At 43.7% G+C, this 122,226-nt stretch overlaps 3 protein-coding genes, 1 long non-coding RNA gene and 3 other non-coding genes across 8 annotated transcripts; 5 read left to right on the top strand and 2 right to left on the bottom strand.

The window, feature by feature from the left end:
• Positions 1-23,209: 23,209 nt before the first annotated feature.
• Positions 23,210-55,169, bottom strand: dnajc8 (DnaJ (Hsp40) homolog, subfamily C, member 8). The gene is made up of 9 exons (XM_041213432.1): positions 55,045-55,169; positions 49,707-49,808; positions 46,043-46,099; positions 44,142-44,208; positions 43,575-43,669; positions 36,680-36,751; positions 31,150-31,241; positions 29,775-29,850; positions 23,210-23,729 (listed from the first exon to the last, which is right to left on the bottom strand). The coding sequence occupies exons 1-9, from the start codon at positions 55,132-55,134 to the stop codon at positions 23,610-23,612; spliced, it is 771 nt and encodes a 256-aa protein (XP_041069366.1). The 5' UTR covers positions 55,135-55,169; the 3' UTR covers positions 23,210-23,609.
• LOC121291831 lies at positions 54,521-73,110 on the top strand. Of its 2 annotated transcripts, none has more exons than XR_005946088.1 (3): positions 54,521-54,601; positions 58,510-58,570; positions 72,800-73,110. It is a non-coding gene; the product is annotated as an uncharacterized LOC121291831 (long non-coding RNA). The 2 variants fall into 2 exon arrangements; XR_005946087.1 differs by having other exon boundaries at positions 58,510-58,652.
• A 4,811-nt stretch (positions 73,111-77,921) lies between these two features.
• On the top strand, positions 77,922-89,622 carry atp5if1b (ATP synthase inhibitory factor subunit 1b). Its single transcript, XM_041213033.1, has 3 exons — positions 77,922-78,089; positions 84,407-84,519; positions 89,346-89,622. Exons 1-3 carry the CDS (start codon positions 78,015-78,017, stop codon positions 89,500-89,502), a joined length of 345 nt encoding a protein of 114 aa, XP_041068967.1. The 5' UTR covers positions 77,922-78,014; the 3' UTR covers positions 89,503-89,622.
• A 7,456-nt stretch (positions 89,623-97,078) lies between these two features.
• trnaw-cca lies at positions 97,079-97,150 on the bottom strand. Its single transcript has one exon. It is a non-coding gene; the product is annotated as a tRNA-Trp (tRNA).
• A 262-nt stretch (positions 97,151-97,412) lies between these two features.
• On the top strand, positions 97,413-102,401 carry rpl13a (ribosomal protein L13a). The gene is made up of 8 exons (XM_041213583.1): positions 97,413-97,499; positions 98,024-98,096; positions 98,297-98,362; positions 98,791-98,892; positions 99,866-99,951; positions 100,133-100,192; positions 101,679-101,801; positions 102,243-102,401. Exons 1-8 carry the CDS (start codon positions 97,479-97,481, stop codon positions 102,327-102,329), a joined length of 618 nt encoding a protein of 205 aa, XP_041069517.1. The 5' UTR covers positions 97,413-97,478; the 3' UTR covers positions 102,330-102,401.
• LOC121292030 lies at positions 98,514-98,590 on the top strand. The gene has a single exon (XR_005946156.1). It is a non-coding gene; the product is annotated as a small nucleolar RNA Z195/SNORD33/SNORD32 family (small nucleolar RNA).
• On the top strand, positions 99,992-100,067 carry LOC121292031. Its single transcript, XR_005946157.1, has one exon. It is a non-coding gene; the product is annotated as a small nucleolar RNA SNORD34 (small nucleolar RNA).
• Positions 102,402-122,226: the final 19,825 nt, after the last annotated feature.

Genomic DNA, 122,226 nt, shown 5'->3' with positions numbered 1-122,226 from the left:
GAGATTAGACTGTGATAAAAACAAAAAACTGCGGATGTTGGAAATCCAAAACAAAAACAGAATTACCTGGAAAAACTCAGCAGATCTGGCAGCATCGGCAGAGAAGAAAAGAGTTGACGTTTTGAGTCCTCATGACCCTTCAACAGAACTAGGTGAATCCAAGGAAAGGGGTGAAATATAAACTGGTTTAAGGTGTGTGAGTGTGTGTTGGGGGGTGGGGGGGGTTGTGTGGGGGGAGAGAAGTGGAGGAGGGTGGGGGGGGTGGGTAGTGGGGGGGGTGGTGGGGGGTGGTGTGGTTGTAGGGACAAGCAAGCAGTGATAGAAACAGATCATCAAAAGATGTCACAGACAGAAGAACAAAAGAACACAGAGGTGTTGAAGTTGGTGATATTATCTAAACAAATGTGCTAGTTAAGAATGGATGGTAGGGCACTCAAGGTATAGCTCTAGTGGGGGTGGGGGGAGCATAAAAGATTTATAAATATTTAAAAATAATGGAAATAGGTGGGAAAAGAAAAATCTATATAATTTATTGGAAAAAACAAAAGGAAGGGGGAAGAAACAGAAAGTGGGTGGGGATAGAGGAGGGAGTTCAAGACCTAAAGTTGTTGAATTCAATATTCAGTCCGGAAGGCTGTGAAGTGCCTAGTCGGAAGATGAGGTGCTGTTCCTCCAGTTTGCGTTGGGCTTCACTGGAACAATACAGCAAGCCAAGGACAGACATGTGGGCAAGAGAGCAGGGTGGAGTGTTAAAATGGCAAGTGACAGGGAGGTTTGTGTCATTCTTGCGGACAGACCGCAGGTGTTCTGCAAAGCTGTCGCCCAGTTTACATTTGGTCTCTCCAATGTAGAGGAGACCGCATTGGGAGCAATGAATACAGTAGACTAAGTTGGTGGAAATGCAAGTGAAATGCTGCTTCACTTGAAAGGAGTGTTTGGGCCCTTGGACAGTGAGGAGAGAGGAAGTGAAGGGGCAGGTGTTACATCTTTTGCGTGGGCATGGGGAGGTGCCATAAGTGGGGGTTGAGGAGTAGGGGGTGATGGAGGAGTGCACCAGGGTGTCCCGGAGGGAACGATCCCTATGGAATGCCGACAGGGGGGGTGAAGGGAAGATGTGTTTGGTGGTGGAATCATGCTGGAGTTGGCAGAAACGGCGGAGGATGATCCTTTGAATGCGGAGGCTGGTGGGATGATAAGTGAGGACAATGGGGGACCCTGTCATGTTTCTGGGAGGGAGGAGAAGGCGTGAGGGTGGATGCGTGGGAGATGGGCCGGACACGGTTGAGGGCCCTGTCAACGACCGTGGGTGGAAAACCTCGGTTAAGGAAGAAGGAGGACATGTCAGAGGAACTGTTTTTAAAGGTAGCGTCATCGGAACAGATGCAATGGAGGTGAAGGAACTGAGAGAATGGATGGAGTCCTTACAGGAAGCGGGGTGTGAGGAGCTGTAGTCAAGGTAGCTGTGGGAGTCGGTAGGCTTGTAATGGATATTGGTGGACAGTCTATCACCAGAGATTGAGACAGAGAGGTCAAGGAAGGGAAGGGAAGTGTCAGAGATGAACCACGTGAAAATGATGGAGGGGTGGAGATTGGAAGCAAAATTAATAAATTTTTCCCAAGTCCCGACAAGAGCATGAAGCAGCACCGAAGTAATCATCGATGTACCGGAGAAAGAGTTGTGGAAGGGGGCCAGAGTAGGACTGGAACAAGGAATGTTCCACATACCCCATAAAGAGACAGGCATAGCTGGGGCCCATGCGGGTACCCATAGCCACACCTTTTATTTGGAGGAAGTGAGAGGAGTTGAAGGAGAAATTGTTCAGTGTGAGAACAAGTTCAGCCAGACGGAGGAGAGTAGTGGTGGATGGGAATTGTTCGGGCCTCTGTTCGAGGAAGAAGCCTCAACAACGCCTCAACAAGAAACTTTTTCTCTTTCTCTCAAGTGCTAAGGAACGCAAGTTCCAACAACTCATTGACACCAACACCCATCTAGGACCCTCCACCCCTGCCTGTCCCTCTGTCCCCACCCTTTCTTCCAATCCCAACCCCAGCCGTGTATTCACTATATCCCCTGACCTTCCCCTCTCCGACGCTGAATGTTCAGTGCTCAGCAAAGGACTTAGTTTCATACCCTTACGCCCTCACCTCAATGAATTTCGGGCTCGGCACATGCTGAACTCTTCTTCTGCCGTCTTCGTCTCCGGGCTCACTTCTTTGGGCAGGAGTCCTCTCCCCGTTCAACAGATCCTTTTGCCCGCCTCCAATATTTTCCCTCCACCTGGACCCCTCCCTCTGGATTCTTACCTTCTCTTGATCTTTTCATTGAGAACTGTCAGCGCGACATTAGTCGTCTCAATTTCTCTGCTCCTCTCACCCATTCTAATCTCTCTCTGAACTTACTGCACTCCATTCTCTCAGGTCCAATCCTGACATTGTCATCAAACCCGCTGACAAGGGTGGTGCTGTTGTTGTCCGGCGCACTGACCTCTACCTCGTGGAGGCTGAGCGTCAACTCGCAGACACTTCCTCCTATCTCTCCCAGGACCATGACCCCACCACTGAACATCAAGCCATTGTTTCCAGGACTGTCACTGACCTCATCTCCCCTGGGGATCTTCCTCCCACAGCTTCCAACCTGATAGTCACCCAACCTCAGACGGCCCACTTCTACCTCCTACCCAAAATCCACAAACAGAACTGTCCCGGTAGACCGATCGTGTCAGCTTACTCCTGCCCTACAGAACTCATTTCTCGTTATCTTGACTCCCTTCTCTCTCCCCTTGTCCAGTCCATTCCCACCTACATCCGTGATTCCTCTGACACCTTACCTCACATCAACAATTTCCAGTTCCCTGGGCCCAACCGCTTCCTCTTCACCATGGACGTCCAATCCCTCTACATCTCCATCCCCCACCAGGATGGTCTGAGGGCCCTTAGCTTCTTCCTCGAACAGAGGCCCAAACAATCCCCATCCACCACTACTCTCCTCCGTCTGGCTGAACTTGTTCTCACACTGAACAATTTCTCCTTCAACTCCTCTCACTTCCTTCAAATAAAAGGTGTGGCTATGGGTACCCGCATGGGCCCCAGCTATGCCTGTCTCTTTATGGGGTATGTGGAACATTCTTTGTTCCAGTCCTACTCCGGCCCCCTTCCACAACTCTTTCTCCGGTACATCGATGATTACTTCGGTGCTGCTTCATGCTCTCGTCTGGACTTGGAAAAATTTATTAATTTTGCTTCCAATCTCCACCCCACCATCATTTTCACATGGTCCATCTCTGACACTTCCCTTCCCTTCCTTGACCTCTCTGTCTCAATCTCTGGTGTTAGATTGTCCACCAATATCCATTACATACCTACCGACTCCCACAGCTACCTTGACTACAGCTCCTCACACCCCGCTTCCTGTAAGGACTCCATCCATTCTCTCAGTTCCTTCACCTCCGTTGCATCTGTTCCGATGATGCTACCTTCAAAAACAGTTCCTCTGACATGTCCTCCTTCTTCTTTAACCGAGGTTTTCCACCCACGGTCGTTGACAGGGCCCTCAACCGTGTCCGGCCCATCTCCCGTGCATCCACCCTCATGCCTTCTCCTCCCTCCCAGAAACATGATAGGGTCCCCCTTGTCCTCACTTATCACCCCACCAGCCTCCACATTCAAAGGATCATCCTCCGCCATTTCCGCCAACTCCAGCATGATTCCACCACCAAACACATCTTCCCTTCACCCCCCCCGGCGGCATTCTGTAGGGATCGCTCCCTCCGGGACAACCTGGTCCACTCCTCCATCACCCCCTACTCCTCAACCCCCACCTATGACACCTCTCCATGCCCACACAAAAGATGCAACACCTGCCCCTTCACTTCCTCTCTCCTCACCGTCCAAGGGCCCAAACTTTCCTTTCAAGTGAACCAGCATTTCACTTGCATTTCCACCAACTTAGTCTACTGTATTCATTGCTCCCAATGCGGTCTCCTCTACATTGGAGAGACCAAATGTAAACTGGGCAACCGCTTTGCAGAACACCTGCGGTCTGTCCGCAAGAATGACACAAACCTCCCTGTCACTTGCCATTTTAACACTCCACCCTGCTCTCTTGCCCACATGTCTGTCCTTGTCTTGCTGCATTGTTCCACTGAAGCCCAACGCAAACTGGAGGAACAACACCTCATCTTCCGACTAGGCACTTTACAGCCTTCAGGACTGAATATTGAATTCAACAACTTTAGGTCTTGAACTCCCTCCTCCATCCCCACCCACTTTCTGTTTCTTCCCCCTTCCTTTTGTTTTTTCCAATAAATTATATAGATTTTTCTTTTCCCACCTATTTCCATTATTTTTACATATTTGTAAATATTTTATGCTCCCCCCACCCCCACTAGAGCTATACCTTGAGTGCCCTACCAACCATTCTTAATTAGCACATTCATTTAGATATATATCACCAACTTCAACACCTCTGTGTTCTTTTGTTCTTTTGTCTGTGACACCTTTTGATGATCTGCTTCTATCACTGCTTGCTTGTGCCTACAACCACACCACCCCCCACCACCCCCCCACCCCGCCCACCCACCCCCCCAACACACCCCCACCCCCCTCCACTTCTCTCCCCCCACCCAACCACCCCCCCTACACACACCTTAAACCAGCTTATATTTCATCCCTTTCCTTGGATTCACCTTGTTCTGTTGAAGGGTCATGAGGATTCGAAACGTCAACTCTTTTCTTCTCTGCCGATGCTGCCAGACCTGCTGAGTTTTTCCAGGTAATTCTGTTTTTGTATTAGACTGTGATAGCCTTCATAGCCTAGCAATATTCCTTGTCAATGTTTACACATTGAAGACAACACTGGAGTTACCAGTTAATTGGGGTCTAGAACAGGCTGACATAAGCCCCTGCTCAAATATTCAAGCAAAGCGAGAGACTCAAGTAACTATAGACCCATAGGTAAAATAATGCTATTGATTATCAGGAATAAATTGGAAGATTATTTACACAATAATCACCTCATAAACAGAAGGCAATGTGGACTCAGAAGGAGTGAATCTTGCCTAACCAACCTTCTTGACTTTATTTTGAGGAAATGACAAGCCGTAAAAATAGTAGATGTTCCTATAACATGATATACTCTGACTTCGATGGCATCTCATGAAGTTCCACATTAATAGATGCTAATTACAAATAAATCTGTAGGAATTCAAGTTAAATTTTAGGAAAGGCTAAGAAGTTAGCTGAAAGGTAGAAGCAATGGATACTATAAGAGGAGTAATGTAGGCTGGAGGAAAGAACTGAGTGGGGAGCCTTGGGGATCAGTGTTGGGGCCACTGCTGTTTAAATTTGCACAATGATTTGGCTTCAAAAACTCCTTGCACATTGTCCAAATGTAGAGATAAATGAGAAATAGGGAGGGGATTACTTGGACCGAACCTGATGGTGTGAAACATGAATGTTCCACTTCACCTGGAGCTCTGTTTCAAACCTGTCCACCATGAAGACTTTCACTCCTGCAGCATTGCCCACCTCGCTCAACCCCAAACACCACTGAAAACCTCAGCCATGCCATCATCAACTGAGTTTGATTCGCATTCCCGGGGCTGGCCTCTTACATGTTCCCTTACAATAGGCTACCACCCAGAATCCCAGAAGAAGGCCATTCATCCTGTTATATCTTGCTCTGAACAATTTACCTAGTGCCACTCCCCAACCTTCTCCCCATAGCCTTGCTTATTCTTCCTTTTCAAATAATAACCCAATTCCCTCTTAGATTCCTCGATTGAACCAGCCTCCGCCACACTCTCAGGTAGTGCATTCCTAACCAATTGCTAAGCGAAAATGTTTTTCCTCGGGTCTCTATTGTTTCTTTTGACAATTGCCTTAAATTTGTGTCCCCTTGTTTTTGATCTTCCACCAAATGGGACAGTTTTCCCCTATCTACTCTGTCCAGGCCTCTCATGAACCAATCCAGAACTCAGTCACTAATGCATACTCTGTACTTTGCTCCTTTTATTTTTAACAACTTATGGCTCCCTGTCCCTTAGCCTGGCGGCTTTAAAGGGGGCTGGTTTTCATTTTTTTTTATTTCTTCATAGCCTCATTCTTCCTTACCAAGGCAATCCTCTATATCCTTTGCTCTTCCAGCTCTGGTTAGCCCTTCCTTAGTTGCTGATGGCAATGCTGCAGTCATCATGTGCTGCGCTCCATAATTCACATCTTGAACCCCTCCACAGCTTGCTAATCTCTCCCCACCTTCACAGGCATTCTTGCGTTTGTCTTGGCGAGTGCAAGGGCAAACGTTTTGACGTATTTGTCTCTCTTTTCAACAACGTTCAAGTCCTGGACTATCAAGCAACTGTTAATGTGAAAGTTCCTGCAGAAGTGCAATTGCTGCCGTTGCTGAACAACAGAACTCACTCCCTGTGCTCAGACACGAGCAGTAGCCATTTGGAAGAAACAAACAAAAGACCCCCAAAAGGCACAGGACATTAAGCGGCATGGCAAGAGGATAGAACGTCAAGGTAGGGGAATGAAAGAAACATAAAATTAATTTCAAAAAGGAAAAAAATAGAAGCTGTCATAAGAAAACAAGGATATTATGATTAGCATCTTTAATAATCTGTCAGCACAGATTAGCTGCTGCAAGGGACAAAGACATTGCAAGGTAGTCAACACTGTTTCATCTTCAGGTCCTATGATGCCCTTTTCTGCCAGCCTTAAACTGAGTAAAGTTTAGTTAAAAACATATAAAGAACAATTTAAGACAAAGTTGCTTTCTAATTTTAAACTATCAATAAGGTAAAACAAGGTTACTTTACCCAGCTTTCGCCTGGGTGAGCAGGTTATAGAAGAACATAAGAAATAGGAGCTATAAGAGGCCATACAGCCCGTCAAGCCTGCTCCTCCATTCAACACGATCATGGCTGATCTTCTCTCTCAACTCCAGTTTCCTGCCTTCTCCCCATATTTCTTGAATCCCTGAAAGTCCATATACACTCAATATATAAACATACTCAATGATGGAACAACCTCTCAGGAGTAGCGAATTCCAAAGATTATCAACCCTTTAAGTGAACAGATCCCTCCTCATCTCAGTCTTAAATGATTGGCCCTTATCCTGAGACTGTGTCCCTGGTTTTTAAGTTGTCTGTTTACCTCAATTTCATTCTGTAATCTTGCTCATTTCAAAAAATATGCTTCATTCAAGGGCAATTAGGGATGGGCAATAAAAGCTGGCCTAGCCAGTGAAGCCCACATCCCATGAATGAGTTAAAAAAAAATTCAACTTTGACATTATATAAAGTACAATAGAGTTTTATTTCTAACAATACCATACATGGCACTCTGAGATGCTTCATTAGATTTAAAATTACAGGCTATATTTACAATATACACATGTATTTCATGTCAACCTTCTCTGATCCACACAACCTTGGAGGGGGGGGTGCTTTACACAATTTCCAGCCATTTGGTGAACTATGTAATAAGTACTTAGTGTAGTAACTGAAGGTATAGCCTCTCCTGCTGTCTATCAGGGATCACATGATGCTCTTGGAGGCTCCAATTAATGAGCCCTTAGCACAGGTAATCCGGAGGGCAGAGTTTTCCTGACGAGGGTCCTGTTTGAGCATATAGCTCTGTTGAAGAGTCATATGGACTCGAAATGTTAACTGTGTTCCTCTCCGCAGATGCTGCCAGAACTGCTGAGTTTTTCCAGGTATTTTTATTTTTGTTTTACCATAAACCATGAATGGGTTTATTCAGTGAAGGTAAGACCAATCTGCCAATGGCATCAGCAAGAATACAACATTGGGCTTTGATATCTGTGTATGAGTATACCTTTATGCACCATCCTGGCTTGTATATTGCAACTCAGTCGTCTCCCATTACCAGATAGCATTGTGCATGCTCCAGTGCCAAAAGGAGTTATGCTTGTACTGAATCTCTTGGATTCTTCACCTGTGTGTGTGAAGCAAATTAGAAATTGGATGAACAGAGATCCAATTTTGTCAAAACTCAGAGACCTTGTATTGCAAGGGCGGTCAAATTCACCTGCACCTGAAGAGATAAAACCATTCCATGCCTGAAAAACAGAGTTAAGTTGTCAAGATGGAATCTTGTTGTGGGGATCAGGAGTTGTCATTCCTTCACACAGAAGAGAACCACTCTTGGCAGAGCTTCACAGTGCGCATCCAGGCATTTCGAGATGAAAATGCTTGTGCAAAGCTATGTCTAGTGGCCAGACATTGACAGTGATGTTGAAACCATGGTCAAGCACTGTCTCCACTATCAGCAACAACAGAAGTTTCCTGTTTCAACACCACTGCATACATGGGAGTGGCCTGGTTGACCATGGATTAGACTACATATAGACTATGTAGGTCCACTCTTAGGTACCATGTTTTTATTGATCACAGATGCACATTCTAAATGAATGGATGTATACAAAGTCAGATTATCAACATTGTGCACAACTATCAAGAAGCTGCATCGTTGTTTTAGCATACATGGCCTACCAGGGTTCATCATTTCTGATAATGGTACAGTCTTTATCAGTACAGAGTTTCAGAAGTTCTTGAATTTAAATGGAATCAGACATATTAAAACAGCCCCATACCATCCCTCATCAAATGGTTTAGTTGAGAGAGCTCTGCAAACTTTCGAATCTGGAATGAAGAGGTTATCCGAAGGTACATTAGAAACTCGACTTTCCCACTTTCTTCTCAGTTATCGGACACGCCACATTCCACTACGGGTTCAACACCATCTGAATTATTGATGGAACGCCATCTATGTTCAAGATTAAATCTAGTGTTTCCAAAGTTAGAGGGGAAGGCAGAGAGGAATCAAAGTATTCAATAATTGAAGCACGATATTCACAGCAAAGCTCACACATTCACTGCAGGAGACACATTATTCATGTGGAATTTCTGAAGCGGGCCTTGCTGGGTTCCTGGAACCATTGTCTCAGAGACTGGTCCCTTGTCCTTCCAGGTGAAAGTGGAAGACCAAATTGTTTGAAAACATGTGGACCATGTTCGTGATAGAGATACATTCCAACAACCAACTATTCCGCCTGTGATTAACATCGAACCATCAATCCCTGAGGTGACAGATCGACCTAGAATAGACATGTCCGATGTCTCTGCAGAGTGGCCTAACCCTGAACTGCCACTTTCTAATGATGTGTCTTGTGCTGCATTTCCTGATCATGTCGATCCTTCGGGGGCAACCTCAACCTGTGCTGCTCTAACTGAATAAGGAAAACACCTCAGAGACTTAACCTTTAATCACCTGAACTTGTATATATGTATATGTTGCTGGATATTCAAATGATCCCTGTAAATAGAAACTGTAAAAAAGCAAAGGGACAGGAAATGTAGTAACTGAAGTTAATGCCTCTCCTGCTCTCAATCAGGACTCACATGGTGTTCTTGGAGGATCTGACCAATGAGCCCTAAGCATGGGTAATCCAGGGGGCGGGGCTTTCCTGACAAGGGTCCTGATCGAGCATATAGCATCTGTAAAGCTCTCTGTAATAAAATTTATCTGTTTCTTGTTGAAACCTGTCCAGTCCATCAAGTCATTACATTTAGAAGGTCACCCTGTCCCCAATGAGTCTTTGCAGCAATTGCCCCAGGCTTCAGTGCATCCCTCAGCATATAGTCCTGGACCTTGGAATGTGACAGCCTGAAACACCCGTCACCAGTACTGCAACACCAATACGTTTCAGGCTGACCAAAGAGCGCCTTTCACCGGGTTATGGTCCTCTAGCGGCTATCGATGTTTGTCTTGGTGTGCATCCCTGGGAACAGCCCATAGAGCACGGAGTCCTACATTTTCATTGAACAGTTGCTCACAAAACATTCCTTGTTGTTCAACTTATATTTCAGAGCTTACTAAGATGCTGCCCATATTAAACACTCTGTGTGTACAATTCATCTCTAATGTGGGGTGTGGATGATTCATCACTTGAATTATGAAATACATGCCCAATCCATTATGTAAGTCATTCTGTTAACTCTTACTGTAGGGAGCTTAAAGAAGCCCTTAATTATATTATTTAAATGTATGCATAGAACTGGCCTACATTCTATAATAATACATTAGGAACATCTGGCTGTGCCACTGTGGAAACATGATATTTAATTTAATTTATTTCTAGTCCAAACTGTAACTGTTCTTTATTGGTTTGTGAGACAGATAATGCCATCAAGGATTTTGTGGCTGAGAGGGTTCATTAGATATTGCTGCCTGAAGGCGATGAGACAGGAAAATCAAAGGATATTAGACTTTGAGATTATTAAGAAGTTAATTATGTTGTTTTTTTAAATTATATTTAATTTCCTTAATATTTGACCTGTATTAGGTCACAGTTGTTTATGTGTGTGTTATATGTGGAGTACCGGTTTGAGTCTGGGAAGAGTGTCCTCTGCAGTCACCATCACCATGAAGCAGCCCAGGAAGAGTGCCCTCTGCAGTCACCATCGCCGGGAAGAAGTCCAGGAAGAGTGTCCTCTGCAGTCACCATCACGGTGAAGCAGTCCGGGAAGATTGTCTTCTGCAGTCACCGTCGTGGTGAAGCAGTCCGGGAAGAGTGTCCTCTGCAGTCACTGTCACTTTGAAGCAGTCCGGAAAGAGTGTCCTCTGCAGTCACCGTCATGGTGAAGCAGTCCGGGAAGAGTGTCCTCTGCAGTCACCGTTGCCGTGAAGCAGTCCGGGAAGAGTGTCCTCTGCAGTCACCGTCGCTAGGAAGCAGTCGGGGAAGAGTGTCCTCTGCAGTCACCATCGTGGTGAAGCAGTCCAGGAAGAGTGTCCTCTGCAGTCACCGTCGCTTTGAAGCAGTCCTGGAAGAGTGTCCTCTGCAGTCACCGTCATGGTGAAGCAGTCCTGGAAGAGTGTCCTCTACAGTCACCATCGCTTTGAAGCAGTCCTGGAAGAGTGTGCTCTGCAATCACCGTCGTGGTGAAGCAGTCCGGGAAGAGTGTCCACTGCAGTCACCGTCGTTTTGAAGCAGTCTGGGAAGAGTGTCCTCTGCAGTCACCATTGCTGTGAAGCTGTCTGGAAAGAATGTCCCCTGCAGTCACCGTCGTCGGGAAGCAGTTCGGGAAGAGTGTCCTCTGCAGTCACCATCGTGGTGAAGCAGTCCAGGAAGAGTGTCCTCTGCAGTCACCATCGCTTTGAAGCAGTCCTGGAAGAGTGTCCTCTGCAGTCACCGTCATGGTGAAGCAGTCCGGGAAGAGTGTCCACTGCAGTCACCATCGTGGTGAAGCAGTCCGGGAAGAGTGTCCTCTGCAGTCACCGTTGCCGTGAAGCAGTCCGGGAAGGTGTCCTCTGCAGTCACCGTCATGGTGAAGCAGTCCGGGAAGAGTGTCTTCTGCAGTCACCGTCATGGTGAAGCAGTCCGGGAAGAGTGTCCCCTGCAGTCACCGTCGTCGGGAAGCAGTTCAGGAAGAGTGTCCTCTGCAGTCACCGTTGCCATGAAGCAGTCCGGGAAGAGTGTCCTCTGCAGTCACCGTCGCTTTGAAGCAGTCCGGGAAGAGTGTCCTCTGCAGTCACCATCATTGTGAAGCAGTCCGGGAAGAGTGTCCTCTGCAGTCACCGTTGCCGGGAAGCAGTCCGGGAAGAGTGTCCTCTGCAGTCACTGTCGCTAGGAAGCAGTCGGGGAAGAGTGTCCTCTGCAGTCACCATCGTGGTGAAGCAGTCCAGGAAGAGTGTCCTCTGCAGTCACCGTCGTGGTGAAGCAATCCGGGAAGTGTGTCCTCTGCAGTCACCATCATTTTGAAGCAGTCCGGGAAGAGTGTCCTCTGCAGTCACCGTCGCTTTGAAGCAGTCCTGAAAGAGTGTGCTCTGCAGTCACCGTCGTGGTGAAGCAGTCCGGGAAGAGTGTCCTCTGCAGTCACCGTCGTGGTGAAGCAGTCCGGGAAGAGTGTCCTCTGCAGTCACTGTCACTTTGAAGCAGTCCGGAAAGAGTGTCCTCTGCAGTCACCGTCATGGTGAAGCAGTCTGGGAAGAGTGTCCTCTGCAGTCACCGTTGCCGTGAAGCAGTCCGGGAAGAGTGTCCTCTGCAGTCACCGTCGCTAGGAAGCAGTCGGGGAAGAGTGTCCTCTGCAGTCACCATCGTGGTGAAGCAGTCCAGGAAGAGTGTCCTCTGCAGTCACCGTCGCTTTGAAGCAGTCCTGGAAGAGTGTCCTCTGCAGTCACCGTCATGGTGAAGCAGTCCGGGAAGAGTGTCCTCTACAGTCACCATCGCTTTGAAGCAGTCCTGGAAGAGTGTGCTCTGCAATCACCGTCGTGGTGAAGCAGTCCGGGAAGAGTGTCCACTGCAGTCACCGTCGTTTTGAAGCAGTCCGGGAAGAGTGTCCTCTGCAGTCACCATTGCCGTGAAGCTGTCTGGAAAGAATGTCCCCTGCAGTCACCGTCGTCGGGAAGCAGTTCGGGAAGAGTGTCCTCTGCAGTCACCATCGTGGTGAAGCAGTCCAGGAAGAGTGTCCTCTGCAGTCACCATCGCTTTGAAGCAGTCCTGGAAGAGTGTCCTCTGCAGTCACCGTCATGGTGAAGCAGTCCTGGAAGAGTGTCCACTGCAGTCACCGTCGTGGTGAAGCAGTCCGGGAAGAGTGTCCTCTGCAGTCACCGTTGCCGTGAAGCAGTCCGGGAAGGTGTCCTCTGCAGTCACCATCATGGTGAAGCAGTCCGGGAAGAGTGTCTTCTGCAGTCACCGTCATGGTGAAACAGTCCGGGAAGAGTGTCCCCTGCAGTCACCATCGTCGGGAAGCAGTTCGGGAAGAGTGTCCTCTGCAGTCACCGTTGCCATGAAGCAGTCCGGGAAGAGTGTCCTCTGCAGTCACCGTCGCTTTGAAGCAGTCCTGGAAGAGTGTCCTCTGCAGTCACCATCATTGTGAAGCAGTCCGGGAAGAGTGTCCTCTGCAGTCACCGTTGCCGTGAAGCAGTCCGGGAAGAGTGTCCTCTGCAGTCACCGTCGCTAGGAAGCAGTCGGGGAAGACTGTCCTCTGCAGTCACCATCGTGGTGAAGCAGTCCGGGAAGAGTGTCCTCTGCAGTCACCGTCGCTAGGAAGCAGTCGGGGAAGAGTGTCCTCTGCAGTCACCATCGTGGTGAAGCAGTCCAGGAAGAGTGTCCTCTGCAGTCACCGTCGTGGTGAAGCAATCCGGGAAGTGTGTCCTCTGCAGTCACCATCATTTTGAAGCAGTCCGGGAAGAGTGTCCTCTGCAGTCACCATCGCTAGGACGCAGTCGGGCAAGAGTGTGCTCTGCAGTCACCGTCGCTTTGAAGCAGTCCTGAAAGAGTGTGCTCTGCAGTCACCGTCGTGGTGAAGCAGTCCGGGAAGAGTGTCCTCTGCAGTCACCGTTGCCGTGAAGCTGTCTGGAAAGAATGTCCCCTGCAGTCACCGTCGTCGGGAAGCAGTTCGGGAAGAGTGTCCTCTGCAGTCACCATTGCCATGAAGCAGTCCGGGAAGAGTGTCCTCTGCAGTCACCGTTGCCGTGAAGCTGTCTGGAAAGAATGTCCCCTGCAGTCACCGTCGTCGGGAAGCAGTTCGGGAAGAGTGTCCTCTGCAGTCACCATTGCCATGAAGCAGTCCTGGAAGAGTGTCCTCTGCAGTCACCGTCGCTTTGAAGCAGTCCTGGAAGAGTGTCCTCTGCAGTCACCGTCATGGTGAAGCAGTCCTGGAAGAGTGTCCTCTGCAGTCACCGTCATGGTGAAGCAGTCCAGGAAGAGTGTCCTCTGCAGTCACCGTTGCCATGAAGCTGCCTGGAAAGAATGTCCCCTGCAGTCACCGTTGTCGGGAAGCAGGTCGGGAAGAGTGTCCTCTGCAGTCACCATTGCCGTGAAGCAGTCTGCGAACAGTGTCCTCTGCAGTCACCGTCACTTTGAAGAAGTCCTGGAAGAATGTCCTCTGCAGTCACCATCGTGGTGAAGCAATCCGGGAAGAGTGTCCTCTGCAGTCACCGTTGTTTTGAAGCAGTCCAGGAAGAGTGTCCTCTGCAGTCACCGTCGTTTTGAAGCAGTCCGGGAAGAGTGTCCTCTGCAGTCACCGTCGTTTTGAAGCAGTCCGGGAAGAGTGTCCTCTGCAGTCACCGTCGTGGTGAAGCAATCCGGGAAGAGTGTCCTCTGCAGTCACCGTCGTTTTGAAGCAGTCCGGGAAGAGTGTCCTCTGCAGTCACCGTTGCCGTGAAGCAGTCTGGGAAGAATGTCCCCTGCAGTCACCATCGTCGGGAAGCAGTCCGGGAAGACTGTCCTCTGCAGTCACCGTTGCCGTGAAGCAGTCTGGGAAGAATGTCCCCTGCAGTCACCGTCGTCGGGAAGCAGTCCGGGAAGAGTGTCCTCTACAGTCACTCTCGCCAACTGAAAAAAAGCAAAGAGTGACATCACAGGAAAACTATAAGTTCATTGGTTGGTAAGTAACTGTTTGAACTACCTATTCTAAGTTGATTTCAGATTAAAGGTGACTACTGGGGCCCAGGATCAGAGATCTACCACTTCAGCATCAACTCAGCAGAGACGGCGAGTTCCAGTTGATTTTAAAAAGTGTATTTTGAATCTCTATTCTAACTTGCGTTCAGATTAAAGGTAAATAGGAAAAATATTTTACAGATTGATAAACTAAAGACCAGTAGGAAATTTAAAAACAAATTGAAAAACTAATTAAATAAAATAGAGATGCAGGGCCAGGCGATGTGTTGTATCTGCATGATGTGGGAGCTGGTGGACACCATTGTGGTTCCTAGACATCTGTCACAAATGCTCGAGGAACTCCTGCTGAGAGTTAATTAGCTGGACTCTGAGCTTCGGACACTGCAACACATTAGGAAGGGAAAGAGTTTCCTGGACGCTGTGTTTCAGGAGACAGTCACACCCTTTAGGTTAACTGCCTTAAATTCAGCCAGTGGTCAGGGACAGGAGGGTGTGACTATGAGTGAGGCAGGTAGAAGGATCCAGGAAGTAGCACTGCAGGAGCCTCAGCCCCTATCCAACAGGTTAGAGATTCTTGCTCTCTGTGTAGACGAGAGCTGGAACTGTAGGGAGGATGAGCAAACTGACCATAGCACCATGGGACAGGGAGGGAGTGGGGGGGGAGAAAAGAGAAATGTAGTTGTAATTGGGGATAGTATAGTTAGGGGAATAGATACTGTTCTCTGTAGCCAGGATCGAGAGTCCCGATGGCTGTGTTGCCTTCATGGTGTCAGGGTTAAGGGTATCTCATCTGGGCTGCAGAGGATCTTGGAGTGGGAGGGGAAAGGCCCAGTTCTCGTGGTTCACGTAGGTACCAACGATATAGGTAGAATGAGGAAAGAGGTTCGGCTGAGGGAATATGACCAATTGTAACAGGTAGTGCAGAGGATATAGAGAAGGAGGAACTTGGAACAATCATCATCACTAGAGAAAAAGTACTGAGCAAACTATAAGGATTAAAGGGTAATAAGTCCTCAGGACCTGATGGCCTACATCCCAGGCTCTTAAAGTAAGTGGCAGCGGAGATCGTGGATGCATTGGCTATAATATTCCAAAATTCCCTGGATTCTGGAAAGGTTCCAGTGGATTGGAAAATGCTAATATAACACCCTTATTCAAAAAGGTTGGGGGGGGAGGGGGAGGAGGCAGAAAGTAGGAAACGATAGACCAGTTAGTTTAACGTCTGTCATTGAGAAATTGTTGGAATCCATTATTAAGGAAGCAGTAATGGGGCATTTGGAAAGTCAAAATGCAATCCATCAGAGTCAGCATGGTTTTATGAAGAGTAAATCATGTTTGACTAATTTGCTAGTGTTCTTTGAAGATGTGACAAGCAAAGTGGATAATGGGGATCCTGTAGATGTAGTATAACTGGACTTCCAGAAGGCCTTTGATAAGATGCCACACAAAAGATTAATACACAAGATAAGATCTCATGAAGTTAGGGTAATATATTAGCTTGGATAGAGGATTGGCTAACCAACAGAAAGCAGAGAGTCAGGATAATTGGGTCTTTTTCTAGATGGCAAGCTGTAACTAGTGGGGTGCCACAGGGTTCGGTCCTTGGGCCCCAACTATTTACAATCTATATTAATGACTTGGATTCAGGGATAGAAGGTACTATAGCTAAATTTTCAGATGACACCAAAAAAGGTGGGAAAGTAAGTTGCAATGAAGAAATAAGAAATTTACAAATGGATATGGACAGGTTAGGTGAATGGGCCAAAATTTGGAAGATGGAGTTTAATGTGGATAAGTGTGAGGTTATCCATTTTGGTCAGAAGAATAAAAAGGGGACTTATTATTTAAATGGAGAGAAATTTCAGAATGCTTCAGTGCAGAGGGCTCTGGGTGTCCTCGTGCATGAATCGCTGAAAGCTAGTATGCAGGTACAGCAGGTAATAAGGAAGGCAAATGGAATTTTGGCATTTATTGCTAAAGGAATAGAGTATAAAAATAGGGAAGTGTTGTTGCAACTGTACAAGGCATTGGTGAGACCGCACCTGGAGCACTGTGCACAGTTTTGGTCCCCTTACTTGAGGAAGGATGTAGTTGCACTGGAGGTGGTTCAGTGGAGGTTCACTAGATTGATTCCAGAGATGTGGGGCTTGTCTTATGAGGAGATAGTGAGCAGTTTAGGCCTATACTCACTAGAGTTTAGAAGGATGAGAGGAGATCTAATTGAGGTATATAAGATGCTAAAGGACATAGACAAAGTAGACGTGGAGCGGATGTTTCCCCTTGTGGGGCATTCTAGAATGAGAGGCCATAGTTTTAGGCTATGGGGTGGTAGATTTAAATCAGAGATGAGGAGGAATTACTTTTCTCAAAGGGTCGTGAATCTGTGGAATTCACTACCTCAGAGTGCAGTGGATGCCAGGATGCTGAATAAATTTAAGGAGGAAATAGACAGATTTTTAATTATTAATGGGTTGAAAGGTTATGGGGAGAGGGCGGGAAATTGGAGTTGAGGCCGAAATGAGATCAGCCGCGATCGTATTGAATGGCGGGGCAGGCTCGAGGGGCTGAATTGCCTACTCCTGCTCCTAGTTCTTATGTTCTTATGTTACCTGACCAATTGCCAGCAGGACAACCATGTAGCAATGGTGACCTAAGATGATGAGCAACTCATTTGAGAGTGGGTTGAAGTATTGCTTCCATCTTTGTCATTTGTTCTCAGGTTTTGCATCCCCTCTCACACACTTCAGACCTCCAACCCTGGTCTTTTGTGCCTCCCCTCCCATTGTATCACCAGTGTCTTGACCAATATTTCTTCCCCAACCAACATCACTAGGACAGATTTATCTCATTGCTGTTTGAGGGAGGCCACTGTGTGCAATTTGGCTTGGCGATGTTCCCTACAATAACTTCAAAAGTAATTCATTGGCTGTGAAATGCTTTGTGGCGTCCTGAGGTTGCAAAATGTGTTATACAAATTTGTGCACGTTTTATCAAATGCACAAAGTATTTTTTTGTTATTTCATGGTGATGATCAGTGGATTAATGTTTTGTATTGAAATTGTATACAGGCTCTGCACCTGTACTCACTAAGTACCTACAAAGACAAAAAGCTTGGACACTCCTGATGTTGGAGTTTGAGTAACTGAAGAACCTTTGAGTGAAGCTATAAATAATTTTGAGTCTGAGAAACGATGGAGGGAATTAGACAAGAGAGGAAGTGGTAAACGTGACAGGCAAACATGTACATGGTTGATAGGGTAGAACTGTCTTTCAGCAACTTCTGCATTCAACCTCTTCCTTCTCATTCAAATTCACTAGAAGCATCCAACCTTTCCACAAGAAATTCTTACTTTCCAAATTGTGTGCATTGTTTAATTAGAATTAGTAGAAAATTCAATTTCTATGATCCACATAACAACATTGAATTTTCAAGACTAGACAGTATTACAGTGCAATTCCTCTTAATCCTCATGGCATCACTAATTCTGCACAACCATTACACACTTTTCCTGAGTACATTGATTCTAAAGCAAGGGTTTCAAACCTGTGTCCCAAAATTTTAGTCCTCGAATCCTGACAGTCCAGCCCTCAAAGCCAGGCAATTCTATCCTATGTGATTGGATTTTGTCGTGGGACTGAAGATTTTCTTGATTGATGGACAAGTCTGTTCACCAAGACCTATTGCTGTCGGAAAGTTTAAACACTTGCAAATTAATGGGAATAGAAACAGGATTTTGATGCCAGGTCTTGATTTCAATATTACCACCTGACTTCCCAAGTGAAACAGCAGCAGCTGATTGTTTGTCCTGGACGCCATCTGCTGATGTAAGGTTTGGGTTCCAGAATGTCTCGTGCCCAAGAAGGTGAGAGGTGAGAACATTCTTGGGTTGTGGGCTTCACTGGCTAGGCCAGCATTTATTGCCCATCCCTAGTTGCCCTTGAGAAGGTGGTGGTGAGCTGCCTTCTTGAACCGCTGCAGTCCATGTGGTGTAGGTACACCCACAGTGCTGTTAGGGAGGGAGTTCCAGGATATTGACTCAGTGACAGTGAAGGAACGGCGATGTATTTCCAAGTCAGGCCGGTGAGTGACTTGGAGGGGAACCTTTTCAGGTGGTGGTGTTCCCATCTATCTGCTGCCCTTGCCCTTCTAGGTGGTAGTGGTCGTGGGTTTAGAAGGTGCTGTCAAAGGAGCCTTGGTGAATTCCTGCAGTGCATCTTGTAGACGGTACACACTGCTGTCACTGTGTGTCGGTGGTAGAGTGAATGTTTGTGGATGTGGTGCCAATCAAGTGGGCTGCTTTGTCCTGGACGGTGTCAAGCTTCTTGAGTGTTGTGGGAGCTGCACTCATCTAGGCAAGTGGGGAGTATTCCATCACACTCCTGACTTCTGTATTGTAGACTGTGGACAGGCTTTGGGGAGTCAGGAGGTGAGTTACTCGTCGCACTATTCCTAGCCTCTGACCTGCTCTTGTAGCCACAGTATTTATATGGCTAGTCCAGTTCAGTTTCTGGTCAATGGTGACACTCAGGATGTTGAGAGTGGGGGATTCAGTGATGGTAATGCCATTAAACATCAAGGGGCGATGGTTAGATTCTATCTTGTTTGAGATGGTCATTGCCTGACACTTGTGTGGCGTGAATCTTACTAGCCACTTGTCAGCCCAAGCCTGGATATTGTCCAGGTTTTGCTGCATTTAGACATAGACTGCTTCAGTATCTGAGAAGTCATGAATGGTGCTGGACATTGTGCAATCATCAGTGAACATCCCCATTTCTGACCTTATGATGGAAGGAAGGTCATTGATGAATCAGCTGAAGATGGTTGGACCGAGGACACCACCCTGAGGAACTCCTGCAGTGATATCGTGGAGCTGAGGGGACTGATCTCCAACAACCACAACCATCTTCCTTTGTGCTAGGTATGACTCCAACCAGCGGAGAGTTTTGCCCCTGATTCCCATTGACTCCAGTTTTGCTAGAGTTCCTTGATGCCACACTCGGTCAAATGCTGCCTTGATGTCAAGGACAGTCACTGTCACCTCACCTCGGGAGTTCAGCTCTTTGGTCCATGTTTGAACCAAGGCTGTAATGAGGTCAGGAGCTGAGTGGCCCTGGTGGAACCCAAACTGGGCTTCAATGAGCAGGCTATTGCTAAGCAAGTACCACTTGATAGCATTGTTGATGACCCCTTCCATTACTTTATTGATGATCAAGAGTAGACTGATGGGGTGGTAACTGGCTGGGTTGGATTTGTCCTGCTTTTTGTGTATAGGACATACCTGGGCAATTTTCTACATAGCCGGGTAGATGCCAGTGTTGTAGCTGTACTGGAACAACTTGGCTAGGGGCGCAGCAAGTTCTGGAGCACAAGTCTTCAGTACTATTGCCGGAATATTGTCAGGGCCCATAGTCTTTGCAGTATCCAGTGACTTCAGCCATTTCTTGATATCACGTGGAGTGAATTGAATTGGCGAAGGCTGGCACCTGTGATGCTGGGGACCTCTGGAGGTGGCCGAGATGGATCGTCCATTTGGCACTTCTGGCTGAAGATTGTTGCAAAAGCATTATCTTTTGCACTGTTGTGCTGGGCTGCTCCATCACTGAGGTTGGGGATATTTGTGGAGCCTCACTCCAGTGAGTTGTTTAATTGTCCATTACCATTCACAACTGAATGTGGCAGGACTGCAGAGCTTAGAGCTGATCTGTTGGTTGTGGGATCACTTAGCCCTGTCTATCACTTGCTGCTTATGCTTTTTGGTATGCAAGCAGTCCTGTGTTATAGCTTCGCCAGGTGGACACCTCATTTTTAGGTATGCCTGGTGCTGCTCCTGGAATGCCCTCCTGCACTCTTCATTGAGCCAGGGTTGATCCCCTGACTTGAAGGTAATGGTAGAGTAGGGGATATGCCACGATATGCCTACAGCACATCATGGATGCCCAGTTGAATTGCTAGATCTGTTCGAAATCTATCCCATTTAGCACAGTGGCAGTGCCACACAACACAATGGAGCGTATCCTCAGTGTGAAGGTGGGACTTAGTCTCCACTACTGTGAGGTGGTCACTCCTACTGATACTGTCATGGACAGATGCATCTGTGGCAGGCAGGTTGGTGAGGGTATGTTTTTCCCTCTTGTTAGTTCCCTCACCACCTGCCGCAAACCCAGTCTAGCAGCTTTGTCATTTAGGATGTGTCAGGAGTGGTGCTACAGCCACTCTTGGTGGTGGGCATTGAAGTCCCCCACCCAGAGTACATTCTGTGTCCTTGGCACCCTCAGTGCTTCTTCCAAGTGGTGTTCAACATGGAGGAGCACTGATTCATCAGCTGAACAAGGGCAGTATGTGGTAATCAGCAGGTTTCATTGCCCGTTTGACCTGATGCCATGAGACTTCATGAGGTCACGAGTTGATATTGAGGACTCCCAGGGCAACTCCATCCCAACTGTATACCAATGTGCCATCACCTCTGTTGTCCTGTCCCATCGGCAGGACAGATCCAGGGATGGTGATGGTGGTGTCTGGGACATTATCTGTATGATTCCATGACCGTGTCAGGCTGTTGCTTGACTAGTCTGTGAGACAGCTCTCCCAATTTTACACTAGCCCCCAGATGTTAGTAAGGAGGACCTTGCAGGGTCGACAGGGATGAGATTGCCATTGTTGTTGCCTAGGTAGATGCCGGGTGGTCCGTCCGATTCATTCTTTTATGATTTTGTAGCAGTTTGATACAACTGAGTGGCTTGCTAGGCCATTTTGGAGGGCATTTAAGAGTCAACCACATTACAGTGGGTCTGAGTCACATGGTAAGGGTGACAGATTTCCTTCCCTAAAGGACATTAGTGAACCAGGTGGGTTTTTACAACAATCAACAATGGTTCCATGGTCATCATTAGACTTTTAATTCCAGATTTTTATTGAATTCAAATTCCACCTTCTGCCTTAGCAGGATTCGAACCCAGGTCCCCAGAGCATTACCATGGGTCACTGGTTACTAGTCCAGCGACAATACCACTATGCCATCGCCTCTAAAACTGAAAACAGCATTCTATTTACTTTGGAGAAAGCCAATCATATTCATAAACATGTCACTTGGGATAGTCAAAAAAATCCATCTTGAATTCATATTTATCATATGCAATTTCCAATAAAGATTTTTTCCTGGCCCGCAGTCGTTTAAAAAAAGATAAGCATAGAACCAATCCATCAGGTCTTTTTTCTTGTGACCAATTTAATCAATTTAAAATGTGTTCTCTCTGTACATCCACCTCCACTAGGGACTATAACAAACTTACCTCTCCATGACTGCTGTCAATTCCAATTAAACAGCAGTCAAGAGCGAGTTTGTACAGGACTTTTCAAGATATTTGGCAAGCATAATTCAAATCAAGATTTGAAAATTGCAAGCCCCAACAGGCTCTAGCCTGGAATTCCCACCCTCAACCTCTCTGCCTTTAAGATCCTCCTTTGGTTTAAAGGTTTTGCCTCTTAAACCTGTATTATTATCTCATGTGGCAGTGTCAAAATTTTGCTTGCTAAATCCTTGGCATGTTTTGCTGCATTAAACGTGCTATATAAATGCAAATTGTTGTTTCTTCAACTTTGAAAGCAACAGAATCACACTTGTTTGGAGAGGCTACCATTCCCTCAGAAATGATACAAATAACATGGAAAAAAATGTTATGATACAGGAAACCCATGTTTTTTTTAAATAGGCTTGGGGAAGCATTCATGTTGGTACAATCTATCCATTGACATTAAAACAAAAAAATTAAGTGAAAAACTGAAGCAAAATTAATGTTTTGGACCCAGTCTTTCAATCGGTTCAAATATTGTCAACTACTCACTTGATGAATGTGCAAATTTCCAGTAATGAACTACGAGTATTTGCACAAATTAGGTTTTAGTGGAGATTAAATATGAAATAGAACACTGGTCTGCAGCAAACAGATCAGCAATACTGAAATAGCAAGGATAACTTGTCACATCATTGGAGATTGTTCATGTTAATGAGAACAGTGGTAAGTAATTGGACAGCAATCATGAAGATTCAACAGACTTCATGATAGCAAAACTGAGTCAAAACTGAATACAGGAAATCCATCTTCACAGGTTCTGCAAAAATCAAGCAACAAAGCACAAATAAACATGGGCTGAACTGATCATGTTTTATTCACAAGTCTTTTACAAACATTTATTAAAATTTCAAGTGGGATACCAGAACTGTTTGTGGACAAGCAAGAGAGAAACTGAGTTCTGATGAGTTTATTGACCTGAAACATTAACTCAAGTTTCTCTCTCCACTGATGATGCCAGACGCGCTGAGTATTGCCAGCATTTTCTGTCTTTATTAAAGGAGCGAAATGAGATTTTTGGTAGGATAGTCCAATAAGAAGCTAACTTCTTCCAGAGCTGAGGTGTCTATGAGTCTATGAATGGCCCTCAGCCCTCCCATAGCCAATATTCACTTGTATATGGAGAGTTGCCAGGTGGTGAAGTGGAAGTATTGCCATCTGTAAAACTATCACCTCAACATCAAGCACCTTCAGGAATAGGGTGAAAACCAGCAAAATTATTTTCCCATCTATGATTAGTACCTCATTTTCAAAGTTAATTTGTACATTTTTCCCTAGGAGTTTAAAGCTGAAAGCATTTTAATGTTATGCAACTTTAATATATGTACATAAAAGCTAAAATTCACTTCATACTTCAAACTATGATGTAGCATTCCACTCATATAAAAAATGGAATCTATCAACTTCGAAAACAGAAAACACACATTGTTATTTCCAAACACTTTTAATGATTACCTTTGATGGCTAAAGATAGACAAATTGTTCACAGTACAAAAAGGTTACAAAACGTTAAATTACAGGGCTTAAAAATTAAAGGTTTTCAAAAGGATACAAGGCCATTATCAACCTCTTTTATACTGTACATTTACATCATATTGGTTTAGAAACAGGAAGCAGTGAGCCCTGCCACATCGATTATCAGGGATGAAACTAAAAAAATAGTATTAGCTACTACAACACATATGAGTCAGTAGAATGGACAGGGGAAAAAAAAACATTTGTGCCACTAAACTGCAAACTACTCCTAAGCGAAGAACATGTTCTGGAGTAAACATTGCTATAGTTGTTTGTGTTTTCCTATTTTACGTAAAATATTTCCAGATGGCTCTTATCGCTGCTCCATCTTAACCTTTGGTGGCTTGAGGAAACTCCTTTGTTTCTTTTCTTTCTTGCCTTTTTTATTGGCTTGGAAGTTTCTCCAGCTATCAACACGACCATCTCGACTTTCCTATGATAACACATACACATAATGGATACCACTTAAAATACAAAATGTACAATGTGTCTCGTTCAAATGCCATTTCCTATTACGTTAGCAGATTAACTATCTTTTCTTAAATCTACTAGAATTATTGCTTGCCTATGCAGATTTGAAGAAGTTACGATTCAGATTGGCCACAATGATGGGCGGTGGTGGGGGGGGTGGGGAAATAATAAAAATTCACATTTGTAGGGGGCTGTGCTCTGTAGTTGGGATGGTGTGGTGGGTTCTGGACACTGCTTCCAATCAGCGCAATACTTGGCACTGGGCGTACTAGACAAGGGCAAAATTCAATCAGTGTTTTAAAATAGAGAAAAGCAAGAATATTGACTGTTTATTTCTGGGACCCTAGACTGATTGCAGATTCCAGGTTGCACGGCAGGTGCAAATCTTGAAGGTTGATCTTAGAGTAGCAGCGGTCTGAACCTTGCCTGCAATTACTGTTGTGGTGTTGTTTTCAAAGCTTCTGGATTTTCTCTCTTTTCTCACAACAGAACACTGATTTTCAGTAACTTATTGGTCCTGATATTTATTCCCTCCCAAACACAACGACAGAGGGACAGGGCTAACAAGCAAAATGTGCTGAATGCAAGCCCAGCCAGCCACTTTTACAGAGATGAATATCGGCGTGTCAAAGTGTCTGAGAGCATGAGTGCTCACCTCAGCCCCCTCAAGAGGAGCTATCGGCCTCCCCCAAACCCAATCACAGGCCTCCCCCCAACCCCAATCGCAGGCCTCCCCCAACCCCAATCGCAGGCCTCCCACCCCTTGGGGACGGTCCCAGGCTGCGGACTCCTGCGCTGGTGTTCCCTCCCGCCCACTGACCATGCTATCCATTCGGCCTGCTGCCATGCAGAACCCTGAGCAACAAAGCATTAGTGAGGCTTTGCCGTTAGATTTGGAGGGAGCTTGCTGGGTTCTTTGGCCATTTTCAGCCTCTTCCCCTACCCTCCGTGTAAATGTTGGGGCTCATCATCTCTAAAGTTCTTCCAGCTCGGGATAGGAAAAATGACAGAGATCGTCCTGTCAAAAGCCCGATCTTAAATCTGCAACCTGTACGCCATCATAAACTTTAGGCATCAGATTCGCCATCATATGCTGTGGAGCAATGTGTTCAACCAATGGGCAGAAAAACAAACCAAATGTTGTCACCAGGATAATGTGCTGTATTGAAACCAATGTTAAAGGGGGGGGAAAAAAAACAATCATACATTAATCCAGCATAATTCTTGTAAAAGACTTGATTCATCACCTCAAACTGATCTTCAAACTTTTTGCACAACCAGTGCCAAATCAGTAACCTCCAGCATACCAAATTCATGTTAGAACTCTCTCCAGGTTTGCAACTCTAGTTTACAATTACAAAACATATTAATCATGCTTAGATATTTTTCACATTTCAAGTAAAGCCCATATAAAAGTATCAAACACCCAACATTCAGCTTTACAGAATTTCTGGTACTAAATCAGATAGAAAATATCTGTAGAATCAAAGGAGGAGACATTCAATGGGGGTGGGAGCAGGTTATTGACATTGACTAAAGGTTTGGTTAAAAAAGTTTGTTTTAAGGAAAAGTTGTAATGCATAAGGATTTAGGGAGGGAGTTCCAGATTGTGGAGTCTAATTGGCTGAATGCACAGTTGCCAATGGCAGTGTGAAGGCAGTATATTTAGAACCATAGAAAAGTTACAGCACAGAAGGAGGCCATTCGTCCTATCTTGTCCATGCCAGCCCGAGGACACCTAGGTGCCCTTTCTAGTCCCACCTTCCTGCACCCAGCCCATAGCTCTGCAGCTTACAGCACTTTAGGTGCAGATCCAGGTACTTTTTAAAGAGTTTAAAGTTTCTGCCTCTACCACCAACTTGGGCAGTGAATTCCAGACACCCACGACCCTCTGTTTGAAAAAGTTCCTCCACATGTCCCCCCTACACCTTCTGCCATTTATCTTGAATCTATGTCCCCTGGTTCTAGAATTCGCCATCACGGAAACAATTTTATCCTGTCCACTCTATCTATTCCCCTCATGATTTTGTACACCTCAATCAAGTCACCTCTCAGACTCCTTTGTTCTAAGGAAAATAACCCCAACCTATCCAACCTCTCCTCGTAGCTACACTTTTCTAACCCTGGCAACATTCTTGTAAAGCTTCTCTGCATTCTCTCCAAAGCTATTACATCCTTTCTGTAATGTAGTGACCAGAACTGCACACAATACTCCAGTTGTGGTCTCACCAGTGTTTTATACAATTCCAACATTATAGCCTTACTTTAATATTCTATACCTCTGCAAATGAAGGAGAGCATTCCATATGCCTTCTTTACAACCTTGTCTACTTGAACTGCTGCCTTCAGGGACCTTGGTGTACTTGTATGCCAAGATCTCTCACTTCATCTACCCCTCTTAGTAAATTCCCATTTATTTTGTAATCCCTGTAGCTGTTTGACCTCCCTAAATGTATGACCTCACACTTCTTTAAGTTAAAATCCATCTGCCACTTCATTGCCCACTCCACCAACCCATCTATATCATTTTGGAGATTATGGCTATCCTCTACACTATCCACTACTCGGCCAATCTGTGTGTCATCTGCAAATTTCCCAATTGTGCCCCCCACGTTCATCTTCAAATCATTAATATATAACACAAATAGCAAGGGTCCTAACACTGAGCCCTGTGGAACACCACTTGAGACAACTTTCCATTCACAAGGGCATCCATCAACCATTACCCTTTGTTTCCTGTTACAAAGCCAATCTGCCATGTGGGACCTTATCCAAGGTGCCAGAATTGGAGGAACACAAAAGTTCAAGGTGGGGTTTGTTGGGTTGGAGAATGATGCAGAAATAGGAAGGAGTGAGGCCATAAAGGGATTTAAACATAAGGTTGAGCATTTTAAACTTGAGGTATTGAGCAGACAGATCCATTGTAGGTGAGGATACACAAGGATGATGGACAAGTATAACTTGTTGCAAGATCAGACACAGACAGCAGGATTCTCTTTGTGAGGTTTTTGTAGGATGGGGGCCCAGCCAGGAGAATATTGGAGCTGTTAAGTCTGGAGGTGGCACTGGAACAGATGAGGGCTTCAGTAGCAGAAGGGCTGAGGCGGGTGACGTTGTGGAGATGTAACTTATTCATTCACGGGATGTTGGCTTCAGTGGCTGGGCCAGCATTTATTGCCCATCCCTCGTTGCCCTTGAGAAGGTGGTGGTGAGCTGCCTTCTTGAGCCGCTGCAGTTCATGTAGTGTAGGTGCACCCACAGTGCTGTTAGGAAGGGAGTTCCAGAATTTTGAGCCAGCGACAGTGAAGGAACGGCAATATATTCCCAAGTCAGGATGTTGAGTGACTTAGAAGGGAATTTCCAGGTGATGGTGTTCCCATCTATCTGTTGCCCTTCTAGGCAGTGGTGGTCATGGGTTTGGAAGGTGCTGTCTAAGGGAGGGGGGTATGGGGACGGAAGCTCAGCTTGGGGTCAAATAGAATGTCGAGGTTGTAAACAGTCTGGTTCAACCCAAGACAGTTGTTGGGGAAGGCAGGGAAAGCTAAATTAGGTGACAATGGCACAATGACAATTATAACTTTAACTTACAATGTTTGGCAAGGGCCAAAGATAATGGATCCGGATTTGCTACTGCAAAAAAAAAATTACAGCTCATCCAGAACTAGATACAGGACTTGTAGTCTAATAACTTTGGACAGTGTTGCCAAGGGGCAGCAGAAGGAAAGATCCTTGGAGGCTCCCGAGTTAACAGTGCAGGGGTGGGAAGAGGCGCCATTGCTGAATATCCTCTAGTTATGATTGGATCAAGAAGAATGGAACCAAGCAAGTATTCCTTTTAACAACACAATTCATTTGTGTTAGGATCTAAGTAGGATTTTAGTCAGTTCATTGTGTTTTCATGCTTTAAATTGGGCTTGAATCCAAATCAGAGTGATGGAATTAAAATCTCCTTTCACTGCCCACTGTAAAAAACCTATCTGCAACTTTTCCAGAATTCCAATCAATTGCTCCTGAGAGCATCCCATCACACAAATATTCCCACAAAATGTCACTGAAGTATAAGTTTACTCAGGGGCTAGAAAGATGACTATTGCAAGACATGAAAAATTTGTACACATGCAGTAGGAAATGGTCTTCTGAGGACTCAAGGCACATTACTACAGCAGATTAGAAGGAGCTTGCTCTCGAACAATGCTATAACTGACTTCCAGAATAAAGGGGCACCTGACAATCCAAACCTGTGGTACACAGGGCGAATCTGGACTGGGAAAGCACCAGAAGGCATAGGTTCAATTCCCATCCAATAAAAGGTCATACACCTCAGGAGATTCCAAGCTGACCATTGCATAGTACACTGGTATCAATCACTATCTCAGAGTATGGGTGGGTCCTCCCACTTTTACCCTTACCCTCAACTCCTTTGTGCCATCTGGCAGGTCAATGAGTAAGCCCATCAACATGTAGAACACTACAATATATGTATCAGCAAGTAGTGAGTAATCTGCTTCTATATTGCAGCAAAATCTTAGAAAGCACATAATAGTTTGTACAAATTTGCAAGGCTATGGGGAAAGTGGCAAGGGAGCGCGACTTACAGAGAGCCAGCACAGAAACGATGGGCCGAATGACCTCCCTCTGTGCTGTAACTATTCTATGATTCTGGAACTCTATTTCATAGGTACGGTGAAAATTCAGTCAGCTTCTCAGGTCAACGTGATAAATGTTTTGTTCATTATGCGTATAAAATACAATACTTTAAAAAAAAGAGCCAGATTTTGCTCTGACTTGCATTTGCCCAAAGATTCTCTATGGGTTTATGCAAAGAAGTTTTATCTGCCATCCATCGAGAAAGCACAGTGCCCCTACAAGCCACCTAGGATCTGAGAGACCAGGGCAAGCAACTGGTTACCTCCTTAATCAAACAGGCTGAAGAATTGTTGATGAGCAATGCAGAGTCTGAACCAGGAAACCTAAGGTGGAATAGTGAATTCGATGTCAAATCAGGTACAGAAAATTAAATAAAGCGAAGGAAAGAAAAATGGGATCAAATGAGATAAGAGACAAAAGAAATAGTTAATTAACTTTTAAATCATAATTAATTAACTGCTGAAGGTGCACGATTCCATGCTTTTACAAGTTAATTTTCCATGCTAGAGAGGTTGTTAGAAAGTAGTTAAGACTGGCCATATCATTAAAAGTGTGCTTATCCTAGAATGGGCAAGCACCAACGTTTTGGTGAGTTTAGTCATTTCTATGAGGTCAATACAGCAAGCTCAAGCCAATCAATGTATTTGAATGGCAAGGCAGGCAGAAAGAGCATAAATGCATCTAAGTGGAAGCTAGACAAGCATATGAGGGAGAAGGGAATAGAGGGTTTCAATGATAGCTTTAGATGAGGTAAGATGGGAGGAGGCTTGCACGGAGCAAAAACATCAGCATGGACTGGTTGGGCCAAGTGGCCTATATCTGTGCTGCATATAAAATGTAACCTGTGCCATTTCTGGGAAGCCCTCGGACAGAAACATCTGGATTTCCACGTTTAACTGCAACATGTATAGTCACCAAAAGTTGCTGCCCAATTTCCACATAAATGACAGTGAGCGCAGTGAGCCTCACTGTTAAGCCTACAGCAAAATCTGGCCCAATAAAATATATTTCTGTATTTAGGTTTGCTTAGCATACAACAACTGTCATTTTAAAAACTCATGAGGAAATATTGCACAGAGATTTGGAGTGTATGTTTTATAGCACTTTTTAATTAGAATCCACAGTTCTTGGAATATTAGGTACTAAATTACAATCAAAAAGATTATTTTTATGACTGTTTTTGACTATTCTGCATCACTCACTGGACCTCTCAATGTCAAGAAGGTTAATAAAATAAATTGGCTTTTCAGAAGGAAACCATTTTCAATAAGACTGCAGAATCATAACCATTGCTCGTTGTTCTACAAGCCATTCAAAACATGACAAGAATTGGAAATTGGTAAATTAGAATTTTACAAACCTCAAAATTTTTCTGCCACTCTTTATCTCGTTTTGCTTTCTCTTCCTGCTCAATCTCCTCTTCTCTTTGCCGTTTCCTGGATTAAGAAGAATGGATAGCATTAAAAATTGTGCTCATAGTGAGCATTCAGCTGTTGAGGTTTTTCCTAATATTTCATTTGCTTGCCTGGACTGTGCGTATTTTCAAAATCCAGTAAATTAAGGAGCTTTCAAACTTGCACAGCCTGTTTCATGATAATGTTTGTTGTTTGAGGATTGAGAAGCTGGTCTGTTACCTGGAGGCCCAGAAAACCAGTTCCCCCTTTGCTAAACCATTACCAACCGCTGGTAAACAAACATGGGCGATAACAGAACTAAGCTTGGTTATGATTTTTCCTCCCCTACCCCCAACCTCACAGCAAGATATAAAAAAAGTCTATCAATGCACACAGGCAAGGTTCATAATAAAGAGTGGCATTCAGGTGAAGTATAGACAGATAGTCAAAACCCATGTAACCTCAGCCCAGAAAATTGAGAAAATGAAGAGGTGTAAATTTGAGATTGGAAGGATGGAAGTGGGGGGCGTGGATGAAGAGAAGAAAGGGGAAGGGAGAGGGTTGGAGAAGAAATTACAATCATAAGTGGCCTTTGCAAAGACTTCTTTAGACAGAAAATAAGGCTACAATATAGGACAGAAAATTTGAATCAATTTTTGTTCTAAATACATTTGAATTAAGAAATATTTAGAGCAAAGTGGAAATTAATCATTTGCATTTACAAAGCACTTTTAATATAGTAACACATCCCAAGACACTTCATAGAAAAGTTATTAAACAAAATTTGACACTAAGCCACTTAAGGAAATATTAAGACAGACGCTCAATACCTTTATCAATGAGGTAGGTTAGATAGAACACCCTAAAAGGAGAGAGATAAAGGAAGGAAATTTCTGAGTTTAGGGGCCCAGACAGCTGAAGATATGGCCAACAGTTGACCAATGAAAAATCGGGGATGAGCAAGAGACCAGAATTGGAAAAGCACAGATATCTTGGAAGGTTCTCGGGATGTCCGAAGTTACAGAGGTAGAGGTAGAGGCGAGGCCATGGAGGGGTTTGAAAACAAAGGTGAAATTTTTTTTAAAACCAAGATGTTGTCAGACCAGGAGTCAAAATAGATTAGTGAGCACTGGGGCAATGGGTGAACAGGGTTTATTGCAAAGTTTTAAAACTTTGGATAATTTAAATTCCTATGAATTCAGGATAGGCTATATATTTCATAGCTGCTTTTCCTCATCAAAAATTGACTGCCCAGTTATAATGGACAATGTTGGGGAGTGGGGGGAGGAAATAAAAGAAAGAATGTTTGGGGGCAATAGGCTTTAAGATGATTCCATATACCTCTCATGCATGTCCTTGGCTTCCCGCTCCTTCCTTTTAATTTCTAATTCAGCAAACAGCTTCATAGTTTGTTTGTGTACCAATTGCTTGAACTAGGAAGATTAAAAAAAAAGATTGATTCTGACATGCCTCAAGGTACAATAAACAATAACTCAATCAGGTTAGTGCACAACACATTTTAATAATGACACAAATAGAAACGCCCTCCAACTGACTCAAACCCCGTGGTTGAGAATTCAGTCTGGTTACAAAGGAGAAGTTCAATCAAAAAAATAAATCTGAAGTACTCTATTCTTTTCAAAGCTGCATCAAAATACTGCTCAACCTTACTGCACCAAGATTTGAAGATGTAAAACTCCCACAATCCCAGAGATTTATTCAGACAATATTACAGAGCCTTTGAAAGGAACCAGGGAAGGGTCCACGAGTCTTCAGAATTCTACTTGCCCATCATGGGTCTTCTACTTTCTTTGTATTTGCCTGACTTATAATGTCATTTCTCTTGCAGATAATAAAAGTCTTCTGCAGTTGGGAGAAATTTTTCTGAAGTTGGGATACATCCTTCCAGAGTAATATTTGCAGGGACTTCAATGCTTATCACAAGGATTTATAAACCATCACTTCTGGTGTTGTTAATTTTTCTCCTGTCTGAAAAAGTTTGATGCAATGTTTCCAAACAACATTTCAAAAATCAACGCAGTATTCCTACATTACAACCACTATTTATACTAAGATCTTGTCCTGGTACAGCCCAGGAAATGTGAAACCAACCAGTTTACAAAACAGTGGGTAAAAGTCTTCAATAAAAAAGTAAATTTGACTCAATTGGTTTCCTTCTCCCCCAAGTTAAAAAGCTGGGAATTTGGGCCACTCGAACAAAATTCCAGTGTAGAGAGGGTGCTGCGCTGTCAGAGGTGCTGTCGTTCAGAGGAGACAACCTCTCAAAGATGCTGAACCAGTGGTCACAGGTAGCTCCACCTCTATACAGTGCCCTATCACACAACCCCAAAAAAACCTCAAGCTAACTGATCGTTTACTCATGAATGTTGATGGATGTTGCTGCCACAACAGAGTTCCCATGACTGTAAGACAAAAAAATTCAGGATCTGAACCACCTGGAGTAGAACAGCCAACACGTGTCTCATGAGTCACAATTCCCAAAGCAAAGCTTCTTCACCCATATTCAAATCGTCAGGAGTTCTGGCCTCTTTTCTCATTAGCCGAATCGGCATGATATTGTTTGGGAATGATATAGTCTACATGAATATTTTGAAATCTATTAAAATGAACAGGAGGTTTTAATCATTTCTCATAGATATGCAACCAAGATATACAGGTGTCACCATACACAACCTGAATTTTGAATTTACCGAAGGATGTTTGGACACTTCTTACAAACATGGAGACACCCCCCCCCCCCCCCCCCCCCACCAATCTTCTGAAGATATTAGGACAGTCCCAAGGAACCCTGCAAGCACTGATATTCTCGTGAACACCGCACCCACTACCCACCATCTTAACTTTCAAGTAACTAAAGTTATTGGAATACAAGAGAAATTACATGCAAGTAAATCAACAAGTATGAGAATAACGGTACAGGATGCAGAACTCTCAGGGCACTATGTTCACAGTACGTGTTTTATACATGTACAGATATCTCATGACCTGCACACCCCAATTTGGAAACTTCTGTCTTATAGATGTGCAAAAGACACGCCAGGGCAGTTTTAAAGCTTTGAAGGTTGAAAGAGGAGGGAGGAGGAGGAAAAGCAGACACCAGTTAGCACTCACATTGACATACCATCCCTGAACACAAAACTCAGATCACAAAAAAGGAAGAAACAAAATAGTGCAACAAGCTAATGGTAAAACAGAATAAAAAAGCCACTAATGGTAAAATACTGGTCACTTTGGATTTCTTGCATATCCTTTATTTACATTATGGGTGCCACCACATCCATTTCAAAAAAATAATTTCTTCCAGGTGACTAAACTCTCAACACAAGGGTCACATTTATGCTTTCATTTTAAGTAAACTTTCCTCGTTTTCACCAATCAATCTGTGTTGTTCACTGAAATTACATTCATTCTGCATGAGAATGAGCAACAAAGGCGGTGTGCAATTTAAAAGGGTGTACAAATAATTGATGATGATCCAGGCAACATAACGAACAGCAATACTGGAGATATTGGTTGGACATCAGAAAAGTCATGGAACCCATAGAATATATTCTTTTAAAGCACCAAAATAAAATCTTAGGTCAGGCAACTATCTCCTGTCTGACTTCAAAGTGTTAAGTATTTGAAAATCCTTCAGTAGAACTTAAATTAAATTCACTGAGCACTCACTTCTTCAAATTAAACAACATTTGGCAATTGGTCACTGTGCTAATACAAATATTTATCCTCCTGATTTGCTCATCATATTTATGAGCTGTAACACCACAATGAGAGCAGCAATTACACATGATCTGTCAAAATTTGGAAAAATCCATCTTTTGAGAACATTTCAGGGTTATAAATTGGCACAATGTACTTGAGAATAAAAGGGACACTGCGTGGACTGGCAGAGCGCCTATGGGACATTGATTATGTAATTATTTACACAAATGATTAAGTGCTCGCAATTATCTTTATAAACAACTATACGACCAATTGATTTCAGGATTTTGCTAGCATTTCAAATTCTGGCTGGTTCAGTTCGGTGACAATTTTCAAATTGAAGTGTTGCTTGGTTGGGGACCACACCTGGTACTGTGTGTATTTCTCTAAACCTATTTCAGTCATGCTTGCAATGAGAAATGTGTGTGATATACTATCTAACTGCTTATCTCTGTTTTAGAGCCCTCTCTTCAAAATCCTAGAGGTAAAATCTTCCTGTTGCCACTGGTGAGATGGCAGCACTGCTTTGGACTAGCAACTGGATTAAATGATGAGGAGCTCCCTTGATCATCTAATAACTAAAGAATTCACTTTGGGTAGCACTAAGCCTGCAGACTAAAAGATTGTGGGTTTGCTTTGGGGTTTATGATCACTAACTGATCATAGGTAAACAGCAGCTGGGGTGCTAGAGATGGTCTGATTTCTTATGTAAGGATAGGGGGAAAATGAATCAGGGCTCTTGCTCTTCAGCATCATCTAATGGCTGTCAAATGCTCAATATAGATGCCAGGTGAGAAGTCGGTTTGACTCAGGTATGATAACCTCCATGATTGAACATAATGTCAACAATCATTCTGCCTTAGACCAGTAAAAAACAAGAATTAAGCAAGAGGAAAAAAGCACCAGAAATTAGGGGGAAAAGGTAAAATGTTTTAAATATACATTTATTAAGGCAGCACCAAATGCTGTACAAAGTCAAAAGCGGAAATCAAAAGGCAATGCCAAGTGTGAAAGAAATTGGAAACTGTACATACGAGGGTTTACCCAACAAGCTCTAACACCACGTAACTATCTTACGATGGGCTACTTATTTACTTAAAGTTATGGCTTTACTATTGGGAAGTAGAAAACTAGTAAACTCTGCAAGAAGTTCTCATACAGATCAGTAACCTAATTGCTTTCCAGTTTTATATTTTGATACTTTTGATGGCATAGTGCATTAATCCACAGCATAACCAACTACATAAATTTGCTTTCTACAGTGCAGCTGGGTTGTCTGAGGGAAACGTTTCCTGAATTAAGAGCGAAGGGAAGTTAACAAGTAACTATTTTCTGCATTTCCGGGCGCTTGGTTTACAGAAGCGATAGAAGTTTGCAACTCTTACTTCCCCATTCAACTTTGTTGAAAATCAGGGAACAAAGAGAGCTGAAAAATTTAAGGCAAAAAAATAAAATCACTTTAATAAGACTACTCCTGTCCCCCACATACACCCACCATTGAGCGCACACCCAGTATTTTCCTCAGCAATACTGGTGGATTAACTGTTAAGACATTAGTATCAGACTAAAACACTTCTGTTTGTCAAAACATTCAGTTAACTGATTGCAAGTTGTTTCAAGAAACTTTAGCCAAAAGATTTAACAGAACAAATGCAGAACGGTTTTGATCCAAGACCCAAAGGGAAAGATGGCAACCTTCACATGTTCCTCTTGTTAAGTGCTCCAACATGGCTCAATGCCATTTAGCAAGGTGATTGAATGCCATTCCAAAAGACTACACAATCTAAGCATGGTTTTTGAAGGTTACAGCAGAAAAGGAGTACAAAATGCTACAATTTTCTGTGTAAGGATCAGTTCTAAATCTGTTACAATTTGTATCTCTGGCTCTTTGTTCTGGATGCCTCATCTACAGAAAGCAGTCTGCTTCAATCTATCCTACCCCATCCTTTGATAATTTCATTTATATCACACTACTTCATAATCTGCATTGTTTTGACGAAAAAAGACCCAATTTTTCAAGTATTTCCTAATCTGTATTTTCCCATATCAGTGAATCTGCATTGTGCCTTATTGAAAGCCTCAAGGCCAGTCCTATTGTGTGAACCCCAAAAGTGCACCCAGTATTTTAACTGAGCTCTTATTTATTTTACATAAATTCATCATTATCTCCAGGTTCTTACGTTCTGTACTTGTTGTGCTAAAACATTAATTTCTACTTCCTTCTTTTGTTTAAAATAAACAGCCTCATCAATCGGGACATGCTGCTTTTTTACTTATACAGCATCACACGTTAAGGTAGCTTAAAATCAATTTCAATCAGCACACAGGTATTCATTCCTGAGAAAGGACAAAATATGCACTACACAAAAATGTAACACCACATCCAAGTTGGTAGGCTGCTAGCTATATACGAGATTTGCGATTCCTCCTACAGTGGGTTCCTGATCTCTACTGGCTCGAAGTGCTTCCTGTTCACACTGACCTGCTCCTGTACATCCTGCACTGGCTGTGTAAGGCATTACAAGTTGGGATTTTGCAGCAAGTCACCTACATTCGCCTTTCTAGGCAAATAGGAAAGCAATTGGCTTTTCTCTTCCTGAATTGAACTTCCTTATGTATTTTTAAATAAATTTGGAGAAACTATTTTTGAATAAAATGTTTGAACTTACTTTATGTTATTCATATGCTTTGATAAAGATATAGAAAAGCTCGCGTTATATATTTTACAAAGTTTCATAACACTTTTTGGTGCAGTCATATTTCATCCAACATATTAAAATTCCAAAACTCATTTCAGAAAAGAAAGCACTCAGAAAATAAACCATTTCAGTAAAAATACATGCTTGGCCTTTTCACAAATGGGAATAAAGAAAAATTTTGGCTACCATTAACTGTCTGCCCCGATGACAAATTGTTAGAAATAAATGCTTGTTACAGTGTGCTGCTCACTTTGGCTAGTGCTCAAGAAGCCCATTACGGTGCAGTTACTGCAATACGAGCTGTCAAGTGTTCAATCTTTTTTAGTGCCTAATTTTATTCCTTAAACACTACCAACACTAAGTATTTTCCCCAGCTGAAATACAAGAGACACATTCTGTGAGGCTCAGCTCTGAAAACGTTAGCAGCCACAACATCTTATATTTCTTACGGTTTCAGGGTCATCCTCTTCCACAATGCAAGGCTTTCCCTCTTTCTTTAATGCCTTTCTTTTTTCTTTCATCTAAAACAACAAAAAACACACTTTTGAAGGAGCCACGTATAATGAACATGCTTGTATCAGAATACCCTCCAGATCTCAGATTTGTAAATTATATATTTCATTTTCCCAGAGTTTAGTGGTAAAGACATGGCGTACATATGGTACAATACTAACTCAAAAAATCTGAAATGGCTTTGTTTACAGTGAGTCAGCAGAACTGGATCAAAGTAATAACAGTGCTGCTACTAGTGACTTCACCAGACTAAATAGGAGGAAGGGAATAAAAAGTAATCTAGGGTTAATTTTACCAATTACAGTACTAACCAGTGACATCTGCTGGAGAGTGTCTATTGTAGATGCTGGATGACATATGCAACACTCACGCTGATTGAATAGCAGACAGTCAGTAAGGCCAAACCACTCGGTTATCAGCCAAACCTGCTAGGAGCACTCAAGTCAGGAGGCCAGACAAGTACAGTGTTGGTTTAGGCTGTGATAGATTCCCAGTTAAATAGTCCAATGACACAAGCAGCCCAGGTTTATGCATCACACCTTTTACATAGCAAAATGTGCCATGGCATTTTACAAAAAGCAGGGGGGTGGGAAGGAAGAGTAAACTAGCAATATAGAAGGGGAGCACAAAGAAACCTGTTTGAAGGCCAGCTCGGAAAAACTGATGTTAAGATTTTAAAGATAGGAAAAAGGGGTCAACATAGAGAAGCTCAGAAAAAAAGTGCTAAAAAGGGCAGGGTAGCAGTAATGGTTGAAATGGTAGGCAGGGGGTGTCAAGGTAAGATAATGAATACACAGTAGACCAGATAAAAGAGTTGTGGGAGTGGTTGGGGAAGGTTGCAAACACAGTGCGTAAGGACAAGAATTCTGAACTCACCGCATTGATGGATAGAAGAAGCCAACCAATATCATTAAGGACAACAGTAATAGGTGAACAGACTAACGTGAAATAGGGTGAAGGTAATTGAGTTTTGGCATCTGAAGAATTAAAAAAAGGCCACTTAAGCAAAGTGCTAAATGGTTGTTACCCAGTTTTCAGAAGAGGGCAATTAGGACAGATAAGCAGAGGAGGGAAGAAATTACAAAACATTTTCAGAAACATTGACCTCCATTTCTGTCATTGCAATCACAGAATCCTGAGGAGAATTCTCTTCATCCAGGGTGTGGTAGTTACACAGGTGCAGAAAATTTTAAAAATATACACACAGACCAGTGATATTTCAAAAGAAAAGTTGAATGTTAATAAGTATAATTCGTATGGTAAGAACACAACGGGTAGGAGCCAAATACAAAAACTTCTTATAGATAAGGCAAAGTTATATGAACGTATTTATGCAAGTGTTAAAGTGTTATGCAGAATTAAACTATAATTATGGTATATGGGCTGGATTGGTAATACACAGAAAGGAAAATAAAAATATATACACATTTTTTATACTAAGGATTTTATGAGAGGTAATATTTGTGCATATATTCATGCTAGTGTCTTTAATTGGTTGCTTTATAATGATTGTGAAACCAGAGTTGTGTGGCAACTGGTGCCCACTGGTGTCCACAGCTGGGATCAGCACCTACAAGAGATAAGGAAGAAAAGAAGGGGAAAATAGCAGTGTATGGCAGGAGCAACTGCAAAAGCAAAAATTATAGACAAAGCAAAGTTTATGAACGTATTTATACAAGTGTCACTCTGAAGGTTAAATCCAGTGTTAAACTGATGAACATTTAAAACTAACTAGACTCCATGCACACTTCTGTGCCAGATTGAAAGGGAAGTGATTACTGGTACTTGGACCACCCAACAGAAGGGAACAGGTTCCAAGTTCTATCAAGGTTTGACATTTAAATGTGCCAAAAATGTGGGAGATGAATTTCAGTTCCCAGCTGGGTCGTTAAATGGGCATCTCCATCACAGGAAATAAAAATAGAACTTAACATCCTGCTCCACAACGTTCAACAGCTTAATCACAGTAGTGTCAAGAACTACGGAAAAGACTCACAGTGGCTCGGGGTGGTATAAGGCTAAGGGAGAAAACAAATAAAAGCTTTGTCTGTTGGAGTGAGGAAAGTTCCACAGGTCAACCAACTCCACTCAGCCTCCAAATTTGGTTTTCAAGGTTTTAAACAGATGTCTGCGAATTCACAAGTTAAAAGAAAAAATTGAATTGGTTCAAGGTCAACAATTTAGAAGCCATAAAATAATCCTCTGATATCTCTGCCAGCCCTGTGAAAAGCAATGTAACTGAAGTACCACCAGATAACGTTGCCAGTTTGATTTTGTGTCACCAAGCTTTGTACACAGTGCAACAGAGCTATCTAGGGGCAGTTTAGAGTACTGCCGGCTATTGATTTAAAAGGAAAAGGCACAGAAAATTAAAGGTCCTTGCAACAGGTACACAATTATTTTCCCTTTCTTTTCCTCTTTGTCTCTTATAAGTGCTGGTCCCTGCTGTGGACAGTTCCGTGGGCACCAGTTGCTCTGCATTAACTAGCTAAATGGTTAGTCTTCATTGAGTAATCTGGACTGCAGGGACTGGCAGATTTATTATTCATGGAGGACCATCATCCCTAAGCCTGACCCCATCCTCTCCTGATGTCCATATGGGAGCACGTTTTACATACTTAACAGACAAGGTTTTCCCCTTTCTAAAACTATACACTCTTTCTCTTTCATCTGTTTTAATATACTTTGGCACTTGATAAAAATTTCAGTTTTTATAAGGATTGAGTCTCAAACTCTAATAAAATAGGGAGACAGTGAAATAAAAGCAATTAAGCCTTGGCAGCATAAACGTCAGCCAAAGTTATAAACAGTTAATGTGATTATACAGTGGAAAATCATAAATCTGACCATTCAAATATCTAAAAAAGGAGCAATAAATTACATTTATAGAAAAGTTTTAGCTTTAAAATGTGCTATATGTTAATAGTAAATCAATGTATCATGTCAAATATTAGACAGCACATTTTGAACCTTCTTAACCCTAGACTCCTTTTAATTTAAATTAACGTAAGCTAAACTATACAATCAAAAATGTACAAAAAAATCTCCTGTACTATTCTAGTAAAATTGCTCAATTCGAATTGTTGGATAATTTGAATCTTTCTTCAAGCGAAATAAGACTTTAAATTAACAGTTGAAGATTTTATTTAGACACTCTGGATCCCAACATAACTTTGGTCACTGAGCTTCAGGTCAAACTAGTTAAATATAGAGCTGGAAGTGCGAGAAGGTCGGGATATACTGAATACAAATCAAAGAACAAGGTATTAGGATATTTACCCATCTTTTAAAATTCACTGTATTGTGACAGAAACATCAAGCCAGTGCCCCATTATTCTGAAGTTATAGGTGAAGAAACTTACATTAAGTAAATGGCTATGGAGGATAATCCATCTCAATGTTGACACTAGATTAATGAATTGGTTCCTTAAAAAAAATTGCACTTAAGCCTGCATGCTCTAATGTGCTTCCCACACAACAGTTTAAATTCATCACCTCAAGGTGATATTCCCACCATCAACGCTACCAGATTTGTGACTACCAGCATTTTATATAATGTTGTACAACCACAGATGTGCTTGGAAGGATAAATTACACATCCACTGTTGGGTTTTACTCCCAGTTTAGATGGAGACAGAGCTGGCCCTGCACATAATAAATAACATTTTGCCACAAAAAACATGCTTATATGTAGGTTCATGTCAAATGCAGTGTTGACAATAAACTCAGGTAAATGAGAATACAAAGCTTTAGTAACAATATGCTATTCCATCTATTAACAGATTGAAGCTGAAGGGTAATAATTCTGAAAGATGGGATAAAGGATTTGTGAAAAAAAATTCTCTTGTATGTGTCAGCATGCAAGCACCATGCAATCAAAATGTACACTGGCTTCACAGATCACTTAAGTGTGAATAATCACCTAAATGTACAATAATCTCAAAACATATGAATGTATATTTAAAATGTATGTGCGAACGCAGAGAAAAAAAATTACTGGACAACATACAGCAATCAGAAACATACAGAACTTGCCCCATTTGATGCCTTGATAAAGAGTACAAGAGTGAAACAAATTCATGATGTGCTTTACCAAGGAACAAAAGATCTAGTGAATCAAAATGGACTCCCACATTCTGAACAGAACATTCCAATTTGACAGCTCTTATTCAAGAAAAATCAGATCAATATGTGCCTAGCTTCCAGAATTATTTTCTAGTTTAAAATCTAGTCTTATCAAAATCATGCTCCTCCTGAGAGGATCCGACAAGTCATGATTCCCAAGTGTGTTATCTATTTAGCAACTGTAACATTTAGCCATAGTAAGTCTACATGGGATCTTTCGGCTGAATGGCCTGTGTCTACGCTATATGTTCTACATTACAAGTACTGAATGGTGCTCCAATTGAGCCTGAAAGAACTGAATTGAAAGCCGTAACATCTCTAGTTTTTCAATGTCACATGGGTTGGGTGGTTGTCCATAGGCTGTGGATCCCATATTTCTAGGCTGAGCTTACCATCATTAAAAGGAAGAGTATGGTTTTCATCAGGACTGCTACCATTATACAACCCCAGGCCACCTCCACTATGCAGGCTCAACTGAGGCAGCATCCACACCCTCTGCCTGATAAAGGGAAGGCCATGCAGCAAGGATGTTTAAATTGAGATGTGTAAGATTAAGCAATTAATGCATAAACATCTCACATTTATAAGAAATATAAAGCAATTAGAAACCATAAAATAGTCAAGCTAGAACCTACCCAGAACATAAAATCACATGTCTAAGAAATTTGATGCAATAAGTTGCTGACAAAGGGTAGGTTAAGGCCTTGGACAGGAAAACAAGGGTCAAGGGTTTTGTGAAAAGCAACTCCATAAGGAAAAAGCATAGATAACAAGATTATTATAAGAATTTGAATTTAAATGCTTGGAGAAAGACAGCATAACTGAAAACGAGAGGAAGAGTTACATCATGAAGGAAAAGAAAGGTTACATGGTTTCTGATTTGAAATACTTAAACTATTAATTGATTCCAAATATTACCAGAAGCAACAGAATTTATTTTGATTTCATTTTTTAAAAATGCAAAATGACTAAGTCGAACTCAGGGAATGGCCTATCCTAATGGAATGAGCTCACCAGCGGATGACTGCGCCACGTGGTGTGGCACTGAATGATAGAGATCAGAAAGGCCCCAGGTTTGAATTCTGATGTATATGAGATTAGCCAAGCTCATAAAAGATGCAACTATCAGCATCCCTGGGAAAAGAGGCAAATGGAAACTAGCCAAGCAGTCCACAGCTGATCACTATCCAGCAAGCATCGTCAGATGGCAGGGACAATACATTAGGCTCAGCTGTAATTGACCCATTTGAACAGTCTGTACTCACTCACTACAAAAACAGAATTACCTGGAAAAACTCAGCAGGTCTGGCAGCATCGGTGGAGAAGAAAAAAGTTGACGTTTCGAGTCCTCATGACCCTTCAACAGAACTGAGTAAAAATAGGAGAGGGGTGAAATATAAGCTGGTTTAATGTGCCCCCCCACCCCCCACCCCCCCACCCCGCCATCTTAAACCAGCTTATATTTCATCCCTCTCCTATTTTTACTCAGTTCTGTTGAAGGGTCATGAGGACTCGAAACGTCAACTCTTTTCTTCTCCACCGATGCTGCCAGACCTGCTGAGTTTTTCCAGGTAATTCTGTTTTTGTTTTGGATTTCCAGCATCCAGTTTTTTGTTTTTATCTCACTCACTATGTGGACTGTATCACAAGAAAGGCACCTGGGCCAAACACAAAGTACAAGAATGCACAATTCTATCCCTAGCATATTGAGGAAGGAAGGTGACAAGAAGAAAAACTGAAGTGAATGGCATAACAGTTAAATAAATTCCACTTCAATGACTAGGATATGGGTTGCCTTTAAAACCATCAGACAGGTATTTGAGGCAACAAACATTCATAATTAATTTTGTCCCTGTGTCCTCAAAATACCACCTGTGTTCCACATTTAACAAGTGTTTATTACAGGGACTTTCCTAGCTCTTTGGGAGTCAAGACACAGCTGGTCCCTCTGCAGAAGTAAAACATGTTGACGTGGTGCAAGGGTTTCAATTTTCTACTCCTTTCATGGTTTTCCGTACTTCACTTATTAAGAGATTCTCTTTTTCTGAATCCGCACCATCAAAACATTCTCTCCGACTAAAGATAATGGCTGTTATTTGCCTTTTTCTGGGTGCCCTGTAATTGCCTTACACTTTTCTAATGCATCTCTTGTTTGATCTTACATTGATGATATTGAGAAATCAGCTGAATACTGATATCAAGCTCTATTGGAGGGAATTAGATTAGGTTCTATAACAATACAATGCAGGAGTTTCTTCTGGCACCATCTAATGGCAAGGACAAATCAAATTCCAAAACACTATTTTTACATTATTCAGAGTATGCTAAATGTGCTACTTAAATCAAGCAGGTGTGTAGGTTTACTCTTATGACCAAGTTAATAGAACATTCCATGCTAATTGTTAATGAATTAAAAGTAAGATAGGCTTCATCAATAAAAAGACTGCAAGGCTAATAAAAACTTACTAAATATATAATGTGCTGTAATTGTATCAGCAAGATAGTGCAACAGAAACAAAATGGGAAGAAAAAGAGAATGTGTAGTGGGGTGGTGGGGGGGTGGAATTCAGTCCACAACGAGATCCGATTTTTCTATCCTCAGACACACTTGCAAGCACGGGGGGTTGTAAGTATTGTTGCCAGAGAATTATACAAACTGCGTGTGACATTCAGGATCAAGCCCAAGTGATTAAAATTAATGCTTACATTGTGTTCTATTGTTTCCCTTGCTGCCTGTATCACATCGATAGCACGTTTCTTCTGTTCTGGTTCCAATAACATCTTGTAAGCTTTGTCAACAGCTATTAAGAAGCAAGAAAAGTTAGCATTTAATTTTGCCTATAATAAAGGAATCATTTCCTAAACAAAAAGTACATGCCCAGCTCCACAAGTAGCCCATTGGCTAATGACAATATATGTACTGAGCCATGCAGGCAAGGAGACCCCAGATTTGATATATAATGCTGGATAGCAATCACCAAGCACGGGCTTAATTTTTCTGCTGCCTCACCCCAGGCAATACAAATCAACTGTGCCCCCCAACTACTGTTCCAGTTCAAGGTCAGCAAACTCAGCAGAAATCAAACCTGGGACCTTCCTTGTCTGCATTCAATTGAATGTTATACCATATGGAATACTACCAGAAGGACCATTTTAATAATGAATTTGTTGGCTGAACTTTTGTCTAGTTTCCCAAACATACATTATAAAGATCCACAAAAAAATCGTACAATCGCATTAAGTCATATTCCTACCAAGGATGCATTGACTTACCTTCAAAAGCCTTTTGCGCTCTTTCAGGATCATCTTGATTTTTGTCTGGATGGACCAAGATTGATAGCTAGAATTATGAAAAAAATTATTTATGATGCATGCATATTCTAAGATATAAGAATGTTACAGAAATTGTTAGCGTAGCAATTTTCTGAGGCAGAGAGTACACATTTCAATGTATGAAAGACTTCAATCCTTCTTGACAAGAGTATTCTTAACAATTTTCTTTCTACTCTTCACCCTTGGCCTTTGTTAAAGTCTTGTCATCTTCCAGTTTCTAATTCACTCTCCATTTGCACCATACCTTTCAGCATTCAAATTTAAAATGTTAAGTCCTTCCTAATACTTTCCTCTTCCTATATTTCAATCTCCGTTGAACTGAAAGGATCCAAAACACTCCATGCAGCTACTGAATTAAGGCTGGAAAAAAAAAGCCTTAGCTCAGGTCTGCTAGCAGCACAGGCTCAAATGCAAATGTGCACAATAAACTTCTTGCACAATAAAACTTGTGTTGACAGAACATTAAGCATTGCACTTAAATGCCAACCCACAGCAAGATCAAGTAGTGACATCATGTAACTAATTAATCCCACTACTGGATCCCGATAACTCAGTCAGAAAATACACGGCCTGGTACGATACTGAGTTATACATACTAGGAAGGACCCAAATCCAATGCCTGGTGTGTGCCAAATTGGTTGATCTGAGCTGGAACTATAGTACGGCGCTAGAATAGGCCTCAAGAGTGCTCAGGTTAGGATTATTTCTTCAAAAAAAAAGAAAATCAGCCAGAGTTCTCCCTCCTGCTCACTATTCAGTGACCACTGCCTGAAAGTACATACGTGTGGACGCTGGGTGAGGGTAGCCTGACGATACTCACTGTCTGGGCTCACAGCTGAAGAATGGCCACTTGGGCGAGGTACCGAAGGGCTGCTTGCACCCAGAGAACCATACCCCAACGTGAGTCAGCACCTTGAGGAAGGGAGAGAATTTGGAAAAAAAAGTGTCGATTTTCACAGGCTAGTAAAGGATATGCTATGTCTAGTGCATGATATGGCCCCAGTGAATTAAAATAAAAAACATTGCCAAATTTCTTTAATATGATTAAATTACTTTTAATTCAATAAATCATAAAAAAAACTTCATAGTAATTTTTTTCACAAGTTTAAAAAAAGCAACAATCAGCATTAGTAATGTCAATTCCTGTTAAGTGAATATCTTGTTTGCCCACAAAAATCTCCCTAAAGAGTGCGGTGAAATGTTAGTAAGGGTTATCTGCCACGTTTTCTCCTGAAGGTGTTGACTCATGCTGGAGCATGGTGCCACAGGCACCAGCAGCATTCCGGTACCTAACCAATGGCCAGCCTACACATGCAGGACTAGACGTCATCGGGCCATTCTACATGGGGGCCATCATTGACAAGCCCAGTGGTGATCTCACCTGACGTCCTACCATGTGCACTTTCTGACAGGACTGCTGCCCAGGCCGAAAACGGAACCTGCATTCTTCTGGTCCAAATGGATCAATAGCACTCTGCCTTTATCAAATGGGGCATCAGGCAGGAGGCAATGGGGGGGAGCATGAGAACTTTAATTGTCATATATATTAACTTGCTTTAACTTTGTATGGTAAATTATTGAACCAACACATGTCATGCAACATATTATTACAGACAATAATTGCAGAATTTGGGCTCTAACCAAAGCAAAATTTGGAGAAAAAAATGTATTCACTTAACAAGAATTCTCAACCGAAACAACAGTCAGTTAACAAAATGTAATGGATGTAGATAAAAATTGTTTTGGAATTTTCAATTTTTATTCACTCACTTAAATGACATCGACTGTACCTAAGGTCTTTGCTACCTTAGCCTGTAGTACGGCAACAGAGATGTGTCTACCTGTCTGAACCGCTTTTTCAGCTCTTCATCTGTTGCTTCAGGATCTATCTGCAATACCTGTGTAACAAAACATACATATGGCAACAACAATTATCTTATTTTCAGGCGCCATGAGGAAATTGCTATAACAAAGCGAGTTAACTAACTGGGAGGGTAGTTAGCATTACAATGAAGCCCTAAAGTGAGCATGTTACATAGACGTAATCATTAATATTTATACATAACTTACAGAATTTATACATAACTTACTTACATGAATTAAATGAATAAAACTGCCGAATGTGTAAACAAAGGCAACCAGTAACTTATTTCTAGGTACATCTTAAAAAAAAATCCAGGGAGTTTCCACTGGGTCACAATTCACCTAAAATGGACGAAACCAGCGTAAGAGAGGAAGGAATTTGAAGCACAATTTACATCCAGCATAAATAGAGAGCCTGCGATCTCTGACTTTAAAAACAAATCACATTGGAAATTGGCCCTGCCCACAAACTGGATGCCCCCAGTCTGAATTAATGAGCAGTGACTTTCTGCCAATTGTTCCCATCTGCAACCCTTCAACAAAGCTCTTCAGATTTTTGTTTTTCCACAAGGGTTTGTTTTGTAAAGACAAATCAGTGTCTCGTCCAATGCCTGATTTTAAATCACCGAACATGACTTTAAAGAACTGTACAGAATCATTTACTATGTTCACTAGACAGTTCTGAATTAATTAAATATTTCTTAATGTTTACCTTTTTTTTTTAGAAAGATGCCTGCAAAGGTAAACATTAGGAAATATTTAATTAATTCAGAACTGACCAGTGAACATAGTAAATGATTCTGTACAGTTCTTTAAAGTCATGTTCCGTGATTTAAAATCAGGCATTGGGCGAGACACTGATTAAAAATGCTTATTTTTGTGATAATTTCATTTTCAGTTGTATTAATAAAACAGCACCAGGTGATCACTCTTAAATATGTTAATATTTCTTTTAACACAAGGGCAAAAATAAACAGTTACATCCTAACATTCTGCCCAATTGCACTGGGTCGTGGAAGATTTAAGTTTGTGATATGCAAATTAGTTTGAGCTGGAAATTGAACCATAGCTTAACTTTGGAAAACTGCAGCAATTTTGATTGAAATTGCGCTGAATTGCCGATTGTGTCAGAGCAGAAATTCTACTACTTCATCCGAACAATGACATCTTGTATTTATATAACACGTTTAACATAGCAAAATTCCCCGAGACACTTCACAGGTGCAATAAGTTGATGCTGGGCCAAGGAGGAGACAATAGATTTGAAGAGAAAATTCTGAACAGCACGATGAAGTCTAGAGGAAGATTGCTCAGTATCTCCAGCTGAAGAACTTCATCGAGCGCTTACAGGAGTCAGAGAGCAAGGAGTTGAAGGCAGAGGTGGATCTGGGCTGTAACTTCTACGTGCAGACCGAAGTGTCCGACACAATGATGATTTTCGTATCATTGGGGTGTGGATTCTTCGTCGAGCTCTTATTTCCTGAAGCGCTATGCGTTATCAAGAGGAAGTCCCTTCAGCTGACTAAATTGGCAGAGAAGCTGTCGAAAGACTCAGCCAAGATTAAGGACGACATCCGAATGGTGCTGGGGGCTCTCTGCAGATTTTCTGAAGAAGCCTGGCGTCGAGCGGAAGAAAGAGGCCAAGAGTGGAGTGGAGGCAGGAGAACACAGCTGAACAGCTTTCAATGTGTACAAGACTCCGTAATAGAACGAATGACCAAAAGCCTGGTCAAAGAGGTAGGTTTGACTGAACGTCTTGAAGGAAGAGAGAGAGAGGTGAAGATAATTCCAAAGCTGAAAGCAGGGCCACCAACAATGAAGTGGTGGAAATCAGAAATAAACTAAAGGCCAGAACCGATGGAGCACAGAGTTTTCAGAAGACTGTGGGTCTGAATGCTAGGCCATCAAAGGATTTCAACAAAGAAATAAACATTTTAAATTTGAGGCATTGCTGGACAGGAAGTCCATATAAGTCAGCGAGCACAGGGGTGAATGTGACTTGGCATGAGTCTGGTTAGAGACAGCAAAGCTTGGAACGAGCTAAAATTTCTTACGGGTGGAAAATGGGAGGGGGGGGGGTGATGGGGGCCAACTAGGACAGTATTGGAATAGCCAAGTCTGGAGGTAATAACAGTATGGATAAGATTTTTAGCATTGAAGGGGCTGAGGCAGGGACAGGGACATCAATGATGAAATTTATCATTGCCTCCGGCAGACCAAGGAAAAGGGTATTTGAGGAGTAGGATTTCAAACCCAAGACTAAGGTAATGGTTTACCAAGCGGCAGTGATCCCTGCACTCCTATATGCTCCTGAGACTTGGGCAACGTACAGCAGGTACCTCAAAGCACGGGAGAAATGCCAGCAGCAGCGTCTTCACAAGATTCTTTAAATCTGATGGCAGGAACAGCGGTCCAATAACAGTGTCCTCTCCCAAGTCAAAATACCTAGCATCAAGACATTAATCACTCAAAACCAGGTCCACTGGGAATGACATGTCCTTCTATGCCTAACGCCAGACTCCCAAAGCAATTGGGCTACATGGAATTTGATCGCAGCAGGAGACTCCCAGGAGGGCAGCCAAAATGCTTTAGGGATGTCCTCAAAGCATCCCTGTTGAGGTCAAGCATCCCTGTTGTCTCATGGGAGTCCAGGCTTGTGACTGTCCAACATGGAGAAGGCTCATTCGGGAAAGCACCAAACACAGAGATACTTTGTCTGGAGCTCACAAAGGTGAAATCGAAGACAGCGCAAACATCCAAACAACTAATCTACCCGACCCTTCAGGCATCACCTGCCCCACATGTGGCAGAGTGTGTAGATCTACACACTTGAATTATCAGCCATCCCATCGAACCACAGTGGAAACAAGTCACCCTCAATCCTTAGGAACTGCGCAAGGAGAAGGATGGCTAATAAAATGGAGGTGGAAGTAACTGAGACGGTATGGAGTAGGAAGCTCAGGGTCAAATAGGATGCTGAGATCATGGAAATCTGATTCAGCCTACGATGCAAGCCAGAAAGAGGGAAGGATTACGTGGCTGACGAAAGGAGTTACTGACAGTATCAAAGACAATGGCCTGGGTCTTCCCAATGTTTAAATGGAGAAATTTTTATGCTCATCCAGTACTGGATTTTGAACAAGCAGTGTAGCACAAGGCAATGGAGGGGTCGAGGAGAAGAGGGTGCCATCAGGGTACATGTGGAACCCAATGCTGTGTCGCTGAGGCAAAGCATTTAGATGCGAAATAGGAAGTAGCCAAGGATTCCAGGGGTAATAGGATCAGGGAAGAGGAGCCACTGCAGGAAGCTCTGTGGCTACAATCAGATATTTAGGAATGTAATTAGACAAGGTCAGTCCCACTCAGCTCCATAACAGTTCCGAAGAAGCGTCATATTGAATTCAAAACGTTAACTGTTTCTCTTTCCACAGATGTTGCCAGACCTAAGTTTTTCCAGCATTTTCTGTTTTTATAACAGACGAGAGGCAGTGAAGGAGGATAGCGTTGATGTGGTCAACTACATCAACTGATACAAAGATATTGAGAAGGATGAGGAAAGATAGTCAGTCGTGTAGGATGTCAGGAATTCAGGCATACTTCAACTGTTTAAAAAAAAGCTACAAAAGTTGGAAACAGACTTACTTCAAATGGATTTAGGTTAATGTAGGTGGATCCAGGTCTCGTCAGTCTTTCAATTTGCTGTTTTGGAGTCAGAACAGAGTCCCTCTTTTCAATTTGCTTAACCTGCAAGAACATAAAGATTGCATTTATCAAATGTGATTTTAAAATTAATTTATAGATATGGCATAAAACAAAATGACGATTAAGGAAAACACTAATAATCACAGACAAATTTGAAAATGTATCCCAACAAACAGCTTATATTTATGTAGCACCTTTAATGTAGTAAAACATCCCAAGATGCTTCACAGGAGCAACACAAATCAAAGTCTGAAAGCGATCACATAAGGAAATATTAGGGCAGATGATCATAAGCTTGATCAAAGAGATAAACTTAGGGCCTTGGCAGTTCAAAGCACAGCCAGTGTGGAGTAATTATAATTGGGAAAGTACAAAAGGGCAGAATTAAAAGAGCACCAATATCTTGGAGATCATAAAGCTGAAGGAGATTACAGAGATAGGGAGGGGCAAGGTAAGGATTTGAAAACAAGGATGAGAATTTTAAAATTGAGGCATTGTTTAACTGGGAGCCAACATATGTTAGTGGCCACAGGGGTGCTGGCTGTACGGGACGGTGCAAGTTAGGCCACATGCAAGGTTTTGGATGACCACAAGTATAGGGAGAGAGAAAATAACATGAGAGAGCAGCAGGGGTGCAGTGGAACAGTCAAGATTAGAGGAAACAAAGGCTTTCGTATAAAATAGATGCAATGACATTAATAAGATATAATCAGTTTGAAATACTACAATGCTGTGTAACTAAACATAAAGGCAAGTGAGAAGGAGAAAAAGGCTCTTTGTATAAGAAACATAAAATGAAGCACATTCAACAAGTGTAACATCCCAGTACTGAAGCAACAACACAATGTAACAGGGTGAGTGAGTCAACAAGTATAAAATAAGCAACGCTATTACATTGTTGGGGTAGACCCAACTGAGTTTCAGGCATTGCCGAAGGCAAAGGCTAAAACCAAAGCAGGAAACTTAATTACTGTGCAGAGCTTTTTACTAACTTTATATTGTGTTTGGATACACTCAGATTAGATATACTTCCAAATAAATATCTAGACAGAAGATCACTAGAGATTAAAATCGGGGTTGCTGAAATCTACCAATAAATTCCCAAATTTATCTTGAATCAGTAAAAAGATTTCTCTATTAAACTTGAAGCAAAAAAAACCCTTGACATTTTCACTTTTTTAACAAAAATCAGGTCTAGAGATAAACATGTGAACCATTCATGATGTTAGCACGTACGTTTCAAGCTGTATAAGCTGTTATGGGATTCTGTTCGGTGTGGCTATGTTTTTAATGTACAGCAGTTTAAAGGAAATAATGTAACATACCATGTGGCTTCTATCCTGCTCTACATGTACAGACCTACAACAAGTTGGATCTGCATGAGAGTGGTCTCCAAGAAATCGCCTCTTCGTCGAAGCTGAGATTTACCTGAGCCTGCGACAGTCTGAGTTATCTGTTGAGGTACAAACAACCTTACCCTACATAAATGCAGAGCTGCTTACACAAGTTGATGTAGTTTTGCAAACGGTATAGCCAATGAATCTTCTGATGTCTATGACGAGCACCTCATTGTTCAAAATCTAAAAATCCTACCACTACCACCATGTTGTGTTTACTTCACCCTTATATTAGTATTACAGAGTACTGACTATGCATAAGGGTTCAGTTAACACTTCAACTTGGTTTCTTTATTTAAGGCTGGCTACATATATATAGAGCTCTAGGTCTTCTCTGGACTAGTGCTCTCTTCAGATTGAGACACAGAGGGTAGAAGTCACATGATAAGTTACATCATTTTCTTTACTCTATTGTGCACTAAAACATAGCCACACCTAATCAAATCTTACAATATCAGTTGCATTGTGCACCTACTCTTAACCCATTCCTGTGTAGGAAAGAAAACAGAAGTTGGATGATATTGATATTTTTGGATCTGCTTTGGGTCTTATTGTAAGGACTACACGCTATACAGTGTGACGAAGATCAGTCTTTCATTCCTAGTTAGATATGGAGCAAGGACAGCCATCACTGGACACCATATCCTAAAGTATCCATTTGACTAAATGGCATTAAGCAGCACCTGCATTTTAAAAAAACGTTGGTTACGCATAGGTTAAGATCTGTAAAGAGGTGAGACAAAATACCGCAACTATCGATGGCTCTAGCAAAATAATAATTTTTTTTTAAACTCCTGAAATATCAAGATCACTGGGCTGATACCAAATGTGTCAAAACTTTCTACATTATGCAGGCATTTTCGATTCCAATAGTGAGCAGCTGTAGACAACAGTTAGTCAAAATCTAAACTTCAGTCAATAAAAACACTGTGCTACTTTTAAACAGTGGGAAGATGCACCATCATCGACATTTGCCAAGCTTCTCAGACATCCTGTCAAAGCACTATTTGTGACCCTCCCAACATTCTGACAGATGATAAACAGTAAACCCAGGAGATTGAAAACTGAGTTCATTCAATTTTTCCACAAATTTTAACAACTGTCTCACATTCCTCTGGTTGAAGGGGGTGATTTGCAAATTTAAGCTGAAAATAAATAATACTCTTCACAACATTCACACAGGTGAAATCTCATGCAACCAAATGCCTCGTGGATAAAACTCAAATTAACTGAGCCTCTCCGATAATGCAACAATCTGTGTTCGACTCACCAAATCCTGAAAGACCTGAATGTTGGGTTTTCTTCTTCAATAGTCCTATATAAGCCTACAAAGAATCAGTGGGCCCACTTGCTGTAGGTGTTAATCAGTACGTAATAAAATAAATGGACAACTGAAGTGCTGTTTTTAACTGACAACAGTCCTGATATTACAAAAACATATGTATATTGTTCCATCAACTGATCGACCAGCTCTGCTACAAATCATCTAGGAAATCAATAAGTCTATCAATAAGTTATCAATAATCTAATACAACTATCTGATTGCTGGAGCCTTGATGGCATGACTCACAATAGCACTCTTAGCTTGGAGTCAGAAGGTTCCAGAGTGAAGCCCTACTCCAGGAACTGATCACAAAATCGAGCAGATATTTAAATCCAGCATTAAGAGAACAACACTGTGAAGCCTTAAGGGCGTGATGAAAATGTGATAAAGTGCTACCTGTTATTATTGTAGGTGGGTGCATGGAGAGCTGCAAGATGTTAAATGCAAATAGATCAGCCATTGTAAGCACAATCAACTGTGCTGGTAGGAATCCTACCTGCTGAAATCAGAGCTGCCATTTCAAATTAAAAAGAATTGTTTCTCTCTCAACAAATGCTCCTGAGCATAACCAGAATTTTGTTATTTCAGATTTACAGCAGCTACAGTATTTTGCTTTTGTCATTTATAAGCTTCACAAGAGCTTTCAGATAAACTCTGGAGTCTTCAACTAGTCATATCAGTGCGCAGTATTTGCCTTTTCTTGCTTTGCTAAAGTAACAATTCAGAAGGCAATGGATTCAAGACCCACTCCAGGATTTAACCAACAGCCATACAATTCTAACAGTGCCAGAAGACCACATTGTCAAACATTCCTTTCTAATTCACCCATTGATTCAATCCTTTTCAGTGGATCTGGGTGTCCTCGTGCATGAATTGCTGAAAGCTAGTATGCAGGTACAGCAGGTAATAAGGAAGGCAAATGGAATTTTGGCATTTATTGCTAAAGGAATAGAGTATAAAAATAGGGAAGTGTTGTTGCAACTATACAAGGCTTGGTGAGACCACACCTGGAGTACTGTGCACAGGTTTGGTCCTCTTACTTGAGAAAGGATGTCGTTGCATTGGAGGCGGTTCACTAGATTGATTCCAGAGATGCGGGGCTTGTCTTTTGAGGAGAGATTGAGCAGTTTAGGTTTATACTCGCTAGAGTTTAGAAGGATGAGAGGAGATCTAATTGAAGTATATAAGATGCTAAAGGGGATAGATAAAGTAGACGTGGAGCAGATGTTTCCCCTTCTGGGGCATTCTAGAATGAGAGGCCATAGTTTTAGGCTAAGGGGTGGTAGATTTAAATCAAAGGTGAGGAGGAATTACTTTTCTGAAAGGGTCGTGAATCTGTGGAATTCACTACCTCAGAGTGCAGTGGATGCCAGGATGCTGAATAAATTTGAGACGACAAACAGATTTTTAATTAGTAATGGGTTGAAAGGTTATGGGAAAAGAGCGGGAAATTGGAGTTGAGGCCAAAATGAGATCAGCCATGATCGCAATGAATGGCGGGACAGGCTCGAGCGGCTGAATTGCCTACTCCTGCTCCTAGTTCTTATGTTATGTTATATAAAAGCATGCATTCATATACCACTTTTCACAACCACCAAACATCTCAAAGCACTTTAAGCTAATGAAATGCTTTTGAAGCGTAGTCGCTGTTGTACTGTAGGAGACACGCCGGCGCACAGCGAGCCCCCACAAACAGCAATGTGATAACGGCCAGGAGGTAATCTGTTTTTGCAGTGCTAACGGAAGGGAGAAATGTCGGCTAGGACGCCAGGGAGAACTCTCGCTCTTCTTTGAGAGGGAGTGGTGGGGGGGGGGGGGGGGGGGGGGGGGGTGGTGGCTTTCCACATCCACCCGAGGTGCCGGACAGGGGGCCTGGGTCAAATGGCTGATCCGAAATACGGCACCGGCAACAGTGTGCGGCACTCCCCTCGGTACTGCACCAGGAGGGAGGGGGAAGTGGGGGGGGGGGATGGGAGGGGGAAGTGGTGGTGGGGGGGGAAGGGGGGGGAAGTGGTGGGAGGGGCAAGGAGGGGAGCGTCAGCCCTGACGCTTGGAGCTGGAGTCTCTCTGCAGCCGGGACTTGAACCCATGGTGCATTTAAGACCGAGATTGTGGTAAGTGGGATCGGGGGGGGGGGGGGGGGGGGGGTTGAGAAACTCGTCGGCCACGATTGAATGGCGGGGCAGACTCAATGGGGCGAATGGCCTAATTTCTGCTCCTATGGCCTCCTATGGTCTCTTCTGGTCCACAGCCTCCTGGGTCAGCGCCGAGAGTGTTGAGCCACTCACACCCACAGCTCTGCTGTACCGCTTGCGACATCATTAAAAAATTTAGTCCGTGGGGTTACATTTAAAAGCCCAGCGGCGCAGTGAGGGCTCGCTCTGGCCTGGCCTAGCCCGCCCCCATTGCAAGGAGGATCTGTAGGCCTCAGGCTGCAGCTTCAAGAGGGAAAGGAAAGGGGCGGGAGGCCGCTCTTGGCGCCGAGAGGCCGGAGGCCGGAGGCTGGAGCCACCCCCGCCCGACCCCCGCGTCCCCGGCCCCGGCCGGCTGCCCTTACCTCGGTGAGAAAGAGCTTAAAAGCCTCCTCTCCGCCGGAATCCACCCCGGGGGCCAGGCTGCCCGACGCTGCTCCGCTCTGAGTCGCCATTTTGATTTTCCCCCCCCTGCAGCCGGGGCCCCGACCCGTCAACGCCACGTGACCCACGCCGCCACCGCTACCACCGCCGCCGCCCTCCAGGTGGCGCTGGTGAGCGCTGTCGCCTCAGATGATTGACAGGAGGCCAGCCCAGGCTTTTGGTGCCTTTATCCACTCCAAACCAGCAAGTTTGATCCCACTCTGCAAAGAAGATGCATCAGGCCAAATATAAATACATGACGCCATCGAGCCACATCACCCCTCAAGTTCAAAGATCTCCCTAGCAACAACAAATATCAACAAAATCCAACAGCACTTCATTATTCTTTCATGGGATGTGGCAAGGCCAATATTTGTTGAGCATCCCTATTTGTCCTTGAGCCGAGCGGCTGGCTAGGCCATTTCAGAGAGCGGTTAAGAGTCAGCCGCATTGCTGTGGAGTTGAGACCACAGCCGGATCAGCCGTGATCTTATCGAATGGCCAACCAAGCTGGAACAGCTGAATGGCCTCCTCCTGCTCCTATGTTCCTGTGGGTCTGGGGGAGTCACATGTAGGCCAGACCGGGGGAGGCTGGTAGATCTCCTTCCCTCAAGGACATTAGGTGAACCAGATGGGGTTTTATTTTGAATGACAATCAACAACGCTTTCGTGGTCAGCATTACTGAGCCGAGTTTTCAATTTCAGATTTAATTAATTGAATTCAAATTCTGCCAGCCGCTGGTAGTGGGATTTGAACCCATGTCCCCACAGCGTTAGCCTGGGCGTCGGATTACTAGTCCAGTAATGTTACTAAAATGCCATTGTCTCCCCCTCTTCAAGTGCTACTGTAAATGGTGAGTTATTTTTCTTCAGTTGAAAAAGCTTTGCCAACAACAACTTATGTTTATAAAGCACCCCTTAACGTAATGAAACATCCTGAGGTGCTTCACAGGAGCGTTACAAAACAGGAGCATTATGACACCAAGCCACAAAGGGAATATTAGGTCAGACGACCAAAAGCTCGGTCAAAGAGATAGGTTTTAACACAAGAACTAGGAGCAGGAGTAGGCCATTCAGACCCTCAAGGAGCATCTGAAAGGAGGAAAGTGAGGCAGAGGGATGGAAAGAGTTAGGAGGGAATTCCAGAGCTTGCCGCCTGGGAAACTGAAGGCGCAGTCACCAGTGGTGGAGCAATTGTGATTGGGTATGCACAGAGGAAGGGTACACTTGCCTTGGAGGTGGAACATCAAAGGTTCACTGGATTGGGGTCATGGGATGACGGGGTGGTATTATGTAGAATGGCTGAGTAAATTGGGCCCATGGTCTCCAGACTTCGGAAGAATGAGAGACGATCTCATTAAAACACGCAAGATCCTTAAGGGGCTTGTCAGTATAGAAACCGAGAGGTTATTTCTCCTGGCTGGGGACTCTGGAACATGGGAGCGCAGCCTCAGGTTAAGGGGTCAGTCATTAGGACTGAGATGAGGAGAAGTTTTTTCACCCAGAGGTTTGTGAGCCTTTAGAATTCTCTGCACAAGAGGGCTAAAGATGTTGCATCCTTGAGTAGATTCAAGACTGAGATTGATCGATTTTTGATCTCTTGGGGCATCAAGGGGTATGGGGAGGGGGCAGGACCTGAGGTAGAAGATCAGTCATGATCACATGGAAAGGCAGAGCAGGCTCAGTGGGCTAAATGCACTACTCCTGCTCCTAATTCTTATGTTCATATCCTCCCCTTTTAAACACCAAGTTGCATTTATTTGGTGTCTTGCCTTCAGTCTGGAAGAAGTACTGACTGAGGTGAAGAGGGGTGAGAGAAAGCTTGTGAGGAGCAGAAATGCCAGCATAGACCTGTCGGTCCAAATAACCTGATTCTGAGCCCTACACCTGGTGTGACAAACCTCAAGATGAATGGGCACCGAGTGAGGATGGAGAGGTTAGCAGAGATGGCTGAAAGCTTGGTGAAGGAAGTCAATTCTAAGAAGGTTCCTAAAAAGGGAGTGGGGAAGGTGAAAAGAGAGGGGTGTAGAGTGGGTATTACAGAGCATAGGGACTGACCACAGTTACCGATGATAGGGGGAAAATGTGGGGTGAGGCACAACAGAGTTAAAGGAATGGAGTGTATGGAAGAAGTCACAGATTTAGGGAGGAGTGAGGCCATGGAAGGATTTAAATGCATGGATGATTATAAATTTGAGGCATTGAGATACAGGAGCTCATGTATGCTGACAAGGACAGGGTGAACAGGATTTGTTTTGGATTCAGGCTTTAGAATTCAGGATGGCTGAAGTTTAGGGAAGATGGGAGACCAGTCAGGAGAACATCAATGGGGTTTTCAGCAGTGATTGGAGTGCAGTCAGGGCAGAGGCAGGTCATGTGTTGAAATAAGCAGTAGGAAGTCAGTGGTCTTTGTGACAGAGTTATGAAATTCAACTTGGCATCAAAGAAACCGTCGGTTTGTAAAGGGTCTGGTTCAGCCTGTTAGTGGCCAGGGAGGGGGATGTTGTTGCTGAGGGTGTAGAGTTTGTAGCAGGGACAAAAGATGATGCATTCAGTCATTCCAAAGCTTAGCTGCAGGATGCTATGCCTCTATCTAGATGGGCCATCAGATAAGATGCCAGATAGCTCAGAGGCAGCCATAGCGTCAGGAGGAATGTTGAACAGGTAAAGCTAAGTGTCATTAGCATTTATGTGTGCGCTGACTCCATGCCTGCAGTTGACATTTTGTGAGGTGGCATAGAGAGGAGGAAGGTGTGGTGGAGTTGGGGGGAAGGGGGTGGCTGAGTAAGGATCTTTAAGGGACTCCAGATTTGATGGCGCAGGGCTGAGAAGGGATAGCATGTCAGTCCTTCAAAACCCTTGAACTCTACCATCTAGAAGGACAAGGGCAGCAGATGCATGGGAACACCACCACATGCAAATTCTCCTCCAAGTCACACAACATCCTGACTTGGAAATATATCGCCGTTCCTTCACTGTCACTGGGTTAAAATCCTGGAACTCCCTCCCTAGTAACACTGTGGGTGTGCCCATATCACATGGACTACAGCGGTTCAAGAAGGCAGCTCACCACCACCTTCTCAAGGGCATTTAGGAATGGGCAATAAATTCTGGCCTAGCCAGTGAAGCCCACAAAAAAAAATAATTTTTTCAAAAAGGTCCAGGATACACTCCTTCTATGGGTCCAAAGTAATGAAGACAAGTGGCGAGGCATAGAAAAGAAATTCCAGAGTGGAGGACTAGATGAGGGCATGGTTGCCAAGAGTGAGGTGAGTTTCCACAAGAGGCTAGTTGGAGGAGAGCAGAGGTCTTAAAGGATTGTAGGGTTGCAAAAGGTAACGAGTGGTAAGATGAGACCATGTTTCTGGGAACTGGACTGACCAATCCTTTATCCCCTTCACCACCAGGTCAGACTGTCTGAAGGCGATGGTTTGGAGCGACCAGGGCATGCGCTAGATACTGGAAGGAGTGAGTAGCTACGGCCAAACAAAAATTTGGGCAAGTGGGAGCAATGCTCCCTCTCCATTGTGGATAGGAACCTAATCATCAGGTGTGAGGCACTCTTGGTGTTGCTATTCATGGCACAGGTCTGGCCCATTCCTCACTCCTGCACAGTGGCAATCACCCAAGCCATCTTCCACTTTATCTGCCGGTCAAAAATATATCATGTTCGCAGGGAGACCATGCACAAATCTCTAGATAAAGGGGGAAAATATGTGCCCAACATCGCCCTCATCCTGATGGCCACCTTTGTGTGTGGCTGCATCAAACTGTGCATAGATGCCAAGTTTCACTATGTGCTGAGGTTCTACCTGTCCCCGGTGTTGCGAAGGATGGGCCTGGCCATGCTGCCATGGAACGCTCCAAGTAGTTGGACCGTGCCGTACCACCTATCCCTCATGGAAAAATTGATGCAGAGATACACCTTTGACCACAAGTCCATCAGACGGTGGTCTATGTGTAACATCTTAGATGCTCTGTGGGAAAAGGAGATGATGGATCCTGTCGGATGGTTCCTTCAGCAGGCTGTCAAAGTCATTTGGCAGAATACCTCATCACCAGAACTTTCAAACAAGCACCAAGATGTAGCTTGGCTGGTGGTGAGAAAGGCTCCCCAACAGACCCTTCCTACAAGCCTGGAGTTCCCCCCCGCCACCACCCCGCACACAGCCCTCAAGGTGGCTGTGGTGGGGAAGAGACCGTTGTTCACCTCCTTGTGGATTGTGCCTTTGCAAAGAAGACCCGGAGAGAAATGCAGTGGTTTTTGTCGAGGTTCATCCCGAGTAGTTCTGTGACACAGGACTCTGTTCTCGACGGGCTGTTCCCAGGGGCACACACCGAGACAAACATCAACTGCAGATGGAGGATCATCAACTCGGTGAAAAATGCTCTTCAGTCTGCCCAAAAAATATTGGTCTTCCAGTGCAAAGAGTTGTCCCCGACCAAGTGTTGCAGACCGGCACATTCCAAGGTCCAGGATTATGTGCTGAGGGACACACTAAAGCTTGGGGCAGCCGCTGCAAAGGCCCAATGGGGAAAGGTCACAGTCTAAGGCCTTTCAGCCATAGTGCACCAAGGGACTGGGAGTTGTATAGATCCCTTGGCTGTATGACTCGCAATTGTATTGAAGCACCTCAGCATGATCTATGTAGATAATTTGAATATTATTCACTCTCTGTAAAGACCATTTTGAAATGTTTTGTAAAGTTCTTTTAGATGTTTTATGAATGAAGCATATTTTTCCAGAGAAAAGGAAGGGATTTGAACACAAGGATTAGAATTTTAAACTTGAGGTGCAGGAGGATTGGGAGTTAGAGTCGGTCAGCAAGCATGATGGTGATGAGTGAACAAGATTGGATATGGGCAGCAGTGTTTTAGATGAGCTGACCTTTATAGAGGATGGAGAATGGGAGACCAGCTAAGACAGCACTGGTATTGTCAAGTCTTGGAGGTGACAAAGGCATTGGTGAGAGGCCTGGCAGCAGACGAGTTGAGACAGTCAATGATACAGCAATGGAAGTGGGTGACCTTTACAATGAAGCTGATAAGGAAGATCAGCTTGAGGACAAAATGTATGCCAAAAGTGTCAGCACTTCAGAGGAGATGAGAGAGACAAAAAAGGAGCGGAGAGACAGATTTTTTTAAAATAGCAAAAATGGGTCAAAACAAATGCATCATACTAAATAAAAAGAAACAGTTCTTGAAAGTAAAGGATGCAAATACGTGCAGATCAATTCTGAACCAGCACAAACCAGCTTTCGGAAAAGTCAAAGTAAAGGAAGGACCTACGATTCCTATAACATTTGGGAAAATGAGATTGTCGATTCTATCGGATGGTTCCCTGAGCAGACTGCCAAAGTCATTTGGCAGAAGGCCTCATCACCAGAACTTTCAAACTAGCACCAAGACGTAGCTTGGCTGGTGTTGAGAAAGGCCCTCCCCATCGGATCCTTCCTTGTAGTGGAGAAGCCTGAGTCAGTGGCCAGGGAAGCTGTTAACAACAGTAGCAAGCAAGCTATAGAGTTTGTGGGCAATCAAAATCTATGTTTTAATTGGAGGAAATCGTGGCTTATCTAAAACTAAATGTTGGACAAGTAGTGGATGGGTTAAGCAAGTTGATGGAGAAGCAGTGTTAGGTGTTGTCAGTGTATATGTACAACCTCTTCCCATATTTTTGGATATCATCAAGGGGTAACAGAATAGACTTGGACTTTGGTTTGGTAGCCTTCATGGTTGAATAGCCTGCTTGGCTCACACACTCGGTCAAGGTACCGGTATTCCTGTGAAACCATACTCCAACAAGATTCAACAACTTTAACACAGAAAGGGATACAAATTGGAACATCCAATAAATAAAGAAAGACTTGCATTTCTATAGCACCCTTCACAACCTAAAACGCTCCACAACCAAAGCAGTTTAGAGCCAACTATGTACTTTTGAAGTGTAGTCACCATTGTAATGTAGGAATGTGCAATTTACCCCCACCCCCAACCTTAATGTAAAATCTCAGCTTGTGAAGATAAATATGCTGTATGTATTTAACCAATGGGGGTCAAAGCCATAAGACCACAAAGGATACGCACTGCGTTTGCGCTTCATGAACCCTCATTAAAATTCACTGCAGACTGATGGACTGAAAGTCTCAAATGAGTTTGGCAGTCTCGGTCCAAGTCATACTGGGAATGGCTCCTAAAGGAAAACTGATTACATCGCAGAAGAAAATTACATGATGGTTGGTGTAGAAAATGTAATAGGCTCAAACCGATACATTTCAGGGTGCTCCTATTTTTGTTCGTTCATGCGGTGTGGGAGCCGCCGGAAAGGCCAGCATTTATTGCCCATCCCCAATCACCCCAGAGAAAGTGGTGGGGAGCTGCCTTCTTTAACTGCTGCAGTCCTTATGGTGAAGATACACCCACAGTGTTGTTAGGGGCCAGTTCCAGGATTTTGAACCAGCATGGAGGAAGGAACAGTGATATCATTCCAAGTCAGGATAGCGTTTGACTTGGAGGGTAATGCTGAAGCACATCTTTGGAGTAGAGCAGAGGAATCTTTACTTGATACTTAACCGTGCTATGCTTTACCTGTAAGTGCTTTCTGCTAATACCGAGCGCCTGAATTGGAGAAAAAAAATCTTCAGCAGTTTCTTTGCTTATTACAATGAACATAAAATGTCAGAGAAAAGTTTCCTTTTTCAGATACTTCAAGGTTCATAAGTATCCATTTCAAAAACTATAGCTCAATAGTAAGCGCTTACTTGTATCGACATGGCCATATCTGGAGAAAACTACACTATCAGAAAAAAGATACTGTATTTCTTGGCACTAGGATTGAATACAATTTGAACAAGTGTCAATGTTTTATGTAGTGTCCACAAAATTTGTAAGAAGAATTCCACTGGATAAGTCAAACCAATTCTCGGTGAAGGAATTTGATTCATGCTCAATGGTACCTGGAGCAACAGGCTTTAGAATTTTAAAGATTTTGAGAACATTGGATTTTTTTCATTCAGTAGAAGTTGGGGGAGGAAATCAGTGTTTCCTAAGTTGGAGGATCAGCTGGTAATGTGTGAGGTAAGGCCATGACGCAATAATCATAATAAGTTGTGCATGGGGTGGGTTTGATGAATGACATTTTTCACTCAGGGTTTTCTTGTGTTCTTGTGAAATACTTGGCAATTTTCTCTCTCTTCAGGCACCATGCCCTCAGAGGGTGTTCGCAACCTTAAACCTCCATGTTATTCTTGCTATAGAGGCATGGATCATCTTTTTTTGTGGTACATTAAGCCAGTTTGTGAGGCTCTTTAGAAAGATCTTTATTTGTCTATCTCAATCTATTTACCATTGATCTTCACCATCAGCCTCAGGCTTTCTAGATCATGGTTTCTTATGACATGCCCCAGAAATTTCAACTGTCTCTTCCAAATCTTAGTCGGCAGAGTTCTTTTGGTCTCAGATTTTACTAGCACCTCTTCATTAGTCATGTGACTTGCCCAAGGTATCTTCATTATTCACCTCAAAATTCACAACTCTGCTGCTTAATTCTTCTATGCATTGCTTCACTGATCGTCCAACACTCACTTCTGTCTGTAAAAATTGGTTTGATATAGCATTCCAGGATTCTCAGCTTTGTTTCCATAGCTAATTTTCATCGGTCATTATCTTTTTAATTTTTTGAAATGCATCTTTGGCCATTCCAATCCTTATTTCTTGGTCGTACTTTCCATCCAATGTTGACATACTTCCTAGGTAACAAAATTGTCTACCTGTATGACCTTTTCATTCTTCACTGTGATCTTACACTCTGGTATGATTTTCTTTTTGGACACTACTGGACATTTTGATTTCTTTCAATTTATGCTCAGCCCTTAACTGAAGCCATGGCTGGCTATGACTCAAGCAAAAGGAACTTTCTGGCATTTAGAACAGCTATTATCTTGTTATCTCTAAAGAGGTGCTAATGACCCCTGTGACTGTAGAGATCAAATCCAAGGGAATTATACAAAGGCCATTTATATTTCTAAGGCCAGGCCCAGCCAACAAAGATAACCAGTCTGTGAGGACAAAGGACTTTGAAATCTCTTTTGAAATTATTAATAGTTGAAACATTAACCATCCCAAAAACCCAGACTAAGGAATATACATTCTTTGTCCAAACCAGTGGAGAGGTGGGAGTCACTTGACCCTCCCCCATCCCCCAAGGCGCTGAAACCTGTAATATTGCCTTGTGGAGCTACACAGCTCAGACTGCCATCATCCATCAACCAAGCAGCAGCAGAACCAGAGCTCTGTCCACATTTAAAATGCCTGACCCCCATATACACTGTTTCTACTGGAACATTTGTACCAGGGCCTAGAAGACTAATTTATACCTACATGCCCATCTCATCGTGGAAGTCATCTCTACTGGAAAAGTGAATTATCCAACATCAGTCATCAACCTGCCAACTCTGAAAGAATACACCATTGGTCTTTGATTCTGGACTCACGTGAAGCAATAATTCTTACCTTCTCTGTGGTTTTTGCCCTGTACCTCTTTCCTTTCCCCATCCATCTTTTATTGCGTGAATATATAGAGAGCTATGTAGCAACACCCCCTTCCTGCATTTTGAGTGTGTGTAAAATAAACTAGCCCTCTGATTTTACCCTATCTTGAGTTTGCTGTGGAGTTGTTAGTCGAAATTGGATCACTCCAAGACTGAGGGGTTGGGGAAAATATGTCACCACTTATAAAGGGGGAAATCAAAATCAAAACACCTTTCTGTTTACGGATGGTGGTGAGACAAGAAATTAAACCCCCTCCTGTCTATAACACCTTTCTTCTCACTTTCACTCACTACTGTGTCCAAAACCTTTTGCAATTTCCCTTCAGAGTCGGCAGTAAGAACATCAGCGTATCTTATCATATTAAAGTTTTAACGTCCAATTAATAATCCAGAAAGGTCTTCATTCTCTCTAAGAATATTTTCACTATACAAGCTAAATAAACCTGGGAAGAAAACACATCCCTACCTGACCCCTTCTTTTGATCTTCACAAAATCATTTAGATCGTTCTCAACTTTTACAGCTGCAGTTTGTTCCCAATAAAGATTTCTTATTGCTCTAAGATTTTTGCCATCAGGATCAAAAGACTCTAACATGCTGATCAGTTCTTCATGTTTCACCTTATCAAATATGATCAATAACACGCACAAATACATTTTTTTTCATCTCCATGGCTCTTTCTGATAGCATGTGTACCATAAAAATAGCATTTCTCATTCCTCTATCTTCTACAGAACTACATTGATGAGCTCAAATTTCTGGCTTAATCCTGCTCCAGGCCCTGTTCATCAGTACTCAAAGAAAGATCTTAGTAACATGACTCATCAGGCTGGCTTTTTTTTGGGAGCACAATAAATTTTGGCTTACTTCTTCTGAGATTCTCCCATGTCGTAAACTTCATTAAAGATGAGCCTCAGGGTGGAATTTCTGGTGCCTGTTGGTGTCAGGCATCACGGCGGGCGTGAGTGGACAATATAGCGGGAAGGTCCAAAATCGTTTTCACAAGGCCGGGAGACCTGTTTACAATCATCTGCTCTGCCTGTCGATGATGGGCCACCTTTTCCGGCTGCCTGGAACTTCATTTTAGTACATCTGCCTATCATTATAAACCCTGCTCGCCGGAATCATTCCCCCCCCCCCTCCTCACGCTGGATCATCCAGGCACGGTCGGTGTGATTGCACGTTGACGTGTTTCACAATTGAACATAAGCGACGTGCACCTGGTGGGCTACACTTCGCTCGGGACTTCGAGGTTTGTTTACCTACCTTGCTTCGGGCAGCACTCATAGTCGTCAGCGCCAGGCTTCGCAGACAGCACCACATCACTTTTAGGGGGGCTCTGGGGCAGGTATCTACCTACCAGACTAGCCGTAAGGCAGGGGTGGCTTTTCAATATCTGCAGGGCTAATTTGTACCATAACTAATGCTTGGGGAAGGGGCACAAGTGGCCTCGGGCAAGGGAAGAGACGGGAGGTCAAGGGCTGTACCGGGGAAGGGGGGTATTCCAGGGTCTGTTTTGGGTCACAAGTTGATCTGTGAGTGGCCTCAAGATGGTGAGAGCTGAGGAATCAGTCTCCAGAGGAGATGAGGCCAGGTGGAGATGTGAGGATATGTGTGAGAGAGTGAGTGGTGATGTCCCTTGAGCTGGCAGTGAGTGAGATGCCAGTGAATGTGTGATTAGCTTGTGAGTGTGTGAGTTTAGAGTGATGAGATGGTTGCCTTACCCTGGAGGCACAGATGAGATCATTCATCCTCTTTCTGCACTGGATGGCTAACCTCTTCTGTGCAGCTTTGGCACTGACCACCACTGACTGCCACCACTTCCCAAGCCGGAGTGGTGACATTGATGGGCCTCCTGCTAGAGGACATCACGGCGGGCTCCAATGATGTCCAGAAGGCATCCCAGGGATGTGTCACTGAATCAGGGGGGCTGTAGTCTTCTTGTCTTTCGGAGGCCATGTCTTCTTTGCAGTAGTCCTGGGCTGGAAGCATTGAGAGGTGTATGTGTGGCTGCTCTTCAAATATGGCACCCAGTGTGAAGAAGTGGCGAGGTGATGGTGTGGCAGGAAAATTGGAGGCAGCCCGCCAGCGCAATGGCGTGTTTCCCAGGAACACATGATTAATGAGGCGGGATTGGGACAAAATGGTGCAAAAGCCCACCATTGCGGCCAGCGGGTAGAACAACATTTCTCCTGCCTGCTGCTGCATTCAGTGCAAATCTGGGACGATTCCACCCTCAGTTTATCTGTTCCAAAGTCTTCTAAACTTTTAATTTGTTCCACGTCTATTTCATCTGGACCTTCAGCTTTATTGTTTCTCATTTTATTTATTGCCGTTCTTACTTCATTTTTCATGATTTTTTGGACCATCCGTGTTCTTCTTAATTATTGGATTTTCTTCTTGTCTCTTGTTCTTAAATAAGTCTTATATATATTCCTTCCATCTTGTAAGCACTTGGTCCCTTTCCATGATAACTTCCCCATGTTTCCCTTTTGATGCATCCCCCAGATATATACCCAAAATTTCCTGTGGTTTCCCTCATGTCTTTATGCATTGGTCTTGAGTTTTTACAATTGTCTATTCCTTCACATGTTTTGTTCAACCACTTTTCTTACTCTTCAACACATTTTTGTTTGATCCTTTTATCCAATTCCTGATCTTGGCAATTGTTTAATGTTTCTCCGGTGGCTGTCCAATAGTGGCAAACAACAATCTTTTTTGAATGTTCCCTGTTTATCAGTCTCTCATGGCTCCCTTCTGTTTTCAGGGGGAAAAAATGTACCTTCTAGATATTGGGAAGTTCTGACATCTGCTAAAGTTGTCTTGCTACATGTGCTCACTACAGGAACCTTCTTTCTGTATTCTGACTTGACCTCCCACATCCTTTACTCTCTATAACCAGAATATTCAAACTTTAACAGGCCACCCCTCTTCTCTTTTCTAGTGAAGAGAAAATGATAAATAGAGTCCTGGGCAAATCTATCCCATTAAAAGCAAGGACAAACTAGCTAATATTGAGACCTTTGGATGAAGGAAGAGATGTGGGGAAAACTGAAACTAAGGAAAATGCCTCATGTTAAGAACTTTGAAGCAAAGGAGAAAATCGCAAAGGGGAATACGAAAACGTCAGGAAAGATGTCAAAAAAATTAAGAGGGCAAAGAGAAACTATAAAATTAATCTATCAAGGAATATAAAAAGAAATAGTGAAGTATTCTATAGACATATAAGAAAAGTAAAAATAGCCCCAATGTATTTGGCCACTAAGAGATACACATGATAAACTCAGAGGTATTGACAGAATTGGCAGAAGTATTAAATAATTACTTTGCCTCACTATTTACCAGGTAAAATAACATGGGTGACATGACATTAGAAGAAGAGATCAAAAAAGATATAAAGAAAGGAGGGAGATAATTGATAAACTAATCAAATTTAGAGAGGATCAAACCCCAGATCCAGATGGAGTGAGCTGCACAATCTGTAACCTCATGGCCTGGCATACCCCCCAATCTACCATTACCATCAAGCCGGAGGATCAACCCTGATTCAATCAAGAATGGCGGAGGGCAAGCCAAGAGTAGCATCAGGCATACCTAAAAATGAGGTGTCAACCTGATGAACCTGCATGCCAAACAGTGAAAGCAGCATGTGATAGAGCTAAGCAATCCCACAACCAATGGATCAGATCTAAGTTCTTCAGCCCTGCCTTATCCAGTCATGAACGGTGGTGGACAATGAAACAGTTCAGTGGAGGAGGAGACTCCACAAATATCCCCATCCTCAATGATGGAGGAACCCAGCACTTCAATGCAAAAGACAACGCTGAAGCATTTGCAACCATCTTCGGCCTGAAGTGCCAAGTGGATGATTTATCTCAGCCTCCTCTGGAGGACCCTAGAATCACAGATGCCAGTCTTCAGCCAATTTGATTCATGCCACATGACATCATGAAATGACCGGATACTGTAAAGGCTAGGAGCCCTAATTACATTTCGGCAATAGTACTGAAGACTTGTGCTCCAGAACTTACCATGCCCATAGACAAGCTGTTCCGGTACAGCTACAACACTGGCATCTACCCAGCAATGTGGAAAATTGCCCAGGTATGTCCTGTCCAGAAAAAGCAATACAAATCCAACTGGCCAATTACCACCCCATCAGTCTACTCTTGATTATCAGCCAAGTGATGGAAGGTGTTGTTGACAGTTTTATCAAACGGCACTTACTCAGCAATAACCTGTTCACTGAGGCTCAGTTTGTGTTCTGTCAGGGCCACTCAACTCCTGACCTGATTTTAGCATTAGTCCAAACATGGACAAAAGAGCTGAACTCCCAAGTTGAGGTGAGAGTGACTGCCCTTGACATCAAGGCAGCATTTGACCGAGTGTGGCATCAAGGAACCCCAGCAAAACTAGAGTCAAAGGGAATCAGGGGGAAAACTTTCCACTGGTTGGAGTCATACCTAGCACAAAGAAAGATGGCTGTGGTTGTTGGAGACCAATCATCTCAGTCCCATCGCTTCAGGAATTCTTCAGTTCCCTAGGCCCAACCATCTTCAGCTGCTTTATCAGTAACCTTCCTTCCATCATAAGGTCAGAAGTGGGGATGTTCACTGATGATTGCACAATGTTCAGCGCCATTCACAACTCCTCAGATACTGAAGCAGTCCATGTCCATATTCAGTAGGTCCTGGATAACATTCAAGTTTGGGCTGATAAGTGGCAAGAAACATTCATGCCACACAAGTGCCAGACAATGACCATCTCTAATAGAAGAGAATCTAACCATTTCCCCTTGACATTCAATAGCATTACTATCGCTGAATCCCCCACTATCAACATCCTGGGGTATACCATTGACCAGAAACTGAGCTGGACTAGCCATATAAATACTGAGGCTAGAAGAGCAGGTTGAGGCTGTAAATTCAGTGGTGAGTTACTCACCTCCTGACTCCCCAAAGCCTGTCCGACATCTACAAGGCACAAGTCAGAAGTGTGATGGAATCGTCTCCACTTGCCTAGATGAGTACAGCTCCAACATTCAAGAAGGTCAATACCATCCAGGACAAAGCAGCCTGCATGATTGGCACCCTATTCACTACCTTAAACATTCACTCCCTCCACCATCGATGCACAGTGGCAGCAGTGTGTACCAACTACAAGGTGCACTGCAGCAACCTTGCTCCAGGTTTCTAGAGTCTCCTTTTGCAGCATCTTCGAAACCCACAATCTCTATCACCTAGAAGGACAAGGGCAGCAGATGCATGGGAACACCACCACTTGGAAGTTCCTCTCCAAGCCACGCACCTTCCTGACTTGGAGATATATCGCCGTTCCTTCACTGTGGCTGGGTCAAAATCCTGGAACTCCCTCCCTAACAGCACTGTGGGTGTACCTACTCCACACAGACTGCAGTGGTTCAAGAAGGCGTCTCACCATCACCCTCTCAAGGGCAATTAAGGACAGACAATGATTGCTAGCCTAGCTAGTGGCACCCACATCCCGTGAAAGACCATAAGAAAAATTAAACTAAGTTAGGCAAGATGTAGCAGAGGCACTATTACACATATATATTCATTAGGGAAGAGGACTGATGGACAGCTAATGTGATTCACATATTGAAAAAGGGAGATAGAACAAGTCCAACAACCTATTGGTCAATTAGGGAGGTGCAATAGAAAAACATTTGCAAGTGAAAATATAATAGAGTAGTCAGCATGTATTCCAAAAGTGATGCTTGACAAACCTTATTGAATCCTTTGAAGAAGTAAGAAAGCAGAGATAAGGTAATGCTGAAGATAAATATATTTGGATTTCCAAATAATCTATGATAAGGTACTGCATAGCAGAGTCTCAGCTAAATTAGAACATGCTGGGCAGGATTTTCCCTGCAGGCTTCTCACTGCTTGCTGGCTCAAATGGGAGTCAGATGGCCACACTTTGTGGGGAACAGCCAATAGATAGAAGGTCCTACAGTTTGAAAGCTGCAGCGCAATATCATGGCAAGTAAGTGAGGGAGAGGGAGGCCTTCTCTCTGCAACTTTTTCAAATTTAAACTAAGAAAGGGCTTTCACTCCTGGCCACCACTGAGGGTGAGTCCCGATCCACAGGGCGGCCTTCAGCTACTGCTGAAACCAAGCAGGCAGGAATGACTCCAAACCTGCCTGGAGTGCCGGTCCCTAGCTTAGCTGCCAAGAGGCTGCCTCCAGACAACTAACCTCTCCCCTGCTAGCTGCAGGAACCTGGAGGCTGACTGGAACATTCACAGTAGGTCTTTTAATTAGCCTAGTACCCATTGTTTGGAGGTGGGTAGGCCTGCTGCTCTTCCCCCAGCATCCCCCCCATCCCCACCCCATCCCCACCCCCACCACCCAACACACTTCAGGGAAAATGGGCAGGGGCAAGATGGAGCTGGGGAAATTGTACACCTGCCGTCCTCTGTACCCGCCCCCAGCAGGGGTAATCCAGCCTGTCAAATCGGAGGCGAGTGGCAGCAAGGGTAGCAAGTTGGCTATCCTAGATTTGGTGGGTGGACCCCAACTTCACTTTTAATCACTGGATTTCAATCCATACTGGTAGTGTGGTTGTGTTTGTCTGTGTGTCTGTCTGTGTGTGTGTCTGTGTGTGTGTGTGCGTGTATGCGTTTTTGTATGTGTGTGTTTGTGTCTGTGTGTGTTTTGTGCATGTATGTGTTTTGTGTTCGTGTGTGTGTCTGCGTGTGTTGTGTGTGTGTGTCTGTCCATGTGTATGTCTGTGTTTGTGCATGTGTGTATTTTTGTGTGTGTGTGCACATGTGCGTGTTTTGTGTGTGCCTGTGTGTGTTTTCTGTGTTTGTGCGTGTGTTTTATGTGTGTGTGTTTTGTTTGTGTGTTTTTGTGCGTACATGTGTTTTGTGTATGTTTTGTGTGTGTGTGTTTTGTGTGTGTAAGCTCTTGTGCGAGTCAAGTGAGGGCAGGGTCAGCTGGAAAGAAATTCTCCTTCCCCTGTCCCATCATGGTCAAATACCCAGCCAACAACTTTGACCCATGGATATTAACCCATTGGCGGGCTGGTGACATGCATGGAATTGTACTCAGCAAGGAGTCAATGTTTTCAATAGAGCAGAAATCATAGAATCATAGAATGGTTACTGCAGACAAGGAGGCCATTCTGCCAATCGTTTTCATGCCGGTTCTCTGCAAGAGCAACTCAACTAGACCCACTCCTCCATAGCCCTGCCATTATTTTTCTTCAGGTGCCTACCCAATTCCCCTTTGAAAGCCACAATTGAATCTTCCTCCACCACTCGATGTCACTTTGGTTCTTTTCTTTGCCCACTGGAAAAAGGATAGAACTGTGGCACCCTCCCAAAATTTCATCAACATCAGCACATTTCCCAAGCACAGTGAGAACATTTTGTCAGTGTTTTAAGGAGGCTCATTTTAAGGAGGCGGTTTATGGAGGACAATTTGCAAACGTTGTCAATCCACCTGTGGAATTTGTAGAAGCAATGGGGAAACAGTGCAGGAAATATTTATTTATAACAGGCAGCAGCAGAAATGACATGCTAATGTGTCAGCCAGAATGGAGAAATGCAGAAATTAGGACTCGAGACATTGCTAGTAGCTTACAATGTGTCCAGCCCTACCCACATCTAATAACCTTGTCAGATTCCTGGGATCCTTTCTTGCATCCCTCGACCTGAGCAGGCTGCAGGCCCCAGTTTCAAAAACCTGTCTTCTTAGAAAGGAAACCCTACAATTCAATGGCTTCCAGAAACTGAGCCAATTCCAGAAATGATCCAAGAAATCTTATCAATACATCCAGACCAAGAGGAATTTGAGACACTGCGACCTTGTCCTGGAGATAAATTGTTTACATTTTGCAAGACAACATAGGAAGGAAAACTATGCAAAGGTGTCAGATATCATATAGATGGATCTTGTTTTGCCTTCCCTGAGCATTGATTCTCTTACAGAGCTATAGTTGATAGGTAGGAAAGTAAGCTGTGAAGAGGATAAAAAGAGACTACAAAAGGGTGTAGAAAGGTTAAATGAGTGTGCGACGATCTGGCAAATGGAGTATAATGTGGCCAAATGTGAAATTGTCCATTTTGGCAAGAAGAATAAAAAGAAACACTTTAGCTAAATGGTGAGAAATTGCAGAGCACTGAAAAGCAGAGGGATCTGGGTGTCCCGGTGCATGAATCGCAAAAGGCTAACATGCGGGTACAGCAAGTGGTTAGGAAAGCAAATAGAATGTTATCATTTATTGTGAGGGTAATTGAATACAAAAGTAGGGAGGTTATGTTTCATTTGTACAAGGCACTGGTGAGGCCACATCTGGAGTACTGCATACAATATATGTCTCCCTATTTCAGGAAAGATGTAAATTCATAAGAAGCAGTTCAGAGAAGGTTTACTAGACTAATACCAGGAATGGGCAGGTTGTCTTATGAGGAGTGATTGGACAGGTTGGGCTTGTATCCTTTGGAGTTTAGAAGAGTAAGAGGCAACTTGATTGAAACCCTTAAGATCCTGAGGGCACTTCACACTCACTTGAGGAGCAGGTGGAGTCAGAGAATGCCCACGGCGCCAGCAGTCGGAGAACTGCTGGAGACCAGGATGAAGCTCAGTCGAAGGCTGATGATGAGCGTCTGGAATTGTCCATTCGGTGGCAGATGCTGGATGTCCAGCGAGATGTGCGGCAGGATCTGGCGGAGATCTATGAGAGTATGCATGCAATGATCTCTGTGTGGAGGAGTCCATGTGGAGCATGAGCACTGCGTTGATCCTCATGGCCAAGCGCACTGCACCCTCCATTGAGAGTTAAAACCAAGCTTAACTCTTAACTTATTTCTTTTACAGCTGTGGGACATTATGTATGCTTTTTTACTGTGGCATGACCATACTATAATTACCTGGATTCCCATAAGGTGTAAGTAAGCAGTGATCTAAAAGGCTAACAGTTATACATCCAGACCACAGTTGAGACATCAGACTAACTATAAGCAATGTCATAGTGGAGATACATGTAAAGAACCTATTTTTATTTTTCTTGGACTGTGGCTTTAAAATTGGACTGTGGGCTTTAAAACTACCATTGCTGCAGTTGAAAGATATGTTCACTGGAACAGGATGAGGAATATACAATGTTGCTATCTCCTGGAACAGAGTCTGCCAGTTTGGACGTAATAGTGCTGGAAAGGGGTCCTGAACTAAGGGGAACTACACTGCAACAATATTTTAATTGGCTCCTGATGGGGTGACCAAGGTTTTGTGTGATAGCAGTGAGCAGAGAGATCCTAGCCTGCAAGGAGAACACACCTAAAACCTCTCTCTCCTTTGAGTGTAACATTCCATTAAACCTACAAGGCTAGCTAGCTGGCTTTTTCTTTATATCTCTGTAACCTCCTCTCTCTGAAAAAACTCCTGTCAAGAGGAAAAGGGGAAAATTACCAGTCGAGACATTGAAAAGCAAGTTTTCAAACAGTGATCTACAGACTGAAAGTGCTAGAAGACCACCTTGTGTTATAAACAACAAACTGCAAGGAATTTGGGAAGACATCAATCAAAATCAACCTATCTAATCAAGTACTCCAGGTTGGTGCTATTGAACTGTTTTCACTCGCCCTTAAAATCCATGTTTTGTATGTTTTATGTGTGTGTGTGTTTGTGTAAAGAGGTTAAGAAGGGGTAGAGTTTAAGTTATAGAGTTAAAAGTTAGCAGTTCATATTTTTTTCTTTTGCCACTGGTTATGGACAATTTATTTAATAAACCGTTAATTACTTGTTAAGTTTACAAACCTGGTGCTCGTATTCTGTTAACCTAAATCAAACAGTTAGGTAGAACTGGGCAATTTGGTGGTCTAATCAAACTTTTCACACTTGTTGCTGCTCAGGGAGCAGTGGGGTTTGATATTACAGCGCACTATCCCCCAGTGAGTCATGACAACATCCAGACCACACTTGGGATGTCAGACTAACTATAAATAATGCCAGGGTGGAGATCCATCGGGAATACAAATAAATGTAATATTTAAAAGTCAGTACTGTATTGGCATTGGCACTCTTGAGATCCATAGTTAATATCCAGTCACTTCTTGCCTGACCACTTGATGGTGCTGTATACAGGAAGAGAAATACATCAAATCAGTACACATGCAAACATGTCACCTCTTAAATTGATGAACATCAATGTTAGATTAACTCATTTTAGTTAATAATGTACAATTCATATTCGAAAAAGAAGTGCATTTGGCAATTGAACATTGCCTGCACAGATTTTCAGTTTGCTAAGCTGTAAATGCATCTTCAATTATTAATTTTGATGGAATTTTAAAAAAAGTTACAAATGCATGCAAATCGTAATGAAACAATTTCATTGTGATTGCATGTTCTGTACAACTATTTATCTATATAAGTAGTTTTTTTTCTGGGATCTAATTGAAATTTCAAACTATCTAGTATTTAGGGGCAATTTAATTTCTCCTCTCTTGAAGATACTGACTCATACTGGTCTCTGTGTGGTCTCTGATTAACGTGTGGTCATGCAAAAATCAGGATCCTGAAGTCAATAATTATTATTGTTAAAAGAAATCTAGAAATCCAGGTGGGCAGAAAAACAGAAAATGTAAGAAGTACATAGTGCATATATGAACATATAAGAACTAAAATCAGATTCGTGTTTAGATAGGATCCTTCACTAGAAACTATCATTGGTCTTGGACGTTCTGTAAATTTTCATTCAGGTTGACCCTCTTTCTTACCCTGAAGTGGTTTATATTCTTCCCCTTTTAAAAAATTGTTTTTTAAATTAGTGTGCCTGGACTCTGGTGGATTGACAAGGGCATTCCAGGGCATCAGTGAGTTTCACATATTCCTATCCATTTAAGAACAGAAGAAGTAAGAATTGGAGTAGGCCATTTGACTCTTCAAGATGGCTCCATCATTCAACAAGATCATGGTTGATCTTCTCTTCACCTTCCCACACTATCCCCATATCCCTCAATTCCCTGAGCATCCAAAAATCTCTGACTTATACTTAATTACCGAGCATCCTTGGCTCTCTGGGTCCTCAGTCTGCCATCAGATTCCTGTACTTATCTGCATTTGTTGATATACTAATGTTATTTATATTGCCAGACACTAGTAAAAAGAAATTCTGCAAATGCTTGCACAGCTTCCCTTTGTCTAACTGACATGGTCTTTCGGAAGTTAAGACGGGGGGGGGGGCGCCAGGATGGTTCTGTTATGTACAGATATGGTAATCCATGAACTTAGAGAAAACTCAAACACACCAGTACACCTACAATTGCCTTAGCAACCTACAGGTTCAGGTTTGACATGGCCTATGGAGGTGGTCACTCTGGATGCCTGCCTCTGCCCTGCAACATGGTCCATACCTGAATCGTCGTGGAGAGGCTGTGTTCCACTGATACAGTTGAGGCCTTCCATGATTGGTGGACACATATCACTGGGTGCAGTTGCATCTTGGATGTTCACCATAACACTAATATTTAATTATTCTTTATTATTAAAGAAGAAGACTTGCATTTACACAGCTGTTGGGATTTGGACTCTATATTAAACCCCAGAGTAAGAGCATTCTTGTCGGAGAATAACCTATTGGCCAAAAAGGACAATCACTAATTTAGAATGCAAACTAACACAGTTCATTGGACAACAAAGGTTAATACAATAAAAGGTAATAACATTCCACTAGTTGAGGCATGGCATGATGTCTTCCCCATGGATCCCAGGACTTCAGGGGTCTTCTCTTCTTCCTGGTTCCTTACATCTGGTTTCTTGGTTCAGGCATTCTTTGAAGTTTTAACTTGTTCAACTTGACTGTAACATACATACGAAACCTCTTTTGCAGCTTTAAAACTTCAACTCTATTTCCCAGTCTACCTTAAATGCTGTAGCTGCATGTTTCACAGCTACTTGCAGAAAGCTTTTCTCTCTCTCTCTCTCAAGCTGAAAGCAGCATCCTTCCAAAGACTGTTCACTTTTGCTTAAGGCAATTATTTGAGCCCTAATACTGAATTCCAATCTAATCTGGATTTCTCATGGCAAACCCCAACACTCTGGTTATTCCACTAGTCACTTCTGGATTGTTACAATAACCCCAGCCTTTGACAATTTAGTCACTTTTGGATTCTTACGGCAGTCCCCAACTATGACAATAATAGTCACTTTTGGATGCGATGTCTTACGCAATTGCTAACTTCCTAGCAAATGCCCTACTGCTAATTCCGAACTTTCTCTCCCAGCGAGAACCCCATTAGCAAGTGTTCTGAAATAAAACTGAGATGCGAAGGAATTTCTTCACCTCAGAGGATATTGAATGTCTGGAATTCTCTATCCCAGAGAGTTGTGAAGGCTAGATCACTGAAAGCATTTAAAGACGGGGTAGATAGATTTTTGAAATATCGGAGAGTGGAAGGATATGAGGAGCTAGCACGAAAGAGGAGTTGAGGCCTGGGGCAGCTCAGCTGCAAAAGGATTTAGACAGGTTAAGTGAGTGGGCAAAAATTTGGCAAATGGAGTATAACGTGGGTAAATATGAACTTGTTCACTTTGGCAAGAAGAACAGAAAAGCAGTATACTATTTAAATGGAGAAAGATTACAGAACTCGGTGGTACAGAGGGATCTGGGTGTCCTGGTACATGAATCACATAAAGTAATATTGCAGGTAGAGCAAGTGATTAGGAAGGCAAATTAAACATTGGCATTTACCACAAGAGGAATGGAATATAAAAGTAGGAATTTTTTACTACCGCTGTACAGGGTCTGGGTGAGACCACATCTGGAGCACTGTGTGCAGTTTTGGTCTCCTTATTTGAAAAAAGATATAATTGCTTTAGAAGCAGTTCAAAGAAGGTTCACTGGACTCATTCCTGGGTTGAAGGGATAGTCTATTCCCCTTGGAATTTAGGCCTATACCCCTTGAAGTTTAGAAAAATGAGAGCTGATCTTATGAAAATATATAAGATCCGGAGGGGACTTGATAGGGTGGATTCCCGGAGGACATTTCCCCTTGTCAGGGAGATTAAAACTAGGGGAAGATAAAACCAAATACTGCCAGATGCTGGAAATCCAGTTAAAAAATCAAGTTGGCTCTAAAGTGTCATATGGACTCAAAACATTAACTCTGTTTCTCTCCCCACAGATGCTGTCAGAGTTTGTCCAGCGCTTTTTGTTTCTTTTCTAGCATTTTCTGTTTTTATTGAAAACTAGGGGACATTGTTTAAAAATGAGAGGTCTCCCTTTTAAGACAGAGATGAGGAGAAACTTTTTCTCCCAAAGGATCACTGGTGTGTGTGATTCTCTTCCCCAGAAAGCGGCGGAAGCTGTATCTTTGAATTTATTTAAGGCAGAATAAGATTTTTGGTAAAGACAAAATAAAAACAAAATTCCAGCAATTGCTGGAAATCTGAACCAAAAACAAATAGTGCTGTAAAAACTCAGCAAGTCTGATAGCCTCTGTGGAGAGAAAGGCAGAGTTAACGTTTCGAGTCCTTATGACTCTTCATCAGAACAACAGAGTAAGAATTTTGATAAAAGCAAAAAACTACGGATGCTGGAAATCCAAAACAAAAACAAAAATACCTGGAAAAACTCAGCAGGTCTGACAGCATCTGTGGAGAGGGATATAGTTAACGTTTCGAGTCCATATGACCCTTCAACAGAACCGAGTAAAAATAGAAAAGAGGTGAAGTATAAGCTGGTTTAAGGGGGGGGGGGGTGGGACAGGTGGAGCTGGAGAGTGGGACAGGTAGAGCTGGATAGAGGGCCAGTGATAGGTGGAGATAGCCAAAAGATGTCCTAGACAAAAGGACAAAGAGATGTTGAAGGTGGTGATATTATCTAAGAAATGTAAGTGGCATTAAGATTTTTGTTAGTCAAGGGTTATGAGGGGGGGGTGGCGCAGATAGGAGAGAGGAGTTGAGATCACAACCAGATCAGCCATGATCTTATTGAATGGTAGAGCAGGTTTGAAGGGCCAAATGGCCTCCTCCTGCTCCTGTCAAGATTGGCTCCAGTAACTAGAAGCTGCCTATGGGCGGGGCTTGATGGTGGGCGGGTCTTGGTGCCCACTGCTCCCTGGTTGGCAGGTGCTCAGGCCCACGTGCGTGGATGGGGGCGGGGCCACCCCCGTGATTGACAGTTGTTCGGAATCACGCGGCGTACACCTCTTTCTAATTGACAGTTGCTCGGGCCCAAGTGTGTGTGTGTGTGTGTGTGTGTGTGTGTGTGTGTGTGGATGGGGGCGGGGCTGGCCTCCGTGATTGACAGGTGTTCGGGATCACGGGGCGTGGGCGGGGATGACGCCAAGGAAGACGCCGTTTGGTTTGCATTCGGTCATTGCAAGGACGGGAGACGATGGCGCGGCTGTTGTTGCTTAGGAGTCAGTTAATTGTCGCTCGGCAGCTGCGGAGTTATGGCGATAGCAGCCAGGTAGCCACCCGAAGAGGACAGGGGACGGGGGCTCGGTCAGGTCTGAGGGCCCGGCCCAGCCCAGCCCAGGGTGGGATGGGGATGGGGGATGGGCGGAGCGGAGTGATACCCGGTCAGGGGTGACTCGGCCTGCGGATGATGTCGAGCTCGGTGGGTGAGTGAGTGATGGGGCAGCTAGTCCCTCCCGGGCTCCAGCTCGACTTTAACTGGAGGCTGCAGCTCCACTGGGCCTGGATGTGTCTCCCTCCGCATCCTAACCCCCATTCCCCACCTCCCCCACCCCAAAACCCTCATCTCCAGCCTCCCAAGGTCACCGAGTCGGGCGGAGGGTCTGGGAGCCGCAGGCCCGCTCAGCGCTTCATAGTGAAAATGGAGCCCGGCCCTGGCGGAGGAGTGAGGGGGGGAAATGGAGGCCAGAGGGGGGAGGAGAGGGGAGAGAGGAGATGTGGTGGGGAAGGAGGGAGAGGAGGGGAGAGAGGGGGAGGAGGAGTTGGGGGAGAGGGGGAGGAGGAGTTGGGGGAGAGGGGGAGGAGGAGTTGGGGGAGAGGGGGAGGAGGAGTTGGGGGAGAGGGGGAGGAGGAGTTGGGGGAGAGGGGGAGGAGGAGTTGGGGGAGAGGGGGAGGAGGAGTTGGGGGAGAGGGGGAGGAGGAGTTGGGGGAGAGGGGGAGGAGTAGGGGGAGAGGGGGAGGAGGAGTGGGGAGGAGAGGGGGAGGAGGAGTGGGGGGGAGAGGGGGAGGAGGAGTGGGGGGGAGAGGGGGAGGAGGAGTTGGGGGGAGAGGGGGAGGAGGAGTTGGGGGGAGAGGGGGGAAGGAAGAGGGGAGAGTGAGGGGGAGGAGGAGTGGGGGGAAGGAAGAGGGGAGAGTGGGGAGGAGAGGGGGAGGAGGAGTGGGGGGGAGAGGGGGAGGAGGAGTGGGGAGAGTGGGGGGAAGGAAGAGGGGAGAGTGGGGGGAAGGAAGAAGAGAGAGGAGTGGGGGAAGAGGGGGAGGAGGAAGAGAGAGGAGGAGTGGGGGGAAGGAAGAAGAGGGGGAGAGTGGGGGGAAGGAAGAAGAGGGGGAGAGTGGGGGGAAGGAAGAAGAGGGGGAGAGTGGGGGGAAGGAAGAAGAGGGGGAGAGTGGGGGGAAGGAAGAAGAGGGGGAGAGTGGGGGAAGAGGGGGAGGAGAGGGGGGAGGGGCAGATTCTGGGTCATTGGGGAGCTGGAAGGAATTCTGCAGTGTTTGGGCTGGAAGTTTCTAGTTCTCCAGCATTGCCACCTCACAGCCTTGTCTCAGCAATAACTGTAGCTACCAGTCAGCCCGGCATTTCACTCTCTCTTAACTACTGTTTCTAACATGTTCACCTTCTTTACAGCGAAGAGCTTTAATGTTTGCCAGTGGGAACTAGGGAATGGTGAGCCAATTCAGCTTGCATCCTTACTTAGAAGATTAAATTATTTAAATGTGTTAATGGGATGGGGAGCGTGACTGCGCTCAGGCCAGCCAGTGGTTTGTCCATCCCTAGTTGCCCTTGAGAAGGTGGCAGTGAGCTGCCCCACCTTGAGCCACTGCAGCCCGTGTGATGTAGATGCAGCCGCAGCGCTGTGAGGGAGGGAGTTCCCAGGATTTTGACCCAGTGACAGTGAAGGAACGGCGATATGTTTCCAAGTCTGGATGGTCCTTTATTCGGAAGGGAGGGAGACAGAAAGTGGTGAATTACAGGCCAGCTAGGTTGACATCTGTCAAAGGGAAAATGTCAGAAGCTATTATTAAAGATGTAGCAAGGCACTTGGAAAAGTTTAAGGCAATCAGGCTGAGTCAACATGGTTTTCTGAAAAGTAAGTCATGTTTAACTAATTTATTGGAGCTCCTTGAAGGAGTCACATGTGCTGTTAAAGGGGAACCAGTGGAGGTACTGTACCTAGATTCCCAAAAGGCATTTGATAAGGTTATTGTGTGGAAAATAAAAGCTCATGGTGTAGACTCATGGATGTTTGCAGCACAGAAGGAGGACATTCGGCCCATCATGCCTGTCAACAAAGATCTGACTACACTAATCCCATTCTCCAGCACTTGGCCCATAGCCCTAGAGGCTTCACACAAGTGAATATCAGGATACTACTCAAATGTTATGAAAGTTTCTAACTCAACCACCCTTTCAGGCAGTGAGTTCCAGACTCCCACCACCCTCTGGGTGAAAAGATTTCTCCTCAACTCCCCTCTTAGTTAGCCTTCTACCTCTTACCTTAAATCTATGCCTTCTGGTTATTGACTCTTCCACTAATGAAAAAATTGCCTTCCAATCCACCCTACCTATGCCCCTCGTAATCTCATACGTCTCTATCAGGTCCCCTCTCGACCTTCGCTGCTCCAAGAAAAACAACCCCAGCCTATCCAATCTCTCCTCATAGCTCAGACTCTCCAGCCCAGGCAACATCCAGGTAAATCTCTGCACCCTCTCCAATACAATCACATCCTTCCTATAATGTGGTGACCAGAATTGCGTGCAGTACTCCAGTTGTGGCCTAACCAGCGTTTTATACAGTTTCATCATAACCTCCCTGCTCTTGTATTCTATGCCTCGGCTAATAAAGGCCAGTATCCCATATGCCTCCTTAAGCTGCCACCTTCAGGGATCTGTGGACATGCACACCAAGGTCCCCCTGATCTTCAGTACTTTCCAGGGTCCAACCATTCAAAGTTCAATGCCTTGCCTTGTTGGCCCTCCTAAGTGCATTACCTCACACTTTGCTCGTTTGAATCCCATTTGCCACTGCTCTGCCTGCCTGACCAATCCATTAATATCCTCCAGCTTACAGCTATCCTCACTATTTACCACCCTACCAATTTTCATGTCATACCCCCCCTACATTTAAGCCCAAGTCATTTATGTACACCACAAACAGCAAGGGACCTAGCACCAAGACCTGTACAACCCCACTGGAAACAGACTTTCAGTCACAGAAACATCTCTCTACTCACCCCCTGCTTCCTGCCCCTCAGCCAATTTTGGGTCCCATGAGCTTGTAGGGGTAACATGCTGGCATAGATAGAAGATTGGCTATTTATGTCGAGTGTTGTGCCACAGGGCTTAATGTTGGGGCCTCAGCTACTTTACAATTTATATAAATGGTTCGGATGAAGGGACAGAAGGTATGGTTGTTAAATTTGCTAATGAGACAAAGATAGGTAGGAAAGTAAATTGTGAGGAGGATGTAAGGAGACTACAAAGTGACAGGTTAAGTGAATGGGCAAAGATCTGCAAATGGAATATAATGTGGGCAAATGTGAAATGGTCCATTTTGATAGGACGAATAAAAAAGCATATTATCTAAATGGTGAGAGATTGAAGAGCTCTGAGATTCGGAGGGATCTGGGTGTCCTAGTGCATGAATTACAAAAGACTAGTATGCAAGTAATTAGAAAAGCTAATAGAATATTATCGTTCATTGCGAGGGGAATTGAGTACAAAAGTAGGGAGATTATGTTTTAGTTATACAGGGCACTGGTGAGACCACATCTGGAGTACTGTGTATGGTATTATTCACCTTATTTAAGGGAAAATGTAAATGTGTTAGAAGCAGTTCAGAGAAGGTTTACTAGACCAATATCAGGAATGGGTGGGTTGTCTTATGAGGAAAGGTTGGACAGGTTAGGCATGTATTCACTGGAGTTTAGAAGAGTAAGAGGTGACTTGATCAAAACCTTTAAGATCCTGAAGAGTCTTGACAAGAATAGTTCCTCTTGTGAGAATCTAGAACTAGGGGCCACTTTAAAAATAAGGGGTCGCTCATTGAAGACAGAGATTGAGATTTTTTTTCTTTTGAGAGTTGTGTCTTTGGAACTCTCTTCCTCAAAAGGCAATGGAAGCAAGGTCTTTGAATATTTTAAGGCAGAGGTTGATAACTTTTCACCCCCTTGCTTATCAAAAATCTTATCGGAGGTAAGCGGGAGGTTACAATCAGATCAAACGTGATCTTATTGAATGGCAGAGCAGGGTTGAGGGGCCAAACGGCCTACTCCTGCTCCATGTTTGTTAAATTTCGAGGTGCAGTCCGTTTGTTAAATTCCAAGGTGCAACAGGATCTAGGTGTTCTAGTGCATGAGTCACAAAAAGTTAGTATGCAGGCTTCAGCATGTAATCGAGAAGGCTAATGGAATGCTATCCTTTATTACGAGAGGAATTGAACATAAAAGTAAGGATGTTATGCTTCAGTTATGCAGGGCATTGCTGAGACTGCATCTCGAATACTGTGTGCAGTTTTGGTCTCCCTATTTAAGAAAGAATGTATATGCGTTAGAGGTGATTCAGAGGAGGTTTATTAGATACCTGGAATGAGTGAGTTGTCTTATGAGGAATGGTTGGGCAGACTGGACTTGTTTCCACTGGAGTTTAGAAGAATGAGGGGGTGACTTGAGTGAAGTACATAATATCCTGAACGGTATTGACAAGGTGGGCATGGGAAGGATGTTTCCTCTTATGGGTGAGTCCAGAATTAGGGGGCATTGTTATAAAATTATGGGTTGCCCTTTTAGGGCAGAGATGAGAAATTTTTTGAGGGTTGTGTGACTTTGGAACGCTCCACCTCAGAAGATGGTGGAGTGGGGTCATTGAATATTTTTAAGGAGGAGATGGAGTGATTTCCTTGCCTAAGATGAATCTAAGGCTATCGGTGGGGGAGAGGGGGGGGAATAGATGGGAACGTGAAATTTGAAACACAAACAGATCAGTCATAAATGGCCTAATTCTGCTTTATTTCGTATGTTTGTATGTGCATGGCATGGAGGAAAACTTACAGGTGATGGTGTTCTCATGCATCTGCTGCTCTTGTCTTATGTGTTAGAGGTCATCAGTTTGGAATGTCCTGTCAAAGGATCCTTGGTGAGTTGCTGAAATAAAAACAGAAAGTGCTAGAAAAACTTAGCATGTCTGGCAGCATCTCTGGTTAAGTTCCGAAGAAGAATCATATTGGACTCGACCTTAACCCTTGTTTCTTTTCCCACTGATGCCGCTACATCTGCTGAGTTCTCCCAGCACTTTTTAAAAATTTCAGATCTCCAGCATCCTGCAGTAACTCACCAAGGCTCCTTCAACAGCACCTTCCAAACCTGTGACCTCTATCATCTAGAAGAGCAGCAAACACATGGGAACACCACCACCTGCAAGTTCCCCTCCAAGCCACACATTCATCACTGTCGCTGGGTCAAAATCCTGGAGCCCCCCCTCCCTAAAAGCACTGTGGGTGTACAGACACCACCTGGACTAAAGCGGTTCAAGAAGAGGGCTTTTCTTTCAATGAAACCATTCAAGAAGTTGGCTCCCCAAAACCACCTCAGGGGCAATTAGGCATAGGCAATAAATGCTGGCCTAGCCAGTGACACCCACATCCCATGAAATAACTTATAAAAGCAAAATACTTCAGATTTTGTTCTGTTACTGTAGTGCAACTGGTAGATGATACATGCTACTGCCGCTGTGAGCCAGTAGTCAAGGGAGCAAATGTTTAAGATGATGGGGCGAGGTGCTGATCAAGTCAGCTGCTTTGTTTTAGATAGTACTTATAATTCTTAAATGTTGGAGCTGTACTCGTCTAGGCGAGTGGAAAGTATTCCATCACATTCCTGACTTGTGCCTTGTAGACGGTGGACAGGCTTTGGGGAGTCAGGCGGTGAGTTACTTGCTGCTGAATTTCCAGTCTCTGACCTGCTCCACAATATTTACATGTGGCTGGTCCAGTTCAGTTTCTGCTCAATAATAACCTCCAGGATAATGTAGGATTCAGTGATGGTAATCCCAGTGAATGTCAGGGGGAGATACTTTGACTCTTGGTCGTTGCTGGGCACAGGTGTCAATAGTACCTTTGTCATTTTTGCACGAAAGATATTTTGCAAAGGAACCTGAATGGGGCAACTTTATCTGTTGAGTGGCTTGTGACTTTCAGAATCGCTGGTCAGTAGAAAGTGAAGTGAGAAATCGCAATTCCCTATTTCATATCGGTCTTGTTTACTTCCCAGTGATGCAGACTATCGTGCAGGTTAGGTAGTAACTGCTTCACTTGGCACATCATTTGTGATGACAGAATAGAAGCTAACCGAGTTTAGTATCATGGAATAACCTGGCATCTAACTTCATCATTAAAATGGTGCTGGTTTAGAGTCGTCAGCCACCTGAGTGCCCATGGGTTTGCATTGAATATGGTGACAATGCTGCTGAGATGTCGGGCTGTTCCAGTTTGTATACAAGAGCTGTATAATTTCCTTCAAAAGGAAATTGTTTTTCAAGGTAACTTGGATAATATTGTATATATGTTTCTAACACTAAAAACCATATATATTGTGTTTCAGCTAGGAGAATTGGGCAAGGGAGCTGGGAAGGGAGGTGGTGGTGGAGGAAGCATTAGAGAAGCTGGAGGTGCATTTGGCCAAAGGCAAGCAGCAATGGAGGAGAAATACTTCAGGTAAATATTTCTCCAATCTGTGAATTTTGTCATTTATGGCCTGCAGTTTGTTCCGCTCCCCACCCCCATCCTGATCATTTTAATGACCTGAATTTATGTAAGTAATTCAGCTTGCAATCTAATCTACTGATTTGATTGAAGATCCCCTGAATTGAGAGGAGTTAACTCTGGAATTGACAGCCTCTGCAGCTCTCTGTAAACTGTTTAACATTATCTGATGCTTGCTGACAAGAATGGTTAACTTTATTTATATATATATATTTATGTATATATATATATATATATATATATATATATATATATATATATATATATAAAAAACAGAAATACCTGGAAAAACTCAGCAGGTCTGGCAGCATCGGCAGAGAAGAGTACAGTTGACGTTTCGAGTCCTCATGACCCTTCAAGAGAACTCAGTTAACTTTATTTGCCTTCGTATTAAAATTCCAGCTTGATAGCCCAAAGTGAATGTTTGCACTGCAGTTACATACTTGTCCTTGCATTTAATGATACAGATGCATCGGCACAAAGCTAGTGTAGGCTTTCAATGACATTTAAGGCAAAAGCAGATGACTATGTATGCTTTTGTACAATGAATGGTTTCCTGGCTGCAGCTATCACCATCTGCTTGGTATAGTGTACCTTTCAAATAATATATCCAGACCAGAATTAAAGGCATGTATCATGGGAAGTGACAGGACAGAAACATAAGCATTTGACTCGTCAAGATTGTGATGATGTTTTTCTCCACTTGGACCACCACTTTTGTGCATGTTCTCACTCTGCATTTTAAACATTTTCAAGCAACTGTCTAATTTCACTTAAAGAATTAATGGACTCTTCTCTCTGAAATCTGTCCACAAAGATAACCTCTCATCCCTGGTACAATTTAATTCAATCTTATGTTGCACTTTTTCCCACTGCTTTTAGATCCATCCTACAAAGGGTTCCTTACAACTGCTCAGTGCTCCAACTGCGATATCACCTCAGTTGTGCTTTCCATTTTGCCTCTTATAGTCATAATTATCGACTGCTAATTTTTAATGACTGTGTATCTTGCCAAAGTTCCTTTGCCCCTACTATTTTAAAATGTCATTTATGGTGTATTTTCTTAGTAAATGTCTGCTGTGTTGAATTGAGTCTACTGCTCTGTTGTGAGCAAATTGGATCAATCTGTGTCGCATCTTTGCAGGCATCTACTGTGCAGAGCAAAATGTTTTTTGTAAGTCCATATAATTCACATCCACAGTGGTTCTTTTATCTATTCTGATATTTCTTTTAAAATATGACCTCCGTTTGAGAAATCCATGCTGACTGATTGAAAGACTTGTTCCCTGAACTACTTGGTAATTCATTTCCATATTGTGGACTTCAGCAATTTACTCACAATTGATGTAAGGCTGTCTGGCCTACAATTCCTTTGTTTACCCTTGCTTCCTTTTTGAAAGGGGCTGTTGTATTTGCTACCCTTTAGCACAATTTCTTTTTCATGGAATGTTGACAATTTCTGGTCAGAACCTTTGCTATGCCTTCTCTAGGTTTCCTCCGATTTAAATAAATCCATTTAAGTTTCAACTAACTTATGTGCATTAGTTTCTGAGCATCCCAGTCCAATACTCCCTTTCTTTCTCCACTTCCCCCACAACCCCATCCTGTCTGAAAACTGAAATCAAGGATTAGCAAATATTTGCCATTACTTTGCTGTTTGTATCCATCCACTGCCTTAGTTTTCTAATTTCTTGTTTAATGTAAACTGATAAGCTGCCCTCACTATTTTCACTAATTTTTCTCAATTTGTTCTTGGGCATTTTAATTTGCTTTAGTTTTCCAAATTTTTATCCTGTATTTTATTTTTATTATCTGTCCTTTAAGTTTCAAATGTTATATAAACAATGGTTTTTTTACTGGAATTTCAAATTCATATCCTTTCAGCTCATGTTGAAATATCACTTTATCTATTTACCGATTATTCTTAGTACCTGATCACCTTAACTTGCTTTTTCCTAATCAGTTTTTTTCATTACACTTGTGTAATACTTATGAATGATGTGCATCTAGGCTGTCTGATACAATGTAGGCTAACTGCAGGCAGCTGGCAGTAGGTTACTAAGTAATTCACCTGAAGTTCTGATGTAAATTCAAAAGACATGGATAGTTTGAATTCACTAGCCACACCACAATGACAAGTAATTTTAGTCTATTGAGGAAATTAGTTACATGATGGACTCAACTGTGTTTAATATAGCCGAGAAGAATAGGTAATGTGAGATGGAAGTGCTGAAGGCAGATAGTGAACCAGACTGAATATAGAAGATTCAGAAGGGAGGTGAAAAATCAAATAAGAGAAGCAAAGAGGGAGTATGAAAAGAGACTGGCAGCTAACATAAAAGGGAATCCCAACATTTCCTGTTGGCATATAAATAGTAAAAGGGTGGTAAAAGGATTAGGAACCAAAAAAGGGGAGGCAGAGGGCATAGCTTAGATATTACATGAATACTTTACATCTGCCTTTACCAAGGAAGAACATGCTATCCAAGCATGATGAGAGGAGGTAATTCAGACAAGAGAAGGGTTTACAATTGATAAGGGGGAGATATTATTGGACAGTGTACCTGTACTTAAAAGTGGATAAGGCACCGAGACTGGATGAAATGCATGCAACGATACCGAGGGAAGTGGGAGTGGAAATTGCAGAACGCTGACCATAATTTGTTGGTCTTCCTTACGCTCGGGTGGTGCCACAGGACTGGAAAATTGCAAACATTACACCTTTGTTGAAAAAAGTGTGCAGAGATGAGCCCTACTACTACAGGCAAGTCAGTTGAATTTTGGTGGTGGGGAAACTCCTAGAAACAATAATTTGGGACAAAATTAATAATCGCATGGACAATGCAGATTGATTAAGGAAAGCCAGCATAAATTTCTTAAGGGCATATAGCGTTTAACTAACTTGGCTAGTGTTTAACTCACTTGCTGGAGTTTTTTGAAGAGGTAACAGGGTTGATGAGGGCAATGCTGTTGATGTGGTGTGCATGGACTTCCAAAGGCATTTGATACAGTGCTGCACAACAGACTTGTGACCATTGTTATAGCTCATGGAATAAAAGGGACAGCAGCAGCATGGCTGTAAAATTGGCTGAGTGACAGGAAACAATAGTCGTTAAGGCTCTGAAGAAAGCCATACGGACTTGAAATGTTAACTTGTATTTTTTTTCTCCACAGATGCTGCCAGACTGGAGTTTTTCCAGCATTTTCTGTTTTTATTTCAGATTTCCAGCATCCGCAGTATTTTGCTTTTATTCTATAGGTTATGTTGAGCTTTTATAAGACGTTTGTTCGGCCTCAGCTGGAGTATTGCATCCAGTCCTGGGTGTCGCACTTCAGGAAAGATGTAGAAGCATTGGGGAGAGTGCAGAAAAGATTCATGAGGATGGTTCCAGGGGTGAGGAATTTCAGTTATGAAGATAGATTGGAGAAGTTAGATGAGTGAGAGGAGATTTGATATTCAAAATCATGAATGATAGGGAGAAACTTGTGAAAGGATCAAGAACAAAAGGGCACAAATTTTTAAAGTAATTGCTAAAAGCGATAAGAGAAAATCTTTTTCATGCAGCGAGTGGTTAAGGTCTGGAATGCACTGCCTGTGTGTGTGGTGGAGGCAGGTTCAATCGAGGCATTCTAAAGTGAATTAGACTGTTATCTGAAAAGGAGGAACGTGCAGAGTTATGGGGAAAAGATAGGAAAATGTCATTTGGAGAGCTGGTGCAGACATGATAGTCAGATGGCCACCTGCTGCACGGTTACAGTTCTGTGATTCCAATTCTGGTAAAGATCATATTAGTGCCTTGATAAATGTAATGTGTTTTATTGGAATTGGTTTTCTGCTGTAGACTAGAAAGTTATTGTTATGCTGTGGAATGTTTAAACAGCTTTTACCTTTGTACCGAAATCCACAAAAACAAGCTTCACCCTTTTCCCAAATAAACCCCAAAACAATGGTCAGTATGCACACCAAAGGATTTCCCTCTAAACTAGAAGCAAAATACTGTGCATGCTGGAGATTTGAAATAAAAGCAAACTGCTGGAAAAACTCAGCAGGTCTGGCATCATCTGTGGGGAGAGAAAAACAGAGTTAATGTTTTGTGTCCCACATGACTCGATGAGTTTTTCCAGCACTTTCTATTTTTATTTCATTACTTCCCTTATTCTATTCTAACAGTGAGATTGCCAATACAGTATCAAATTAAGGGTGGAGTTGTTCTATTTTCATGTCGACTTAGCAGTGAACTAAGCTTGCTCAAACTCCATGCCAAGGGTCTTGAACCAGCAGATAAACTAAATCCCAAAGTTTCAGAACATCTTTTGGATAAGTTCTTTAGCTAGCTGATTCATAAAACTGGAGATGATAATATGTGATGATTCACTTATTGATTGAAATACTAATACTATACACCCAGACAGTAATGCATGTTAGCTCACACCTGAATTTTGCACAAATGGATTTAATGAAGTGTGAAAATCACACCACTGTGTCTCGAAGGTAACAAGAGGTTTCTTTCTAAGTAAAAATGCATTTGCTTTTTTATAACTTTTTCTTTATGGTCATCTTGCTCAATGCAACATTACCTGATGTTTCATGACTGCCCAGTTGTTCAAACCTATTATTGAACGGAAACGAGCACATTTACCTTTTCAAGGTTACTTAGCCATGGCTTGGGAAAAGCAGTGATTTGTTGTAAATAATTTTTGACAGATGACCTATAGCAGCATACGGCTTTTTTTCAACCGCCTACCAGGTAACTCAAGGCAATTCCGTTTTGTTGCAGGGAAAAGGAAAGTGAACAGATTGCAAATCTGAGGAAGCACCACCAAGAGGAGATTCATCACCATGAAGAGGAAATAAAGCGTTTACAAAGTGAGATAAAACGCCGCAAGCATCAGATCAAGAAGTTGGAGCATACTGATGGCAGTGACAGTGACTAGGATTTCTGATGTTCCTACTTGGCTTTGCGTGTCTCAATCATAGAATTAATAAATGCTGTTTGTGTAATCATGCTTGGATGTAAATTGTGCATTCCCAAATAAAAATACATTTTACGTTCACTTCTTCATACTTAGTCTTATTCTTTACATTATTGGCAGCCTGTGCAAGGTACTAGGGTGTGTGCATATATAAGTGGTTTTTTAACTCTGTGCATAACCAACTGAGTCTTAATCTCTACAAACTGCGTATTGTTCCATACACATGCATTTGAGATTTTGACCATTAAAACGCTTCTTTTAAAGAACATGTGATGACCAGAATTTGCTTATATTAATTCTAAATGAAATTAGTTGTCTTAGAATGTTGCTAAGACTCGGGAACAAATGTTGATCCTGTAAGACTTTTTTTTTCTTCAAAAAATATGACCAGTTTCTTAATGCTGAAGGATTTATAGCTCCCATCAGTTTACCGTTTGTCTTTTCCTATGCAGAATTTAAAAGGCACTGTGTCTGGCTGGAGTTAACTGTCAATTGTATGTAAGCCAAAGGAGCTTCACTCATAATATTGCACGTTAACTACTACAGTTAAAAGTAAACAAATTTACAACCAAACTGTTATTTTAGCTTCATAAATCATTCTTGTAGAATATTCCATTTTTTATATTGTCAAAAAAATCTTTGCTGTATTAAGTGATGCAGCAGAGCTTCCTGGGTAATCTAATGGTTAAACATCGTCCTGAGCAAAGCACTATTTAGTACAAACCAGGTGAACTCCACATTCAACCCTCCATGTGGCCTCTGTAAGGTTGCTGCAATTAGCCTGGAGCTCCAGGCTACTAGTTTTATTCGGGATGGTGCAAGGTGGGAAATTGACAATGTTTTTTGTTCTAATCTTCTGGCCTTGCTGGGAAGCGAGAGTAGATACATGGAGTAGAATGGACATGAATTCAAATCTTTCAGTTAAATAGAATAACATCAGATTTGAATGCCTAGAACATCAAGGTGGCTGGCATGTTGCAAGTACCTACACTATTTTGAATATAGATGCCTAAATTAGCTAATGGGAAAAAAAATCAGCATTTGGACAACAGTTTGTAGAAATCGGAGGCTGTGCACATACTTCTATAGCCCAGAGTTTTGCCTAATAGTATTTACCTATAGGGAGCCAAGCAACAACTGAAGTGCTACATGTCTAATTTATGGAATTGTGGTTCAGTTGATGCAATATTTGTTTGCAGTCCTGTGAATGGCAAAGCCACTGTATTTTCTATGAGTAACAATTCAAACATTTTGGGGGGGAAGGTGGGTTTGTGCCATATGGTTTTAGTTATCAAGTAACTACTAAATGGTAGACTCAGTAATTGTACTTCTATGTCTGCAGCACTCAAGTGACTATTAATGATTAACTGTCTGTCTCATTAGGACCTGTTGTAGAGCTGAAATTCTTCCAAAGGTGGCAATGTTAGTTAAACGACATACACTTTATGATATGGAAGGTGGTATTTTCTGGGCTGACTAAATCCCGAAGGAAAACTTGGTCAAGCTGTACAACAATTTTGCAATGTATATTTATTACGAGAAGGTATTTGTGCTGAAGTCGGAAGTAAGGATTCCACTACCATTTTTGAAGCTTTTAAATATTAAAGCATTTGTTAACAAAAAATAAAACTTAAACACACAAGATTACAGATACACAGTTAAATTTAGTCTTATAACATCTCCCAAAAGATTTTTACTTAGCTGGACTCTCAAACAAACACCCTTTTCCAGGCCACAGTCCCTATAGATTTTTACAAAATATCCAGCAATATTACCACAAGACACCCACTGTTGCTGTAAAGAAGGTATTTCACAAGCTTCTCTCTCACCTCCTCCTCCCCCCCCCCCCCCCCCTTCACTTGACCACAGAAATACAAGGCTTGTAACAAAGCCTTGCTTTCTGGAGCAACCAGACACTTCTCTGAGGAGGCTAGAAGCTGCTTACTTCACAGGATTGTGCTCACACAGCACACTCTTCAAAATCACATGGCCAAACACCTCATACAGCTGTCAATCTTTCCTTAAATTCATTTTTCCACGTCCATCCTTAAACCCATTTTTTTAAGCTTTCTTTTGAAAGCTATCTCTTCCAGAATCTCAAAATCTTTCATGTTTGTCTTTATGGCCACCACTTTCAGGAAAAATAAACTTTGCTTTATTTATTTATGACCTTTGCCAGTTGTAAGATTTCCTTTTTCTCCCTTTGAAATTCAATAGCTAAAAATTCACTCTTCACTTATCTCCCAGTGTGAACTTCTATTCATGCTGTATCTACTAGTATCCCATCTTAGCTCACTCATCTCCACTTCAAAATGTCTATTTTACGCCTAACCCTTTGATTTAAACCTTGCAGTCTGACTGTCTTCAGTCTAATTAAATGTCACTACCCACCTCCCCCTCCCCGCCCACCCCACAAACCTCCTTCACAGTATCCCAAAGGAATATTAGAAAAATATTTTCTTTACAATTGTCTCGAAATATATTGGGTTCAGGCTTGTCAAATCGATCACTAGAGCATAGGAGTAGGCCATTCAGCCCCTTCAGCCTGCTCTGCCGTTTAACTAGATCATAGTTGATCTACCTCAACACCATCTTCCCACAATATCCCTGTGCCCTTTGATGTCATTGCTATCTAGAAATCTGTCAATCTCTGCTTTGAACATGCTCAACCACTGAGCCTCCACAGCCCACCGGTGTAGAGATCTCCAAAGATTCACCACCATCTTACCGAAGAAACTTTTCCACTCTTTGGTCCTAAATGGCCTACTCCTAATTCTGAGACTGTCCCATGCTTCTAGAACCCTCAACCAGGGGAAACCACCTTCCTGCATCTACCCTGTTGAGCCCTGTAAGAATTTTGTACACTTCAATGAGGTCACATCTTATTCTTCTAAACTCTAGAGAACACAGGCCCAGTCTCCTCAGTCTTTCCTCATAGGACAATCCCACCATTCCCCTGGTTAGTCTGGTGAACCTTTGTTGCACTCCCTCTATGGCCAGCATACCCTTCCTTCGGTAAGCAGACCAAAACTGCACGCATTACTCTAGGTGAGGTCTCAGCAAGGCTCCATACAACTACAGCAAGACTTCCTTACTCCTGTCCTCAAATCATCTTGCAATAAAGGCTAACATACCACCTGCATGCTAGCTTTCAGTGACTCATGATCAAGGAAATCCAGGTCCCTTTTGACATGAGCATTTTTCAATCTCTTCCCATTTAAAAAATACTCTGCATTTCTGTTTTTCCTACAAAAGTGGATAACTTCACATTTTTCCACCTTATATTCCATCTGCCATGCTCTTGCCCACTCACTTATTCAGTCTAAATCTCCTTGAAGCCTCTTTGCATCCTCCTCACAACTCACATTCCCACCACTTTTATGTCATCAGCGAACTTGGGAATATTACATTTGGTCCCCACATCAAATCAATTGATATCAATTGTGAATAGCTGGGGTCCAAGAACTGATCTTTGTGGTACCCCAATAGTCACAGCCTGCCAGCCTGAGAATGATCTGTTTATCCTTACTCTGTTTTCTGTCCATTAACCAATCCTCAATCCATGCCAGTATATTACCCCCAATCACTTGAGCTCTAAATTTGTTTATTAACCCCCATGTGTGTCCTTATCAAAAGCCTTCTGAAAATCCAAATACAGCACATCAACCGGTTCTCCCTTATCCATTCTGCCAGTAACGTCCTCAAAAAGCTCCAACAAGTTTGTCAAATATGATTTCCCTTTCATAAATCCATATTGACTCTGGCCGATCTCACCATTATTTTCTAAGTGCCCATCCTTCAGAATAGATTCTAGCATTTTCCTGACGAGTGATGTCAGGCTAACAGGTCTTTCATTCCCTGTTTTCCCTCTCCCTACTTTGTTAAATAGTGGAGTGACATTTGGTACCTTCTAATCTGCAGGCACCATTCCAGAATCTATCGGATTTTGAAAGATAATCACCAATGCATCCAATATCTCTACAGTCAACTTTTTCAACACTTTGGGGTGTCGATCATCATGACTTACTAAGTTGATGCCGAATGATGTTACTGCAAAGTACAGTACTGCTGAAATGATCAGCCATGTCCATCTGCTGTTAGTGACAAGATGCATCCTCCATCAATGGGTGATTCTCCATTTTCAACCCAACCCATTACATGTGAACCATCATTGGGATACGATCTGTAGTGCCTGCCTCAAGTAGGGAAAGGCTAAAGGGCGCATAGAAACTATCTCTCCAATAAAGCTAGATAGGAATATAAGCTGTGAGGAAGACACAGGGTTACAAAGAGATATGGACAGGTTAAGTAAGGTGGGACATGGAGTGCAGTGTGAAGACAGTGCTAACAACAGAAATGGAGAATATTTAAAGGTTGAAACTCTAGATGTGCAGAGGAGAGTGTACTTGTACATGGAACACAATGTTTGCATGCATGTACAGCAAATGATTGGCTTCTTGTCCTTCATTGCAAGGGTTTGGAATAAAAGAATAAGGAAATTTTGCTGCAATTGTAGAAGAGTTTTATGAGACTATAACTAGGTTATAGTGTGCAGCTTTGATCTCCATTTCAAAGCAAGGATAGATTTGCATTGGAGGTGGTACAACAAAGGTTCACTAGATTGGTTCCTGGGATGAAAGTGTTGTCCTATGATGAAATACTGAGTGAACTGAGCCTTTGCTCTGGAGTTTAGAAGAATGAGAGGTGATCTCATTGAAACATGCACAATTCTAAAGGCCTTGTCAGGATAGACATACAGGCTTTTTGCCCTGGTTGGGGAATCTAGAACATGGGCACAGCCTCAAAATAAGGGGTGAATCAGTTAGGTCAATGATGAGGAGAAATTTCATCACTCAGAGGGTTGTGAATTCTCCAGTGTTCAGTATATTCAAAGCTGAGATGGACAGGTTTTTGATCTCATAAAATCGAGAGATATCTGGGAAGGTGGAGTTAAGGGAAATGATTGCACTGAATGGTAGAGTAGGGTCAAAAGGCCCAATGGGTGTACTTCTGCTCCTATTTCTTATGTCCCCAAACCTGTGACTCATGTCCATGGAAGGGCTGAAAGATTGAAGCCAAATTGAAAATAGAAGCCTACCATATCTTTTTAAAGTGAGGCACACAATTCCAGAAATGAAGGAACTAAACAGTAAGGGAACGAGATGCAAAGACAATTGACAATACCATATGATCACGGTACATGCAATGAAATCCAGATGTGGCTAATTGCATTTTCAATCAGTGAATAAAAAGAGTAATAGTCAGAGTTGGGAATATGATCTTAAGTACAAATTCACACAAAGTATGCATGTTTACATTAACTACTTTGTGCATTTGTTGATAAAATGGCAACAAATAATATTTGGTTATTTTTAATCATTGCAAATAATTTACTTTTTACTGAATGATGATCGATGTTAAGTGAATGTACTTCACTTTTGTATATTTACTACAACTGGCATTCATATAGCACACTTAACACGGATAGATTCAGCAGAGCATGTTAAAGGAAGACAGGTAGGGCAGTTTAGGGAAGGAACTCCAGAGCTTAAGGCATAGGTGGTTGATAGCACCTAAGCGATTGATGGAGTGATTAAAATCCAGAATGTTCAAAGGCCAGAATGAGAGAAGAGCAGAGATCTGGCAGGGCTGCAGGTTTGGAGGAGTTTTCAGAGATAGAGAGGAGCGAGATCAAAGAGAGATTTGAATAGATGGGTGGGGATTTTAATATCGAGGTGTGGGTTAACTTGCAGCCAAGTGAACGGCAACGAGCAGAGGGGTGATGGGTAAATAGAACTTGGTGTGAGTTAGGATACAGGCAGCAGAGTTTTGGATTAATTTGAGTCTATGGAAGGTGGAAGATTGGAGACCGACCAGATGTGAATTGGATTATTTTAGCTGTGTTGTGTTAGAGTATGCTGGGTGTTCTCTACTAAAATTAGTGCACTATATGATGCTGTTGTAGCCACACGTGGCTAGCTAGGAATTTTGTTTGGACAACACAATTGTACCAAATTTTAAAATCTCTTGAATCCAATAGATATGTTGCAAGATAGTAACTGTAAATTTGTAAACTGTAAAGAATAGTTAATAGTCGAGAAAAGTACCATCAGCCAATGAGACAGAAAAAACAAATATTTTAAAGAGGATCAGGGAAGGATGCCTAATGGCTGATTATATTGTGTAAACTAAGTTTTTATAAATTTGGTCAAATTAAGGTTGCAACCAAGAAGTTCTGCTTCAGGCTGCAACAATTTGAATTTACAACAAGCAGTTAGGAATCTTTCTAGCAATACTGTGTAAAGGAAATTAAATAGTTGCTTAAAGTTTTTAAAATTCTTTCACTGGATGTGGGTGTCACTGGCAAAGCCAGCATTTGTTGTTCAAGAGGTTAGTAGTAATGGTAGTGGTTTTGATACAACTGAGTGCTAGGCTATTTCGGGGAGCAGTTAAGAGTCAACCGCATTGCTGTGGGTCAAAGTCATGTAGGCCAGATCGGATAAGGATGGCAGATTTCCTTCCCTTAGGGACACGAGGGAATATTAAAGCGTACAGGGAAGAAACCGGAAAGTTATTGTGACCAACGTGGAGTAAAATACCAGGATGGAGTTGAGGAGAGAGGCTAGTGGTAATTTATTTAAACAGAGGCGATTGAAAGGAGGGTTACTAGATTGATACCTGGAATGAGCGGGGTTATCTTAGGAGGAAAGTTTGAACAGACTGGGCTTGTTTCCACTGGAGTTTAGAAGAGTGAGGGGTGATTTGATTGAAGTATATAAGATCCTGAATGGTCTTGACAAGGTGGATATGGAAAGGATGTTTCCTCTTGTGGGTGAATCCAGAACTAGGGAACACTGTTTTAAAATTAGGGGTCACTCTTTTAGGACAGAAATGAGGAGAAATTTTTTCTCTCAGGGCACTATGCAACTTTGGAACTCTCTGCCTCAGAAGGTGTTGGAGGCGGGGTCATTGAATATTTTTAAGGCAGAGGTAGATCGATTCTTGTCAAGCGAGGGAATCAAAGGTTACCGGGGTTAGATGGGAATGTGGAAATTGAAACACAAGAAGATCAGCCATGATCTTATTGAATGGTGGAGCAGGCTCGAGGGGCCGAATGGACTACTCCTGTTCCTATTTCTTATGTTCTTCGGCCTGCTATAGTAGGATATGTTTTTCAACACGGAATGGTTGAGGCAAAGGCTATTACATCTTTCAATGGAAAAGTGGTTGAATATTTGAAGGTGAAAGGAAGAGAATGGCAATGTGATTAGTTTGGCACTTTCGCAGCAAAGAATTAGGTACAGGAACAATAGGCTGAAGGATCTGTTTCTGTGCTCTACCATGTCAAGATCCTACAAGGTGAGGACATGGAAGATAAGGGCAGGAAGTTTCTCATTTGGAAACAAAAGCAAGACATTCTGGAGGCCGGAAATTTGCTGTGCTATGGATTGCAAAATGTTTCCAGTTGCAATCTGAAGAGGCAAACAGCAATGTTAACATCCTTAGAAAGGGGGGGGGGGGTAAAAAAAATTCCAATTGACCCCGACGTGATTTGAACACGCAGCCTTCTGATCTGGAGTCAGACGCGCTACCGTTGCGCCACGAGGTCTTGGTACCGGCGAGGCGAATCCTTGCTACTAATCAGCTGCTGCGATGTGTCATCTTGCAGTTGTACGGCTCTAGGGAGGAGCTGTCAATCATGGGTGGTGACGACACGCAGGGAGGGGCCTGGTCTACCGGAAAGGTCGAGAGGGGAAGGGAGGGGCGGGGCCGGTTCTCAGTGGCGTCACGAGGGGGCGGGGCGGGACCTGTTCCCAGTGGAGTCACTAGGGGAGGGGGAGGGGGAGGGGGAGGGGGAGGGGCCGATCGCCCCGGCGCTTCGCGGAGCCCCTGCTCTTTAAGCCCGGAAACCCCGCGCCTCCTTCCTTTTCGTCGCCATGGCGGACGGCTTCAACAAGGTGCTGCCGCCGCTCTCGTTGCGAATGGGCCTCGGCGCCCGGCGGATCCTTATACCCGCTCCCCCCAGGTCCCATTTAATAGGGGTCGGGGGGGTGGGGGGTGAGAAATGACCGGCGCCGGCTGACCTCCCGCGGGTTTTCCCTGTGTGTGGGGAGGGGCGGGCCCCCGGCCCGGCTGTGGTATGAGGCCTGAGCGCTGGGGTGAGCTGGAAGGGCCTGGGGCGCGGGTCAGGCCGGAGCCGCTGCCCAAGGGCGTGGAGCCGGTGGAGGGAGGGGAGAGAACCCTTCCCTCCCCTTCCCTCCACTCCAGCGCCGCGTCTCCAGCTGCAGCCGGCCTGAGGCCTGGTGTGACTGGGGAGGAGGCCGCGCGCTGATGAGCCCCTGAGCTCCCATGTGCTGCTGCTGCTGTAGGCCCAACGTGTGCGTCAGTAAAATCGCCGCTGCCACACGCTGGGCTTTGGAGGCGGCTTATAATGTGGGTTAAGCAGCCTTTCTAACATAACCTCTCTCGTTTTGCTCTGCAGGTCCTGCTCCTCGATGGCCGAGGCCACCTCCTTGGCCGCCTGGCTGCCATTGTAGCTAAACAGATCTTACTAGGTACTCCTCATTTACTCCCTACATTGTAAGGCATTTCGTCTAGCATGTGGATGATGAATGATTTAGTTTTGAAGGTTTCAGTGAGAATACTTTTCATGCACTACCATCTGAAGCACAATTGTATCATGATCCAGTTTTGCTTGTTTAGCCGTACCTAATGTTTCAGTCGTACTTAAACTTGGCTCTCCTCTTTTGAAAAGGCCACAAAGTGGTGGTGGTGAGGTGTGAAGGGATTAACATCTCTGGCAACTTCTACCGAAATAAACGTAAGTGTCTTTTCTCGTCCTTCACCCGCACGCGCAACCCCCCACACCAGAAGAATTTGTGTTTTATACGTAAAAAACCAATTTTATAAAAGCTTATTTATTGGCGGATCGGTTTATGTTGCTTGTAGCTGCAACTGAATTTGTAAGTGTTTCTGTCTGTGATGAGTTACTGTGTTTTGAGTTTCTCGACAATGAGAATACCTCACATGCACTACCATCTGAGACACATCAAGATAAAATGATCTTTTTGATTTCCAAATCACTTGTATTCAAGTCTAGAGTTTAATTCATTTATGGATGTACGCTAAATCAGATGTGTCTACACTTTTTCAAGTAATTTTAAATGTATCAAGCATTAGATTTTGGTGTAGTCAAATGGTGTTTAATTTATTCTGCACGGATATTCAGTTACCTCTCTCTCTGTGTAGTTAAGTATCTTGCTTTTTTGCGCAAGAGGATGAATACTAACCCCTCTCGTGGCCCATATCACTTCAGAGCACCAAGCCGGATCTTCTGGAGGACAGTAAGAGGTAATATTTTGCTTTTAACTTGATAGTTAAGCACATATTAATGTCAATGCAGATATATAGCTGTGGAAAATTGCTTGATCAGGCTAAGATTGAGACAGTTATTGTATTGTTTGAGGACACTAAATGGGATACACCGACAGCAGCTTGCAGTTATAGTTCCTTCAAATCTTATTTACCCTACGCTAATTTGCTCATGGTTTGGGAGGCTTCTGGTTTTTATTTTTAATTTTAATTAATCCCAAAGCAGAACCGCTTTCCTTGTCCTGTCTATGTCATTGGTCCCCATTTGGACCATGACAACTGGAACCCCCTGGCCCCCGTTCTTCCAACCCAAAATCGATATCTCGATACCTGGCACCGGGCAGGCAACATGGCTGCCTGGATTTCTGCTCTCTGATGCAGAGAACTGCCTATCCCCCTACTATACTGTCCCCTACTACCACTACATTCCTATTTACTTTCCACCCCACCACATTTGAATGGCTTCCTGTGCCATGGTGCCACATTTGCACATCCACCCTACAGTCCCTGCTCTTATAAGGTGCAAAACCTCTAACCTGTGGGACGATTGCAAAGGCTGAGGCTCCTCCACTTCTACCTTCTCGGCCCCCTTGCCCTCCTCCACTTCTACCTTCTCGGCCCCCTTGCCCTCCTCCACTTCTACCTTCTTGGCCCCCTTGCCCTCCTCCACTTCTACCTTCTCGGCCCCCTTGCCTCCCTCACTCGTAGTCACACACCTGTCCCTGTTCAAATCAGAGACCCCAATCCTTAGGGGTGTGACTGTCTGGCTCAGTGTCATAATTTGTTTATTGCTGGGTGTTCTAATATTTCTATGTAAATGCAGTGCTGTTCAAACCCATTTGTGTATCAACTGCTTACATTTCCAGAGATGTGGATCCTAATTGAATAGTTGACTGTTTTGCATCGATGCATTGTATACAGAAACACTTAATTGGACTGTGGTTACTTTAAGGTATGTTGCCGCACAAGACAAAGCGAGGTCAAGCTGCCTTGGACAGACTGAAGGTCTTTGATGGGATCCCTCCTCCATATGACAAGGTGCACAACTTTGCAAGTTTCTCAATAATTCATGTTCCTGTTCTGTCAATGATGAATTATTATTACCTACATTGTTTGATCTTTTAAATGAGAACAAACTTAATACTGAGATAGAATAGGCTCTCTTATACTCATTTTTGTTTTGTTGGCCTGTTTTAATCTATAAAATTTACATTTGCAGAGGAAACGTATGGTTGTGCCAGCAGCCCTGAAGATTGTACGTTTGAAGCCAACTCGTAAGGTAACACTGAACATTGCAACTGGTGTGAAAAGCAGTTTTTACTTAGAATCCACGGCTCATCAAAACATAGGTTACAGCACAGGAGGAGCCCATTTGGCCTGTCAGGCCCCCGATGGCTCTCTGCAAGAGTAATTTAGATAGTCCCATAACTTTGCAAACTTTTCCCTTCAAGTAGTTAACAATTCCCTTGTGAATCTGCCTCCAGTGCACACCCAGGCAGTACATTCCAGATCCTAAGTGATCGGCAATTATTTTTAAAAGTTTTTTTTTCCTCCTCCCATCACATTTGGTTCTTTTGCCATTCACCATAGATCTTTGCCCTCTGGTTCTCTGCCCTTCCACCACTCTGTCTAGACCCCTCATGATTTTGAACACCTATCAAATTGCACCTCAACTTCCTCTAAGGATGACCCCAGCTTCTCCATTCTTTCCACTTTACTGAAGCCCCTTATCCCTGGTACCATTCTTGTAAATCTTTTCAGCACCCTCTAATTCTTTCATATCCTTCCTAAAAGTGTGGTGTCGCGGATTGGGCAATATGATTGAGGCCAGACTGGTATTTTATAAAGGTTCATTGTAATTTCCTTGCCTTAGTACTCTTGCCACTGTTTATAAAGCCCAGGATTCCATATGCTTTAAACACCACCTCGACCTGGCATCTAAGGGTTAATTCAGAGCTTGGGTTAATGCTAACTGGTGACCCTTACTAGAAATGTGCAGACAATAGCAACTGTATTTATATAGCACCTTCGTTATAATAAAAGGCACTTCACATGTAAAGCAACATTAGACACCCAATCCTACAAGAAGGGCAGAGAGCTAAAAGCTTGCTAGAAGTAGGTTTTACACAACATCTTGAAGAAAGATGTGGTGAGATTAGGGGGGAAATTTCACCAGAGTTTGAGGCCTTGGTAGCACATCCTCCAATGGTGGAGATTTTAAGATTGGGGATGCTCAAGAGGTCAGAATTAGATTGAGTACAAAGTGGTGAAAGGTCATCTTGATTGGCTGCTTGTGCAGGATATTTCTCATGCATGATCCTATTGCTGAAAAAACCTATTTTCAGTGGTTTGAAATCATCTACTGTGAGCTGAAATTGGCCACATGGGAATGTTGGAAGGATTTGATGGATTAATGATACTAAGCCTGGATTTCGAGTTATTAATGACATTGAACCTTGTTTATGTAATGAATTATAAATAATTTTTGTCAAGTTCTTGAACTGTTTTAAGGTCAAATGATCTTTTGAGATCAAATTTTACATATTAAATCATAATTAATGTTACCACTCTCGCCATGAAACCTTCAAACAACTTTAATTTCGTACTGCTGATGGATTAAAATACTTTTTGAAAGATTATATTGTAATCATTATATGCATATATGTGTATGGATTCACAGGCACTGTATGGTGTCTGGCTTGCAATTGTTCCATTTATTAACTAACTGAATAGCGTCCTTGACTCCAGACATTGTTTCCTTGCAGTTTGCTCTCCTTGGTCGCCTTGCTCATGAAGTTGGTTGGAAATACCAGGCAGTTACAGCCACTCTTGAAGAGAAGCGTAAAGAAAAAGCCAAGCTTCACTATGAGAAAAAGAAGAAAACTTTAGTAAGTAATGATTACATTGTTACACCCTTCAGCTTATTGCAATTTTATCAGATGCCAAATGCTGTACACTCCCTGAAAGAATGCTCCTGCCTTCTGCAGTTGCCTTATCCATAAGGTATATGAGCCCAGCTAACTTCCCACAATTAGTTTCCCATCCAACCAGCTGGCCATGATATCCCAGCCTACCTGAGTTGAAATTGGGAATTCTTTGCTGGTGCCCAATGTAGTGTGTGGACCCCTAATTTGTTTTGGCGTTGTAGGCCCTGTTTTGATTCGATAGTCTACCGTGTTCAAAAAAGACTCTTTTAAATTTGTGGCATCATTGTAGTTTCCTTAGTAATAATTGTGTATGTACTTGGATTAAAGTGAAAAGTTACAATGGTGTTTGTCTATTAAATAGTTTCCTGTTTTATCAATGATTTTTATAAATTCTGTTCACAGAAACTGAAGAAGGTAGCTGAGAAGAATGTTGAAAGCAAAATTGCCAAGTACACTGCAGTGCTGAAACAATATGGTGTTCTTGTTTAATATATTCACTCAGAGGCATTGACAATAAAAGTTGTAGAAAAAATTGGTTTACTAGTGCCTTTAATTCTTTTGAGGATCTTCTCTCAGTTGAAGCTTGTTTACCAAGATGAAGGAATTCTTCATTTACAGACTAACCTGTGCTTTTTGACCTTAAATGAGTGCTTAACACTTTATATACATACCTACCAATTATTATTTTTACTCTTGTCCGGACCTACCCGCATAGCTAAAGGATAATGTGCCATTCATCATCTTCTGTAAGGACAGAAAAACAGTGAGCACAACATCAAATTTCATCCAGTAGCCTTTATTTTCCCCTTCGGATTATACAATCAATGTTTAGAAACCCCCAAAGTTACTCTTGTAGCATGAAAACTAAACTTTCATAGTGTATCTTGCTTTCAATTTAAATGTTAACAAATTTGTCACAATATATGTTGGATTTTGTAGTTCCACAAGAGCAATAAAATCTGCAACTCAAAATTTTGCAAGAACTTCCAGGAATCAAAATAGAAATTAATTCTAGCCTTCAAACAGGAAATAACATGAAAATATTTCTCTCATACATTTACTAAAATAATAAACCACCTTTTTGAATTATGCAGTTTATTAGTGGGAACTTTGAGGTGGCAATAAAACATTTTTTGTCTAGTTTAATTCATATCTTTTCCCAGCTAGTATCAATTTTTATCACTTTTGCACTAGAATATTTGAACCAGTTGCATTCTTTTCCCTCGTCTGTCTTGCTGAAATGTGTATTTCCTGCAAGTGTCATCCTTTCTTCCTTTAACATATTCCAGTCAAGCCTTCGCATCATGCTTAAACTATATCCATCAAAACTTTGCTTCTCGTTCCCCCTGTCCCCCTCTCCAAGGTATGTGACAGGGAATTTTCAGCTGACCTGTGGAGTTCCATCCTGCATGCCAGCTGTAGTGTGTGTATTTGAAACTACGTTGCTTAGACAGCAGTGACACAGAAAACCAAAGTTTAGAACATACTTGGTATGTGTTACAGTTGCACTCAGATTGGTCAGTTGCTGTGGCAATGTACTTTTTACATGCATGTTGTAGTCTGGGGCTATGGACAGTGATGGTAGAGGTTTCAACTTTCCATCACATGGCTGACCAGAAATCTCTCCTGCTCTTACTGCTGCCGTTGGCATGTATTGGAAGGATTTACAACAGGATTTACAGCTGCTTGGCTATGTTATGAGCGCAGGCTTCCTTGGCCATTAAATCTTAAACTGGAGTTTCTGGCTCAGGCAAGGTGGGTGCAAACGTTGCAGCTGCTGACTTTTATGTATAGGTTATTGGGAGGTCCTCTTTCCTACACACTAGTTGACCAGAGATGTGTGCCCTAGGGAAAAATTGCAATCAGAATTTAAACAAATGAAAAAAGGCCTGCAACTGAAAATATGTAACACTTACTGTGATTTATTTACTTGAAATCCTAGAGACCTGCCTGGTTGCTGATAGGCACTTCCAAATCCTCACCTTTTCACCACTACTTACACCTGTCCCCTCACCACCCAACCAAGGATCTATAAATATAGAACAAAAACAAAAATACCTGGAAAAAGTAAGCAGGTCTGACCCTTCAGTTTCCAGCATCTGCAGTATTTTGCTTTTATCTATAAATATATATACGTTGTTCCCCTTGCTCCTGTGCTTGATCACACCAACTACCCATATCCTTCTCTACACTTGCCCCTGCCGATTCCCAGGAACTTCTTCCTGGTACTCGCATCCCCAACATGACCCCCTCACCCCTCTATTTCCGGCCATGCTTCAACAGAAGCTGCTACAATGCCCTATCTCAGGACCAACCTTCCAAAGTTCCTTAACCACATGTTATTCATACAGCTGTGTAGTATCTGTAGTTACATGAACCCTAGTGCTTTTATTAAAACTACCACCTGATGAACCTTTCATAAAAGCCACTGCTTCACACATGTAAATCATGGACTCAACTTAAAAATAGCACTAACACTCCCTACACTGCGCCGTACTGTAATAAAAACAAGATGTAATTTATTCAATCACTAAATTAGTGGAACAATATATTGTGTGCTCCATGCAACAAAGTAAGTACTGCTCTATTCTTTACATGAGCTCATTGTCTACACCTTTGCTGAAGGGATTGGAAACTGAACTCTAGGGAATATTTTAAAATGAGCTCAGCTGCTTTTGTCTCTTGCTTGAGAATATATAAATTAATATGTAATTTAATGCCTGTGAATGAAATTAATTTTTTAGAATCAGACATATCAAGTGTAGTTCTTCTGAAGCAAACGATAATGAACAATTCCGATGGGACACTTATTGGCAGAGCGTTCCGCAGCTTTTTAATTATGTGTTTGTTGGCTGAGCTAAAGGTGGATGTGTTTTACAAGGGACACCACTAATTTAATTTTTACGTTTGAAGGGCTTAGTGGAGGGAGTTGAGGTGCTGGTTTTCATTAGTAAGGTCTGGCTGGAATTCTGTCTCAAATGAATGTGATTACAGCTCTATTGAACAGCTGTAAAGTCTCTCAGTGTAACAAATTTGGCAGTCTCACATCAGTTCTATTGTGCACAAGTCTAGACACAAATTGGCAGCCTGGATCAGAAAGGCCTAAGGAATACCTGGAATAGTAAACAGATTGTCACATTGGTGTATTGAGCATTGTTGGAGTGGAGAGATGATTATCGTGGATCAAAATGTTATACCTGATCTGGGAATGTTTGATGGAGCATTTTTCAACACCATTGCTATCCTTCACTTGATTAGGATAATTTATCAAACAGAAGAGAGGATGGTTACATTTCTACCACTTGTGGGGCTCCCAACTGACAAATAGTGCAAATTTCTATTTTTGTAACTCCAACAATAACAATTTAAATCAAGCTCAGAAAGCTGGTGCTTATTTTTAATCTTTTTTTCCACAATTCCTCTCATCAAAGGCATGGTTCAGAAAGGTTCCATATTTCCAGAAGCTCTCTGATCCCTTCTTTGCCACATGAGCCTATATAGTGTCATATTTAACCATGGAGGGTATCATAGCTGAGTTCCATCTTTCTCTCACTCAAAAGTCCATATACAATCAGAGATCCAAACACAATAAGAGATGTTATTAGATTAATTAAAATCTCAGGACTATTGTTTGAAGAAATGGAAAAAAATACAATTGGGAGCATATGCATTAATAACTATTGGTCATGTTCTCCTTGAATTGTCATTTTTCCCTCATTCCTTCCCACCAGATTTTATCAAGTCCAAATATCAGAAGTGATAAATTTCAATTTTCCCAAAGAACTTTGCAAAAATTCTTTGCAAAAAAATAACTACTCTTCAGTGATCTTCATTCGGCGCTGGAAAATGACTGTACTGCAAAAGCAAGTTATGACTGAAGAGGACTTGCTACATTTTTTGGTTGACCTGAATACAGCCACACTTTTCGTCGGGAGCAGGAATTCTTAGACTTTTCTCCCTCCTGAGCTCAGGAAAAGTGGGTCTAACTAGATACTCTCACCGGTATCCAATTATTTTCCTCCCACACATCACACATGAAAGGACTTAACTATTCTAGATCTTCTGCTAAAGGACAGGCTCTGCAGGAAATAATAATAACCCTACAAGAAAATTCAATGATGCGGGAAAGTGAAAATACTCTATTAATTGTTTTTATATTATGCTATTGAATTAACTGAGTCCAAACATAATTGAAATAAAGCAGCTTAACAATTGTATCTGGCCTCATCTCTCCAGATGTTTTCTTAATCTGCCTTTGAAAAGATTGGTGAGGAATATGTGAAAGGCACATCACAAGGAAAGAATTTTGTTACATCTCTGGCTTATGCTATGATTGTAGACATTGGGAAATATGGGCAAACTCCTGAATGTAAAATTTTCAGAACTGATTATTACTGTCTTCATGGAGAGGTTTAACCCATGCTGTAGGGAGGATTTAAACTAACTTGGCAGGCCAGAGGAACCAGAATGAAGCAAGGTTAGACAAGATGCAAAGGGGATTGGGTGAGGCAAACGGCACTAGGATAAATAGTCCAAAAGGAGGATGAATCAGATAGTTGAGAAATGGAAAGCAGATTAAGGTGGTTTTGTTGTGCATGTATGTAAAAACAAAAGACATAGGAGCAGGAGTAGGCCATATGACCCCTTGAGCCTACTCCCATCATTCAATAAGACCATGGCTGAACTACAATAACTCCACTCTCCTGCCCTATCCATCTAACCTTCGATTCCCTAAGTACTCAATTCTATCTACTTCAGACTTGAATATAGAATCATAGAATAGTATGGCATGGAAGGAGAGCAATCATTCCATTGAGTCTATGAGCTCTTTAGAAGAGTAATTAAGTTAGTCCCAATCTTTACCCATATCTCTGCAATCTTTCCTCTTTCCAAGTATTTCATTCCCTTTTGGAAACTATTGAATCCGTTTCCACCATTCTATCAGGCAGAGCATTCCAAATCCTGTTGTGTAAAATCTTTCCTCAAGTCCCCTCTGCTAATCACTTTAAGCCTATGTCCTCTGGCTATTGATGTTTCAGCCATTGGAAACAGTTTCTCCTTATTTACTCTTATCTAAACTCTTCAGTGTATATTCAATGACTGAGCATCCACAGTCTTCTCTGATGTAGAGAATTGCAAAAATTCATAACCCTGTGAGCAAAAGGATTTCTCATCTCTGTCCTGAATGGACAAACCGTTGTCCTGAGACTATGAGACCTAGTTCTAGACTCTCCAGCTAAGGGAAACAGTCTTTCAGCATCTACTCTGTTAAGCCCTTCAAGAATTGTATACATTGCAATGAGATCACCTCTCTTCTAAACCCCAGGGAATTCAGGCTCATTCTATTTGATTTCCCATCAGGATAGTCCTCTCATCCCAGAATCTGGAAACGGTAAATGGATGCACCAGGAAAAAGGTTGGTGAGCTGCAGGTATGATTTGTCCCATGAAGTTATGGTACAACTAGTATAATAGTGCAGTAAGAGGGACCTGGCTCAAATAAAGCCATGAATGGAAACGTAACGTTCCTGGCAACGGTGCATTCTTGAGGGATAGGGGAGTATTAAATAGGGGGTTGGGAGAGTAGTGGCAGCATTAATTAAGTATACCATTGCAGACCTGAAAAGGAGTTACAAGCCAGAGGATAAAAGGCAGAATCTATTTGGTTAGATTTAGAAGCAGAAGAGAAGCTGTTATGTTGCTAACTCTGTTTTATAGAATGCTAAGTAGTCACTTGATAGTACTGAATTTGAGTATTGCTGAAAAAAAGAGACATGCTGTCAAAATTTTTTGTCTTGCACTCATCAGGACAGACACGAGAATGGCAAGTTTCAAAGGAAGCAACAGTATATGCATGAAAAAAGGGTGCTGATTGGCTGGCTGGCAGTCAGCTCTGACTGGGGGACGATGGATCTCTGGTGCGTTCTCCACGGCAATGTCTCGATCAAGGGAGCTAACTTGCCAACCAATCGGCACCCTTATCTCATGTAGTATAGATTGTTGCTCCCTTTGAAATTTGGCATTCTTGCATCTATCATGATGAGTGCAAGTCGAAAAGCTTCGACCTCTTGTCTCTTTTATCAGCAATACTCAAGAACACTAAACAGTGGGAAGGAGATAGAGGAGCAAATATGTAGGCAAATTTAAGGTGTAAAAACAATAATGGGGGCCTTCAATTTTTTTTTTTGAAAAATATACTTTATTCATAAAGTATCTGGGAGAACATTACAAAACATTCCTAAATCGCCATCACAAAAAGTACAATCAGATTCAACTTTTAGACATAGATTACGAGGTGCTTCAATACAATCAATGAATATTACAATCATTTCAATATGGTCATAACAGACAATCAGCCAGTGCAATGGTATTGGAGTTATCATCATACATCATGTTGCACTCTGAGGTGCTGCAGTATAATTATAATACAATTAGTATTCAATGCATACATTCATTGTGAGCAGTACAGCCCAAGGGGTCTATACAATTCCCAGCCCCTCAGTGCACTATGGCAGAAAGGTCTTAGACAGTAACCTTTCCCCATTGCACCTTTGCGGTGGCTGCCCCAAGCTTTAATGCGTCCCTCAGCATGTTGTTCTGGACCTTGGAATGTGACAGTCTGCAACACTCGATCAGGGACAACTCTTTGCACTGGAAGACCAACAAGTTTCAGGCAGACCAAAGAGCGTCTTTCACCGAGTTGCTGATCCTCCTTGACAGAAAGCACTGCATCTCTCTCCAGACCTTCTTTGCAAAGGCACAATCCACAAGGAGGTGAACAATGGTCTCGTCCCCACCATAGCCACCTCGAAGGCAACGTGTAGAGGGGGTGAGACTCCTGATGTGTTGGAAGGATCTGACGGGGAGGGCCTTTCTCACCACCAGCCAAGCTACATCTTGGTGCCTGTTGGAAAGTTCTGGTGATGAGGAATTCTGCCAAATGACTTTGACAGTCTGCTCGGGGAACCACCCAACAGGATCCACCGTCTTCTTTTCCTGCAGGGCCTCTAAGACGTTATGTGCCGACCACTGCCTGATGGACTTGTGGTCAAAGGTGTTTCTCTGCATAATTTTTTCCATGAGGGACAGGTGGTACGGCACAGTCCAACTACTTAGAGCGTTCCGCGGCAGCGTGGCCAGACCCATCCTTCGCAACAGCAGGGACAGGTAGAACCTCAGCATGTAGTGACACTTGGTGTTTGTGTACTGAGGATCTACGTACAGCTTGATGCAGCCGCACACAAAGGGGCCATCAGTATGAAGGCGATGTTGGGCACGTTTTTTCCCCTCTTATCTCGAGGCTTGTACATCACGTCCCTGCGGACACGATCCATTTTCGACCTCCAGATAAAGTGAAAAATGGCTCGGGAGATCGCCATCACGCAGGAGTGTGGAATGGGCCAGACATGCACCACACACAGCAACAGCGAAAGTGCCTCACACCTGATGACCAAGTTCTTACCCACAATGGAGAGGGAGCGTTGCTCCCACATACCAGCTTTTCTTTGCACCATAGATACTCACTCCTTCCAGTTTCTAACACATGCCCTGATCCCTCTGAACCATATCCCCAGCACCTTCAGGCCGTCAGCCCCGACGGTGAAAGGGACAAAGGATCGGTCAGCTCAGTTCCCAAAGAACATGGCCTCGCTCTTCCCACGATTTACCTTGGCTCCCGAGGCCAGTTCGAACTGGTCGCAGATGTGGATCAGTCTGCACACCAACAGCAGATCTGAGCAGAAGACGGCGACATTATCCATGTATAGGGAGTCTTTGACCTGAGTGCCTCCACTGCCTGGGATTGTCACTCCTCTTATGTCCGGATCCTTCCTGATGGACTCAGCAAAGGGTTCTATGCAACACACAAACAGAGCAGGGGAGAGAGGGCAGCCCTGCCTGACTCCAGATTTAATAGGAAAGCTATCTGATTCCCACCCATTGATAGAGACTGCGCTACTGACGTTAGTGTAGAGCAATTGGATCCAGTTGCAGATTCCCTCCCCAAACCCCATTTTGGAGAGCACATCCACCATGTAGGTGTGCGATATTCTGTCAAAGGCCTTCTCCTGATCCAGGCTGATGAGGCAGGTGTCCACACCCCTGTCCTGTACATAGGCAATCGTATCCCTGAGCAGTGCAAGGCTGTGAGAGATCTTCCTGCCCGGCACAGCGCAGTTCTGGTCAGGATGGATCACCAATTCCAGAGCGGACTTGACCCGATTGGCGATGACTTTGGACAGAATCTTGTAGTCCACATTCAACAGTGAAATGGGTCGCCAATTTCTAATTTCCTCCCTTTCCCCCTTGTGCTTGTAGATGAGGGTGATAATGCCTTTCCTCATGGATTTGGACATGCTGCCGGCCAGAAGCATACTCTCATACACTTCTAACAGGACTGGGCCGATCCAGTCTCACAGAGCCGAATACAACTCAGCCGGCAAGCTGATGATTCTGGGAGCCTTACTCTTCTCAAAGGACTCAAGGGCCTTAGTCAGTTCGTCAGGAGTTAGCGGTTTGTCCATGCTCTTCCCTGTACTGTCGTCTAAGACCTCCGTGATAGAGGACATGAAGGACTGGGAGGCCGTGCTGTCTGTGGGCTTCACGTCATATAATCCGGCTTAAAAGGATTTGCTGATCCTCAAAATGTTGGACTGCGATGACTTTACTGAGCCATCTTCTTCCTTCAGGCTGCTGATCACAGAGCTCTCTCTGTGTACCTTTTGGAAGAAGAAATGTGAGCACGTCTCATCCTGCTCCACGGAGCGGACTCTGGAATGGAAGATGATCTTGGAGGCCTCCGAGGCAAAGAGTGAGGCTTGTTGGCTCTTCACCTCTTGGAGTTCCTTCTTCACATCGACCCCCATTGACAGCAGCTGGAGCAGATTCTGCATGTTTTTCTGGAGTTGGGACATTTCCCTCTGTTCCTTTCCAGACACCTTTGAGGATGAGAAAGCTCTTGATGTTTTCCTTGATCGCTTCCTACCAGTGTGTCAGAGACTCAAAGAGGGGTTTCACAGTTCTCCAACCTTTGTAATCCCTCTTGAGCTCCTCAATGTTCTCTGGGGTCAGCAGTTGCACGTTCAGCTTCCATGCCCCCTTGCTAACCCTCTGGTCTTCCTGTAAGTGACAGTCAGCCAGCAGCAGGCTCTGGTCAGAGAAGATCACCGGCTTGACGTCAGTGTATCTGACTGTAAATGCACGGGACACAAACAGGAAATCTATCCTGGAACGGATGGACCTGTCAGGCCGCGACCAGGTGTATCTACGCTGCGCTCCGTCTGCAGGGTTGCTGAAGACATCGTGCAGCTTGGCATCCTTTACTGTTTCCATCAGGGATCTGGATGTAGCATCCAATCTGCTGTCGGCCCTGCCGGATCGTCCAGCTGCATCGATGATGCAGTTGAAGTCACCACCCAGGATGACCGGCCTGGATAAAAGCAAAAAACTACAGATGCTGGAAATCCAAAACAAAAACAAAAATAGCTGGAAAAACTCAGCAGGTCTGACAGCATCTGCGGAGAGGAACACAGTTAACGTTTTGAGTCCATATGACTCTTCATCAAAACTAAGGAAAAATAGAAAAGAGGTGAAATATAAGCTGGTTTAAGTGGGGGTGGGACAGGTAGAGCTGGATAGAGGGCCAGTGATAGGTGGAGTCACAGACAAATGGAGAAAGAGGTGTTGATGGTGGAGATATTAGCTAAGAAATGTGCTAATGGTGACATTAAGGATAGAAAGCAGGACAAGCAAGGTACAGATAGCCCTAGTGGGGGTGGGGTGGGAGGAAAGGATCGAAATAGGCTAAAAGGTAGAGATAAAACAATGGATGGAAATATGTTTAAAATAATGGAAATAGGTGGGAAAAGAAAAATAAATATAAATTATTGGAAAAAGGGGGATCGGAAAGGGGGCGGGGATGGAGGGGAAAGTTCATGATTTATAGTTGTTGAACTCAATATTCAGTCCGCAAGGCTGTAAAGTGCTTAGTCAGAAGATGAGGTGCTGTTCCTCCAGTTTGCGTTGAGCTTCACTGGAACATTGCAGCAAGCCAAGGACGGACATGTGGGTATGAGAGCAGGGTGGAGTGTTGAAATGGCAAGTGACAGGGCAGTCTGGGTAATGCTTGCGGCCTGGAGGTAACCAGCAGCAGTGGGAGCTGCTGAAAGACCGCCAGTTGCTCGCCCTTTTGTGCCGGGGCGTACACGTTAATTAACCAGAACGGAGCATTCTTGTACATTACGTCTGCTACGAGGAGGCGCCCACCCACCACATCCTTAACCTGGGAGACGGTGAAGTTGCCTCCCCGCAGCAGAATAACCAAGCCGGAGGAACGTGAGTCGTTTCCTCCTGACCAGATCGATGGCCCATGGGACCACCATCGTGACTATTGCCTGTAGGAGCTGAGGTGCGGTATCACACACTCCTGCAGAAACAACAGGTCAGCTTTGACCTTGGCAAGGTAGTCCAAGGTCGCAACACATTGCATTATAGATTTAATGCTATGCACATTTATGGATACAATCTTTACACCCATTTTTAAAGCATTTTGTCGCTTACCAAACCTGCTACCTTTGAGAGTTCCAGACTTTTAGTCTGCTCCTGCATATCCAGTGTTCACAGATTGTCTCACTTTGGATAGGCTGAGGAATCTGTCCTGAACCACCCCATTGGAGATGTTCCACTCAGGTGGCATCTGGATATTCATGCAAGCAACGAGCTTTGAAATGTTCTCTGTTAGAGAAGCCTCTCCGATCCTCTCCCCCTCTGGGGCGTTGCTGCTCCCAGCTTCCCGGAGCTGAGGTGCGCTGAACGCTGTACTGCTCCCAGATTCCTGGGATTTGGGGTGCACTGGCCTCTTCGAGTTGTGGGCAAAGTTGGGGTGCGCTGCTGTCCTCATTGTCTCCAATGTTCTGGAGCTCGGGTCCCTAGAGCTTTGTCGCTTCTTCTGTCGGTGCCACCCTTGCCCTTCTTCGTACGAAGAGCAGCAGCCTGTGTCATCTGTGTTGGATGGGAGACACCTCTTGCCACTTGTCTGGGAAGTGGCTTGGTCCCTTCTTAGCCCCTTCTTCCTTTTGGCTCTCTTCACCAGCTGCTACTCCCCTTGCTGATTTTCTGCAGCTTCCTCTTCCATTGATTTGCTCTGCTGAGGAGTGGGAGGTTCAGAGGGCAGTGCTGTTGTTTGGCTGTCTGCTGCCTCAATCTTTTCCTCCATCTTGTGTCTCTCCTTTGTCCCATTGTTCTCATTGGAGGCCTTGGTGATTGGAGGGTTGCAAGGGTCCTTGGTAGTAGTGATACTAGCATTTCATCTGCTTCCCCCTCATTGGCTTTGGCTGCATGTACATAAGGGAGGCAGCGTTTGGGGCAGGTCCTGTAGAGGTGGTCTGCCTTGGCACACAGATTGTTTCACTTAGTCTGTTTGCAGTCCTCTGCCTGGTGCCCTTCCTGCCTGCAGTTCTTGCAGAGGACACCGCTGCAGTTGGCCGCCACATGATCAGACTTGCCGCATGAGCGACGAAGTTTGGGCTGCTCAGTGTATGCAAGGCAGCCACGGCTTCCCCCGATAGTGAAGCTGGAAGGAGGGTGGAGGATGGCTCCCTGAGCATTTGCCTTGAGCGTGACCTTGGCCTGGTGTTTGCTGGTCCAAACCCCAAAAGCGTCTTTAACCTCGGTGCAGTTCCCAACCTTTTCGACGTATCCGGTGAGGAAGGTGAGCACATCGGCGACAGGGACATGGGGGTTGTAGAGAGGCACAGTCACCACACGGTCCCTTGCAACGGCAGAGCAAAGAGTGACTCCACCATCAGGATCCTCATCTGCGGCTGGTTTCTCTTCACAGAATCACAGAATCACAGTGCAGAAGAGGCCCTTCGGCCCATCGAGTCTGCACCAACACATGAGAAACACCTGACCCACCTACCTAATCCCATTTACCAGCACTTGGACCATAGCCTTGAATGTTATGATGCGCCAAGTGCTCATCCAGGTACTTTTTAAAGGATGTGAGGCAACCCGCCTCCACCACCTTCCCAGGCAGTGCATTCCAGACCGTCACCGCCCTCTGGGTAAAAAAGTTTTTCCTCACATCCCCCCTAAACCTCCTGCCCCTCACTTTGAACTTATGCCCCCTTGTAACTGACCCTTCAATTAAGGGGATCAGCTGCTCCCTATCCACCTTGTTCATGCCCCTCATAATCTTGTACACCTCGATCAGGTCGCCCCTCAGTCTTCTCTGCTCCAATGAAAACAACCCAAGTCTATCCACTCTATCTTCATAACTTAAATGTTTCATCCCAGGCAACATCCTGGTGAATCTCCTCTGCACCCCCTCCAGTGCAATCACATCCTTCCTATAATGTGGTGACCAGAACTGCACACAGTACTCCAGCTGTGGCCTCACCAAGGTTCTACACAACTCCAACATGATCTCCCTACTTTTGTAATCTATGCCTCGATTGATAAAGGCAAGTGTCCCATATGCCTTTTTCACCACCTCACTAACATGCCCTCTGCCTTCAGAGATCTATGGACACAGACGCCAAGGTCCCTTTGTTCCTCAGAACTTCCTAGTGTCATGCCATTCATTGAATACTTCCTTCCTTGTCAAATTACTTCTTCCAAAGTGTTTATATAAATGACAAATAATAGGGGACCAAGCACAGATCCCTGTGGTACGCCACTGGACACTGGCTTCCAGTCACTAGAGCATCCTTCTGTCATCACCCTCTGCCTCCTACAACTAAGCCAATTTTGAATCCATCTTATCAGATTACCCTGCATCCCATGTGCCTTTGCCTTCTTTATAAGTCTCCCATGTGTGGGAGCCAAAGCCAAAGGCTTTGCTGAAATCCATATAAACTACATCAACTGCACTACCCTCATCTACACACCTGGTCACCTCCTCAAAAAATTCAATCAAATTTGTTAGGCATGACCTGCCTCTGACAAAGCCATGCTGACTATCCCTGATCAAACCTTGCCTCTCCAAGTGGAAATAGAAACTCTCCTTAAGAATTTTCTCCAATAGTTTCCCTACCAATGACGTGAGACTCACTGGCCTGTAGTTCCCTGGATTATCTCTACAATCCTTCTTAAATAGCGGAACCACATTAGCTGTTCTCCAGTCCTCTGGCACCTCCCCCGTGGCCAGAGAGGAATTAAAAATTCGGGTCAGAGCCCCTGCGATCTCCTCTCTTGCCTCCTTCAGCAGTCTGGGACACAAATCATCCACAGCTGGAGATTTGTCCACTTTTAAGACTGCCAACACCTCCAATACTTTGCCACTGCCTATATCAATTTGCTTAAGAACCTCGCAGTCTCTCTCCCCAAGTTCAGTACCTTCATCCTCATTATTTTGGGTGAAGACAGAAGTGAAGTATTTATTCAACACTCTAGCGATGTCCTCTGGCTCCACCCATAGATTGCCCCCTTGGTCCCTTATGGGCCCTACACTTTCCCTGGTTATCCTTTTCCCATTGATATACTTATAGAATATCTTGGGATTTTCCCTACTTTTACCAGCCAGAGCTTTCTCATATCCCCTCTTTGCTCTCCTAATTGTTTTCTTAAGCTCCACCCTGCACTGTCTGTACTCCACTATTGCCTCTGCTGATTTGCTTCCCTTGTACCTGTTAAAAGCCTCTCTTTTCCTTCTCATCGTAACCTGAATATCTCTGGTCATCCATGGTTTTCTGGGCTTGTTACTCCTTCCTATCATCCTAGAGGGAATATGTTGAGCCTGTACCCTCCCCAATTCCTTTTTGAACACCCCCACTGTTCCTCTGTAGATTTCCCCACAAGTAACTGTTCCCAGTCTACCTTGGCCAGATCCTATCTTATTTTAGTAAAATCCACTCTCCCCAATCCAAAACATCTTTTTGCAACTTGTTGATTTCTTTGTCCATAACAAACTTAAACTGTACCATGTTGTCGTCGCTATTGCTAAAATGCTCACCCACCACCACCTCAGCCACCTGTCTGGCTTCATTCCCCAGAATTAGGTCCAGCAAAGATCCGTCCCTTGTTGGACCCTCAACATATTGACCTAAAAAGTTTTCCTGTACACATTTCAAGAAAACCACTCCATCCAAGCTCTTAACAGCATGTTTATCCCAATTAATGTTGGGAAATTTGAAATTACCTAACATAATTACCCTATTGTTGTTGTTTTTACACACCTCCACAAATTCTGCACATATTTGCTCCTCAATTTCCCACTGATTATCTGGGGGTCTATAATAAACACCTAATAATGTGGTTGCCCCTTTTTTATTCCTAAGCTCTACCCACAAAGCTTCATTTGATGCCCCATCTAACATATCATCTCTCCTTATTATAGTAACTGACTCCTTAACAATAATGCAATGCCTCCTCCTCTTTTACCCCCTCCCCTGTCTTGCCTGAAGATTCCATATCCTGGAATGTTGAGCTGCCAATCCTGCCCTTCCCTCAACCACGTCTCAGTGATGGCTGCTATATCACAATTCCACATGTCAATTCTCACCCTTAACTCATCCGTTATACCTGTAATATTCCTGGCATTAAAGTAGAGGCCATGCAGCCTTGTCTTACTCCCTTGAAGCTTATTGCAGCTTTACTCCCTCTGACTTAATTGTTTTACTGTATTATGTGTCCCTATTCCGCTAACATTGTGTGTCCCCTCCTCCTGCTGAATTAGTTTAAACTCCTCCCAACAGCACTAACAAACCCGCCCGCAAGGATGTTAGTCCCGCTCTGGTTCAGATGTAGACCGTCCCGCTTGTACAGGTCCCACCTTCCCCAAAAATGGTCCCAGTGATTCAGGAATCTAAAACCCTCCCTCCTAGACCAACTCTTAAGCCACGTATTCATCTGTGCTATTCTCCTATTTCTGAGCTCGCCAGCACGTGGCACTGGGAGTAACCCAGAGTTACAACCAGAGAGGTCCTGCTTTTTAGTCCACTACCTAACTCCCTGAATTCTTGATGCAAGACTTCATCCCTCTTTCTACCTATGTCATTGGTACCAACATGTACCACGACCTCTGCCTTATCACCCTCCCCCTTCAGGATGCCCTGCAGCCTTTCAGTGACATCCCGGACCCTGGCACCAGGGAGGCAACATACCATCCTGGAGTCACATTGACGGCCACAGTAGTGCCTATTGTTCCCCTGACTAAAGAACCCCCTATTACTATTGCTCTTCCTCCCCTCCTGTACAGACAGGCTGCTTGTGGTGCCAGAAGCTTGGCTCTGTCCGCACTCCCTGGAGGAACCAGCGTCCTCATCAGCCGCCAAAATGGAATACCGATTCGAGAGCGGGACCCTAGGGGACTCCTGAACTACCTGCCTGTTTCTCTTGGACTTCCTAGTGGTCACCCATTCCCTTCCTTCCTCAATTCCCTTCAGCTGCAGTGTGACCACCTCTCTAAACATGCTATCCACGATGCTCTCAGACCGCAGGTGCTCCACAGTGTCCCCAGCCGCCGTTCCAGTTCTGAAACCCGAGCTTCCAGGAGCTGCAGCTGGACACGCTTCCTGCACACATGCTGGTCCCGGGCACTGGAAATGTCCCCGGCTTCCCACATGGAGCATGAGGAGCGGAGCACACCACGGCTTTGAGCTCTCCTGCCATGACTTATCCTTTTAAATTAAACCTTTTAAGACAATTACTCTAGGGCCCTTCTTTCCAGATCTTCATTACTGTAGAATATACAAACTGTAAACCACAAAAGGACCTTAAACTACAAGTGATTAAAGTAGTAAATACCTTACCACTACTTACCAGTGATTCCTTTCCCTTGTAGCCTCTTCTGCTGCAGCACGCTCTGAAGATTTAAGAAGTTCGATAGCAAGGAAAAAATGCAAAGAGCACCTCTTCTCCTTGAACACCTTCAGGAACTTGACGCAGGCAGCAACATTCAATTATCCAGATACAGGCAGAGGGGAAAAAAGTGTAAGGAGCAAGAAGCAGATGCTTTTCCTAAAATGTGTACAGAGTACTTTCTTGATCAGTAAGTTTTACACCAAACATGGAAGAATCTAGTTCTAGACATGGAATGTGGAAAGTGGAGTATGTTTCATTGCGAGAGCTTCTACGAATCCATAACTGGTTTAAGATGGCACCATTAGATTTACAGTAGAAACGGAAAGGGACAAAATACAAATGTGAAGGCACTCAGCTGGATGTGGGTGGGGGGTTGCTGATTTACATCAGTTTTAAAGGGACCTGGCCCAGCTGTATTGGAAACAAAGATTGGCAGGTTAAACAGTTAATGAGCAATGGGACGCCTTCAGGAAGGAGTCATTCAGGTACAAACTAAACATGTTCCCACGAGAGGGAAAAGCAGGGTATCCAAAGTTAGACACAGAGTTCCCTTGATGATTAAAGAAATTTTGAGATTATCATGAAAAGGGGAAAGAAGGCTTACGATAAATGTCAGGTTCATTATATGAATCAAACAGAATACAAGAAGTGCAAATGAGGACTGAAAAAGCAGATAAGCTGGGCAAAGAAAGCTTATATCACAGTAAAGTTGGAGGTGTGGGGAAATTGACGGGATAATAATCAGGTATTTCTGGAGACATTAGGATTCTCTCTTTGAAGCAGAGTAGGTTCAGAGGAGCAAAAGCAAAATACTGCGGTTGCTGGAAAACAAATAAAAACAGAAAAGGTGGGGGGAAAAAAAACTCAGCAGGTCTTGCCAGCTTCTGTGGAGGCAGGAATGGAGTTAGTGTTTCCAGTCTGTATGACTGAAGAAGATTCAGACTCAAAACGCGAGCTATGTTTCTCTCTCCACAGATGCTGCTAGACCTGCTGAGATTTTCCAGCATTGCCTGTTTTTATTTTAGAATCAGAGGAGATTTAATTGAGCAGTTTAAATTATCAGGGATTTTTTTAAATGAAGAAAACTGTTTTCACTGGCATGCCATGGGTATTTAGGGGACACAGTTTTGGGATAATTGACAAACAAATCAGATGAGGGATGATGGAAAATATGTTTCATGAGCTGTTAGGATCTGGAATACACTTCCAGAAAGGGTGGTGTAAGCAGAGTCCATTGTACCTTTCAAAAGGGAATAGAAACCCAATATGAAAGCTCTGTACCTGCTATTGGAAAGAGCGGGGGAAAAGAGACTATTTGGCAACTCTTACAAAGACTCATCAGAGACATGATGGGCTGAATAGCCTTCTTCTTTGCACGGATTCCAGAGGAGGTTCATGAGGATGTTGCTGGCAATAGAAAATTGTAGCAAGAAGGAAAGAGTGGAGAAGCTAGGGTTATTTTACTTGGAACTGAGATGGCTGAGGGAAGATTTGAGGTCTATAAAATTGAGGCACCTGGATAGAGTGGATAGGAAGGAACTATGTCCATTAGCAGAGCAGTCAATTTAAAGTAATTGGTAGAAGGATTAGAGGGGAGTTGAAGGATTTAGTTTTCGCCAAGAGGGTGGTGGGTGACTGGAACTTAACTGCCAGAAAGGCAGAAACCCTTATCTCATTTAATAAGTCCTTGGATATGCACTTGAAGTGCCATAGCCTATAAAACTACACACCAAGAGCTAGAAAGTGGGATTAAGCTAGGCAGCTTTTACAGCTAGCACAGACATGATGGGCTGAATGGCTGCCTTCTGTGCTGTATATTCCGATGATTATGAAGTTTAATGCAGTTTTGAAATGAAGCATTGGTGAAAATGAACTAGGAGAAACAAAATTAACTAAATGGCACAATTTTAAAGGGTCTTCATGTACACAAATCATTGAAGGTGTAAGACAAGTTGATAAATTTATTGAAAGTGCAAAGAAGTTTTGCTGAACTTTTATAATCACTGCTTAGGTCTCAGCTGGGATAGACTCGAGGAAGAATAAGTACTTGGGAGAGGGTGCAGAGGTGATTTACCTAAATATCAGTAATGAGGTACACTACTTATGTGGAGAGACTAGAGAAGATGGAAATGTTCAATTTAGAGAAGGTTAAAGAGAGATTTAATAGAGGCTATGGGTAAGGTCACTGAATCTGGTCCTCACCATTCCTCTCCTCTTTCGTCATTCCTCCCTTTTGTCTCTCAAATCTCTGTCCCTTCCTTCCCTTTCTCCATCTCTGCCTTGCCTGCCCCACATACCTCCCTTCTCACTCTCTTTTTCCACCTCCTACATCCCTTTTCTCTCCCCTCCATCTATTCCTTCTCATCCCCCCACCGCCCCCTTCCATCTTCCTGTCCACCCACTGATCAACACAGACTAGATCAATGTAAAGAACAGAAGAAAGCCATTCAGCTCAACAGGTCCACACTGGCCTCCTCTTCACAACCTCTACATCACCTAACCCACTGAAGATATCCTTCAATACCATGCTGGTATAACTCATGTTTACAGCACAGGCCATTCGGCCCATCATGTAGTCAGCATGCTCACGTTCAAAAAAATGCCACCTTCTTGTCCCCAGCTCTCTCTCCTCCCTCCCCGTCTCGCTCTCTCTCCTCCCTCCCCGTCTCCCTCCTCCCTCCCCGTCTCTCGCTCTCTTCTCCCTCCCCGTCTCTCGCTCTCTCTCCTCCCTCCCGTCTCTCGCTCTCTCTCCTCCCTCCCGTCTCTTGCTCTCTCTCCTCCCTCCCCGTCTCTCGCTCTCTCTCCACCCTCCCCGTCTCTCGCTCTCTCTCCTCCCTCCCCGTCTCTCCCTCTCTCTCCTCCCTCCCCGTCTCTCGCTCTCTCTCCTCCCTCCCCGTCTCGCTCTCTCTCCTCCCTCCCCATCTCGCTCTCTCTCCTCCCTCCCAGTCTCGCTCTCTCTCCTCCCTCCCCGTCTCTCGCTCTCTCTCCTCCCTCCCCGTCTCTCGCTCTCCCCTCCCTCCCTGTCTCTCGCTCTCTCTCCTCCCTCCCCGTCTCTCGCTCTCTCCCCTCCCTCCCCGTCTCTCGCTCTCTCCCCTCCCTCCCCGTCTCTCGCTCCCTCCCCGTCTCTCGCTCTCTCCTCTCTCCCCGTCTCTCGCTCTCTCTCCTCTCTCCCCGTCTTTCGCTCTCTCTCCTCTATCCCCGTCCCTCGCTCTCTCTCCTCTCTCCTCCCTCACCGTCTCTCCCTCTCTCCTCCCTCCCCGTCTCTCGCTCTCTCCTCCCTCCCCGTCTCTCGCTCTCTCCTCCCTCCCTCCCCGTCTCTCGCTCTCTCCCCTCTCTCCCCGTCTCTCGCTCTCTCTCCTCCCTCCCCGTCTCTCGCTCTCTCCCCTCCCTCCCCATCTCTCGCTCTCTCCCCTCCCTCCCCGTCTCTCGCTCTCTCTCCTCCCTCCCCGTCTCTCGCTCCCTCCCCGTCTCTCGCTCTCTCTCCTCTCTCGCCATCTCTCGCTCTCTCTCCTCTCTCCCCGTCTTTCGCTCTCTCTCCTCTCTCCCCGTCTCTCGCTCTCTGCTCCCTCCCCATCTCTCGCTCTCTCCCCTCCCTCCCCGTCTCTCGCTCTCTCTCCTCCCTCCCCGTCTCTCGCTCCCTCCCCGTCTCTCGCTCTCTCTCCTCTCTCCCCGTCTCTCACTCTCTCTCCTCTCTCCCCGTCTCGCACTCTCTCTCCTCCCTCCCCGTCTCTCGCTCTCTCCTCCCTCCCCGTCTCTCGCTCTCTCTCCTCCCTCCCCGTCTCTCTCTCTCTCTCCTCCCTCCCCGTCTCGCTCTCTCTCCCCCCTCCCCGTCTCTCGCTCTCTCCTCCCTCCCCGTCTCTCGCTCTCTCCTCCCTCCCCGTCTCTCGCTCTCTCCTCCCTCCCCGTCTCTCGCTCTCTCTCCTCCCTCCCCGTCTCTCTCTCTCTCCTCCCTCCCCGTCTCGCTCTCTCTCCCCCCTCCCCGTCTCGCTCTCTCCTCCCTCCCCGTCTCGCTCTCTCTCCTCTCTCCTCCCTCCCCATCTCTCGCTCTCCCCTCCCTCCCCATCTCTCGCTCCCTCCCCGTCTCTCGCTCTCTCTCCTCTCTCCCCGTCTCTCGCTCTCTCTCCTCTATCCCCGTCTTTCGCTCTCTCTCCTCTCTCCCCGTCCCTCGCTCTCTCTCCTCTCTCCTCTCTCCCCGTCTCTCGCTCCTCTCTCCCCGTCTCTCACTCCTCTCTCCTCCCTCCCCGTCTCGCGCTCTCTCTCCTCCCTCACCATCACTCCCTCTCTCCTCCCTCCCCGTCTCTCGCTCTCTCCTCCCTCCCCGTCTCTCGCTCTCTCCTCCCTCCCTCCCCGTCTCTCGCTCTCTCCCCGTCTCTCGCTCTCTCTCCTCCCTCCCCGTCTCTCGCTCTCTCCCCTCTCTCCCCGTCTTTCGCTCTCTCTCCTCCCTCCCCGTCCCTCGCTCTCTCTCCTCCCTCCCCGTCTCTCGCTCTCTCCTCCCTCCCTGTCTCTCGCTCTCTCCTCCCTCCCTCCCCGTCTCTCGCTCTCTCCCCTCTCTCCCCGTCTCTCGCTCTCTCTCCTCCCTCCCCATC

This window comes from Carcharodon carcharias, chromosome 19 (genome assembly GCF_017639515.1).
Source record: "Carcharodon carcharias isolate sCarCar2 chromosome 19, sCarCar2.pri, whole genome shotgun sequence".
Lineage (NCBI taxonomy): Eukaryota > Metazoa > Chordata > Chondrichthyes > Lamniformes > Lamnidae > Carcharodon > Carcharodon carcharias.
The sequence above is the reverse complement of the archived record's forward strand: the minus strand, read 5'-3'. Positions and strand labels throughout refer to the sequence as shown.

Excerpts from the sequence above, each read along its gene's own strand:
- rpl13a (XM_041213583.1), top strand. The coding sequence starts at position 97,479 with ATGGCGGACGGCTTCAACAAG. Across the intron at positions 98,097-98,296 it reads AGCTAAACAGATCTTACTAG|GCCACAAAGTGGTGGTGGTG; the intron begins GTACTCCTCATT and ends TCTTTTGAAAAG. Across the intron at positions 101,802-102,242 it reads AGAAAAAGAAGAAAACTTTA|AAACTGAAGAAGGTAGCTGA; the intron begins GTAAGTAATGAT and ends TTCTGTTCACAG.
- atp5if1b (XM_041213033.1), top strand. The coding sequence starts at position 78,015 with ATGGCGCGGCTGTTGTTGCTTAGGAGTCAGTTAATTGTCGCTCGGCAG. Across the intron at positions 78,090-84,406 it reads GTTATGGCGATAGCAGCCAG|CTAGGAGAATTGGGCAAGGG; the intron begins GTAGCCACCCGA and ends ATTGTGTTTCAG. Across the intron at positions 84,520-89,345 it reads ATGGAGGAGAAATACTTCAG|GGAAAAGGAAAGTGAACAGA; the intron begins GTAAATATTTCT and ends GTTTTGTTGCAG.
- dnajc8 (XM_041213432.1), bottom strand. The coding sequence starts at position 55,134 with ATGGCGACTCAGAGCGGAGCAGCGTCGGGCAGCCTGGCCCCCGGGGTG. Across the intron at positions 29,851-31,149 it reads GCCAAGGACATGCATGAGAG|GAAACGGCAAAGAGAAGAGG; the intron begins GTATATGGAATC and ends TTCTTAATCCAG. Across the intron at positions 23,730-29,774 it reads AGTGGCAGAAAAATTTTGAG|GAAAGTCGAGATGGTCGTGT; the intron begins GTTTGTAAAATT and ends GTGTTATCATAG.